This window comes from Nyctibius grandis, chromosome 8 (assembly GCF_013368605.1).
Source record: "Nyctibius grandis isolate bNycGra1 chromosome 8, bNycGra1.pri, whole genome shotgun sequence".
Lineage (NCBI taxonomy): Eukaryota > Metazoa > Chordata > Aves > Nyctibiiformes > Nyctibiidae > Nyctibius > Nyctibius grandis.
The window spans coordinates 44,218,910-44,355,132 of NC_090665.1; the positions used below are offsets into that span (position 1 = coordinate 44,218,910).

Consider the following 136,223-nt stretch of genomic DNA (forward strand, 5'->3'; position numbering starts at 1 on the left):
GCTGCCACATCCCTGCCACCGAGCTGGGAGCACAGTCGGGGCCTCAAGCGTTCTCTCTGTCCCCGCAATGTGCCCTTTGCCCCTCGCTGCTGGCATGGCACTCCTGGGGGTCCTTGGTGGGATGGAGTATCTGAAAGCACAGAGGACTCCTGGCCAGCGCTGGTGGTGACGGCTCCGGGTTTTTTGCAGAAGCAGCTTCCCAGGGTCTCAAATTTGGAACGGAAGGGGAAGGCCCTGTATATGGGGGAAGAGGCGGTTTAACAGGGGATGCCAGTGAGCAAAATCCTGTGGGGCAGGGAGAGACTGGGTGCCAAAACCTGATGGAGAAAAGGAGAGGCTGAGACATGCTGGAGCATGACCAGAGGCCGAGGAGGGCTGGTGCTCGGCGAGTGCAGGAGGCTGTCCTCGCTCCGTGGGGGACGACCAGCTCGAGTGGCTCATGGCTGGCGGCAGCCGCAGATGCAGCCATGAACGCATTCAGGAACGAGCCAGGAAAGAGCTTTTGTAAGCCTTGAAGTCGCGTTAATCACCCCGGCCATGAGCCCCTGGGTACCGCCCTGTGGGGCCGGGGGTGCTGGGGAGCCCCTTGGGTCAGGGGAGCGGGGCTGCTCCCACAGGAGTGCTGCGCCCAGGGCTGCTCAGGGGCTTCGGGCTGGAGACAGAGCTGGAAACCACAGAATCAATCAGGTTGGAAGAGCCCTCTGGGATCATCGAGTCCAACCATTGCCCTGACACCACCATGTCAACTAGACCATGGCACTAAGTGCCATGTCCAGTCTTTTCTTAAACCCCTCCAGAGATGGTGACTCCACCACCTCCCTGGGCAGCCCGTTCCAATGTCTAACGACCCTTTCTGTGAAGAAATGCTTCTTAATGTCCAACCTGAACCTCCCCTAACCCTCCCTGGAGTGAGCGCAGCAGTGGCTCATTTTGCTGCTGGGCTCTGGGACCAGGTCCAACTCCTTATTGGAGCGCAACACCAGCAGCTACCCAGAAAAGCCACTTCTCCCTGCGAAGCGCAGGGTGCCCGAGGCTCTGGCTGGGCGAGGAGGTGCCCGTCCCGCGGGCGAGGGGCTGGACACTGCTGGGTGCTGCGGGCTCCCTGCCGGGCATGAGCGGCGGCAGCGTTCACCTGTTTCAGCAAAATCTGGGCTGCCAGGAAGGTTAGTCATATCTTTAAATTTCTCCAGTTGTAAAATCTTGTAACCCTCGTCTCAAGCTGACGAGGGTTATATACCCAGCAATTAACTGGCAGCGAGGCTCTGCAGGCAGCAGGGGAGTCTGGCCCTGTTTCCCATCTGTGTACACACCACCCTCTCCAAACGTTGCCTTAATGGAGCTTAACAGCGCTGACAAATATCTCACTCAAATCTCCTGCTTGCCGGTGTGTTGCACCAACAAACACCGAATCAATCAGGGCTCCGATAACGAGGGCTCCTCATCAGGAGGCACGCATGGATGTGGGCCTTGTTCCCTCCCCAAACACCCTCTTAGGCATCCGCGGGCTGGTGCGAACCAGGAGGAAAAGCCAGTTGATCACCATCGTTTTCCTTCACTGCTCGTTCCCCCGACGCCCCGGTGCACAGACGTGTCCCAGCGGGCGCGGGAAGCAGGACATTGTCAGGAAAGCCAGGACAAACACAGGCTGCTCTGCGATAGCCACTCCCCGTGCGATGCTGAAAGGAAATTTCCTTTTCATTGGCCGGGCACAAGAGGCAGGCGCGGGTGGTTTGGCCATGCAAAAGTCGGTAGCCTCAGAGCTCTTTGGGAGGAACCCACGTCTCCTCCGGAGGTGCAGGTGACCACAGGACTCCTGTTTTCATGCTCTCGGCTGCTGAGCTCACCTTCTGTGGGGACTAAGGGTGCAGGTCTGGCACCACTGAGGTCCCAGGGGAGCCAGCCCCCCCCTGCCCAGGCCGTTTTACAAGGTTACCAAAACCCTCACGCTCCAACGTCTCCCCAGGCTCCACGGCACTGCAGCCTGCCAAGCCCCAGCAGGATTTGCCCACAGTTTCAGACTCTGGGAGTGATGCTGGTACAGAGCTCCCAGTGGTGAACACCTGGGCATGCTGGAAAGGAGGAAAACACAGAGGAGAAGAGAGATCGTTCTCCTTCCCACCAGCCGCTGGTGGCTGAAGCGCTCAGGTGAGTCCTGCAAGAAAGGACGACGTGTGAAGATCAAACGAGGAGCTCCATCCAGGGCACCCAGCAAACGCATCTCACCACATCATCTGCGGACATCCAGAAACACCACCTGGAAGCATCTATGTGAGCTACATCCGAGCGGAGACACCTGTAACGCAGCTCTACGGTACTCCCCTGAGCATGGGCGGGAGCGTGGAAAATATGTGTTGGGAATATTGCTATATTTGGGGATGGTTTGTACCTTCAAGAATTCAGCTAGAAAGAATTGACAGGAGGATTTGTAGCCATCGGCAAACGTTACTTGCCTGAAAGCAGGAGCACTGGAGGGAAAAGAAATGGAGGCAGGTGCAGGAAGAGTTAGGAAGCACAGGAACTGCGTGCCCGAGCCAAAGGGACAGATTGAGGCAGAGGAAAACAAATTGGGAGGGAAATGGCTGCCTATTGCCCAGATTTTTCAGGTGCTGGGAGGAGGTGGATGATGGGTTCAGGCTCTCTTTCGGGGCCTGGGAGCTGTGTCTCTGTTTGAGCAGCCATGTTAGTGCTCAGCCTGGGGTGACGGTGGCTTTTGGGGTGTGTTTCCACCCTGGGCAGGGCTGGGATTGCAAGCCCTGGAGATCTGGGGAGCAGCATCCTACAGGAACACCAGCCCCACCACTGCGATGACCATGAGGAGCCCGGCCAGGATGCAGATGCTGATGAAGACGATGTCGCTGGTGTCCTGGCTCTTGATTTCATGGGCATCCATCGCTCCCCCCTCCCGCTGCTGGGCATCCACCAGGTTTTCTGCCTGGCTGAGCCTGGATGGGTCAAGGCCAGCAATGAAGATGACCGAGGCTTCCTTCCTCTTCGGCTCACACTGCACCTCGTACTGGTGGATGTCCTCCTGGTCGCCCACCGAAAAATCAATGTAGAGGGTGCTGACGATGATGGACGTGTTGTTGCGTTTCTGCAAGACAAGGGTTGCGGCTCACCAGGGCTTTGTGCAGCTCCTTCACAGGGCTTTGGAGGGCGGTTGGCCATGAATCAGACCAGCAGCTACTGGGAAGATGGGAGAGGGATGGGGAACTCCTCTCTGCAGCCCAGTAGGACCGGCATGGGGCTAACCATCTACTCAGCTTCTTTAAAGGAAGGTTTGCCGACCACTTACCTGGGATTCGGTGCCGCAGGTGTCGAACCTGGTGTGTATTTTAAAGTTACCACCAACAACCCGGGCCATGCAGGACGGGGTCCCCAAGTAAATCCTGTTCCTCTCCAGCTGGGCCAGGGACTGCACGGGGATCTGGATGTGGAAATCCGTCCGGGTGCAGCTGACATTCATGGGCACAACTGTTGGGACAGAAAACAAGGCACAAGTGAAGCAGGATTTCCCCAGGCTGCAGCGACTGCAGGAGCTCAGCGCAGAGCCACGGCCCTTTTCAGAGCTCGCTGTCCCCATCGCACACGGAGCCAGCGCCCGACAGGGCCAGGAGTGGCAGGGACACCAGCCTCATGACTTGGCCGTGCATCTCGCAGTACCTGGCATTGCTGCCACAGGACTCACGTGATGAGATGAGTTTTCAGGCAGAAAGGAGCTACACCCGAAATGCAGAAAGCATTATTTTATATATCAATATTGTAGCCCTGCCCCGTGCCGAAGCCAGAGAGGGTTGGCTCCCAGGTGCTGCCCTGCTTTCTGTCCCAGGAAGAGACACCACCACCACCACTCTTGAGCCTCGTCCTCCTTCCCAGCTCTCTGAGTGACACTCCAGTGCTATCACATCATTATCCTGTCCCTGACATAGGCAAGGAAGGATTTACCCCGTGAGAGCAGCCGCTCTCCGTCATTGCAAAGCCAGCGAAACAGAATCACAGAATCAATCAGAGACAGTGTCGAATGCCTTACTGAAGTCTAGATAGACGACATCCACAGCCCTGCCCTCATCTACTAAGCGGGTCACTTTGTCATAGAAGGAGATCAGGTTGGTCAAGCAGGACCTGCCTTTCATGAATCCATGTTGGCTGGCCCCGATTGTCCTGCATGTGCCATGTAATGGCACTCAGGATGATCCAATCTCAAACCACCTCACCCTCTGTGGGGCAGGGATGCAGGCTGCAAATCACCTCACCCTCCCTGGGGCAGGGACGTAGGGATGCAGGGATGGAGGGAAACAAGGATGGAGGGAAACAGGGATGCAGGGGTGCAAGGATGCAGGGATGCAGAAATGCAGGCTGCAAACCACCTTGCCCTCCATGGAGCAGGGATGCAAGGATGTAAGGATGCAGGGAAACAAGGATGCAGGCTGCAAACCACCTCCCCCTCGGTGGGGCAGGGACGCAGGGGTGCGGGGCTGCAGGGCTGGAAGGATGCAGAGCTGCAGGCTGCAAACCACCTTGCCCTCCGCGGAGCAGGGGCTGAGGCGCGGCCAGGGTCCCTGTTTCGGGAGGCGATGGGGTTTGCTCGGGGCTTTGGGAAGGGGCCAGCCCCCCCGGCCCGCCCCGCCGCCGCTCGCAAGGGTCGCACAGGCGCCCTCTGCTGCGTCTCAGCGCGGAACCTGCGACCCGGTACCCCCCCCACCGCCCCAAAACCACTCGCCACCTTCCCAGCAGCCCCTTTACAACAGGATGGTGGGCAAAGAAGTAGAGCCCCCCCCCACCTCCACTGCAGCACCCGCTTGCAGAGGCTGGATCCCACCGAGCCCCCTCTTGCTCACCCCCAGCCCCCCATTCCCAACCAAGGATGCTGTGACAAGCCCCCACGAGTGTCCTCCTCCACGTGGGGTGCAGCACCCTGCCATGGAGCGGGACCTTTCCCCCCAGGGGAAGGAGGAGAAATGCCTTTGTGCTCCCCGGCTTTTCCTCACAGGCTCTTTTCCAGCCGCGGCACCCAGTGAGGTGTTTTGCAGCATGGCTGGGCTGGGGACTTTGGCTGCTGAGGACTCTTCCGAGTGCTTTTTGTTTCGTGTGGCTCCTTCCCTCCAGCCCCACCACCTCCCGACCCTCCGCACACACCCCGTCTCGCTCGGGTCCCTCCTCAGAGGGAGCCGCGCATCCTCCCGAGCCTCCCCCAACCGCTTTGTGCCCCTGCTTGGGCAAACCAGCCCCAGCAAAGCTGGCAGCGCGGAGCTGAGACATCCCAGCGTCCAGCTGGCTCCTCTCCTGCGCTGCTGGAGGGCCCTGCGTGTCCCTCAGGTGTCCCCGAGCCCTTTTTTGAACCTGACCTTGCCCGTGGATTTGTACTCGGGCCCTGAGCTGCAAACTGGGGCTTGAAGAAACATCCCCTGCAGCTGCCTCCGCTTCCCCAGGGGAACGTCTGGCAGAGCCCAACACCAGCCACGGGCTGATTTATGCCGCCGCCTGAAATCGAGCGTTGCCCGTCCTGCTCTTCATGCTGGGCGAGCCAAGCCCATTCAAAAACCAGTTTCAGGACCAGTTCAGGTCCTCTAGCATCTGGCCACTGGCAGCACAGGGACATCGGAGCTTTTGTAGCTAACAGACTCCCATGGATTTTTCTTCCATGATTTGTCCACTTGTTTATTGGCCATGTGCAAACCTCCGAGCACCTGGGGCCTCCTGCAGTGGGGAGTCCTGTGGGGAGCCCTGGTGTGACCTGTGCCGCCTGTTTCGCATCTCTACCTTCAGTCTATTTGCTGCCCCAATCGCTCTTCTGTTGGAGGTGGCAGGAACAGTCACCCCTTCTCACCCTTTCCTTGCCCCTTGGGATATTTTAACCTTCTGTCATCTCCCACAGCATCACAGAATCAACCAGGTTGGAAGAAACCTCTGGGGTCATCGAGTCCAACCATTGCCCTGACACCAGCATGTCAACTAGACCATGGCACTAAGTGCCATGTCCAGTCTTTTCTTAAACACATCCAGAGATGGTGACTCTACTACCTCCCTGGGCAGCCCCTTCCAATGTCTAATGACCCTTTCTGAGAAGAAATGCTTCCTAATGTCCAACCTGAACCTCCCCCTGGTGAAGCTTGAGGCTGTGTCCTCTTGTCCTATCACTAGTTGCCTGGGAGAAGAGGCCAACTCCCACTCCACTACAACCTCCCTTCAGGTAGTTGTAGACTGCAATAAGGTCACCTCTGAGCCTCCTTTTCTCCAGGCTAAACAACCCCAGCTCCCTCAGCTGTTCCTCATAGGTCAGACCCTCCAGACCCTTCACCAGCTTGGTCACAGAATCACAGAATCACAGAAAAATGCAGAAAGCATCCATGCAGGGAAAGGAGCAAGGAGAAAAATGCCCTCCTCTTTAAAGTTAATCCTCGCTCAGCTTGAACCAACCACTTGGGCAGTATGAATTATTGAATTATTCCAGCTCCCTCTCAATCTTGGCCTTACGAAACTGGTAAGACTCAATAAAATCGATACGAAAAAATAGTGTCACTTTGCTCCACTTAGTGCATTATAAAACCATTAGAAGATTTACCAAACAACTAAAGTGCATTAGATCAAGAGGAGGAGGAGGAGAAAATGGATCCTCTCTCCTGGCATGAAGGCTTTCCTTCAAATGGCCATAAATCACCCACGCCTGGCCCAAGTCACACCCTTCTGTGGGCCCAAAAGGAAAATACCCGCACGGATGAAGAGCTGCGGATGTGGATGCGGAGGCCGAGGTGCCCCTTGGCCACCGAGGGCTCCCCAGGAAGCCGGCGGTGGGAAGTGCCACGCAGGCTGCTCGGTGTGAGCAGATGCCCCAATCGCCGGGCAAACACAGCAGGCAGCCGTAGCCTCACGGAGGGAGGCTCAGTTTTTTGTCCAAGCTTTTGTTCTCCCCCAACACGCATCTGGCAGTGTGTACCAGGGGGTGCGGGAGCCTCGGGCAGCTGGAAGAAGTCATGTCCCTCTCCGTGACGGGGCTTCCCCCCGCTCCTCAGCTACCACCCCATCTATGTCTGCAACCTCCTCCGTCGGGAATGGGGTTTCTCCACCACCAGACACAGTGAAGCCAAGATTTCTCTCCCTGCACACTGCCATAAAACAGTAAGAAATAAGCAGGACAAGGACAGGGACAGACCTGCCGTGGACACTAAAGCCCTGCTAGATGTCTGGTACAACCTCCGTCCCTCCGGAGGCTGCAGAGGGTCAAGCCAAAACTCCATCCCATCTCTTACTCCTAGAGCCACACACCCCCAAATCCCTTCTGCTACACTGGAAATGAAGGAGGATTGTGCTGCTGAGGGATGAAAGCTCGTAACCCCAGGGCCAGCCAGCCACCCCCAGCCCCTGTGCCGCTGGTCCAGCAGCCCTGCTCCAGCTACAGCCCGCCGACGAGGCTGCCCTGGTCTGAATCATCCCTGACACAGGTCAGCTCAGATGTAATTCTCTTGAAATACACTGAACGCCATCAATTCGCTGGCTTCTGAGGTGCAAAGGCTGGCAAATACACGAGAGAGGTTACACGCTGCTCCTCCCACCGGCTGGGACATGGGGCATGCCCGTGTTGGGGAAGTGCTGGGCAGGGCTGGCTGGGTGGATTTGGGAGCACCATACCCCGGGGGTCCGGCCCCTCCAGTGCTGCTGCTGGTGGAGAGGACGAGGTTTGTATCTGCCTGCTCAGCCATGTGCTGGTGGGGCTGGAGCTTCCTGGGGAGCAGGGAACAGGGTTGTGATGCTTGGGCTGGTCACCTTCCCTGGGGTTTTGGTCCCCCCAAAAAACCCCTGGGTTTCCTCTCCTTCACGCCCTGAGAGAGGAGCAGGAGCACGGCAGCAGCAGAGACATGTGCAGGAGAAGCTGGAAAGCATCTCCTGAATACTAAACACGACATGGAGCGTGTGTGTGTTGCACTCTGCGAGAGCTGAGGCTCATCAGCTGCAGCTTTTCCAACCCACCCCTAAAGACCCGCGTGCTTTGCTCCTGCAGATGGGTATCTTCACCGTATGGTGAATTTTGGAAATTACATGGTCTCGGGCATGTCCCAGTGGAATTAAAGCATTATGGAGCACCCAAGTGAGACTTTACCTCCCACATAGGCAATGGAGAAGCCCCTCTTGGCCGTGTTGCGGTCAGTGTGGAGGACCAGCAGCAGCTTGTTGTGGCGGGAGGTCACGGGTGCTGGGCTCTCCTGCCCGCACCACCGCCCCAGCAGGGACCCGTTCTCGGTGCCACCATCGAAGGCGGCCAGGTGGTCGTAGTCGCAGCCACCCGTCAGGCTGCTCCGGCCCTCCAGCTCCATGTCCAAGAAGAAGACCTTGACCCGGTAGCCTGGGGGCAGCTGGATGCTCCAGTGGCACTTGAGGTTGTTGGGGTAGAAGTTGGGGTAACGAGGGCTGGAGAAATTCCCTTTGATGGCGGTGAACACCTCCTGGCACTCTCCTGCTCGGGGAAAAAGGGGAAACGGAAAAATGAAAGCAAACCTGAAGCCACCTGGGTGTGGACGGGCTGGTGGCTGAGCAATCACTTGTTTAATTGCTAAAGCATGCTCTGCCCTCCACCACACTGCTCCCTAGCCTTGCGTTTGGCCGATGGACGCCCATCAGTTTTGGGGGATGGCGACAGCTGAGGTGGCCAAAGTCCCACATGAGCAGATGGGGAAAACCCGTATCCCCAGGGAATGGCACAAGCAAGGAAGAAGGGCAGCTCTTGCTCAAGAGAAAGACAGCCCGGGGCCTGGGATAGCCACAACGATGCCATTTGCATTGCGTAGTGGTTTACACTTCACACCATCATCTCATGAGCTCTCCCCAAAGGGCTCCCCTCTGCTATCATCTCCTCTTGCTCCTGTGGGAGGGAGAGCACCACCACCACCACCTTGGGAACCTGTCCCCACGTCCTTCCTACCGCCCCACCATGCCAAGACCCCTGCACCTGAGTAGAAATGGGCCTTAAAGCCCCTGCCGCCGATGTTGAAGTCCGACTTGAAGAGGACGAGGAGGTGTGGGGCGGAGGAGACGGTGCGGGGTGGGCGGGCACTGCCGCAGTAGCGTCCCAGGCGGGGGGCAGTGGCGGTGGGGCCATCGAAAAGGGCCACGTAGTCAAAGCCACAGCCCTGGCCCCCCTCCACCTGGAAGTCGGCGAACACGAGGGTGAGGGGGCTGCTGCCGCCAGCCGCCCCGATGCTCCAGCGGCACTCGGCGTCGTTGGGATAGCTCTCGGGGTAGCGAGGGCTGGTGATCGTCCCGGACAGCCCCGTCAGCTGCCCGCCGCAGGCATCTGTGGGGAGGAACAGATGATGAGGATGGTGGGGGAGGACAGCTGGACGGATGCTCTGCCACCGCCATCCCTCCCCACTACCTTTCCGGTAGGCAGCGGCAAAGCCGCGCTTGGCCACGTGGCGGTCGGAGCGGAAGATGATGGCCATGACGTGCCAGGCGGAGGAGAAGGGTGGCGGGGGGCTGTGGCCACAGAAGGTGCCCAGGAGGTTGCCCTGGTCCCGGGCAGCCCCGTTGTAGACCTGGAGGTAGTCGTAGGCGCAGGTGGCGTGGTACTCCAGCTCGAAGTGGCTGAAGGAGAGCAGGACGGAGGAGCCCTCGGCCACCACGATCAGCCACGTGCACTCCGTCTCGTAGGGGTACGGCCCCGGGAAGTTGGGGCTGGAGAAGTTGCCGGAGGGTGCCGAGAGCACCCCGCCACATTTGATGCCTGGGGGACACAGAGGTGGATGTGATGTCCCCTTTCCAGGGGAAGCCTAAAAGGATGGAGACAGGGTGCACAGCACCGGCTCCATCCCACCACCCGCACTACTGAAACACCAGTGCCCTGCAGACCTCCGCTGGGCTCAGCCACCCCTTCTCCCCAGAGGACACGTGTCCCCCCCATCACCTTTCATCCATCTACCATCCCCTTCTCCCCTTGGTGTCCCGCAGCGTGGCTGCAGGAGGGCTCAAGCCATGCTCATGAGCTTGTCCTGCCAGTGACAGCATGGCATCCCCGGCTATTTATTGCTGGGAAAAATAAATTAGGGGGTGACTTTTAATCGGTCAGTGGTTCCAGCCTCGCCGGGGCTGCCCAGCCCTTCAGCTTTGTGCCTCCCACTGACGATGCTCCCTCCATGTAATGGTGGTATCGGTGAATTCAAGCTGGAAGAAAGAGGGGCGAAGGGCTTGATGCGCTTAACAATGAGTTATGCACGTAGGGATCGATTTTGTAATGAAATCTTTATACTGAGACACGGTTATTATAAAATAAGGGGGAAGGGGCGGGGGCTGCCACCTGCCCCTCAATCTGATCGGGGCTGGGGTGAAGGGGCTGATGTAGCGGGGCACATACATCGTGTCTGGGAGGGAGGCAGGGCCTGTGTAGCCTCCCGGGGACATGTGCGGGTTCCCAAGCAAGGCTGGGCGCTCGCTGCCATCAATCTGGGCCAAGTATATTGCAAATCAATAGTCAGCCAGCACGTTGCTTTCCATCACGCTCGCTGGTGCGGTGACCTCCCGGCGAGGGAAGGGGGGGTCCTGCGGATGCCTGTGATGCAGCACCACAGCAAACGGGTGGGGGGGGGTGTGTGTAGGTGTGTGTGTGCTGGCACAAGCAGCAAAGATGGCAGATTGAAAATCACCTTGCTAATTACTGGGGATAGGCAATAAAGTGATGTGGGGCTGGTACTAAAGGAATCAAGTTATTGAAATAAATATCCAAGAGCCCGCGGGAGGGGTGAGTAGCCACGGGGCTGGCAGATTGATGGGTCAGGGGCTGGGAGCCCCAGGGTGCTCCAGGAAGCCCAGGTGGGTGCAGGCAGGGGGGCAGCGGGGCGGCCACTTCCCCCTCAGGAGCACCCGCAGCGGGGCCAGGAGGGGGTTTGATTTCTGACGCAGCCCTTTTGGAGAAAGGCCCTGCCGTTTTCGGGGAGGGGTATTGCTGGTCAGCTGAGTCACGGGGCTGACCTGGCCCAGCCTGCCCCCAAATTGCTGTGTTGTCTGCTAACCCTGCCCTGCCTCCTGGGGGGTTTATCCAGGTAAGGTGAGGGGTTTATTACATACACACGCATACATACATTCACATATATATGTGTGTGTATATACATCTATATTTATATAGGCATGTCCAACTCCAGAAGTTAACAAAGGCTTCAGCAAAGCCCCTGTACACCACAACAGGACAGCTCCCACCTGCAATCTGCAGTAAAATAAGTACAAAGCAGAAAACCAAGCGCATGGCAGTGCCCGGCACTTGGTGCCACGCACGGTGACTGCAGACCCCAGCTCCTCTCCCCAGGCCAAGCCGGGCGGCCCCTGGCCTGAGAGAGGCCCTCTCCATGCATGGGCTGAGAGCTGGGACCCCCTCGCACCCCAGAGCCACCACAGCACCCATGAACAGCCCTCTCCTCCATGGGGTCCCCACTGGGAGCTGGGACTGGGTTCTTACCTCTGCTGGGAGCATCCCCGAGAGCCCCGCACAGCACGGCCAGCGCTGCCAGGCAGCACACCCCCACGCACCCCATCCTCTGGCTCGCAAATTGCCCCTCACCGGCGCCTGAGCATCCTTTTGGAGCTGTCTATCTGGGAGGAAAAAAAATAAATAGAGAAATAAATAAAAAGCGAGAGGACTGTAGAATTAATAGCGGAATGAATAATTCATCCTTTGTTTGAATTAAGAGCGGCAAGGTAACTTGATCTATTCCTCCCTTCCTTCACTCGGTTTTAATGATCTGGATCAAATGTCCCAAGGATTTACACTATACCAGATACCTTGTCAATACACTATATTTAGAAGAGATATTAATGTTTCAGATATGGTGTATAATGGCAGTAAGTCTGGGCTGACAATATGCCCTTAAGGGGCTATGAAAATAATTTAGTTTGCCAGGCGACCCAGCGAACCAAAATGGGAATTTCAGCCTTACTGTGGAAAAGCACCTCAGGAATTAACGTGATTTATACTGCGGCACCCACTGCACAAAGCCAGCCGGTGGCAAAGGCTCGAGAAACAGGGCACGGGATTTAAACGCAGCCGCGTCTCCACGTCAGCTGCCAGGTCAGCATCCCTGCAGCGAGCGCCCAGGCTCAGCGGGATGCTCAGCCTGGGAAAGCAGCAGTGGCGAGCACTAAAGATAGCAAATCCCACCTCCCCCGAGGAAGATTAGAGATGAATTGTGACTCACGGGCAAAAAACGGCCATTATTACAGAACCTGCCAAGGCCTTGGAGAATTACCACGTTCTTCCATGCCGGCTCACGCTCCTTCTTGCCCAGGCTCTTGGATGCAATCGGCTGAAGGTAACCAAGCCTTTGCGTTTGGTGGGAAAGACGTGCTCCTCGTGCTGGGCCACGTTAGCTGGAGAACCCCAAACCCTGCAGCATTTCAGTTCCTTCCCTCCCACCCAGGAGGGAAAAGACTTTCCTGCTGCCAGAACCCACACCCTGATGAATGCCAGGAAACAAAAACCCACCAGGGCCTCCCGGCGTGAGGGACCTGTGCTAAAAAAGTCACCTTCAAAGCAGTGGGGAAAGAAGTAGCGAGTATCTGTAAATCTCAGGCGAGGAGACAAGTTGCATTTATTAATTAAGCAGTGAGGATCGATGCCTGAGACATTTCCTGTGGATTAATGATGGGCTGGGAGGAGCTGATGGCCCGAGGTGCAGCTAAGGACCATTAACGCCAACTGGTCATTAATCCCCAGGAACCGCTCCATGCCAAGGTCATTAAGTGCCTGCATATATTTATGGGTAATAATAATAACAATAATGTTTGTACAGGCCCTCTCCCCACTGCCCGGCCTCACTGGAGCCATGCTGAGGGCTGGTGGGAGCATTGGGGCATCCCAGCCAGGAGCCCTCTGTCATGAGGCCAGCTGAGGTGGGGGACATCGGGGTGCCTGTCCTGGGGTGTTGGGCACCACATCACCCCATGAGCACCGGGAGTAAGTGCATGTTCAAGCGAGGAGACGCGAGGCAGCCCTCCCTGTTCCTAGGTGCCGTGCAAAGCTCCTGCTCTGGTGCAAGCTCTGCGCGCGGGCTGTGATGGGACACATTGCCTACTGACCTCCCAGGGACACCACGGAGCTTAATTAGCTGCTTCCCTAACGGGCTTGGAGAGGTCTGTCCCTGTGCCTTGTACGACACATGCGGGGCAAGCACCCACAGCGAGGAGGCAGGAGAGCTCTGGGAGCACGGCCCGTGGTGCAGGGGCCTCCCCTGGGTGTTTCCACAACCCCAGCCCCAGCTCAGCCAGGAGGAGTGCTCAGCCCTCCCTGCCATGATCCCCTGGACTCAGGGACAACGTGCTCCCCGACTTCTCCATTGCTGAATGACGCAGCAACATGTTCATCCTTGCTGCATCCATATCCGGCAACACCCGCCATCCTCCAGCCCTTCCACCGCCAGCCTCAGCGCCGAGGCACATCCCAGCACGGAGCCAGCGTCCAGGACACTCGTACCTACGCGGACGCCCTTCCCCATCCCTTCAGCTGTGCCCTGCAGTCCCGCTTCGTGCTGTGCATCAGCGATACCCCCGGGAGACGGGGGGCCTGGGCTGTGCAGCGCAGCAGCTGTGCCCCGCTCCCGGGAGACGGCATCCATCAACCGCCGGCACGTTCACCCTCTCCTGACCTGGGATGGCCATTCCCCGACTGGGCCTGAGCCCAGACAACGCCGCTTGTCAGCCGGCAGAGCCGGGCGGGAGGGCGGAGGGAGGCAGGGGGAGGACGAGAGGCAGGCACGGAGGTCTGGCCGGAGGTGCTCGGGATCAGCCCAGGGTGCTTTGGCTCCGGCCAGAGACGCGGTGGGTGATTTCGAGGTGTGTTGTATCGGGGCTTCTTCTATTCCTCTGTGGGCAAATTTATAAATCATGAGTCAAAAAGGCATTTGATTCATTTAAATAGAAAGGATGTGATCAGGACTGTAAGACTTCAGAGAAGATCAAAGGTTTAAATACAGCCCCCAAGAGAAACGGGAATTATTTAGGCAGGAAATAATGAGATGAAATTAAGAAGGTATTTAGGCTGCACACAAGGAAGAAGAAAGGAGGTGAAGTGAAGTCGCTCTCCCTGGCACAGCGCTGCACAGGCGGTGGGTGCTTCCCGGGGGGCTGACGGAGCACCCTGCCAGCACCCCCTACCCTGGCAGGAGAGGCTGGGTGTGAGCTCCTGCCCTGGCCTGGCAGCGGCACCCACCACTGCAGGGACCTCATGCACCTCCAGCTCCACAGGTACCCCGATAACCGACAGCATCGCCACCATTTCCCTGCTAAACTGCCACCGTGGGGGAGCTCCCGGCCTCCAAAGGGAAGGAAACCTCTCACCTTCCCTCGGGAGGGAAAACCCTGCCCAAGAGCCTTCCCATCCCACGTCCCTGCCCTCGCGCCACGCAAGCCTCTGGAAGGGGCTGTGCCCACGGGGGACGGGTCGGGAAGAGGGGACTCATGTGAGAGCCAGCCTGAGAAGTGACAAAAGGTGGGAGGGGGACGGGAGAGAAGGGTAGAAAATAGAGAACAAAGTGCCCGGGGGCGGTGTAAAGGCCCCTGTGAGTTCCTACTTCCAAGGACATTGTCTCCCCCACGAAGAGTGTCTCGCCAAGACCCCCCTGTCCCCTCCGGCACAGCGAGCGGGGCTGCCGGCTCAGCGTGCACCACCTCCTCCCGCTCTGCCCGCAGCTGCCTCTGCAGGATTGCAACCCGCAGCACTCACAGCTTGCTCCGTCTCTCACCACCCTCCCTCTCAGCCACGAACAAAGACGGGAGGCTTCGCGGCAGAACGGCCGGACCAGCTGGGTAGGGTTTAAGCGTCGTGGCCCATATGTGCTGAAATACCCAGCCATATTGGGGTTGCGTTTGAAGGAACACTCACAGCTTTGGCGCAGAAAGTCGTCGCTTTTCCAAAGCGAGCGTGAAGTTTTACCTCAGGCCGTCGCAAAAAGGCTGGGTGGATTTTTAGGAAAATCTCAAACAGGCAGAATATTTAAAGCAAGAGGTATAGAAGTCAGGTTCTCAGAGTACTTCATATTTGACGAAAATCTTTTCTCCATGGTCCTGGCTAAGGACAAAGTAGGGGGAGCAACCGGTGAAAGCAATTCCTTATTTTATCAGCCCCACACTGCACAGAAGCACCTCCACTACACGGTGGCTGAAGCACAGTTTGGACAGGACTCGAGAGCTTGCCTTGGACCTACCATAGACAACTCCCCTGTACATCTCTGCGTTAAAAGCCAGCACCCTATTTCAGGTCACAAGGATGGCTTTCTTGTCAGCCCTTGCTCTGATGAAGGTAACATAAAAGCTGCAGCTACACAGGATTAATTCCAGGCATTTGGCAGCTGGAAGCAAACCTCACTGATGCGAGGGGAACCTACGCTTCCTCCCAACACATGAACCAGAGCCATCATTTCAGTGCACACCGCTTATTTTGAGTAATTCTAAAACTACAGCTCCTTTGTGTAATGTGTGCTATTTGATACAGGTAAAAAAATGAGGCATGAATGATAATGCAACATCATCTGTCACAACCTGTGAAACGCCAGCATGGGATGGACTGGGAGAGAACGGAAAAACACAACGGTACAGAAAGACTGTAATTCCAGGTGTAGTTAGTAAAGACAGCGGTCTAAGAAGGTAAAAGAGTGGACAGCAGATATCTCAGAGGAAAGGCAGCAGCATCTTGGACTGAAAGAGGAGGAAGGGGCTGGGGTGCCCAGGCTGGATGCTCTGCCAGGGCAGCCACAGGGCTGCCATTCCCCGGAGCAGCTCCTTAGCTCTGCCTCCTGCCCCATGGGGGAGTGCTGCAGCAAAGTCCCGTGAAGCTCTCAATCCTTTGGTGGTGTTCTCATACACTTAGGGCACCCCTTGGGCACCTGAGAGAGTTCTGTGACAAAAAGAAACAGCCATTTATTTGAAAAGAGGTTCAATTTAATGAACCATGGCTACTACACAACACGTAGGGGACAGAGAGAGCACACAACCATCCTCCCTGACAGGTAGCAGCTACAACCTGGATGCTTCCTCACACACAGTTTTAGGACATGCTCTTCCTCTCCCCAGGCAGCATTACAAGGGTTAAGGATCAGGGTAGGCAAAGCAGGGTGGGCTAGGGCAGGTGGACAGCCTGCCTAAGTCCTCACATCTAACTCCATCCCCATTTAAAGCCTTTTCCGTACATGGTTGGAAAGGCTCTTTCCAGAGAAGACTGGTACCTTCTCCTCTGTATTAGTGTGTAATGGGGCAAGTGAGGCCCAGAGAGGTTGAAGTGACTTGCCTGGCATCACCCAGCAAGATAATGACACAACTGAAATGAACCCCACGGACTCCAGAGTGCCAGGCCAGTGCCCTGCTGTTCCCCTGACCACGCTGTCTTCTCCTCGAGGATTAAATCCCTCCTCTGGACATCTAACAGGGCACAATACCACTGCAGACTAACACGGATTGCAGAGCAAGTCACTGGTCTTCATATTACAGCAGCTCTGTGTACTTGGATGCTTTTTAGTACCCTTAGGAGATCTTTCTCTTCTCATTGCATGTGAAGACTTCCACCAACATTAACATGCTGTTCCTTGAGGTGTGGGTGATTGTTGCAGCCACTCTGGAGTGGCACCTGATCCTTAAAACACTCTCAGGAGTGAGAATCATACTGGAGACAAGTATTTGATCCAAAGGCCTGTGAAAGTATATGCACAAGGAACTCAGTCCATGGAGATGACTGAACTCGAGCAATGTCTGCAGAGAAACAAGGATGTCCAAGGCTCAGCCTAAGATTCCTTTGGTCACGAATATCCTGCTAAAAGAAAAAACAGGAATTTTCTTCAATTCCTGCAGCTTTCAAATATCTACTCATATCTTCATTGAATGCAGAAGAGCCACAGATTAATACAAATGGCTTTCTTCGACAGGAATTTATTATCGTCTTCATCAAGTCTTCATTGAGACGACCAGTGTATGTGTTTTCCTGATAGCTCCAAGGAAGTTTTTCCAGTGATGTTTCCTGAAAAGACAAAAGGTTTGCAGTGTGCCAGGCTAAAAAGGACAACTGATTGCTTAAAGCCGAATCTCCCTCTTCCCCTCCGAGTACTGCACAGGACATTTGTCACCCCTGTGACTCCATCCAGGTAGAACTAACCCATCTTGAGAGCGACATTCCTCTTCCAAAGCCCAGATCAAATCTTTCCCTGTCACAAGACCTAGCCACTCACTCAGAGCGGGCTGAACAAAACCGGGGTGTAACTATTGCCAAGAAACACCGCAGCACCTTCTCCTTGGAGAACCACTTCCCACTGTGTCTATTCTATTTCCAAGTCTTAAATCCCAAGTCTATTCCTCTCTACTGCCTCCTCCATTCCCAAGTCTCTCTCAGTCCCATCCCCCTTGACCAAAACCAAAAGAAGCCAGCCCTGCTTCAAACACAGCTCTGATCCCATGAGAAGTGTTAGACCCCATGGTGTTAGATCCAGCAGGAACTCCCCTACTGCTATTAATTAGAAGCAGAAGGTGCTCAGATGTGGTGGTGACAGGCAGTAGAGAGAAATACTGAGACAGACAGATATATAATCCTAAAAGGGGGGATGCACGAGTCAGTGCTGGGCTACAACAAACCTGCTGAGAGAAGAGAAGAAAGGGAGAGATGTACATGCAAGGCAGACAGTGTTGACAGGGGTCAGGTGGGTTTCTTGCCCTTCACTGATTGAATTTCAAGATCTCCTCATGCTCTTGAGACAGCACTGTCCTGAAAAGGGTATTTAAGCTATGTCACCAGAGACAATTACCAGCTACGCTCCTATAGAGCGGCTGAGGGGGTGCCTAAGCCACAAGTACGTTTTTCTATACCTAGTCTCAACTTGACAAGGCCATATGTGGAACATAATGTATGAGGCAGATCCACCATGAGAGATACAAAAAATGATTCATCTGAGAAACTAAAAATGCAATGGGATTCATTCCCTTAGCATAAATAATTCTTTCTAAATCCTCCCTGCAATGAATCCTCATTTCTGAGGGAACTAATTTTCAACTACAAAATCTGTGCAGAACACAGGCAACTTTGGGACCAAATGGAAATTAAAAAGACACTCAAAATGTAAGACCACTGAGAGGTATGCCCTCATCCCATGGATTTGGCAGAAAAAAAAAATAGTTTTACAGAGGGGGAAACAACTTTAAGAAGTTTAAAAATGGGTCAGCTGGGAAAAATAATTGCTGGGAAGTTGGTGCTAACATAGTAGAAGAAGAGAGCTCTAGCCATGAGCAATGAATGGAAGATAAGGACAGATTAAGGCACTGGTATTAGGAAAGAAGAAATGGTTTATTTGCCGTGAGACTCCCAGAGTCATGTTGTCTTTGCACAAACGTTCAGGTGAAGCATCAACTGTCTGAAGTGTGGGGAGGGAATAATCAATCAGTAGGTCCATCGAACAGAACAGCTACCAAGGAGGTAAAGAGGAGCAAGCAGCAATGATTGCTACCCTGAAATCCTCCAGACTGGTAGCAGCGTAAGAACACGTAGCAGATTTACGAACAGCAGCTACTGGATCACAAACTAGCCTTGATGACTGGGAAAGAACTAAGATCACGCTCACGAAAAAGCAGAGGAGGCAGCGGCTCATCCAGCACACAGAACCCTCACACAAACACGCTTCATATCCATTTGTTTACCTGGCTTAGGATGTAAAATATCCTGATGTTCCAGTATCGAGCCAGATCCTGGAGAAGAGGTTTCAAATAAATTTTGTCAAACGTACGGAAGCAGCCAACAAGAGTTACAAAGGTTTCATCCTCTTCATCATCCGTTATGGACTGCAGGATGGGAAGCATTGGTGCGAGGCCGGTACCGGACGCCAGCATGAGGAGTTCTCCATGCTGACAATAAACCAGAGAATTTTGAGTGAGCTGTGGTGACTGGAAATGGACATGCTCGTGGTTGGTTCCTCCTTGCTGCCACACTGGTAAAGGTCCCCTCGAGAGAGAATGTATTGGAAGGTCATGAACTGGTAAAGTCAAATCTCAGAATGTATTTTTCTGCAAAGGTTACAGATAGCACTTTTAGGGTTTATATCTCAAATCTAATGAAACTGGATTTTACCCAAATATAATAATTTATCCTAACTTCAGCCTTGATTTCAGTTAATTTATATTTCAGTTTCAACTCTGCAGTACACTTTGCTGACCCACTGAGTCTTGTTTTCCCACTGGAAATGCTCCCTGTGTTTATCTTGGATGCTGCAAAGTACAATCCTGAATGTTCTCTGGAGGAACTGGTTTCTCCTCCATCGTGATCCACATATCTTCCTGGTGCATTATCTCACTTTTCTCAAAGAGCTACCAGCAGCACACAGTGCTTCCCACCTGCAAGGGGGGACATTCACTCTACTTGGGACAGGGATGTTCAGGCAGTAAGGTGCTGTGCATGGCAGGTTCTTCTACAGCAAGTTGTTTTAGATATTGCTTAGGTGCTTTGCAAACTGCATATACACAGATCACCCAGGCAGCCCCTGAACACAGCCACTTCTAGTCATGACTGCTGTGTTCTGTCCCAAATAATTATCTGGAAGCTTTTAAGAAGAGAAGGCAACAGCAGCCTAAAACAGCAGGGAGAGTATTTCAGGAAGCAGAACACAATTGCTCTGCATGGAGCTTGGTCACTGGGATCTTACAGCCTTATTTTGGAGCGGGGTGGGGGTGGGGGTAAGAAAAAACAAGGCTTTGGGATCTTAATGACCAGTGTTTCAATTTTGCTCCTGACTTGAAAGGTCAGAATTAAGTAACCAAATTAGTATGTGTGAGAAGCCTTCCCCTGAAACTGGATCTGCATTTCTTTTCAGGGAGCCTGGTATCAGCAGGTGGGATCAACATTTGCAGAGTGGCTGGGTGACGTGACACCTCACTGGAGGTGCTACAGTTCCAGGGAACACCCAAGAGAGAAAAAGACCAACACCTCCCCTTCGCTTGTGCTCAGTCACAAAACAGCAACGTGGTTCAAACGAGGCAAAAACTGATCCACGCTCATTGCTGGTGCAAAGTTAAGCTCCCTTTGTTAAACATGTTGTGAACTTCTAATGCAAGTGATGAACAGACAGCCTTGCTAATACTTCCCAGTCTCCCATCCACCTCCCTCTCCTCTTCCTTCTTAAATATTCTGCAGTTCAATAAGGTGTACTTTCTCCAGCTGACTGCTAATGCTGTAGCACTGTACAGTAATCCAGGAAGTCCCTAAAATAATCACAAAAGCAGTAATCCAATTGATGTCCTCCCTTTAGAGTATTAAACAAAGCTAGCTGCCACACGCTGAAACATCCTATGTCTCTCAGGGAACTAACCTTATTAGGTCGATATGGGAACCCTCCAAACGGCCCACGCCAAAAGACCACGTCTCCTTTCTTCCACGTTTTTATGTATTGTGACATTAGCCCAGCTTCATAGCACTCATAAAAAACATTGCACAAAAGAAAAGAATAATTATACTCTGTTGGAAAGTTTCCCAGCTTAAAGCCAATTATAAAGTTATCTACATTTAAACAAGAAGGGGGCAAAAAAAAAACATTTCATGCATTTAAAAAGAAAGACCATTCTATTTGAAAAATAACTTAAAGTTATACTCAAAACAAAGACATTTAAATCAAATCATATTGGATCCATTCCAGCTTGACTATATGTAAACACAACCCACTCTCACGCAGTCTGAATTTCCAAAACTGGAAAAAGCTTATCAGAGTTCTTGCTTACAAAGCATACAGAGAAGAGTGTCTTGAATGCAAAGCACAGTCCAAGCCTTCAAGTGTTCTCCAAATCTTGGGGTATGGGGTCTGGAAATGCCCTCTGGGTACTGATAGTTATATAAACACTGCATAGCTCTTGCTTTACTTCAGTCTCTCAGATGCTGTGTTGATACAATTAGTGACCCAAAGTCAGGTTTCTCATTTATAAAACTCTTGTTTCCAAAACAGATCATCTGGATGCTAAGGGGTGCCTTCATATTTTCATAAAACTATGTTAATGTGGGCCTCACAGAAGAAAAACATTAACAAAAAATGGCCTTACTTTCTATGAGGCACAAACAATATTATCTAGGCTTTTGCCTGCAGGAATGCTAACCTCACTCGTGACTGATGAGGAAGGGTCGGTGCTTGCTAGCAGAGAAGCAAGGAGAGGCTGGCAAATGAAGGGCTCATCCAAGCACTCTTGTTGCTATGTGCTGGATGTATAGGTATGTCCTATATGTATGACCACTTTATGGTTAATGAGAACAAACGAGAGTAAAAGAACAGCCACAGTCTCTGGGTCTGGCCCGAGAACAAGGGCTGGTCCAAACAGCAAGAGCAGATAAGCCCAACAGCTGCGGCAGACAACTGGTCTCGCACAGAGGCGATGCCGCTGATAAGCCTGAGGAAGAGCAACACAACCAGAAGTCAAAAGATGAGATATGACACAAGCCTTTGAAGACTCCAGCCCCTATGAAAGAAGCATATTTTGGGGTATTTTCTGCACGCGCATTGGACAGAAGCCCAGCTCCACACCCCAGTGCCTTGGCTGGCCACCAAGCTGCACTGCAGGCAAACAGAACTGGTAAACCACAAAGCAGCTAAGAAAAGTGAGTGAGTGAGCATGTGCTTGTGCTTGCAAGCAGTGTTAGCTAATAAAGAACGTAGATGCTCCTCCCCTCCTAACAACCTCACTAAACAAGATACCTGCAGTATTAACAATTATTAGCACCAGTTGTTACATTCAAAAGGTAAATGTGTAACACACACATCCAGGCTCTGAGTTCCTGTCAGAACCATTTTACGTTCAGAGGGCTCTGGGCAGGTACTAAGTCCCATGCAAAGAGTGTGCAGTTGCATCAAAGAAGCAGTATTTTGTACCTACCTTCTTCTAATACACATGGATACTGAAGGCAAGAGCAGAAAAGTCAGCCCCACTTATTGCCTGCTCCCAATGGACCAGGGTAATAGAAACTAAAACAATCCTTCTTTCACCAAAATTATTTCCAAAAATTGAAGTGAGAAGTGACAGAGTGGGTTTAAAATGAATTTTTCTAAATAAAAAGAAAAAAAATAACTATCTCCTGGGGGAAAACTTCTGCACCCAGTTTTCCATGGAGAGAAACCCTAACATTACAAAATCACTCAAAAAGAGGGTTATGTTCTGTAAATGGCAACTCCCTCACTCTTAACTGTAGTATCACAAATGCAATGCTATAATAACAGGAGCCAGAAGGGTTTGAACAGTGCTTGGATTGCGTAGTAATAATAATAATAATATAGTACTTTCCAAAATTGCCTGAATAGTCTGAAATATATCACAACCTACAGAGTGAGTTATAAAAATGGGGTGCTTTACACTGGGTGTTACCAGCCTCTTTTGTCACTGCCAGAGAATAACTATAGCTCCCATTGGGATGAAAGGTTCTATATAAAGGAAAGGTATTATTACAATCATTACTATTATTATCGAAATGCAAAACCTGTGCGTAATAAGCAAGTATACATGAAATCTCACAGTCATCCTGTGAACGTATCCTATTAATGCAACTTCAAGTGCAACATTTCTCTCCCCTACCACACACCGATTGCCACAAGAATGGTGAAATGACCCTCCCACAGGTGTCTTACAGAAGCTGTATGCTTTTCTGAAGAACAGGGTTTGTGTTTGAACGTATAATGCGTTATAAACCCCAAAAATGTGAAATCCTGGAAGACAGGCAGAGGAAAAGTGGTCACTCCCTGCAAGCCACCTGGGATACCCAGCACTCTGAATTTCACTCCTATACTGAAGTCTCTGCCTGCCCTGAGGAATCACTAGTGACACACAAATGCAGTATTGGAAAAAATTTTCTTCAATTCGATATTCTCCACACAAAGTAATCATTTATGAGGGCCCTGCAGACTTTATTCAGACAAATTTCCAGCCAAGCTCTCCTATAAAATCCTTTTGAACTCAACCAGCATTTTGTTGTGGCCTCCAGAAGGGCCAGGACACTTGTCCAAAACGGGGCTCTGCCACCCCATCCACCCTGATAGGTGCAACCTGTGCCCGTGGGCCATGTCTCTGCCCCGTGGGCCATAGGGACCCTCTCAGACCGCAGGCAGCTCCAGAGCCCTACTCACAAACCAGAAACAGCTGTTTACTGTCTGGCTACATTTTTACACAAAATGATTTTTTTTTCAGAGGAGTCTTCTTAAAGCAAAATACAGGGTGGGGGGTAACAGCTGGGCAAAGACTTCCCAAAATCAGTGGTTCAACTGGACTGGCAACTGGGTGCAATTTCAAAGACAAAAGGCAAAATGAAATCATGGAAGTGGAATGGGCACCTCTTTCCACACGGGTGACCACAGGGCTCCCAAAAGGCTCTCCCAAGTGCTTAACAGGGCTATGCTGCAAAGCTCTTACTTGTGTGTCACCTTCCTCTGCTTTCAGTTTTGTGGGAAAAACTGAAATTTTTATCAGCAAAGCACAACTGCTTCAAAACAACACTGAACCAGCCCATAAGGGATTTAAGAGAGTCTCACTTGAAGTGCTGACAGCGTGCTTAGTTCCTAAAGAAAACAGAGGCCCCGGCACCTTAGACTCTAATCCATATTGTCCAGGCTTACTTACTTTCATTAAGACTTCAAAGTACCCTTCTGCATTCCCTGGGCTAATTGGAGTGTAGGCTCGCTGGACCTCCACACCGTTCACCATTCCTCTGAGAAGAGAAATACAGGAACCCACTGTGACTTGGGTCAGTGACTGGTATGACCAAACTTCTGCAGTTCTCTGGGGAAACGAGGGAGGCAGCAGGTCTTTTTCCCAACAGCCCAGCCTGTGCACAGATGCAAAACATTCCCCTTCCAGAGGTAAAAAATCCAGGGGGAACATAATGGCTAAATGCACCTTTTGTTTTCCTGGTGGTGGCCCCAGCTGTACCACACATTCAGCTCTTGGACACACCCCTGAAAGGATGTTTGAGCCGTTTTGTGAGGAACGGCCAAAGGTGCAAGAGTGGCAAAGGGGAGAGAAAATGCTTTCATGGTAAGTTTGCTGTCCCTTTTGGGCTGGGGTCCGCTTTCCTTTCTGTGTTTGTGCAGCACCTGGTAATTAAATAATGAAAGCCAGGGCACAGCCTTGACCTGAGGTCTTGTCAATATACACTGTATTTTCCTGCAAGTCTTCTCTTTCCACAGAATATATCCACCCTGCTCTTTACTACTGACTCCGGTAATTGACTGAAGTGACCGACCTTTTCCTCTGCTGTATGATGAGAGATGGCTGAAGGGAGAAGCGTGTACTTTCAGCAGCCAGCCAGCTGTATACATCAGCTGTTAACGTACAAATAACGTCAACAGATACAGATCAATGGCATCATAACATGACTTTTTCTATCTGGCAATGATCACCACAGATGGCTGAGAGAGACATAAACTTTTCCCAGGTGGCTCCTTTCTGGCAAGCAATAAACTATGCAGGAGGGTTGTTTTGTTAGAAATCAGTCAGGAAACGCCTGGACACCGGCGGGTAACACCCCGGGTGCTGAGTTACCCCAAGACAGAGAGTTTAAAACACTGAGCTCTGAGGTAAGCGCAGCTCATTGTCTTCATCCCAACATGCTGGAGTAAATCATCTGTTGTAACCTCTATTCTTTGACTCTTTCTTTCTGCAAATGGATTTTCTTAATCACACCTAGTTCTTTCTGACCCACCGATGCAAGGATAATGCTGAAGAAAAATACAGCTTTGGAATGGCTTTTACCATAAAATTAGTTGAGCTAACGAGCTCACGAGTTCTTTCATCTGTGTCACTGTGGAGGTACAGAAATTATGATTTGCCTGGTATGAAGCCTTTGTCTATTGACAAAACCCTGTGTATTGGGTTACATAATGCAGACTGTTTAACTAGCACAGAGAACAATACCTTAACACGATATGTTGTCCTAAACTCAATCGCAGACTGCTATTTCCCGGCAATTCAAATCTGTACTGGTAGGTGTCCTCTGTTAGCTGCTCCACCGAGCTTATGTTGAATGCAGTAAATGTATCTGGATTCAGTTCTGAATTATTGCTCTGCAAGAACAACAATGAATAATTACTTGGTTAGATGGTGTCTTTTATTATTTCATTTTTCTTTGGAAGCAAACACGTGTGCTAATTTAGTGCCAGAGATACTCAGGACTCCAGAAGAACATGTATTAAATGCTGGGGCCCAGCACAAATTTCAGCTCTCTGCTGATTCATTATAATGTTCCGTGGCACACACTTTGGGATCTCGCATTTTTCCTCCCCCTTTTTAAATTACATTTTTTACACCTTACAGCAAGGTCATCCTATCATGACTCACCGCAATCATTTTCTCATGTCTGGAAACAAACAGAAATAATACTGCTAAAAGAGCTGAGCGCTGCTTTGGGGGCAACTTTGAAACCTACTGATGACCACTGTGAATAGGAAATACCGTTAGCTGTTTCAACGCTGATCATTTTTGCTTGACCCAGCATAGTTAATCTTATGTAAAAGGGCCCTGACAAGCTTTAAGTTATACTCTGAAGACAACTACTCCACCACACACAACGCAGATTTTTTCATCCTCAAAGTATGAGTCTAAAAAAACAAGAAAAGATTAAAAAGGTCAGGAAAACGGAGCTTCCCCGAGGAAACTGTCAGCAGAGAAAATGGTGATTCTTTGTACCTTCCACCCATTCCCACTTTCCAGAGCAGCTGGCTCTGGCTGCCGGGGGTACCCCAGCAAGGAGAAGCTGCAGACCCAGGGCTGTAATGCGACACCAGGGCGAACTCGACACTTGGAAAATCCCGTTACAGCAGGGAGAGAGCGGGCGAGGGGGAGGGTGGGTGCGAAGGCAGAGTTTGGGGAATTGCCTTTAGAGCCTTCTCTTAAGACATCGCTTTAATCTATTGCTGCATCCCTCACCCATCACCACAACCCCACACGCTAACAAGTATGATCAAAGCACTGGCTTTAGGATGTGATGAAGATAAATTGACCTGCTCCTTCTTTTCCATGAGGAGGCTTTTGTCTTGCTTTGCTTTGGCCCTCTCCCATTGTGCCAGCTCCCTCTCATACACATCATAGATGCAGGGTTTGCAGCCACTGCCGCAGCACTGGGATGGAGAAGGTTCCTGGGGTTTGAGAGCCAGCCAGTCATCCTCATTTCCACTCATCTGCAAAACACAAGCCCTGCATCAAAAACAGCACGATGAAGGGCAGCACGTGCTCATCAGCCAAGCATTATTTGGAGAAGGACTGAGAAATCCCTCTTGAGCATCTTGCATGTGTATCCCAGGGGACTCAGAAAACTGAAAGCCTGTGAGCCGACCTGCAACGCTCCATTTTCGTCCAAGTGCTTGCTGCCTCTGCCTTGTCTGGTGCAGGAATGCCAGACATCACAGCCGCACACCCAGAGCTGCACTGCAGACTGCAGCCCAGCCTCAGGCTCTGCTTCTCAGCCTGGCTGCCCAGCAAAGCTACCTCCGGCAGCAGCAGGCACACACTTATTCCTGCTTGTTCTGACACGATGATTCCCAACAAAAGAGTGGCCTGGTCACCCGGAGCAGAAACATCTTAAAAATCTGCAGCTCGGTCACCAAGAACAGACAGCGAACCCCAACCACCACGACATGGCCTGCCAGAGCACTGCTTTAAAACGGGGGAGGGCAGTGAGCTGAAAGTGGGGTTTAGAGCCAAGAGACTAGAGGCAAACGTGGTAAAATCACAGCAAACAAATGCTTCGGTTATGAGCAGATTCTCGTCTGGTTTTAAACACAGACAGGTAGAAAACAGCAAGCAGCACAGGCAGCGAGTCCTTTATCCCTTAGCGCTACCCTTGCTTCATACAGAGCTGTACTCAAACCAAATGCTCCTCAAACCCAAATCACACTGCAGACCTCTCAGAGACTCCACGATTTTTACACAATGGCTGGCTTAACGCTGTTCCCAACATTTGTATCTGTATCACTTAAACACAAGGAGGTCCAGAGGAAATTATAAAGCCCCGGGTGAGGAGGCTGAGGAAGAGAACACTTAGCACTTAGAGCAGCTTCATTTTCAAGGTGAATTAATTAACTAACCTTCACCCCTGCAACACAAATACACTTATTCTAATGTTACAGGGGGAGAAGAGGGAACCAAAGGGCGAGTGGTCCTGCTCACCACCGCGGCCAACAGTTCCGTGCCCCCTGAGCGGGGCCGGGGGCCCTGAGCACCCCCGGCTCCTCTGAGGGCTGTGAGAGGGGGGCCCCGACCAGGCCGCGGGTGGAGCCCGGAGCCCCCAGCCTCGGGCTTGGCCAGGGTTACAGAGTCCCGAGCACTTACTGAGCGTGCCCGGAGGCTCGGGCCCGGCGCCCCGCAGGCAGAGCCGCCCCGTCCCCGCAGGGCCCCCGCCCGCCCCGGGGCACAGGCCCCGGCCCGGCCCCACACGGCGCATCGGCAGGCCCCAGGGGCCCCCGCCAAGAGCCCGTCTCCCAACTGCCCACCCTCCCATACGAGAAGGGAGGCGCCTTCCCCCGCCCTCCTCCTGGCTCACCAACACGGCACCTGCCCTGCAGCCGCCGTCGCCAGGCACTTTGCCGACCCTCCCTTATCCCGCGGCGCCTGTCCGCCATTGGCGGCCTCCGCCGTCAGTCACCTGGAGGGGAAGGGGGGGCGTAAGCCCGCCCGCGCTCCCGCCGTGCCGCGCGCGCCAAGATGGCGGCGGGCGAGCGTTGAGGCGGCGGAGGGAGGATGGCGGCGGCGGCGGGGCCGATGGCGCTGGGGCGGGCGGGGGCGGTGGCGCCGATGGCGCTGGGGCGGGCGGGAGCGGCGGCGGCGGCGCGGGGCTGCGGCCTCCTTACCCGCGGCATCCTCATCTGCGCGGCGCCGCCTCGTCACCGCGGGCCGCTGCCGCGCACGCCCTGGACCACCCGCGGGCCGCCGCCGGAGGAGCTGGCCCGGGCGGTGGAGCGGCTGCCGGTGCGGGAGCAGGTGGAGCTGGACACCATCACGTACGCCGGGCGGCAGCACTTCGTGCCCGGCCTGGCCCGGCCGCGCTTCCCGCCCTGGGACCGCGGCTGGCACGACCCGTGGCACTCGCCGGGGCCGCGCTACGAGGACATGCCGCTCTACAAGGAGCGCGGCTGCTACATCTGCCACCAGCGCGTCCGCATGCTGGAAGGTACCGGCCCGGCGGCCCTTCCTGCGGGCCTGCTGGCCCTCCTCGCCCCGGGCCACCCCCCAGCGCTGCCCCGGGTCGCGCAGCCTGTTCAAGCACTTGCCCTTCACCCTGCTCAGCTCCTTTCTCCTCCCATAGTGTATAAACACACGAAGAGCCGCCCTGCCTCATGGGCTAACCGCGCTGTCAGCCCCTTGCCAGCCCGCCCGCCGGCCTCGGTAAAACCTATTTTCTTGGTTTTTGTTTCAAGGAGTTCGGCAAGCGCAGTGGCTCACCAAGACGAAGCTGGTGGAGGGCTTACCTCCGCCCGTGCTCAGCATCATTGACAGCCCGGATCACCAGTTTGAGGACCTCGAGGAGGGCGTAAAGCGTGCGATCTCACATGCACGTTTCTGGGACACGACAGAGGTTGCTCCCAGGAGAGAATATTATTGGTAAGTCCTTGGTCATAGGGAAAATCCTTCTGCTGCGTGGTTGTGGCTTTAGCGTAAGCTGGTCAAGCAGGTAACTTAGGAACCAGAGTTTTTAACACTGCAAAGAAAAATTCATACATAGATGTACTGTTGAGAGATTTGCTCACTGTGCAAAACCGTTTAGACCCTTTGTATCAGGTTGTCAGCTTGTAAAACAAACAAACAAAACAACAACAACTAAAAACCCCAGTTCTGGGTATTGACAGCAGTACCAACATGAACACATACCCTACATTAAAGCTTCTTTTAGGCCAAGGTCTGTGTTTCAACTTGAGATCTAGTTGTAGCTGATGCAGAATGTCAGTTTTTTAAATAACTAATGATAAGCATTACCTCTGCCAACTTGGAACAGGACTGGTGTGTGGGATATTAATCTGAAATCTGTGTTAACTGTTTGGAAATGTTATGCTATTTTATGTTTTGCATACAGTAATGTTACAGCATTCATGTCCCAGAAGCATCTGCCTGCCATTATGATAACATTTTTTATGTAACTATTTTTTTTTCTCATTCTGAAGCCCAGTACTGTTTGAAGACTTGCTACATTTGTGTCGGTTAATGTCTATGAAGTATCCTTCTCTGGCTAAAAGAATGTTGGCTAGAAACTACAGGGTAGCGGCTACGTGGGAAAGAGGTTAGTTGCTGCAGTGGTGGAAGCATTTAGCTCTTTCATTAATATAAGAGGGGTAACAAAGCCATAGCCTTTAAGGCTGAGGACTTGGAGAAAATGAAACAATTTCTGGAACCAAGTAATTCTTTCAGTTTTAAATAGTGCTGTAAGGACAGGCTGCCTTGGATGATGTCAGGATACTTGCCCTGAGAAGGCTGTTGGGGTGTTAGACAATATCGACAAGATGGCAGGAGAAGAGAAACAGCGTCTTAGAACTGATTGTTTATTTTTTTGTTCCAAAATCTGTACTGTTGTTTTTCTAAGTATGTTTAGTTAAGAAACTACATGAGCAATTAACATTGGTATTTTAGAGGGAGAATCTACAGCTGAGCTGCTGTTTAAGATGGGTTTGGAGGTGAGGGGGAGAGAGTGAGCCTTGCAGAGCGACTTGCTAGAATGCTACTGCCCAAAAGGGAACATACGTCTTTCCCTAATCTTATTTCAGCGATGTTTGAATGTAGCCTGATTTTCCTCCCCAGAATCCATTCTCCTTCAGGTCCGAGGCCTGAACGGAATACTCATGAACTCTGTAGCCCCAATACCACCAGTAGCCTCTAAGGAGGAGATAGTAGCCACTGAAGAACATACTCTGGAGACCTTCCATCCCATCTCTCCTACAATTGATCTTCAGGAGGTGAACGTGTACAAAGAGCTCAACGATACAGGTAAATCTAGCTGTTGATAGTAATTTTCTGTCAGACTAAGTGTTCGGGTTAGCCTACAGTCCTTGCCCTTCTGCGAGAGAGCTGTGGGTAGGGGGTGGAAGGGAATGAGGGGACAGAGGGGCCGGGCACAGGGTGTGCAGTGCAAGCACTCCAGACCTGTGGAGATTATGTTGTGGCCTAAGCAGGACTGCAGAGAAGAACTTAAATGCTGGCAAATTAACAGTTCCTGAAGATATGGGAGAAAGCATTGGCTGTGTAGTCTGTTACTGAGCGATTCCTGACACGATTATCTGCCATTCAGGTTTTCGAGATGGTTATCCGTACGCTCATCCTCACACTCTGTTCTTCCTGGAATCTGCCAACGTTCGTCCTAGAAGGTTCAGACCAGAACAGCTTCGTGCTAAGATGCTGATGTTTGCTTTTGGCAACGCGCTGGCGAAGGCTAAGGTGCTGTACGGGGTACGTACTGGAGGCTGCTGCTGACTTGCTGGGCCTTGGTTCTTTCTCTAAAGCTGCAGCTAGGAGAAACTATCTTTGAAATCTGAGCTTCCCAGTCCAGAGGACTCACTCTAACCTCCAGGTGTGGTTACTAACGTCTGCTGATCCAGAAAACCAGCGCTCAGCAATGAGCGTGTTCGTGATGTAACATGCATTAGAGTGGTAATGGGTAGGAACCAGGGAGTAGGTTCGACTGTAAAACTCATCACACAGCTCAGTATGTAAATTGATACTTCATTGCTGGCTGAAGGAGGAATTTTAATTAAAATACAAAATCTACATTCAAAACTTGTTTGACTAGAGTAATTTTCTGGGCAAGGTAACAATACATTTATTAAAATCTTGGCTTTAAACCAAGTGGAAGATGCAGAATCAGCAAGTACTCATACAATTCCTGTGGTAACTGGCTTTTTAAACATTCTCCTCCCACCTCCCTTCTTTCCTAGAATGATCCCAAGGTTTTGGAGCAGCCAATAGTGGTGCAAAGCGTTGGCACAGATGGCCAGCTCTTCCAGTTCATGGTGTTCCAGTTAAATACAACAGACCTTGTCTCTAATGATGGCATTAAAAATCTAGTCTGGATTGACCCTGATCAGAATCTGTATGAAAAAGCCCAGTGTGTTCCAGAAGTGAAGAAGAGAGTTGTTACGGTAAGCAAAGCGGAGCGAAACTTGGGGAGTGGTCCTGGAAATCCTACCCTTCCACCTCTGCCGGTGGTTCAGGAGCAGCTGTAGAGCTGCAGTGTGGGTTTTAACCCAGCTGAAGGGACCTGACACAGGCACTGGCCTCGTTCTTAAGCAGATGTTGCTGACAGGGAGTATTTGCGGTGCTGATGTACCACGTAGCGTGCAAACCACACGCTAAGCTAGGTATGAACTCCTCCATAAAGATATCCCCTTCTGTAACCTACCAGCTCATAACATGCTGGTTTAAAATCAGCTCGTGCTTGATGAAGGAAGTGCTTACATGCAACTGACAGCTTTGATGTAGAGTGAACAGAGCACAGTGCTGTCAGCCCCGGTTACGCTGGGAGGGCGTCTCACTTTGATGGGCGCAGGGTTTACGCTGTCTGAGGTGTATACCAGTGGAATTACGCCCCCCCAAACCCATCTGGGGAGGGAGAGCACAGTTTGGAAGCTACCATGTCTGGAGTCTTCTTCAAGCATATTTAAAGCCGTTGTTTGTCTCCATTAATCACTTCACTGCAAACTGAGCATCCATGTCTTTTTCTCTGCAGAAACCCACTGGAATATATGGCTTTCAGCCAGACACATTCAAGAAGTTTCTGGCACTGTATCTGCATGGAACTGTGTGAAATTCAGCTCAAATGAAAATACTTCACCAACTGTACCTGCTGCTGTGCTTTGCCAGAACCATCACATAATTAAAGAAAGGTGGATTAATTTACTTTCAAAAATAAATTATATTGTTACTAAAAGTAAAAAATTTTTTAAACTAAATTGTGCGTGAAGAAACTCTTTCATTTTAGGGGCTCACCTCTGGATTGGGGTGAGAGAGAGTCATCAAATGCATCCTCCTGCACTCTTCCACCATTGCCTAGAAAGAACAGAAGCCAGTCATTATTCCTCTGCGCAGGTTCTGCTCTCGGTGTGCTTTTGCACAGAGCTAGACTCAAACCTATTTTCCGAGTTTGCTTTGAGTACCTCTGATGGCAGTGTGTGTGGAAGAGACTGACAAAGCTTCAGGAGGGGAGCCTGAGACACGAGCCTTTTTCATTCTGCCTGGCTTTTACTTTGTTTTACTCCTAGCTGCTTTGGGATGTGTCGTGCTGCCCTGCGCTTAGTTCCCAAAGCACTTAATCGTTGAGATTGCTTTGTTGGATCTATAGAACCACAGTTCTTTTATCCCTCAATCCCGGATGAAGAGACCTATCCATTTTGGGAAAGTGGTGTGGAATGTAGCGTGAAACTTTGGTGCCTGGTAGCTGGTGTTTGCTGCTAAAAACACAAAGGAAGAGTTTCTTCCTGCCACGCAGAGTTAACTGAGCAGGGAGCATATTCTTTTTAAGATGTAGGGATTAGTGTGGTTTTTGCAAAATGAAGGCTAAATTAGCTCCAGCCATATGTAGCATGTTTTGCAGTTCTGCCCCGATACCCTCCAGCACATGGGAAGGAGTAGGACAGCCTGTGCTATTTTAAGGTGTGGAAGAGCATGTTTCCAAGAAATTCATCTCGCTTCGGGGTCTTGTGTCAGAGACCGGTCTATGCTTTGTGATCTTCTCTGGCCGCCTGGATGAACACCCCAGTTGTGTGTTCCAGCCTCAATCCATCAGACAGCTCTGCTCTGCAGGTTTCAGAAAACAGACTGGCACTAGTCAAATTTGAGATCGACAGTTGCGCCCAGCAAACTGGGATGCATCAGCTGTAAGTTAAATTAACAATCCCTCAATAGTTAGGAGAAGATGCTTGAAAGAGAAATAATCTAATAAGCATTGCATGGATCTAAATCATGTTAATTCTGCCTGCTCCAGGGATGCCCAATTCAGCTCATCGATTTAAATCTGCTCAGATCTATAATTTGCACCCAGTTATTTAGGAATATATTTTAATATACTCATGCTCTGTAGAAGCTGTTCCGGTGGGTGTTTGTTTCTCAGGCTGTTGGCTCTGCTGTGTCACACAGACCCTGCTGAATGGCTCTAGACAACAGCCCTCGGAGTATTGACATCCCCTCACCCTTCCAGCTTTGGGTCATTACCCGTCTTAGCGATGAAACCCTGTAGGGCAGCCAGCCACCACGTTAACATTCCTAAGGAGGGTGATTTCGCTAAGGAAGGGTGGTAGAAGAGTGGCTGCAGTGGAGAGGGGGCATGGAGAAATGAAACAGCTCACGTGCTTCTAGTAGATGTAGGAATCTGTGAAGATGGTCTACATGGGAAAGAGCTGAAGTCCCTTTAACTGCTTTTGTCTCCCAGCAGAGACATGTCTATTAGGACAGGCAGCAGGAGAAACATGAGCACAGGGAGAGATGGACGAAGGCAGAACAAAAGACATTTTGAAAAATGGCAGAAGCAGTAAGACGTGGGATAGTCAGCAGGGGAATGAGGCTTCAGCAGGTTACAAGAGGTGTAAGGAAGCCATTTGAGATGAGGGGACCATGCACAAGCATGCAAGACCACGTCCCTGGTTTGCTCAGGGCACAGCTGATCTCACCGGGGTGAGGAGGGAAGCAGTATTCATGTGTTGCTGGAAGGAGCAGCTGGTCGCTGTGCTGGGTAAGCTCCTCTGAGGTCCAGGAGGGGAGCTCAAGGTGGGCAGAGCAGGGCTCCCACCTTGGCACCTGGAATGGATGCTTGGGTTGGTCTGTGGTGGTGCAGGTATGAGGTCCGTGAACCAGGCAGCCCCTGCAGAGCAGCCCCCCTGACACAGACAGCCGTGCACATGTGTGTGGTGTCTTCCCAAGCACGCGACATGTGCTTCACCCCCTCGTTCCTCCAGTGTGACCTGCTGGAATTGGCCCAGCTGAGGGAGGTGGGACCGAGAGCAGGACAATGGGTCACAGAGGCACATCTGTGTTGGCATCAATAAATTATAAAGGCTTGTCAGCAGATGAATGGCATTACCTCAGCACGGACCAGGAACCAGGCATTAACTTTTAATGAAGGGCAGCCAGGGGAAGCAGAACATGCAAGAACAGGAGTCCAAGATGGAGACCTAGCGGTGCCTGGCTGCCTGGAGCAGAGCTCTGCAGCCACTGGCGCAGGGTCTGGCCCCCAGCCTGCCCTGGGGATGATGCACGGTGTGCCGTCCTGGCTCCACCACTCCGCGCTACCTTCCCCTGAACCGCTCCTGGTGCAAAAATCCGACTCCACGGGCTGCACTCATCGTGCCAGCGAGTACACACCGTGCTCAGACCGGAGCCCCTGGTTGTTCAGATCCTCCTCCCACATTTAATTTAATGAAAACTAATGTGGGAGACAATTATCCCTAAGGTTGGGCTCAGGAGACGTTTAGGGGAGGGAACTTGGCCGTTTCTCATGGTGGTGTTTAATAAAATTAGCCTGTAACCCAGTAAGAACCAACAGGAAGAGCTTTTCTATGTCTGTCCTGCAATAAACACACCGGGCAGCGATGCTGCCCATTGCTCCGGGCAGCCTAGCGGGGCCTGGTTGGGCAGCGTGGGCAGGGGTGGCCCTGGGGAGACGGGAGGGCAGGAGGGCCTCGTCAGCTTCAACTAATTGCCCTCAGGAGGGGCACGTTTCCAAATGATGGAGAACACTTGCACGCTACTTTCTGCAAAGCACAGAACATGGTTGCATGGACCAAAAACTGCATCAGGGCACGGCTGTGGACCCCGCACAAGGACACCTGGGGCGTGAACCCAGAGGCAAACCTGCACAGGTAGCGAGGGTGGGAACACACCCGGCTCCCCGGCCCCGCTGTTAATTACACGCTAATGGGCTCTGCAGGCAACGAGGATTTTTCTGAGTGGTTCCCAAACCCAGATGACACCCAACGCATTGCCCTGTCGCCCCTCTGCTCCGTGAGCTCCTGGAATCGCGGCAGTGACATGGCTGCGGGTGCTGGTGCCGGGTGGGAGCATCCCCCAGGACTGGCAGAGCTCTAGGATGGCTTGTGGCCCCCTGAGCCCACAGGGCCCCAAACCCGCAGCCCCCCCAACCCCACAGCCCCCTGAGCCCACAGCCCTCCGAGCCCACAGCCCTCCGAGCCCACAGCCCCCCAAACACGCAGCCCCCCAACCCCACAGTCCCCCAGGCCCGCAGCCCCCCAGGCCCGCAGCCCACGCGTGAACGTTCCCGCAAGGAGGGGGAGCAGCCGCAGGACCGTAGCCAGCCGTGTCCTGCCTGAACTAGTCCAAGGCAGTGAACAAGTCCCAGACAGCAGCTCCTGGGAGCATTTCAGGCACCTAGAACTTGCAACCACCCATCTAGAGACCTAAAAAGCTCCCATCTCTCCTCAGATGCTGCCGCGGCCTCTGGTGCTGCCTGTTGGGAGCCCTGTCAGCCTGCCCCCGGATTTCTCCAGCTCCAGCAGCTGGTTCAGAGCCTGGAGCTGAGTTGGATCCTGCAACGGTGCATGGACCCACCCTGCACTGCAGCCAGCCCTTGCCCAAGGGGAAGGTCAGCAGAACCCATTGCAAGCCTATACATTATACATATATATATATATATTTGAGTGTGACACTGTGTCTCTTCCCCTCCCTGCTCACCTCCCAGCAGTGCAGGACTCCAGCAACCAGCGGCAGTGAGACCTGGCTCCTCTCCCAAGGCATCTCCGCTCCGTAACCTGCTGCACAGGACGCCAGCCTCCATCGCCACGCCGGTGTCCCAGCTACTCCGGCCTCTAACAGGGAAACCCCGTGGGACGGAGTGCAAAAAAAAATCCCTTTTTAGCCCCAGAAAGCCCCTCTCCACCTGCAGCCAGGCAGGCTGGGTGTGGGGAGCGCAAGGGTCCGGCGAGCACATCCTCAACCCTGTGCAGGCAAGAATGATCATTTTCCTACGCTAAAAGCTGAATTTATGGTTGGACTCGATGATCCCAGAGGTCTCTTCCAACCTGATTGATTGATTCTGTGATTTTCAAAAAATGCTTAAAAAAAATAACTCCAAAACCAAGCGAGCATCGTTAAACCTCTCCCAGCCCCTCTGGGTCCTGCACCGCAGCCAAATCCCTGTCTGCCTTCCCAGACTCAGCCAGACCCCCCCTCCCAACACCAGCCCCTCTCAGCTCTGCATCACCTCCACTCCCACATCCCAGACCTGGGGTTTGGCCCTCGATAAATAAAGCTCAAAAAAAAAAAAAAAAACACCAACCTCCCCCCCGGGTCTGGCAGCAAACACCAGGAACAAACTGCAGAGCACTGAAATCAAATGTGTATGTTGATATTTATTACAGCATGGAGGGGAGGGGGGGAGAAGGGGGGAGAACCGTTTCATTCAAAAAACCATCCCAGACCAATGAAGACAATAATTTAGCTATTCATTTTAAAATACATTAAAACCGGTCCTTTCATTTCCTCACGTCGGAATGGTATAAAAAAGAAAAAAACAAACCAAAACAAAAAAACAAACCAAAACCCCAAACCCTGAACAAGATGTAAAGTGGAAAAGGAAAAAAAGTTGACCCCTTAGGGAATCCCCGGGTATATTTGAGATGCAACAAATCTACAGTCAGTTATTTCTCGCCGTTACTTGGAAAATATTAACCTGACTGTAACTATGAGACTTGACACCCTCAGACCCCCCCATCCCACCCGCCCCTCCCTCCCCAGCGCCTTTCTACAGGTAAAGCACAATTAAAATGCCTAGGAAAAGGAAGGCAAACATTTAAAAACAAACAAAAAAATATTCGTATTACACACTAAAAAAAAAAGTTCTGTCATCTCATGTCTTGCAGTCAGAATAATAAAAACAAGCCAAATGTTCCCCAAAAACATTTCAGTGAAGGGGTGCGGAAAAAAAGACATCCCTTTAATAAAACATTATCAACAAATATCGTACACAAACTACAATGTATAATAATTATTATTTTTTTTTTTTTGCCCTCTCGGTAATTTTTCGAACCAGACTACAAGGTAAGAAAAAACACTGAAACAAGATACAATGCTTTCAATAATCCGCACAAAGGTCAAATCCAAGGGAGAGAATATTTTACAGAATATGATATACATGGAGCAGAAATGGGAGCTGGAGAAAAAACAAAGACCAAAACTACAGGGTAGTGTCATGTACAGAGATCCCAACCCACCGCCTTGGCTCGTCCCTTCCTCTCCCACCAGAAGGAAGGGCCTTCCATGCTTGCCATTAATTTTTATTTTCTTATTACAGAGCGAGCCTACAGAATAGCAAGGTTACATTTTAACAACAAGAATTCCTTAAAAAATATCTCCATCCAGTTCCAAATCATAGATAAGTGAAACCCTGACAAGAGCACATCTCTAAAGAAAAGAACCCCCCCTCCCCAAAATACCCCCAAAGCAAATAAACCCCCCCAAAAGAATCCCAAAGTTAGCTGGAAATCACAAAGTCCCAGGTCAGATTAACCCTTTATTTCAGTGGATTTTAAAAAAAAAAAAAAGAAAAATATATTTTAAATCAATTTTTGCAGTGAACCAGCTGAAGGACTCTGGGGAAGGGAGGGACAGAGATTTCTTCGTGTACTTGGAGAAGGGGGGGTGGGAAAGACTAACACAGTGCATGCCACAGTCACAGAGAGCAAGATCACGATTCATTCGAGGATGTGATCCTAGAAGGGGTCACCTGCGTTAACAAGTTTATAACGAGGTGGTGGAGTCTCTTCCCCAAAGCAGATCTTGTTAACTGGAGGAGGAAGCGTTGTGCTGCAAACGAACCAAAAAAAAAAAAAACAAACCCCAAAAATAGAAGGGAAAAAAAACCCCAAAACAAAACAAAAAGGCCTTCTGAACGAAAACCACCATTGTAAACTGTCCAGTTTATTTAAAAAAATGACTACAACAGAGACAACATGAGATTTCATATCTAGACTAGCTTCCTGGTGTCGCACGGCACAAACATACAACAGGTTCGGTTTCTGTCTTTATTTAAAAGAACAAAGCAAAGAGATCGGAGTTGGGTGCTAGAGGCTTCCGTTTGTTTCCAAAAAGAAGTGTCATGTACATATATAAACCCTTCTGCACAAAGAAGGGTCTTGTCATGTCTTGAAATATTTTAAGTTTTGTCCTTCATGTTTTATGGAATAAAAAGTTCGGCCTTTTTATTGCATGAAACTAAACCTGGGGTTTTGGCCCCCGCCACGCGTCTCCCTGCCCATACACCTAGCTTCTTCTTCTTCTTCTTCTTCTTCTTGCATAATTCGTTGAGATCCTCCGAACGGCAGCTGACTCTCTTGATCCTGGAGAGGAGGAGGGGGAGGGAAATCACACACTCATCGTCATGCTGGGGGAATACTGGAAGAGAGACAGAGCCAGGGTGAGAAACCAGGCGGGCCAGACCCCCACACACCGAGGGGGGATGCCAAAGGAGGCCGATGACAACTCTACAGACACCTAATTGGATCTAATGAATTGGGAGGAGAGGATATGCTGGAGACTCGAATTTATGAGGGCGTAATCTGCTCTGTAACTTGCTTTTCCAGGGAGAAAATCAGCAGAACAGTATGGGGTGAGATGCAATTTAAAGCAAGTAATTAACATGCACGCACGTATGTGCTGCTAATAGAGGAGGAGGATGTCTGCAGTCACGCACAGCACCTGAAATCAGCCAGGCCAGCAGCTGGTGGCATCTGCACCAGCTCCTCTCCATCCTGTGGGACCCTCTCCCCTCCATCCCGTGGGACCCTCTTCCTTCCATCCCGTGGGACCCTCTCCCCTCCATCTTGTGGGACCCTCTCCCCTCCATCCCGTGGGACCCTCCCCCAGTACACCCCATCCCGTTGAGGACCCAAGCCTGCACCCACCAGCGTATTTCTCCTGCCCCACTTTCTGTGCCGGAGCAGCTCACACGCAGCACGCCCCAGTCCAAAAGGCACCCACTGCCAAGCCCACCCGCCTCCGTGCTGGGACGCCTCGGGGACCGTCCCCCCGGTCCCCAGGGAGGCACTCACTCACATTGTCATTTTGGAAGGAATGGAGAAAGTTGCCTCCCAGCTCCCCGTCGTCTCTTGGAGTGCCCGGGGGATTGCTAATGCCACTTATGTTGTTTGGAGAATTCTGTGGGAGATGGGGGGGAAGTGGTGAGCAGGTCCCTGTGCCCCCCAAAGCACCACAGGGGCAGGACGCAGCCCCGTCACGTCCCCCCGACATGTCCCCATCCATCGGGGTCACACTGGCATCCCAGTGCCGAGAAAAGGGGGGCCCACACACCCGCTCTGCAGCTCACTTACTTTTGGAAGTCCATCTATGTCTCCTGACCCTGCGCGGGGGGACACAAAGGGAGAGCAGCCTTAGTGAGCACGCAGCCATGGCCCCCGCTCCCTGCTATCCCCCCGACCCCCCTTCTGATTGCCAGCCTGCTCCGAGCACTGGTCCGAACTGGGGGCTGACCCCGGGACGGGAGCAGGCACCGGGATGCTCGGCCAGGCTCGGTGGGGCTCCCCGCCACGGGCGCTCACCTAACGATCCGTTCATGTGGTGGGGCTCCATGCCCCCCATGCCGCCCATGGGGCCGTCGGAGCCGGGGCCCATCGGGAACTGCACAAGAAAAAAAAGGCGACAAAACCAAGATCAGCCACAAAATCACCCTGCACGTCTGCAACCGCCCCGGCAGCTCCTGGGGACCGTCCCCTGCCCAGCCACCCCTCCGGAGCAGGGTGACGGGAGGGACGCATCCACCCCCCAAGGCTGTGGGGCACATCTTGGGGCTCGTGGGTCACCTAAATTTGTCCGGATGGGTGCGGGCAGACCCAGCCCCTGGGCAGCGCAGAGGGCTCCCTCCAACTAGTATTGAAAGAGATTTAAATCTGCCAGCGCTCGAAAAGCACAGCACCTCGCGGGGCACGCAGCTGCCGCCGCCTCGGCCAGAGCAGCAGGACCGCTGCTCTCTTAATGAGCATAAAAAATTAACAAAGTCACCCAAGAGTTAATCGCTTTTTGATGGTTTGTTTTATTTCTGTTTTGTAACAAATGGTTGAAATCAATTAAAACTGCTTTACTCGCAACTGAAGTTAATTATGATTTGTTATGGTATCTGATATGTAAATTATTAGAAAGCAGACTTACATTCGATCGACTGCCTGCGGGCGGTACTGGATTAATCATTGTGTAGATGTTGTCACTTGAATTTGTTGAATCTGTGGAACAGTGAAGCCCAGTAAGTCGGGTGATTAATTCATTTCTTAATTAAAACAAACTCATGCCACTTGAACTCATTCTTTTGTATTTTATCACCTAAAATTCCCTCTAAGTACCACCATTTTCTGGCTAATTTGTATTTAATGAAGATCCACAAAGTTTTTAATCACAGAAATTCAACTGTGAAAAATAATTCAGCTCCTGGCTGGGAAGCGCGGGGAGGTAATTCCCCACCGTGTAGCATCCAAATCCGTCAGGGGATATAGGAACATCCCCCAAAAGCCACCCCAGAGCCATGCAGCCCACGCCGCTCGCTCCCCGGAAAGCCAAAAGCTACATAAATTCGTTATCGAAGGTCGGGCAGGGGCTGCCCGTGCTCGGCGGCGCAGCCCCAGGTATGGGAGTCTCCCGGCAGGGGAAGGGGCAGGAGCCCCGGAGGTCTGGCCCTGGTGAGGGGGGTCTCGGGGGCTCGTACCTGCGGGACTGGGCATGATGGGTGTCCCCGGAGGACCGCCGCCGCCGGGCGGGCCCTGCGGAGAGACGAAGCGGGGGTCAGCCATGCAAACACGAGCATCACCCGCCTCCCCACGTCCACAAACGCCTCCCCCAGCTGGACCACGCACCCCCAAACCCAGCCTGGCCCCCCAGACCGCAGGAGCTCCCTGAGCCCTAACAGCCCTGCGCCCCGACGACAGGACGGGCAGACGGAGCAGGACTCACCACGTATGTACCAGGCGATGAAGAAGAGTATGGGATCTACAGAGAGAAGAGAGCCGGGTTCAGCCGCGGGGTGCATGGGGGCTCCCGAGGGCTGGACCCCAGCAGGGCACAGCCAAGAGGCCCCGCTACCCCCCAGCCCAGCCAGGATGGGGGTCCCAGGGCCCACCAGCCCCTGCCACTGCACCCCACCACGGGGAGAGCAGCACGGGAGCAGCATTTAAGGCTTGAGATGCAGGCGCAGGGAACCCCCCTCTCGTTAGCAGGATTCAGTCCCCGACCAGCCCCGCTCTCACTTCAGGGACCGCGGGGTACTCACTGAGTTAGCACTGCTGGGGTTCGGCCACGGTCTGCCGGCTCCCGGCCCCCTGGGGTCAAAATGAAAGAGGAAAAATATAAAAGTTGTGCTTTTATCCGTGCCCCCCGTCAGCCGGCTCCCCACGGACAGCCCTGCCGCCCCGCCAAGCCCGAGCCTGCGACTGAACATCCCCGGTACGGGGTTTGCCTTACATGTTAATTCCAGGCATGCCGGGACCGAGGGAGTTGGGTGGAGGTCTCATGCCACTGCCGTAGTTCTGCAACGAGAACCAAGGGTCAGCCTGCCGTAACGGGAAGGGAAACCAGAGAAGGCAAGAGAAGGGGAAAAGAAAACAACCAACAAACCAACCAAAAAACAAAGAGTTCGCAAAAATGAGCTTTAAAAAAAAAATATTAGATGATGATGAATGTAGGGGCAATTAGCAGTTGTGTTTATTAAAAAAAAAGGCAGTTGAATATGGCCGGGAGCCAGGCTGAGCCCCAAAGGCCCCCCCCGGTCTCTGACGCCGTGCTGGCGGAGGGAAACAGCCCCCTCCCAGCTCTGGGAGACAAACCTGCCCACAGCCCCCAGGCGCCAACAGCCCTTGGGGTTTGTCTTCTTCTGCAGGAGAAAACAGGGGCAGGAGGAGAAAAGAAGGTGCAGCTTGGAAGGGTACTGCTGCAGTGGGAGGATGGGCAAAGGCTGCAGGAGCTCCCCCGAGACGGAGCATCCCCTGCTCCCAGGACGACGGCTGGAGCAGGGAAAACTGAGCCAAGCTTCATCCCCGCTGCTTCCCAGCTCTCTGCTACATCCCCCGGAGCGCCTAAGGGCAGGCAGCCCCGAGGAGCTCCTCTCCAGGCTTATTCCACCCCATCTCAGCATTCCAGCTGGGACCAGGAGCCTCAGATCTGCGTCCCTCATCTCCTAAAACCAGCTCTAGTACAAAGCCAAGCCCAAGGCAGTGAAGGACGAGGAATCCCCCGAATGCCGCGCTCCGTTCGGTCCGTGCTTCGCTCCCTGTGCCCTCCGGGCGACGCGCAGCCGGATTTAGGTCATGCTGCCGCTCCTCCCCTCCCACATCTTCCCCGCGATGCATCTTTTTGGGCTGTATTTCTGCCATTTAGAGAGAAAATCGCTAGGGCAGGAAGGGGGGGACGGATGACTGCTTCCTATTTCACAGCCCCTCGGAGGGCTCCAAGCTGGATTTTAAGTGTAATACTTCAGCGCCGTCGATTTTTCGCTGGATTTACAGGGAAAAAAGGCCTGCTGAGGGCATCGCCAAAGTTTGTTTTCAGAGGCAGAAAAGGGTTTTCCCTAAACAAATTACTGGCAAGTCCTTAATTGATTGAAATTCCAGCCATTTGCACTGAATAGCAGCATCAAACCCCTTGTTTCCAGAAAAAAAAGCAAAAAAAAAAAAGCTTGGCATTTTTAATTGGTGCTGAAAGGCTGGAAAACGAAGCCATCTGAAAGATGCTCAGGGAAGGAACGCAGCTGTGCTGAGCGACCTGGATGCCGGGCTCCAGCGAGACACTGCTGTAACGCAGCAAGCTACAAACCCTGTTCATAGAGGCACCAGCAAACCTCATTCTGGCTTCTGCAGAGCTAAAACTGCGACTATTGCAGGGAAAAAGGCAGCGGCGATGGGCTGTAGGGGATGATTCATCATCGGTGCGTAGTAAGGAGCTGTGGTCAGGATGCTGGGATGTCCTGGCTGGATGCTCTGCAGCACTCTGGGGTAATTTAAGGAGTATTTCAGAAGATTCTGATGCAAACAGTAAAGAAAAAAAAGCCCTGGGCTCGCGAGGTGCGAGGGGCTGCTGGGTTTGGCTCGGTATTTTGGGTGGTTGCCGGCACAGGCGCTGGTCCCCGGCTGGCTGCGGGGAGGCAGCGCCCCGTGGGTGCCAGATTGGGAAGCCCAGCGCTTCCCCAGGCGCAGGCTGCCTTTCCAAAAGCCTCTCCTCCCTGATGTACGTACACAGGGAACAGCGGAGTCAAAAATAAAGCCCCGAACATTTCACAACTCCTGCCGGCTCCATCCCACGCGGCGCTGAACACACGCTGGCGGCTTCCAAGTTTCGCGGCGAGCTTTGCAAGTGGGAAGCGAGCAGCCTCCCCCGGGCAAACCGCCGCTCGCCTTGGCGCGGGCCACGCTAGCAAATGCCATTTTTTTTTTGGGTGCGATCCTCCAGGAAAGGAGGATTTTAAGCAGAGCAGCAGCACTCAGAGCATCCCTGGCTTTGCTTATCCGTGAAACGATGCTCGTGCAGGTTTATCCCCTGCCCTAGGACGAATCCAGGTGACTGCGGAGACGCCTGGACGTCCCTGAGCAGCATCCTTGGGCTGGTGTTAAAGAGAAATGACACAACTCCTTCTTTACACAATATTCGCTTATCTCAACAGTCTCCGAGGGAAAAACAAAACAACTCCAGCGTGCCCGCTCGTCTCTTGACAGACTCTGATCCTCGCGCTACAAACTCGACGTAGGCGACGATGCAGAGAGGATAAACCTCCAACCAAAACACGATAAGCTGGTTTTGAAGTCTCGTGGAAGGAACAAACAGGAGTGAGTCAACAACAAGCCACTCCGTAAAGGGAATCAACGGAAAGACAGCATATATTAACCCAGATCTGCTTAATTTCAAGAGTTTACTCCCCTTTCCTCAAATAGAGAGCTCAAGCAGGTGGCAGCAGGGGCAAGCAGAGGGGAACCTCGCAGAGGAAAGCCTTATTCCCCTGATAAAGGGGATCTTTGCCATTTCTTCTTATTTATTTATTTTTAATGTAAGACTCCTTCCCCTTTCCTGCTGTTAGGGTCGTAACTATTTCCCAGGCAGGCAGTGTAATGCACTCAGAGGCTGCTCCGGCGCGGCACTAAGTGCCGTCCCCTTCCACGGAAGGGCAGGAGGGAGGCTGCAATACCCTTAATGAGCTCTGCAGACCTCACTCACGTTAAAAGGAGGGATTTCCAGATGCAGGACTAATGTAAAACGCATTAACACTAATGGGGGGACGGGGTGTGGGGGGGAAACTCCCAGCCCTTCGAGCCCCAGGAGGTTGTTCCAATGGCGCACGGCATTTGCCGTAAGATGCTCTTTGGCGCTGGGCTTACCTGTGGACCGGGACCCATGGGGCCCATCCCTCGTGGAGGATTCATCCTTTGCATGGGGCCGCCCATGTTAGGGTGCCCTGTTGGGAGGAAAGCAGGGGTGTTATGTGGCACAGCAGCCACTTCGGGTCCCAAATTAACAGCTAACAGGAAACGTTAACGTTCAACCCTCCCGCGCTGGGTTTACCTTGCTGTCGCGTGGGATCCATCGAATTGGGCAGCAACGGCTGTGTACCGGGAACGGCACCCGGGGGCTGGGAAAACAAGGGGAAAAAGATTTAAAAAAAAAAAAAATTGCTAAAATGCAGCCTACGGAGATAGATTTGGGTCAAGGCTTTAGGCTTTCAGGGGGCTCCTCGGTGCGCTCCCTGGGACGCACTACCCTTCCTGCTGCAGCACGACCTGCGGCTGCCCGAGCATCCCGCATCCTGCTGCATCCCACATCCCGCATCCCGTTGCATCCCACATCCCGCTGCATCCCATATCCCGCATCCCGCTGCGTCCCACTGCATCCCACATCCCGCTGCAACCCGCATCCCACTGCATCCCACATCCTGCAACCCGCATCCCACTGCATCCCACTGCATCCCACCACCGGGCATCTGCCTACAGCCTCTGGGCATTTGCCTCCCCTTTCCTTTCGCAAACACCCTCTATAAACCAAACAAGGCGCCAGCGTTTCCTCCTCTCCCGGCAGCCCGCGCTCCGTTAGAGGAGTCGGGGGAAGCTCAGGCTGCAGGGAGCAAAGGTGTCAAAGCTGGCCGGGAAAGGAGCCGGGCCCTAACCATACAGGTCCCAGCAATTCATCAGCTGCTGCTGAGGAGATGCTCCGTTTGCAGCAGAGCAGCGTTCAGACCCGTCCCCACACAGGCACGGGGGGAAGGCGGATGCTCCCCCTCCCCAAACCCAGCTCTGCTCTGGCAACGCAGCTATTTAAAGTTCAAAGGCTGCTCGGAACAGATAAAGGGGGAGAAAAACGCAGATACCATCTGCCTGGGGGAAGCAAAGTGTAAACAGTTTTGCTACAGCGCTGGCTGTTATTTGAATGCCGACGGGCGACAGATCCCAGCGCTGGAGCCCAGCGCAGACACTGGGTGCGCATGGCCACACCGAGGCAGGATCGGCCCTGTCCCAGTTGTTTTGCAGCTCGGAAGCTGGCAGCAGGAGGAAGATAAACCAGGGGGGCTGTAGCGATGGCTATTTACACTTCTGCTGCCTGACCTTCCTGCCTGCCTATTTATTCCTCTTGTCCCTCTGGATGTGACCGTAACCTCGCCGAGCTCTGGGTAGGGACAAACCTGTGGTTTGTATGTGGTGTTTGGGGGAAAAAAAATTAAATCCTTCTAATTAACTTTACCCACTCCTGGATGCTTGGCCCCGCTTGCAAGAGCAGCCACCCCAAGCTGTTCCCCTGCCTGCCCCATCTTGCTGTGCTCACCTCCAGCAGCGCTCGGGACCAGCCTGGGACCATAGCAGGATGGGGTCCCCTTAACACTGCCCCGTGAGAAGGTGCCGTTAATTAACAGCTCGCTAAAACAGCCGCCAGCACCCAGTTTGAGTGGTGTGGTGCCGGGGTGGGAGGCTCTTCCACCCAGCCGGGCTTGGGGGGTCCTACATCAACACTGCTTTGAGTTCTTCTCAGCTACATCTCAGCTGTTCCACCATCATTTTGCAAGTTCCAGCAGCTCAAGCCTCAAACCCAGCAACCACAAACACGAAGCAAGCTGCTACATCCCCTTTCCTGACTATTCTGCTCTTTCTGCTAACAAGAGCTACATAAAAATACTGTCGCTGGCCAAAAACAAGCTCCCAAGACAATTTTTGCACAGTCACCTTTACCACTCAAAGGAATTAAGAGGTTTCCTTTCATCTCCCTTTAATGACGAGTAACCTCTGGTTCAGTCGTTACCCTACGGATCTGCGGTGGGAACGAGACGAATCCCTCGACCAGAGGCCACGCGTTCGGGCAGCGCGTGGGGCGGGAGCCTCTGTCCGTAAGGCCAGAAACAAACCGCCCTTGTTTAAGCTGGGATAAGAGGATAAACCCAACCCCAAAAAAATTCAGCAGTGACCTGCCCCGCTTGACCCCGCTGCCGATCTAAGCGCTCGGTCAACCCGGCAGAGGGATTATCTCCATCACTTTAATTTTCTGCGATTGCAGGGGAAATCCAGCGGGGCAGCGAGCACGCGGCACGGCACGGCCACACCGAAAACACCACCAATAAATAAGCGGCGCGCGCCCCGCTGCTGTTTACCCCTAAAAAATTAAAATAAAATGGTTACGTGACACTTGATGCTCCAGCACCAAGAAAACGGAGGATGCCCGAGCGAGGCGATGCCATCCAAGCCCAAGGAGCACCTGCAGGACACCTGGCCCTCATCCCCCTCCCCAAATAAAAGCCCTCCCCAGGAAACCCGCCGGCGCGGAGCCCGTACCTGGTTGCCCATCCTGATGGGGGGCCGGGGACCTCCGGCGTAGCGCGGCGACATGAACGGCTGCGGGGACACAAAAGGGAGGTGAGGGCTGAGCTGCGGGGAGGCAGCACGCTCCCCACGCACGCCGGTTACGCTGCACATACTGGCTTGGTTTGGTTTGTGGTTTTTTTTTTCTGGAGACATCCTTTTCAAAAAAGTTAAGTTTCAAAAGAAAAAAAAAAAAAAGAAAAAAAAAAGGTGTCCGGAGTCCATTTTTTAAACATTTTCTCTGTAAATTTATTGTTTGGAGAGCGTTTGACATCGGCAATGCTAGGTGAGGCTGTTAAAATTAGTGCATGGGAAACCCTGAGTGTTAGACACTGTTCACGTTTAAATATACAGAGATATATTTTAAAAAGTGGCAAATAAGCACATACAGACACGCACACACAAAAAAAACCCCAACGCTAAATACTGAAAAAAACAAGAAGAAAGACTTAAAGTTACTTTTTTTTTTTTTTTTACAACTGCTGCTACTAACAGAAGCTTAAAAACCCACATCAAGTTAAATTTCTCAGGCTACCTTGGGAAGGTAAAACAGTCCGATACCCACAATTGACTTCTCAGTCCATTGACAACTGCACATCCAAAAAAAAAATGAAAAAAAAAAAATGGGGAAAAACCCCCAATATTTTGCTTTGGAGCTGGGGTTCCCCGGGGGGATGCTCCCCAGCGGGGAGCGGGTACCCGCTGCCCAGCATGCTGATAGAGGGGGAAAAAAAAATAGCAAATCGAGCGCACGTCCCGGTTCACAGCCCTACCCATCGCTAGTGTCTTTACCTGACTGTGGGGTCCCATCATGCTGTTAGGATTGTGGGGTGGAGGCTGTGCGTGTGGCGAGGGCTGTGACCCAGGCGGTCCCTGTGAGGTCAGACAGTAGAAGGAGGTTATAGATTAGCACATGAAAGCGCAGAAAGAGCTAAAAAAAGGATTGACGGGTGGACCTGTTTAGTCGGGGAGTCAGTTCTCCCGTTTTTTAATGTTTTTTTTTTTTTAATTTTTCCTCTTTTTAATTGAGTTTCTCTTCATTTGTAGCTGAACAATGAATAATGATATATGCCAAAAAAAAAAAATTAAAAATCAGAACATCTGTCAAAATACAGCAGCCACATTGACGGTAAACGGTCCGGTAGTTCAACCAAGTCTGCAATGATACACACACAGGGAAACACTTTGCAAGGGCGTGCAACGAGGAAGAAAAAATACGCAGGAGAGGACCAGAGAGGTGGGCGTAAATACAAAAAAACACCCCCGAACCAAAAAAAAAAAATCATTTTGTTTCCTCTCTCATCCCAAAGGTTGGAAACACCTCCAGGGTTTGGGTTTGGGTTTTTTTTGACCGTGGTTCACTGGAGGTGCTGGAGCGAGCGCAGAGGACGAGGAGCACGTCCCAGCTCGCACCCGGGCGGCGTTTGGCCGGGGCTGCATCGCCAGAGCGTACGGATGCAGCAACATCCTTCCTCGAGGTGCATTCCCTAAGGACGCGAGTAAAATGGCTTGCGAGCAAAGAAAGGATGTCTAGGGGAAAAAAGGAGAGATTAGTCGGTGCAGGGTGAAGGCTGCAGCGCAGCAGCCGCTGACATTTGGGGCTTGAACACCCACTTTTTTATATTTCCCTTAAAAGCACAAAATAAAAATTTGCTTGGAAAAACCGCGAGCTCGGTGAAAGAATACAGCGGTGTGTGTTAACATAAAGGGGAAAAAAAGGTGGTTTTTTGAGTCAAAGGCGGTGTAATTGGTAGAGAAAGCAAAGGAGCTTTGTCAGGAGGTGACGGGGAGCGGCGGCAGGCTCCGGGACCGGCGCCGGAGCAGATGTTCTCTACCTGCCTCGTTACTGATTTCAACAAGTGTTCGCCTTCTAGCTGCTGCCAGCAATGGCATGGTTTGTTACCATGAGCAATTTTCTTAATTAACAGACATTAATTAGCCATTTAGCAATTTTGCAAGCATTTGTTTAGCAGCTTTCCTAAACATGAATACCACTGTGATAATGGTACTGATTAGAGGGTCCCCTAATTAACAGTACAGGGAAGGAAAATTGAAATCACATAAATTAAAAAGGGAGGGGAAGTTAATGAAGGCAGGACATATTTGCACCTGCAAATCTTTTGAACAGCGGAAACTTGAGTGCAATGTAAATAAAGTAAGAGGGTGGTTTTTTTTTTCCCCTCTTTTTTTTTCATTTGAACGGTTCGGCGGCGAGATGGAGCCAAGCGGATTCAAACCAACAGCCTCCTGCCAGCCTCCCCGCTCCAGCCGCTGCGCCCGGGGAAATGAAATCCCACCATTTACACCACCGTTTATTCTCCAGGAGCCGAAGGCAAACAACCCCTGCCCCTCCTGCCTGGCGAACCTCGGCTGGAAGAGGTCACAGCACCTCAGGACAACCCTCCCGGTGCCAACACAACTGCCTTCTGCATCCATGTCCCACCACGGTGGAGAAGACAAACCTCTGTGGTCCAGCTGTAGCATCAACCACCTTTAGCAAAGTCATCTCCACGCATGAAACTTGACTGACTTTTGCTTCTGGGGTGGCTAACGCTGTGGGTGCGAATGCAAACCTCCCCGGCGGGCAGCAGACAGATCCCACCACCGGTTCATGGAGGACAGCACCCCTCAAGGAGGTCTGGCCACCACCAAAGCCCTTCCTACGTGTCACGGCTGCAGGACTGGGGTAGGGAAGATCAGCAGAGGTGAACAAGCAATGAAACCAAGTGGAATGGACAAACCAGGACTTGCAGAGGCCAACCTTCAAGTCCCATCACTGCAAGAGCCAACAACAGGTCCTCCACAACACCTGCCTCACTGCGCCGCAAGGAAGAGGTCGTTGTTATCCCGGTCCTGAGTGGACAGGCACACAGACCCCATCCTGAAGTTACTCAACCCCTGATTAAAGCCCTGACATCCTCCCTCTTGTAGCCCCCAGTGTGCAAGGGCATGGGGTGAACAGGTATCGAATGCACAGGGGATGTTGCCACCTACGTGCACCCCGGCTGTGCCCGGAGGTGATGCTCTGGGGCTGCATTTGGAGCTTCAGAGCAAGCGGCGTTTGGTTACTGCAGAAAAAGCATCTGTAAGACACGGCAGCGTTTTCACCAGAGAAAAATCCCCCGCAGCAATCGGGTCCGGGGAGCATCCCTTGGTGCTGCTGAACGCATCCTCCGGAGCGGGGTCCCAGGCTGCTCCAGGCTTGGCGCCGCTGCCTCCTCGCCACCGTGTCATCCAGCTGCCGTGGACTGCAGACACCCAGCTCGTGCACACACCTCAGCAGGCAGGGAGGAGCCAAAAGAGGCTTTTTTTCTTCTTTTTTTCCCCTTCTTTTCTTGTTTTTTTTTTTTTTTTCAAAACAGCAACGAGAAGCAGCATCCGAACCGCTCGCTTGGGGCTGCAGCCGCCGCAGCCCCCTCCCGTGCCCCACGGCACGGCTGCTCCGCTCCATCACAGACACAGACCCTCTGGATGCTGTTATCCCCGTAACTATTCGCAGATGTTTTGGGGCCAGGACCTGCACCCGGCCAGGGACGCCTGCCCGACGGGGTCCCCCCTCGCACAGGTCTCCCTCGCCGCGGAGGGAGCGGCAGATGGACCCGACGGATCACGGCAGTCGAGACAAGTGTTTTGCAGAGATGACATGTGGGCTCCAACCAACAGAACCACCCTTATTTTTTTCTTAAAAAATACGTGCATTTAGCAGTCATTCACTAGTGCTGTTACAAGAGCAGGCTGAACGCACACATGGCCTTGCTTCCCCCAGGTCCCGAACGCCCGAGCGCTGCAGCCCCGCAGCAGAGCTCCAGCCACCGCGCCGCGGGCGAGCAGCAGCTGCGCTGCGGTTCATTCACCCTCAAGCCCAGCGCTCTCTCCAGCCAGAGGAACCCCATCATCTCTCAAGTCTTCATAGAATCACACAATGGTTTCGGTTGTAAGGGACGTTAAAGACCATCTAGTTCCAACCCCCCTGCCATGGGCAGGGACACCTTCCACCAGACCAGGTTGCTCCAAGCCCCATCCAACCTGGCCTTGAACACTGACAGGGAGGGGGCAGCCACAGCTTCTCTGGGCAACCTGGGCCAGTGTCTCACCACCCTCACAGCAAAGAATTTCTTCCTGATATCTAATCTAAATCCACCCTTTCTCAGTTTAAGTTCCAGTTTTCATCTTTTTCTCCCCTCAAACTGGATGTCTTGCGACGTGTGTGGGGGTTATTCTTCACCTTCCTGTAGCTGCCTCAAAAAAAACCCCAATAAACAACCCCAAACAGCTAAAATGGCGTTAGAGGAAACTGTTTCTGACAAGTCTCGGTGCCCCAACCTCCTCTCCGCTTCATTTTTTCCCCCCTCTACACTATGGGGACTTTAAAAGCCCAACTTGGCCCACCAGACGACCCAAGTTTGCTGCTGCTGCTGCTTTCTAAGGGGAGTTTCCAGGCGATCAGGTTTATTTCCACTCCGTCTTTTGCGAGCTCGACTCCTCAAACTTCTTGTAAAATATTAAAGATGGAAAATGGCAGGAGCGATCATAGCTCTGCGTGTGTCAATTTATGTTTCCAGCGTCATTCACCACAAATGGATCATGTTTTATGGGCTACATACTTGCAGCTAATGGGGGAGTTTTTCTATTTAAAAAACATTTCCAAGCACGTCTGGGGGTGGCAGAGCAATGCAGGATGGGACGAGAAGGCAAAGTATCGCTACCACGAGATACCGATAATTTACAGCTAGCAAGAGGAAGGCGTCTTGTGTTTTAAAATACCTGCCCCTGCCTACCGGTTTTGACATTAGAAAATACTAAAGTAAATGAGATGGACATTAGTTAATTAAAGATGTGCCTGGGTTTATTGGATAGGAGCTTTATTTCTATCAAAGGAGAAGGAAGTTTTGCAAGTTGTCAATAAAAAAATAAAGATATCCCTGAAGCAGCCTTTAGGAAAGATGCTCCAGAGAGGAGGACCATGTCCACCTTCCAGCACGTGGTGCTGGGTGAGGACCCAACTGCACCTTCCTGAGAGAGGGCAAGGCAAGGGAAGGCAAGGGGAGGCAAGGCAGGGCAAGGGGAGGCAAGGCAATGTGGGCAAAATTCCCCCGCAGACGGTGGAAGGCAGCCGTGGGCAGGAGCTCTGCCTCGCGTGCAGCTGGGGCTCCCAACTGCAGAAGCCTGGTTTTAAGGAATATGTTTAACACGAGCTCTTCAGGAAACAAACCCGTGTCAGCTGGAGCCAAGAACAGTCACCTCCATCTGGCTGGAGCACCCGAGAGAAAGTTGACTGCAAATCCCACCATATGCTCCAGACGCTCGGTACAAAAGCCTTGGGCATCCTACTAAACTTCCAGAAAAAAAACTTTCTCCGACGCTTGCTTTTCCTCTCCTCCAGCTCGCAAGCCACCTTCCTTCAAACCCTGCCTGCTGCAAGGCTGACACCGAGCTCTGCCCCGGGATTTTGGGAAGGGCAGCCGGGTTTTGTGGCTCTCGTGCCACCCTGGGAGCTGGTTAACCACAGTGTGCTAGGGGAGGTTCAGGTTGGACATTAGGAAGCATTTCTTCTCAGAAAGGGTCATTAGACATTGGAATGGGCTGCCCAGGGAGGTGGTGGAGTCACCATCTCTGGAGGGGTTTAAGAAAAGACTGGACATGGCACTTAGTGCCACGGTCTAGTTGACATGGTGGTGTCAGGGCAATGGTTGGACTCGATGATCCCAGAGGGCTCTGCCAACCTGATTGAGTCTGTGATTCTGTGTCAGTGGCAGCTTCTGCTACAATCAGGTGCCCGTGGAGCCAAGCCGGGGGAAAATGGTGGCACCTGGGGAGGCAGGAGGACAACATGGACCCCACCCTATTACCCCTGGTTTCACCATCCTCACCTGCCATGGGCGACCTTACCCGAAAAGCTGCACCCTGGGATGCAGGGAGGCGAGGCAGGGAGGGCAGGGGATGTCGGGGGACCCCCCCCCAGTCTCCGGAGCCCCCCGTCCTGCCCGGCTCCCGAGGTCTCTCTGCATTAGGGGGCAGTGTGGGAACACGGAGCAGCCGGCGCTTTGTTTTGGTGCATCTCGGCGCGGAGCCGCTGATGCATAGCTGATGCATAGCTGATGCACAGCGAACGGAGCCGCCGACATTGATTTATGGTCAACTTTCCATTTCATCAGCGCGGGGTACGGGGAGCTCGCGCCGGGGAGAGGAGGCACGGCCGCGGGGGGGGGGCTGCTGACTGGGTGTGCCCCCCCCCCATTTATTTAGTGTTAGGAAAGTGTGCTATTAATTGCTTTCAGTTTTTAATTTTCCTTTCTACATCTCCCCAGCACCACCCCCCGTCCCTCCTCTGAGGGATCTGCACCCCGGCATCCATCCAGCTTTCAAAACAAAAGCAGGAACGCCTCCGGTGACCTTTAGGAGGATGAGCAGAAGGTTTGTTTGCTCATCTCATCGGGACAAAGAGAGAGGTTTAAATAAAAGCATCTACCCACGCCGGCCGTCAGCCCAGGCACCTTTTGTCCGGAGCGCAGCCCCAACGCTGTGCCGCCGGCTGGCACCACGCAATGCCCTGGCAACCCAAGGGCGCCCACGGCCTCTCCTTCCCCATCGTTTTGGGAAGGTTTTGGGAGACTCTGCAGGCTGCATTTCCCTCGCCCCCAGCCCAAAGGTCGGTGCTGAGCACCAGCGCGGGGAAGGGACTCTCCCTGCAAGACGGCGGCTGCAGCAGCCTGGACTCCTCCTCTCGTCTCCCCTTCCTGGCGCGTCACTTCTCCTCCAAGCTCGCTCCCAGGGGTTTTTGGGCCACCAGCTCCCAGGAACGGTCCGTATAATTTTTTCCCTCTGCCAAACAGCAGTGCACATCTGAATGCATGGGGCTGGGGGGGGTTCATGCCCCCCCAGGGTGGCAGCGTGCAGTTTCTGCTACCTGAGCTGCGCTGGTGACTCCCTCCTCAGCTCCTGGTGTGATGCCCCACCATGCCAGAACAGGATCAAGCCCTCTAAACTCTCTCAAAAACGGTCTGCCCATGCCTGCTACCCTCAGGGATATCCCCTGCAGGTCCCTGGTGCCTGCAGTATGGTGCAGAAGAGCGAGATGCTGAAACCCCCCCAGCCCCCTCCATGCTCCAGTCTTGTGGCACAAGGAGGGCACCGGCCGAGGTGGCACCACCAGGAACCTCACCTACCCCCAGGGCTGGCACACCAAGGGTCAAGGGAGAAGTCCTTTGCATCTCCTGTGACCTTTTTGGTTTTGCCCTCTTAAGTCTAGTGCTTTAATTTCCTACAGAGATAGGAAATGACCCCCGAGCTGTGACTGGCTCGTCGCCGAGCCTCCAGCCCAGCTCTGCAAGAGCTGGTCTCCAGCACCTCCTGAAGCTGGAACGAGCTCCAGCACCTGCAATAAATCAGACAGGCTTTCACAGGGGGGGATGTTCAGACTGTGTTAAAAGGTGGGATTTTTCTTTTCCCCTCCTCCCTTCCATCCCCAGGGCTGGGAGGAGAAACCAGATGTTGAAGGGCTTTCAGGAAAGGCAGGCTCTGGAGATGTCACATGCGAGCCATATGCATCGGCACCCGTCCCCTCTTCCCTCCGGCAGCTCCGGGGATGAGCAGCATCCCCGCACACGACACCTGTACTGGTACTGTTACTTCTGCTGGGTTTCCAGGACCTCCCCCTCAAAGGTCCTAAGAAAGCAGGGCTGCTTTTGAGCCCCCTCTTCCCCAGCGGCTCCTGGTCCAGCCGCACGAGGCAGGGAGCTAGGATGGGTTGTCTGCTCCTGAATCGGACCCTCGGTGCAAAAATGCAATGGGAGGGCAGAAAGGAAAGCAGGGGGGACAGCTTGGAGGCTGCCAACGGGAAGAGTCAAGGCGGGAGCATGCACAGCACGTCTGGGGAGACGTGACTCCTCTTCCTCACCTTCCTCTCTCGGGCAAAGCCAACCCGTACTCCTGAAGCCTTGCCCTAACTTGGTGCCAGTTTCGCAGCCCTCGCGGCTCTGCGTGAAGCAGGAGCCCCAAAGGACAGTCAGCTTCGCTGCGAGGCGAGATCAGGGCTTTTGGGAGACACATTTGTTGGAAGCAGCAGCTTGGCACTCGAATTGCTGGCAGCAGCTCTGACCTGCGAGATAGCATCTCTGCTGTCGGCTTCCCCCCGTGCCGCCGAGCGCTGCTACGAGATTCGCCTGTTTTAGGGTTCCCGATCAATATCAGATATTCTTACTTTGTCAGAAGCATGTTCAGGAAATGGGATCTCTCTTAAAAAAAAAAAAAAAAAAAAGACAGGACCCTCCTTCCCCCTTCCCATACACACACAAATGTGATATCGGGCTCAGATATCGCCACAATAAATCACAAGCGCCTTATCGAGTCCGCCTGTCTACTGCCCGAGAACTTCTCCCATATACAAATCACAAGCCCAGATAAAAAAAAAAAATACCAGCTTGCCAAAACAAATATTCCTTTCAACTCTTATCCCATTTGTTACACGAACAAGTGTTTCTTCCTCAAGAACAAAGATTTTAATGCACCAAGAGCTCGCGCCGCTGCAAACCAGCTCACGCCACGCAAGAGATTTCAGAGAAACCCCCCAAAAACCCCCACGGTTCAAGTTTTGAAACCTCCTTTTCCGTGTGCTTGTCGAGATCCTTTCCACCAGCGTCACTCCAAACGTACGTTACCCCCTCCTTGGTCAGAGCTCGGCGCGGGAGAAGGAAGGAGCGAGGGGACTTTGGGGACTTTGCTGGGTATTTGCTTACAAGGTGCCTCCACGGCATGCGGGGCCTTGGCTGGAGCCGGCCCCTGCCTGCAGCCGCAGCCAGCATTTGTTAATGCTTTCAGTGATTGCATTTGGAAAAAATCAAGCGGTTAACCAGAGAGGGGGCGGGGGGGAAGTTTCAGGAATCAAAATCCAGAATGTTTTCAATTACGCACGTCTGTTAGGACCGGAGAACAAACACAATCTCAACCCAAACACAAACCAAGCAGCTTTGGAAAAAAAACATCGGTTGTAAATACACAGTAACCTCTTCGAGGAAGAAAGAAAATCGCTTTAAGGCCACAAAAAATAGAAAGCAAACGTGGAAGGACAGCAGGACAGGAGTTATTCCTAGACAGGCCAGCTACGTGGGCACGCTGCTTCCCTAGCATCCCCTTGGGAAAAAAAAACACAGGCACGACAGCGCTGACACCCAGAGCATAGCGAACACGTGCGGAGGCAGCACCGGGAAGAGCGGCAGCCTACCTGGAAGAAACCGGGCGGGATGGGGCCCCCGGGCATCCCGTCGTTCGGGGGAATGTTTCCAAGCACGGGACTCGGGGCGGCAGCTGCACTCTGTGGGGAACAAAACCAGGACAAACACGGTGGGTTTGAGTCAGACTTAGGAAAAAAAACACATTAAAAAAGCTGTCCTCCTGCCACACCATGCTGAGTCAGTCAGGCTGGTACCTCCAGAGCCCTGAGCATCGCTCCCCATGCCCCGAGCATCTTCCCCCCGCAGGGGAACGAGCAGAGGATGCTCAGAGCCAGAGGGGCACTGGCCTCTGCGACTCACCCATGGAGAAGATGGCTGCACAAAAACCGGGGATCGTTCTGGGGCTTATTTACTCATTTACCCAGGCATTTAGTCTCGTTAACCCACCAAGGAGCCTCATCCAACACATCACTTCAGGCAGAAGCTGTTTTAAGGCTTTCTAAATGCTTCTCTTACCCCATCTCCCCCCGCACGCTCGCCAGTTCAGTTCTGTCCTCTGAAAAAGATGCCTCCCCGACCTCACCAGCACACCAAGGCTTTATTATGAATTTCCAAATTCATCGCACCCAATCTGTGGGGTCATGCTCCCCGCCGTGCCTCCTCAGGACGAGCCACCTGAGCAGCTCCAGCCCCGAAAAGGAGGGACCTCCCCAGCAGGAAAATGGTAAGGAAAAAGTCTTTCCCCAAAGACCCCGGTTGACACCGTCCCTGCCGCGCTAGGAGCGATACCTGTGCCACTGAAGTGCACTCCTGTTTACCCATCGCGAAACAAACCCCCATTCCCAGGGCAGTCACAAGGCAGCCTCAGCAATATTAATTGGGTTTGGATCACACAACTACTCCCTCCATGAATTTTTACAATGGACTTACGCACCTAAAACTATATGGCTGGGCTGAGGAAAATCGTCCACCACAAAAAAAAACTGGTGGAAAAATTTTTCACCAAAGAAATCCCATGAGCAGATGAGGCACACATGAGCCTGCTCAGGCTTGGTGTTACCCCAAAGCTGGGAGCACCCTGACCCCACCAAACCCCGCATCCCGACAGCAGCCGAGCCAGCCCCGGCCCCCGACCGCATCTGATGCGGTGACAACCGCAGGATGCGAGCAGAGGTGGGGAGCCGGGGTGTCAGGACTTGGGCAGCCAAGAAAACTAAGGATTATTATGAAGGACTAAGGCTTGCCAAGGTGGGACCCCCACGTTTGGTTGGGAATCTCGCTATTCTGGCCCAGAAAGCCCAGCAGAGGCAGGAGAGTATCAGGCTAACCGCTGCCTTGTGCCTTCCCGGGGGCCGTCCCTCGTGCCCCCCTCCATCACGCTCTCTGGCAGGAGCCGGCATGCAGGGTACACGATGAAGGCAGGACACGGGATGAAGGCGGGACACGGGATGAAGGTGGGACACGGGATGAAGGCAGGATTTGGGATGAAGGCAGGATTTGGGATGAAGGTAGGACACAGGATGAAGGCAGGATCTGGGATGAAGGCAGGATTTGGGATGAAGGTAGGACACGGGATGAAGGCAGGATTTGGGATGAAGGCAGGATTTGGGATGAAGGTAGGACATGGGATGAAGGCAGGACATGGGATGAAGGCAGGATTTGGGATGAAGGCAGGACACGGGACGAAGGCAGGATAAAGGACGAAAGCCAGGACCATTCTGGATGAGCGGTTGCATTTCCCACTCCAGCATCTCAGAGCTGCAAGCACCGGAGACGACGCCACAGGCTGATTCCCCAAAAAGAGACCCCCTTTGCGAAACACCCAGGGTCCCCCTGTGGCTGTGGGGTCCTGCGCCCCCAGGTGCAGCCCACGCCACGCTCCTGCCGTTCCTCCGAACAAGGCATCCCGAGCAGCCTTCCCACACCAACAGCAAAGGCCAGATCTGAGTGTTTTTACAGTTAATAAAAAAAGTCCTGGCAGGAAAAATAAGCCTGCCCATTCCAGGCTCTTTTTATACATCAGACAGCAGCAAAAATAGACGGGAGAGGGAGTGAACCCAGTTCTCCCCCTCCCTCCATCCCCCCAAGTGGGTCAGCTATAAAAGTAAAACCAAATCTTAATCCAAGGCCAGGAACATATTGCAGTTTCTCTGCAAAGCAGATGACGGTTCTTAATGCAAAAATATATGAGACCGAGCCCCAAACTGCAGCGAGCCCATTTGGAATTTCCTTTATTAAACCCTCTATCACGCAAAACGCTTCTCTCCCAAGGCGGCGAGCGCTGCAATAAAGCTGCCAAGGTGATATTTTATGGTTTCAAGAGATTTCCAGCGCACCATAATCCTTTGCTGGGGGAATCTCTCGAAGCGAAACGGCTCCCGAAGCGGCGTGGGGTGAGGATGGCCACGTTATTTGGGGATCCAGGGGCAAAGCACGCTGCCCTCCTCCTTCCCTCTGCGACAGGGAGCGGAGCGAGGAGGGCAAAGCAGCCAAAGAAAATCTTAAAGCAAATGCCCATTTTTCCACAAAACCGCAGAGTATTTTTCCACCTTAAGCACCCCAAAACCTCACCTATGCCTTCGCGGCATAAACGGGGATTTAAAGTTCCTCGCACATGTGGCGCTTGGCAGAACTCGGTAATTAAAAACCCACAAGTGCCCTGAGCATATTGTAGGACGGGAGCCAAATTGGTCAGCCCTTGATGAATGATTTACAAGGCTGCGAAGTGACATTTTATTTCTTTTTTATTCCCTTCCCCATCACCGCCGCTAAGGTAAACACGGAGGCACCTTTAGCCCCGCAGAAGCGATGGGAGCTCAGCTACAGCTGGAGCAGCTCTGCAAAACCCTGGGGATGAGCCAGAGAAGGAAGAAGAAGGATGAAAAAAAGACAGTGGGAACAAATTTCCCAAACCCCAAGGGTCAGCACGCAAACCCCAAGGGTGAGCACCCAGACCCCAAGGGGGAGCACCCAAACCCCAAGGGCTTTCCAGCACCAATTTCCAAAAAAATAGGACTTTTTTGCCCTCCCAACTTCCCCCACCTGGCTTATTTTCACCATTTTGGTTAAGAAATTTCCTTCCACCAAAGCATGCTGCCAGAGACGAGCAAGGACAGCTCCGGCAGGGCCAGCACACCGGCTCATTTGCCTTTTACTAGATGCTAAATTTGCTCCATGTTGGGAACAGAATCCAGTTCCTGGGGCATGCATATATAGCTATATACACACACATACTTATATATATACATAATTTAATTTTTTTTCCCACTTACGTTGGATTTTTTCCCCTTTTTTGGTGGAAGCCAGCGGAGCGATGACAATCTGGATCGCTGCGTTTCGCTTCCAAACCGAAGCTCTCAGTTAACACACTGGCTCCGTACGCCAGCAGATGCCGTCTAAGCCTTTAAATCGCACACTAATTGCACTAATTGAGCTAACAGTCTCTGTTTCGTCTCCCTACCCTGAGTCAACCAGCGTCTTCTGGTACTGCTGGAGAGATCCAAGCTGTTGACTGTAGCGTTATTTTGTCAGCCATTAAACGATTCATCAGAGTCATTAATTGATTTATTACCGCTGCCTGCGAGTATAGCTTTGCAAATAAAGAAGGATGGAGGTCAGGAGGCGATGGAAATCGGACAAAACAGCACAGCCAGGAGGCTGGGCACTTGAATTATCGGTAGGAGCCCGCTGGCATCAGGTTATGGGGGAAAAAATGGGAAAAAAAAGAAAAATAAAAGATGTGCTGTTTGGCTGCGCTGCCAAACCAGTCGGGCTCTTCAGCCAAAATCTACGTGGGATGTAAAAGGGCCATTAAAACCGTCTTGTTTTCTTAACCTAATCCTTAGGAAGAAACCAGGTTATTCCGCTGTGTCAACTGCATTTCAGGGCGGCGGGGCAGAGGCACCAGCGCGGCCGCACCGAGCAGCTCCCCGGCCCCGGCGCAGCCCCAGCGCCCCGAGCTGCCCCGCCAGTGCCGCGGGGTCACCCCGATCCGCCTCCCCGGGCCGCCGAGCCCTGGGAGGAGCTGCGGACCGGTGCTTTTATTTATTTACTGCCTTTAACGCAGAGTGCAGGTCTGTGCTGCGAGCAGGGTGCGGCGAGCCATTTCCTGCCCCCCGCCCTGCTGCCCGCTCGACGTGAGAGGAGCCGTGAGGCACCACCGGGGCCGAGGGGGTTCCCGGGGCTGAATTTCAAAACCAGAGCAGCCAGCGCGGAGCTGGTGGGCTGAAATCGCCGCCCGCGACAGCACGCTGCTGCCTCCAGCCCCGGGGTGCCCGCAGTGATGAACGGCAGCACCCACCAAGGGGAGGTTTGGGACGCTGAGGAGCTTTCTGGATGCGCTGTCCGCACGGCAGCCCTCGGGATGCTGCAACGGGATTCTCCCTCCTCATCCTCATCGCTGGACAAGCCTGAGCCGCCTCCAAGAGCATTTGGAAGGTGGGCTGAGGTGCTGCACCCTGACGCATCCCACCCTCCAAGGCTCCCAGCGCCCCAGCGAGGCGATACCCCGCGGGGCGGCAGGGCACCAGCCGAGCCCCAGCGTGCCACCCACCCAGACCCGCCACGCTTCACCAACACAAGCCATGGTCTCTATGTACGATGAGAAAGACGTTCCCATCGTTACTCTGCTGTTAAACACGAACCAGTGTCCCCACCGCACGCTCGGGGCCAGCAGCTTTAGGCTGCACAGGCAGCTGTGCAGCTCGCTCCAGCATCCTGTGGTTGGCATTCACCAAACATCCCGTGGCTGGCTTTCACCAAACATTCTGTGGCTGGCTTTCACCAAACACTTTATTTTTTAAATAAAAATAACCTCAAAACAGCGGTGCAAGGTGCTGGCAGGCAGCAGAGAGGCTGCTCCCTTCGTGGGAAGCACCACCAGCACCGGCCCCTCGGCCAGCCCCAGCCTCCGTCAACCCGGCAGCGAGATGGGGAGGGCAAAAATGTCTTCACGTTACAAACCTAAAACCAAATTAAGGATGGCTGGACATTTGCTTTTATGGCTCAAGATGTTTTTGCCTTCACTCTCGTCTCCAGAAGAGCGGAGCAGAGGATTTTGGCTGCATCTCACACCTCGCAGCCGCAGCGCGAGCGGCACAAGGCACTCGAGGGCAGCTGCCTCCGGCGCAGGGATGCTCGGGACGTGTTGGTGATCTGGTATCTATCCGTCTCCTTTGATTTCATTGTTTTGCCTAGAGCACAGGCTTTGGAGCCTAAGGAAGAAATCAGCGTGCAGGTCAGGACTTAAGCAGGCTGCGTAAACAGGTAATATGGAATTTAATTGGACTCTAGTTAAGCCTTTTCATCTCGTTAAAGCTGCCTTCATCTTATACAGCCAGGTTTTAAATTTAATAACAGAACCCTCCCGCACCTCGCAGTAACCCGATTAACGCCGGGGAGGACAGCACGCCGACCGCTTCCCCGGACCGAGCCCTCAGATGCTCTCCTGCATCGCTCCCCTCCCTGGTGCCAGCATCTGCGTTGCATCAACGGGCATGAAAATACACAAAACACCAGCCCGCTGCAGCCGAAGCCAGTGCAATCGCTGGCCACGTGCCGGTGGTGGGCACCCAGCTCAAAACCACAGCGCTCGCAGAGGCTCTCGGGTGGGCTCGGGGTGGTTTTGGGACACGCCGGAGACCGTGCTGCTTCCACTTGGCTGGATGCTCCAGGAGCCAAAACAAACCGGTTTTGGTTTATTTTAGGGTAAGAGGAGGTAAAAGACGAGTAGAATGAAGCTTTGCGTGTTGGCAAGAGGAAGATATAAAAAAAAAATAGATTAAATGGGCTCGTAGCAGTGCCACCACACCACCCAAACGCCATCGCCGCGCGCCCGTGGCACACCAAGCTGTGCACACAACTTCAGCTTAATTACACTTCGAGGACAGCTCGAGCTTTTTGTGCTTATTTTAAACCCATCACCTGCGAGCCGCCGCACACGGGAAGCCCCGGCACACAAAGCACTAGCGTACGCCCGGCCAGGAACAGCCACGCTCGGCCACTTTTTTCCCCTCCTTCAAAAAGAAACAAATCCCAGCCCTGTATTTCCCCTGAACTTTAAAAAAAAAAAATAAAAGGCACAACAGTTGAATGGTGTTTCAAGCTAATACGGGGCTTTTTTTTCCCCCCTCTTTGTAAAGGATAATCTGAGACAGCAGCTCCGGCCACGAAACAATAGGATTTTAATCTTTTAAGTCGGCGTCCCCCTTATCCCCGGGAAGGAAACCCCTTCAGTCATTTACAAGTTTGTAAATAAGGCTCTTGGTAGCATCTCGGGGACATCTGCTCCGCCAGCCCGACAGCATTCCTGCTAACATTTACAAACAGCCTTACGCAAACACCCCGCGCGCTGCTGAGCTGGCTTTCGCTAAATATATCCCAAGGAAATAACTTGGCAGGGCTGCAAAAATTTCACAGCGACCGAATTAAAGGCAGGGGGGGTGGGGGTGGGATAAGCACAGGAGGTGTAATACAGACTCAACGCAATTAGGCTCGGTTTTGCACGCGCGTGTGTGCGGAAAGGTTTACAAAGGGAAACTTCTGGGAAGTTAAGCCGGGCTTGCCAGTCGTGCTTCCCCCAGCTTAGGAAGGGCTTTGCAGAGGACAGCGCTCTGGTGCTTCACACCGCGCGGTCGGGCGCACGGATGCACCCCATCCCTGGTATTTTGGGCATCCCTGAGTGCCCCCATCCCAGCCTGCAGTGAAGGGGAAGCTGAGGGTCCCAGCTCTCCCACTGCCAGTATCTTCCAAGGCACAAGACCCACGTCCAGCCTACACCTTAAAACTAGAGTATGAAGACCCACGTCCAGCCTACACCTTAAAACCAGTGCACGAACCCTCCCCATTGCCAAACAGCTCAAGTGGATCTCATGCAATTAGCAGCCTGGAAAATGCTGTAAATACACCGGTCTTAATTACTATCAATTCTCCTCTAATAATTCTAGCAACAGACAGGCCAGGCTTTTTTCCAGCAATCAATACCATCCATTTCAGGGTCCACCTGCCAAAAAAGTTATATAAAATAATTATATAAAATTTTCATTAGATAATGCAATTGCTTAGGACTATTAATCTACCGCTCGTCTATCAGTGTGGGACGCTGGGCTCGACCGAGGGCCATCCGGCCACCGCCGCCGTGCAGCTCCTTGCACCAACGACTTTTATCTTCTCCTGCACCAAACACTTCATGGTTTCCCCTGGATTTGCTCCTGATGTACCTACACAAACTTTACGCAAAGCTTACAGATGAATTTCAGATTTTTAAGAATTATTATTATTATTTTTAAAACCAAAAGGGAAATAGTCTCAGCAAGCAAAGCTGCCAGGAGACGTAATTTGCCAGAGTTTTCTGCAAAGTTGTGGTGGTTAAAGCAAACAGGAGTTTACTCGCCGTGATGCCCCTCGCTTCGCACTGCTGCTGTCGGGGTGTAATCATGTAGGGCTGCACGGCTGGATGCTCGTTGGCACGTGCATCACCTCGGCTTCCATCCTTGTCTCCAGCTGAAATCAAGTTCTCTCCTTTACCGGCCTTTGAAAAGCTCAGATTAAGGAAAAATACTGCCTCTCTCTCAAAAAAATAGTAATAATTTGGTGAGGGAGGCTGCTGGCTGCTGGTGTTGGCAGCCCAAATCCTGCTTCCCAGTGCCTGTACAAATCACCGCTCCTCTGCCTTCTGCCTGCTTCCAGATTGAAACTGCCAAGCGAATTTTGGAAGGGGTTATAAGAAAAGCTGGACTGAAATCGGTACTCTAATTTAAAAGAGAAAAAAATAAAATAATCTGCGGCTTTAGAAAAACCCCGCGCCGTTGCACCCCGTGCATTTGAAAAAACACAGCTTTAACTTGTCCAAAGGATTTACTAACAACTAACGAGGATATTGCCAATCCCACCGGCTACCCGGCACACCGCAAAACACCCCAAAGGCATCCAGCGCCCAGCAGTGATTTCCCCATTAAAAGTGGGTGCAGATTAGGAATACATTTTTTTAAATTATTTTTGTTTTTGCCACCTCGTGTTTCACCTAGCCGATCTCATCGGTTGCTGTTTGCAATCAAAAATAATATAAAATAAGCCACGAGTTTGAATGAGGAGGGAGTGATGCCCAGTGCCTAACCCCCATCCAGTGAGACCCTCCCGGTGCCGGCAGCCTCCCTACCCCATGCCAGCAGGAAACACCGTGACCTCCCTGGAAAAACACCCATTTCCATTGTCTGGGCAGCGGGATGCTCTGGGATGGAGCACTGACACCCCGGCACAGCATCCAGCGCTTCCCCCCACTCCAGTCCAGCCAGAGAAGACCAGGACTTGGCAATGCCCCGCGGGAAAACATCCCCGATTTCTCCATCATCTCCTGCCGCAGGGAAAAGAGAGGAGTGAATTAATGCAAATACTCCCATTCTTGTCATGCACTTGAATGCCAAAATATCCCATTTGCTTAAGCCTATTTTACTGCTAGCAGCTGCCCTGGTATTATTCCCTGACACCAAAGGCAAAGGGCGAAAGAAGTTGGGTCCGGAGCAGGTGAACACCATCTGCCTGTCCCCGACAAGAAGCTGACGGCCACCATCTTCGGGTAACGACACAAAGCCCGTTTGAACGCCTGCAAAAGGTTACGGCGGCGCTTGAAAAGCGCTTGAAAAGCACCGCCGTAACCTTTCGCAGGCGTTCAAACGGGTTTTGTGTGCCCACGGAGGCAGCCGAGCACCCGTCCCCGCTCGCCGTGGCTCCTGATGGATGTGCCTGCTGAGCTGTGAAGAGTTAAAAGTTTTTCCACAACGAGCCTTTAAAAAAAAATATATTAAAAAATATAATAATAATTAAAAAACCCAAAAGAATCAAATTCCCTCCTTTAACAAAAAAAAAATCATCATTTTTAACAAAAAGGGTTTTGTTGATGTTCGAAGGTGCTTCGTAGCATCTTCTCTGCATCGCATCTTCTGTTAAACATGCTGGTGGAGGGGTAGAAATGCCTTAAATCGAGGCGGAGGTGGCAGCTGACTTAAAAAAGGGCTGTGACTTGCTGCGCAGGTACAAAGTCCAGCACCTGATATAAACCCCGCAAGGCTGATGGGGAGGAAGGCGGTGGACTTTGCACAGGAGCAGCCGGCACCGCGGCGGCCGTAGAATCATAGAATCACAGAATCATTTAGGTTGGAAAGGACCTTTAAGATCATCGAGTCCAACCGTTAACCAGCACTGCCAAGTCCACCTCTAAACCATGTCCCTAAGCACCACATCTACTCCTAAGCACCACTCGTAAGCACCACAACTACTCTGATCCTGGCAAGACCCAGGGCAGCCCGTCAGAGCCCTAAATTAACCGGGAAGGATGGACTTATTGAAAACTTTGAGGACTGCTGTATTCGGTAGCAATGATGGCTATGGACTTTTGTCCTCCCCATCACCCAAACAGCACCCATCCTATAGCACCCACCCCCCTGGGAGCATTGCCATGACAAGCCCACCAGGTTTCTGCACCCTCAATGCATCCCAACAAGCAAGTATGGGCTTGGAAGTCCTTCAACTTGCTTGGAAGTCCTTCATGAGGCTGCAGTCAAGCTGTGAGCGTTGACTTGGTCCTCCATGCAGAGACAGCAACAGCACGACGGCACAAAGAAAGCTGCTGGCAAACCCCAAGCCCAAGCAAGATGGGTTTTGCAATCGAGTGATGCACTTGCCGGTGTGCACGGAGAAAATCCATCGCGCCTCAGCACAATTCCTACCAGTTTCATAGTTTAGGTTGGAAGGGACGTTAAAGATAATCTAGTTCCAACCCCCTGCCACAGGCAGGGACACCTTCCACTAGACCAGGTTGCTCCAAGCCCCATCCAACCTGGCCTTGAACACTGCCAGGGAGGGGGCAGACACAGCTTCTCTGGGCATCCTGGGCCAGGGTCTCACCACCCTCACAGGAAAGAATTTCTTCCTGATATCTAATCTAAATCTCCCCTCTTTCAGTTTAAAACTATTTCCCCTCATCCTATTACTCCATGCCCTTGTAAAAAGCCCCTCTCCTGCTTTCCTGTAGCCCCTTCAGGTACTGGAAGGTGCTAGAAGGTCTCCCCGGAGCCTTCTCTTCTCCAGGCTGAACAGCCCCAACTCTCTCAGCCTGTCTCCATAGCAGAGGTGCTCCAGCCCTCTGAGCATCTTCGTGGCCTCCTCTGGACTCGCTCCAACAGCTCCGTGTCCTTCTTCTGTTGGGGGCCCCAGAGCTGGACGCAGCACTGCAGGTGGGGTCTCACGAGAGTGGAGCAGAGGGGCAGAATCCCCTCGCTCGCCCTGCTGGCCACACTGCTGGGGGTGCAGCCCAGGACACGGTTGGCCTTCTGGGCTGCAAGCACACACTGCTGGCTCGTGTTGAGCTTCTCGTCAACCATCACCCCAAGTCCTTCTCCTCAGGGCTGCTCCCAACCCATCAACCCCACTTCAGGGTGATGTTTTAAAAACGGTAAAAACATTCTGCCCTCGGTGCAGCGCTTTACACTGCAGCGCTGCCCAGGCACAGAGCTGCAGAGCATCCTGCACCCCGCAGCAGCTCTGCCGACCCTCCCCGAGCCCCGGGTCGCTGCCCGTTAGGTCACACCACGTGCAAGCTCCCGAGTGCCGCATCCCCGTCTCGCCTGTCCCCGGTCCCTGGGGAGTGGGTTTGTGCGAGCACCACCGACGCTCCCTCCGGGCGAGCTTAAAGCTTGAGCAAACAGCTCGGGTTCGAAACGCGTCGAGCTCAAGGGAAGATGCGACACGTGGCTGCGAGGCGGCGGCAGGAGGAACATCCCAGCTCTCCTCATCGCCTGCCAGTGCGGGATCCCACCCCAGGCTGTGGCCATCGCTCTCCCCTGGCAGCACGGAGACCGGGCTGTGGCTCCAGGGGGCACAGCCAAAACCAAAGCGGTGCCAAATGTCCCCAGAAATGATCCCTGCACATCTGCTGCGGGTCAGAGATGAGGGGTTTCGGGGAGGGGGAGGGGACTGCAGCAACTTTCCCCTGCTCTCCGCTCATCTAATCCTCCGGGCTAATCCCTTCCAGCCATATGGAGCCCTCGCAGCCCAAACCTGCCCCCGGGAAGCACCCGCTGCCACCCTGCGCACCCCGGATCCCCCCGGGAGCAGCGCTGTGGACCCCAAAAGCGGTGTATGGGTGGGGAAAGGGTGCGAGATCCCTCACAGCCCCCCTGCAGCAGCCCCCACCAGACAGTACGTGCACAGTTTCTGATGAAAATCGACACTAAAAAGACACTTTAAACCCAGGTGAGCACAGCCCCCGTGCCCGTTTTCCCCCTTTTTTGACAGTAGGGTTTATTTATTGCAGTTATTTGTGGACGCTGCCCCCAAAAATACTGTTTCCCAGGTCTGATAATTGCTGGAGGCACTTGAAAACTAACAGAGCAGTGAGAGCAAAGGACAGGAGGAGTAAATCTGACGTAAGCCAGCGTGTAGCTCAGCGCTCTTCCCCACAACTCATGGTTTTCTCCGCACCTGGCAAAAGCCAGGGGCTAAGCTAAGTTGGAGTGGGTGCAGATCTTCCCTGGTAGGCTGGGATTTTTCAGGAGGTGGAGGGTGAGGTGGGAAAGTTTAATTTCCAAAGCATTTTAAATACTACGGCATGTTCTGGAGGAGGAGAAAAGGTCCGTATCCACAGGACAGGACAGAATTCACCGCACCACCTCGCCTCCAGCCCTGCTTTCTCTCGCCTACCCCTACACCTGGGATAGGAAACACCGCTCCGAGGTGGCCCCAAGTTTTATTTACCTTAACGCCAGCTCCCGGCATTGCTTCGTCAGCCTGGGCACAGCTGAGGCGCGGGGCTTCCCTGCGGGGCTGTATAACTCCAGAAGCCACCTCACAAGGTGCACATGGGGCGAGGGGAGGATTTCTGATAAAAATGTGTTTTGTTTTTTTTTTTTTAAATCGGTCACTTTTTTTTGCATGCTTACAGAGCGGTTTGGTTGGATGAAACTCCAAGCTACGCTACCCTTAAAGCTTACAAAACATTAATTATTTCACTTCTAAGAGCACCTCTCCCTGTCAAAATAAGGCTGTTAGCACAACCCCCCCCATTTATGAACTGGGAGCTTTTTGAAGCTGGCTCTGGAGGGACCCTATAAAACCAGCGTGCAAACCCCTGCCTCCCCGACCCAGCAATAAACTAGTACGTGAGGCAGGAAAACTTGAGAGCAAGGGGGGAAAAAATGAAAGAAAAAAAAAAAGAGCCCCCGGCCTTTCAGACAGCAGAGAGGGAGGGAGCGACGTGAGAGCACGGAGCATCACTGCAAGGTCTTGTTTAGACTGGCAGCGCCGGGGAAAACCTGGTTACAGGGACGACGAGTGGAGGGAGGGGACGGGCACGGTGGTCATGGCTGTGAACTGCTGATGGGAACTTCCCGATGGGCTTTTTCTCTTTTCTTTTTTCTACACCCCCCATTTGGTACCCATAGGTAAGAGCAGCCCCTCCGCTGCCCGCAGCCAGAGCCACTCTCACAGCACCCCGACGCACGGCTCCTGCGAGCCCACGCACACCGGCGGCACGGCCCGGCACCCTCCTCTCCGCCGGTGACATGCCCACGGGTGCCAGCTTGTGGCCCCATCCTCATGGCAAACCCTCCTTGGTCCCCAAAGCTGAGCATCCCACAACCTCCCGGCTCTGACGGCCGCTGCCTCTTGCTTCCCTGGGAGCAAACCCCCCTCCAAACCCTCCGGGGAGCCGCGGGCAGACCCCAAGCTCCCCGAAAAGCAGAGGATGCCCCACGGCACTCGAATTTTTCTAAGCCTCAGTACGAGCTGGAGAGGAGCCCCACATCCTCGGGGTGATAACGCCCTTCCCCTGCCCACCCCTCCCAGGGCACCCTGCAGCCCCCCGCGCTGCCGGCCAAGCTCCGGGGGTCTGCGGGGTTTCGCCACCCACCGCAGCAGCCCCCCGCATCCACCAGCGTTTCGGTGGGTGACGGCCCCTCCTGAGAAAACTCTTCCCGGCCACGGCATGGAAGCGACATCATGGACGAGGGGCTTTTGTGCGGGCAGCACCCCGCCAAGCTGCACAAAGCCGGGGTGGGGGGTCCCAAAGGCTCCTGGTGCAGGGAAGGGCCCCCTCCATCGTCCCCCGCTCCAAGCACTGGCTTTTGTATCGCCTTGGCCGGATTGGTTAGTCCCCTCCCGGAGCTGGGGCCTCCTTCGCCTGCAATCCCTGCGGATTTTACCTCCAGGCAAGAGCAGGGGGGAAAGAAAAGGGGGGGCAGACATAAAAGAGCCTGGTGAAAACAACAGACTGTGGCTGGGGGATAGATACGCGATGGCTTTAAAAAAGCGCTCCGCCGAGGAGAGCTGGGTGGCTCTGCCAAGAGGAAAGAAGTGTCTTCCCACTTGCAAACAAGAGTTAATTATAGAAAAAAAAAAAAGCCCAGGAAAGCGTTAAAACCATCTGTGCCACGAGGAAGAGGCTGGGGCCGGGCGGGCGCAGGCAGCAGCGCTGACAGCTGCTGGGTACAGGCAGCCTGGACCGCTCCTCCCCGCACCGCACCGTGCTGTGCCGTGCCATCCCTGCCATGCCATCCTCCTGCCCTGCCATCCTTGCCGTGCCATCCTTGCCGTGCCATCCGCGCCGTGCCACCCCTGCTGTGCCACCCCTGCTGTGCCACCCCTGCCACGCCATCCCCCTGAGCCAGCGGTGTTAGCCAGTCACATTGCTGGAAGGTCGGCGCAGGGCAGGAGTTCCAGGTTCAGCAGACGAGGACACTGCCAAGCCCAAAAAGAGCCCCGGGTGGCACAGAAGGGACATCCCTGGGCTGCACAGCGCAGTCTCACCGAGAAACTTGTCCTAAATACGTCCCACCAAAGCATCACACCAGTACATCCCAAGGGACAGACCTCTAGGCACCCATTTTTAACCCACACCCTAGGGAAACGAGGCCCATGCGACGATGTCAAGCGCCCTGCATTGCCTCTGCCGTCTCCTCGACGGGGCTGAGGACGGACGTGGAAGCACGGGGTCCGTGGGGGGCCAGAGACCAGCCTGCCTGCCTGCTGCAGCGCCGCCGACCCCGCAGCCGGATCCCAACCGCTTCACAAATATTTACCTAGCTGCTTTTTAAACAAACCTGAAACACCAGAGAGTTTAAAGTCCATGTCCCAAACAGCTCCTGTCTTGCTCTTGCCTGCCCTCAGGTCCCCAGCCGCCTGCCCGGGAGCCTCCGGGATCCTGCACCCTGCCCCGACCCCCCGATTTTAAAGGAACTGCAGGCAGCCAGGCTAGCGGCAACACTCCTATTTTATTTTATTAAGGACATTCAGGCTGGATGATGCCTGAACACGCAACTGGTGCATTTCAGAGGAGACCTCATGCTGATGAGCTTGCATATAGATTCACCGCAGAAAATAATTAGCCATAATTAAAGGCTTCTGGTTTATGGCTCCAACAATTGTTTAAACAGTAGAGCCCTGTTCAAATTAAGTTCAGGACTCACCGATAAATGTTTCTTTACCGTGATATGGCTTAGTTTCAAACTCCTGCTCCGAGCAGCCAACGTGGGCTGCTCAGATCGGGGCCTGAGCTGCTTCTCCTGCAAGGAGGCACAGGGGCTGCACGGCTGGACCCAGCCCCAAAATCATCCTCTTTTGGAGCAAAAATGTGTTGGGGGTAAGAGAAGGGAAGGAGGAACGGTAGGAAAAAACTGCCGGGGGCTGGAGAAGACAAGAGTGAATGAAGAGCAAGAAGGTGCTGCCGGGGGGCAGAGGGCTCCGTGGGTGACGTGGCACCGACGCCCGCGGCACAGCCGGGCTGGCCGGTGTTTGGGCTCACTGAGTCGGAGGAGCAGTCTGAGGCTCTTCCACGTAGCATCTACCCACCGGGCCGGCCCCTACCCCACCTGCGGCGTTCCCTCCCTGCGGACAACATATGGCACGTCTCACCTCATTAGAGCCATAACTAGCAGAAATAATCAGCAAGTTTGGTTCCTCCGCCACCACGTGCTGTTTTAAGAGAGCGATCGACACACAAAATTTAAACTAAGGTGCTAGAACAAGCTCTTCAGCAGCGAGGCTTTTTGGTGTCCCCCCCAAAACCCTGCTCCCAAAGCCAGCCGTGGTCCTGCAGCGTGCTCGTGCTCCACAGCATCAGCCTGGGTGATACCAACTGGGCAAAGCGGAGCTAAATCTGAAGATCAATATTCACATCGAGAGATTTTGGCGGTGAAAGGCAGCGCTGCCCAGGTGCACGCGGGGGGCACCCATGCAACCGTGCTCTCTGGAGCAAGGAGACAGCAAGGAGCTGTTGGGACAGGATGCAGGAACCATGTGTGGGTGGAAACCTGCAAGCACCTCCGCAACACATACGCTGAAAGTTTACTTTGTTCCATTTTTTAATTAACACCAGCCCTCCGTTAGCGCTGGTGAAGAGGGAACCCATCAGCGTGCCACCATCCACCACGAGGCACCACGCCGTGATGCAGTCCCACCACACCGTGATGCAGTCCCACCGTGCTGGACCAGGTAAAGGACAAGAGAAACAGAGCCCGTACGATGGCCTGTGCAGGAGCTCTGTCCCCAGCATGGTGGGGACATCATGTGGGGACGCTGGCCCTCAGCCTCGGTAGCTTCTCCTCTCCAAGGCAGGTCCTGAAGCCACCTCAGGGTCACCGAATATGGAAAGCCCAAATGTTGCTGCAAAAGTCTCTCCGCTGTTTTCTTCAAGAAAAAGGGATGTTTCCCCCCATCGCTGCTTCTTCCAGCAGACGAAAACTCGGAAAGTCCTGGGAGCAAAACCCCAATGCTGCTCTGCCACTCAAAAGGGCATCTTCACACACGTTTGGTGCCTCCCCAGAGGAACAAGCCAGGAGCACCGCCAGCTCCCACCAACTGCAGGGTTTTTCTGAGTATGATCTAGGAGCACCGTGGGAAGCGCACAGGGAAAATTGCCATATCATAAACCAACTCAACTTTATGACCCGAACGTTTTAAGACGTAGCAGGAGCCTTTGTACTGTGGCCGCAACTGCAATATATCAGTTCGCCATCGCTCCCACCAAGATCCAGCGCTCTAGATTTCGCAGCAAACACTGACTTAAAGACCCATATCAAATACATTATGATACCACTGTTTCCCGTTACCCACGTTGATGATTCAATTAATTTAAAAACAGCAGAGAAATTTAATTTCGCCATTAACCCTGTAATCCCCGGCAACCGCCAGCTGGGAAGACGGCAGCCACCTGCCCAAGTTTGGATGGACCGGAGGGGTGGGAGGAGAGCGAAGGGATGAGAGATGAGGAAATATGGATGTGAACGGAGAAACAGGTCAAGGCAGGATGTTTTCTAAGCCTTTTGCAGGAGTAGAAAGTGTAGGAAAGTTTGCAGGAGAGACGGGACAGGGAGCAGACGAGGGATTGCAGAATAGCGCCTGCAAAGGGCTTTATACAACACAGGCTCTGGCAGAAAAGGCTCACTCTCCTCCTTCCACCAGCGCGGCTCGAACCCACGTGGTACCTGCACAACCCCAAAGACAACCACGATGCAGAGCACAAAACATGCCGGTGGCTGCCCTCCATAAAGGTAACCACCAGAGCCTGCCTGGGTCTCATCTTGGATCCATCAGTAGGGCCAAGGGTTAACAGGAACTGTCAAATGGAGTGCAAACTCCATAAAGGCAAGCTGTTCTTCTGTGGGGGGAAGGCTGCCCTTTAGAGATCTGCAGCGATGGTTCACACGTAGGCTCAGGCCTGGGGTCAAGTGGGGCTCGCCTGTAGCTTCATCGGGCAGCCCAGCTCAGCGTGGAGGAACAGCACAGAAGGGACACGGCCGCCCGACGAGCCCTCCTCCCCGACACGCGGCTGGAGAAGAATAGTTAGCCCAAGCAGAGCCCTCCCATCTGCTTTTGTTTTCCAGTCTTCAGTCCTGGGCTCCGCTAAAGCCCCTGAAGTCACCGGGCATCTGTTCTCCTCCACCCATCGCAATCTGCCAGCCACCGCCGCTCTGACAGCCATCCATCACGCCGTAATACGCTGACCACGAGACCCAGTGGGACATCATTTTCAAGTCAAATGCAGCAGTTAGCATAAAATAAAGCATCGCCCTGCTTTGGGTTTGGGTTGTTTGGGTTTTTTTTTGTCGATTCCGCAGCTGCAGCGAGGGACTCGGTATGTAACAGAAGTGAGGGGGGTAAGAAAAGGCACAGGAAAATGGCAATTCTACTCTTCTGAGTCATAACAATTATGACGTTGTGATAAGAAACGTTTTCTATGAATTTTTAAGTACCAGTAATCCTGTTTTGCAATTGTCCCCCGGGAACGAGGCGACAGATTGAATGGGGCTGACAGTTATTTCCATCCTGACGAAGGCGGCTCCGACGCACCGTCTCCTCCCTCCAAACTTCCCGGCCCCGCGTTCACCCACCGCCCCGGCTCCCGTTCGCTTGGTGCAAGCGAAGCAGAGCTGGCTCAGCCACTGGTGTGACTGGGGACATCGCCAATAACCCCACGAAACCCACCCCACTGGCCCCAAACCCCAAGTGTGTATTTATTCATGTGCCCGTAAAGCAGAGCTGCTCTCCGACAGTGTACACAGGGAGAAAACGCACCCCATAAAGCCCTTTTTCATTGCACGTGCAGAAACCCCTTGAGAAACCTTCAGGCGTGAGCTATGAGGCAAGGCGAGCATCTTGGTCGCCCCTGGTCCAGCCCCAGCAAACACCCTCACGGGTCCTGGGAAGATGGGGATCAACAGGGAAGAGCATCGCTTGATGTCTCAGTGTCTGAGACTCCAAAATTTCCATCACCACCCTAAAACCCCGCGGATTTATCTCACTGACACCGAAACGGGCTGTGGGAGAAGGCGTCAGGGAAACGCACCTTTTTGTTAAAGTCTTTTAGACTGGGAACAAAACCTGCTCCTTTTACCTCTTTTGTCAAATGAGCACCGTCATCAGCATCAGCGCCGAGGAGCGAATTTGTTTTGCAGAGGATCAAATAAATAATGGATGACGAAGGAAAGCTGCCACGGCGAGACTGCTCAGGAGATGCTCTGCTCTACGCAGCCTTCCCCGAGATGCTCGTTTTTATGGCCCCTCGTGCAGGCGCCAGCCCCAGCCCCAGCGATGCTCCCCAGACCTGGGTACCAAGGGGTGCACCGGCCAAAGCGACACGCTCCAGGACACCTTGTCTTTAGCAGCACGTACGTATGATGGGGATGTGTTTTAATTGCTGGTGGGCAAGGAGAGAGATGTGGGACGTGCTCCTGCAACCCCAGGGCACTGCATGGCACCCAGGGTACGAGCAGCCCAGCACAGAGCAGCATCCCCGGAGGGAAGCCCAGCTTGCCATCCTCCAGCACCAGCCACCCTCAGCCACCAGCCTGTCAATAAGTCTCAATCCTTTCAATAGTACGTTAAAAAAAAAAGGAAAAACTAAGTTTCCGCTTCCCTGCGAGCAGTCACCCCGTGTCTCTCCCACCTCCACCCTGGGACCACTCCGTGCCACCATGTCAGCCCCCTGCACGAGTGGGGACGATGCCCCGTGCCCACCTACGAGGGAAGCCTGGGCCTTTAAATGCTACATAGTCAGAAGACATTAAAACCAGGCTGTCAATTTAGATGCAAATTTATTTTAGACGTGGCAGAGGGCTTACAAAAGAAGGTGCGCTGGATGCTTTTTGCTTCTGCTAAGGCTGTTGTGATTTGGCTCCCAAGCACTGGATGGGTGTTGGGATGGGTGACGGGGGAGCTTGCGGGATGGGCGCCGGGACGCAGAGCCTTTCACCTCCAGATCAGTCCCCTGCTGAAACCCAGCCTGGCTCCACAATGACCAAAAGCCCTTAGTCTGAAGGCTATGCAAGCTGCTGCCATCAGAGAGGTGCAAGCACAGGAGCGTGCCCACCACCACTGCCTCCTCCACCTCTTCCCAAGAAGTCCTCCCTTCGACGCTGCCGAGACCAGCATCCTTTGTTTTCTGCTTTGTTTTCCTTCCCAAGCCTGGGCAGCCCTCCTCCTCCTCCTCCTCATCCCCACCACCCCAGGGCCAGGCTGCAGCTCGGCAGGTCCCCGGGGCGGTTTCTGAGAAAGCGTAACCGTTTCTGCAGAAAAGTTGGGCAGCTCGGGCCAATGGCAGGAGTTTCTTTTATCAACTCAAATTGCATTTTCTGCAGATAAAGTCTCCCACTCTTGGCCGCTAAGAAAAAGCCAGCCGGATGGCAGCAAAAAAAAAAAGGAAAGAAAACCCAACACAACCCCCCCACGGAGGCTGCAAAGTCACCGCACAAGCTCACAGGGTGATTATTTATAGCGTTTCCCTCTGCAAAAGCCAAAAATAATTGTTCCAGCCCAATTACCGAATTTCTGAGCGCTGGGCTCAGGGGTGGCCACCGAAGCGCCGTGCCTCGAGCCGCTCGCAATTAGCACCCGGCGAGGTGGGATGGTCGACGGCGGTGGGCACCTCCGGAGAGCCGGCACGGCGGCGCTTCCCCGACGCCGGGTTTTGTTGAGGAGGACGTGTCTCATGACCGTAACCTCCATGGGGTTGAGCTGGGGCTCCAAAGAGGTTCCCCACCAGTACGTTCCCCATTAAAGTGCTGGGCTCTAACGAGGTTTTGCTGCAGCCCCTGTAAAGGTCTGACCACACATGTCGGCTGGGAACACGCGTGGAGAAACGCTGAGTTGGGTTCCTTCCACCCCGTCCTGAAGCCCAGCAAGACCGAAAGCCTTCTGCAGCCCCCTGCACCACCAGCAAGGCTCACCCCTGGCTTGGACACCTTCACCAGCTGTTTCAGTCCTCCCTCGGCTTCCCACCTCTCCTCACGAGCCCTCCGGTTGTGTCGGGAGAGTGTTTTCCTTCTCCCTCGGCTCAACCCGCCCACACCGCGGCTGCCTTTTCTACTGGCAGCGAAGAGGAGCGACCGTTTCACATGGGAAGAGGGGGAAAGCACCAGGTGCCTGCTCCAAGTCTCCTACCTCCGAGAACCTTCCCAAATATAAAAAAAAAAATTACATATATACACCAAAAACTCTGGTAGTGGAGCCAAGCCAAGGGGCAATTCAGGGCTGTACAGCTGCCGTGCTTGCAGTCAAAACTGATCTCCCAGCTTGGGTATCACACGTTTTGGGGATGTTCATCTCTTGACAACCCCATAAAGAATAACCCAACCCCCCACAGCCTCAGGGCAGGTGGAGAGCCCCTGGCACGGCTGCCAAGGAGAGGCAGCAACCACTGCTGCCTTCAGAGGGAGAAAGCCCAGGCTCCCTCTGCACCTCACTTCTGCGTCTGCTGGCTTGACTCATTGGGAGGTCTCAAAAAAATACCAGGTTTGTAAAGACCAGGTAAAGCAGAGGGAAACCCAGCTGCTCCAGTGGCCACAGCTGAAGAGTCAGCAGGAGCCCGGCTATGGAGGAACCTGCGTGAGAACCCAGAGACGCCCCCGTAGCAAACACACACATAAACACATGTCTGTCTTTTTAGAGATAGCCTAAGATTGTTCCTTATCAGGGAGGGAGTTTTCCTTTGGTATCTCCTTCAGGAGGACCAGATGTGTCGTGCCGAGCTGCTCTCATGACAGCGATCACCTGGAGTCCCCATGAGACGCACCCCACGCTACGCTGAAGAGCACCCAGTTGCCAGCACGTGCCTCCAACTCAGGCAGCCAGTAAAGCTGCAAATGCTTAAAAAACCCCATGTTTTGAGCACCCAAAACCTGCCCATTTCCTTCTGCATGGACTCATCCCACCCCACGACCATCTTCAACCCAGGGATGACCTGGGGAGCTCTTCCTCCCAGGCGCAGAGGAAGGGACTGCAAATCCTCTTGGGGATCCAACTCCATGGGCTACCTCCGACCAGAACCAGCTGGGGCTCCAGCGTGCCAGCCTGGGCTTCAAACCTACCTAGAGGCTCACCAAGCCCCTGGCTGGGGGGATACGGGGTGGGGGGACCCCATTTTTACCCCAGCAAGCGCTGCCCCCCCGTCCCCGCGAGGCTGCGCCAGCTCCAGCCGCTCCCGCGATCCAAGCAGAGCAGATGGCACACGCAACACTTACGGCTTCGCTTTCCAGCCGCCATCGCAGAGCCGCTTCTCGGCAGGGTGGAGGCGAGACAGCTTTTTTTTTTTTTAATTTTTCCCTGGGAATTTTGATTTTCTTTAAAAAAACCATGTCTAATCCTGCGCTTGATACCCAGGAGCCCCTTGCAGGCAGAGCACGGTGCTCTGGGGACGGATGGTGCGTGCCGGATGATGGGCAGTCCATCCATCTGTCCACCCCCGGGGATGCGGCTGACCGCCCAAAATCCCCGTCGAGAGGGACAAATCCTGGAAAGCCTCACAAAGCAGAAATGGGGGGAAAACAGGGGATGAAGTGATCAAAAAAAGGGCTTTCTAGGGATTCTGCTGCCTCGCCTGGATTTCCTCCCTTTTCACGGCTTATCCCCTGCTCACCAAGGGGAGCTTCTGCCTCTGCCACCCCAGTGGGGCGAGCAGGGGGTTTGGAGTAGCATGGCCTGAGCAGAGGAGACCCAGAGGGAAAGCTGAGCTGTGTTCCAGCTCCCTGGGACATCAGTCCTCCTGTCTCCACCAGCTGAGATCAAGCAAGGGAGATGCTGTCCCACCCAGGGCCATGATGGGCTCTGGGGGCATTTGCCATCTTGGAGACCAGACCTGTCCAGGTCCAATGCCACAGCACACCATGGTCCTCTCATCCTACACCGATGGCTCAAACCAGGTTTTTTTGCTTCCCGGTGGAAGCCAACACCTAGACTGAGGCTGGGAAACCATAAATCTGGGCATCGCAGACACCAGATTGCTTTCAGCAGCCACGCTCCGCGCAGAGCTCGGCGATAAGTAACAAAAAGTCTGCGCTTTGCGCCACTGATTTCTTGTCTGGGGATGCATAAAACCTGGGAGATGACAGCTCAGCACCTCGATCCAAGAGCATCCCCGCGCTGGCTCTGCCGGGGAGGCGGATAAACAAAGGCGGCTCGGCTCTCCCCGGCGTCCGCAGGCAGCTGCCACCGCCGCCGTGCGATGGCAGGAGGGGGAAAAACAAAAGGGATCCACGGGAACGGGATGCTCCCAGCACCACCCGGCCCCTTTATTCCTTTGGTACCCGCAGGGAGCTCGGCCCTGGCCCATCGGACACCTCTTATCCCTGGGGGGCTCCATGCCCAGCCGCTGCGCCTGGATGCCAAGGGCAGCGCCACACGCCGTAACCACTCGGCATCGCACGGCGAGGAGGAAAACGTCCTGGTTCTGGGCACAGAGAGCGGCTCAGCCACCCTGGCAGAGAGCTCAATGATGATTCGGACCCGGCTGCGGCGGTTTCGTGCCGTCGGGGGTGATGGACGCCCGTCCGAATCCCCCGTGGGACCGCGCAGGCAGAAGGGCTCGAGGGCCCGTCCGGCAGCACCCAGAGATCTGGTGAGGTCAGATACTTGGCACGGAGGTTTTCTGATGTGGTTTCTTAATTTAGACGGCCTCACCCCTGGGCAGGAGCGGCGGGTGCTCGCCGATGCTTCGCGTGGGGCGGTCACGACAGCAAGGGAGAAGGGAGCGCGCTGGGAAACGCCAACTCGAGGATGTTTCCAAGAAAAATAAAGAAGAAAACGGCCGTGGCTGCGGCACCAAAACGCCCAGGTCTTGGCCCATCCATATGAGGCCACGTGCCGGTCGTGCTCGCCTGGCCCTGTGAGCTCAGAGCAAACTAAAGCAGCTGGAATAACACTGCTGTGCTCTCTCCAACCCCACCCTCCCTCCCCAAAACGCTCGCTGGATCCCTGCTTCTCATCTCCATCCCCTCTTCCCACTGCTGCAGACCCTCTTCGTGCCACATCGGTTTGTTGCTCGAGCCCCAGCTCCTCACGGGAGCCCCGTTGCTGGGCTTCACCCCAACACAGCCACACGGACCCCAAAACTGGGGTTTTGGAAGTGCCAATGAGAGCATCTCCAGCTCCTGGGGGCCGCATGGGTTATTTCACCAGGCCACCGTGGCGGATCCTTCAGAAGGAGGGAAGGCAAAGCAGGAAACCATCCTTGCAACCCCAAAGTTGAATAATTAGCCCCTGGGCTGCGGGAAGCCCTCTCCCCCTCCCTGGGCACCAGCTCCCGGGACCCACCAGCACTTGGGGAGGGGACGGTGGTGTCGGCCCCCCCCAGGGCTTCGCCGAGGAATGCCGGGGGCGGCGGCGGGGGGAGCAGCCATGGCGGCGGCGCTGGGAAGGGAACCAGCTGGAGAGCTGCAGCCTCATGAAATAATGAAATGCCAAACCAACCCCTGCATCTTCCACAGTCTCTCAGGTCACCTACCAGATTAGGAGGCCTGTTGCTAAGGCAACCGTATCTTGCAAGTGCTAGCTGAACTTCCCCATCGTTTTTAACCCTTTAAGGAACAAAACAAAAGAAAAAAAAAAAGAAATATATAAAAAAAATAAAATAAAAGGGTAATGCGGATGATGTCAGCCGCAGGAGCCCGGCAGAGGCAAAGGCGGGGGGCGGCTGGGAAAGGGAAATAAAAGAAAAGGCGCCCCAGCAGCCACCTCCCGCGCGATGCACGCTGCGCTGGCTCCCTTCCAGGCGGCTAATAAAATTATTCGGCATCCGCGCACGCACGCGAGACCCGGCAAACTTTCGATGCGCCTGGCACGGCGGCGGCTGGGGGGGGGGGTTGTCAAAAAAAACCCGAACAAAAAGTCAGGTTACGCATACAAAAAGGGGGCAAACAAAGCAAAAATGGAACTTTTAAAATTTTTTTTTTAAATACAAGCCCTTGTGGCCTCGCAGACGCTGGGCAAGCAGCCGGCAGGCCGGCGCCGCGCGGGAGGGGACAGATGGCCGGCGCTGCGCTCGGCAGCGGCGTCGGGGTGGAGGCGATGGGTGCCTGCGGCCACCCCGCCGGTTCTGCTGCAACCGAGGGCCAGGAGCATCCACAGCGGGGATACACGGTGTGTGCTTTGCGGCGATAAAATAAAATTAAACAAAAAAACCAAACATCCCCCTCACCACCCAGGGATTATGTCCCAGTGGGGTGATGGGGACCACGGTCCCCTGCTCTGGGAGGATAAAACCCCATTTTGAATGCACACAAGCAGGGAGCCCCAAATATTGCAGCAAAAAAGAAAAAAGTAAAAAAAAGGAGGGAGGGGAGAAAGAGGCATGGAAACGAGGAGAAAATGTGGAGCGGCGTGAATGGGGTGCGCGGGGGGAGGCACGGCAGCACGTGTCGCCTCCCAAGCACGGTAGCGCGTGCGGCAGCTCCTGCCTGGCGTGGTTAGTGCCGGGGAGCGACCCGGCCCCGTGCCCCGGGGAAAGGGGCTCCCACCCCACCAGGGGGCTAATTCGGTGTGGGGTATTGGCCCTGCCACCCAGCACACCATCGTTCCCCTGTTAAAATCTCTTTGGGAAAGAAAAAGCCTCTGCTGGCACCAGTGCAAAAGATGCTCAATGGCAAGAACTGGGGGATCCTCCTTTTTCCATCCCGCTTCCCACCCTCGGGTCAGGGTGGGGACAGCAAGTGCGACGATTCCTGCTGAATTCCCTTCAAATGAGGGCAGCAAGATGGAAACTTGCTCCCAAAGCTGCCTTCTTCCCACCAGCCTGCTCCAAAATCAGAATAAAGAGAGGTGCAAAGCCCCGTGCAAACCCAGACTGGCTTTGCTCTGGGGCTGTGGTGAGATGGGCTCATGGCCGGGCCACCATGCCGAGGGGCTGCTGGCATTGCCACCCGGCTCCGGTCCTGCCCTCCGACCTCGCTCCCACGCCAGCACCCCTGCACCTTGCCAACTGGCTGGCGGGAGAAACTTAATTAACCTTGTCCGTCAACCCCAAACATCTGTAACCAGCAAAATTTACAACCAGAAATAAAGAGGAGTGACCTTCGCGGTGCTGAAAGACAGTTGGGTTCTTGTATTACAACGGCGGGGACAGGCAAAATTCATTATCTCTAATAGCCATCCTCATAACCAGATTAAACACCGAGGCAGCAATTCCATCTCCCCTGACCCACCACCGTCCCCATCCCGGGCGGAGGGGAGCTCCCCAATGCCACAGCGCCCCTCACACCAAACCCACCACTGCCAGTTCAGCTGATGTTTATGCACGTGGCAATCTCCATCCCACCTATCCGGGAATGACAATACCCCGGCTCATTCCACCCCACCGGGCTGGGGACACCCAGCTGGTGTCACGTCCCTCCTGGTCCTTCTCTGGGGAGATGCTCAGCTGCCCTGCAAGCATCCTGCTCCAGGGATGCTGTGGTGGTACCCGGAGCCGGTGCTGCAGATGTTTGCTCACAGGATGCAAGGGAGAAACACCTGGTTTCCAGCACACAACCAAACGGAGCCCGACCCTCCAGAAATCATCATTGTCACGTACGTTCCTGAGCACGAGGGCTTTTGTCCTGAAGACGCAGCCAAGGCTTTCACCTCTGGCTGTGAGATGCACGCGGTGCCAATCACCAGCCGGGGAGCGAGAGCCTGTTATTTTCATCAGAGGATGTTCTCTGTGGGGACCTTCAGCTGCCAGCCAGGAGAAACAAGTCACTGGAGAAAACCTGAGCTTCCTAATGGCTTTTTCTCCAGCCCTGGCAGCGGGGCGAGGACAGCTCCTCCAAAAGATGAGCACCAGCAGGGCCAGCTGGTTTCTCCCATGTTCAGCAGCAACAAGTCAAACTGCTTGGAAAACACTTAAGGCTGGGGGGGGGGGAAGCTTCAAATGGAGCAGGTGGAGGGTGCACCGTGCTGGAGCAACGGTAAAAGTTAAAATTAATTAGCTGGCAGGATGACAAAGAAGCCATTGTACATCATGGTGGAGCAATCCAAGTACAAAGGCTTTATATAAGTCATGTTGAAAACTCCTTGATGACTGCAGGTAAGGACAGACGAGCTGTCAGGACGTGCCACGACACCCTGAAGGGCTCTGGGACAAGCAAGTAAATGTGGTTTTAACAACGAAATGAGCCCTGGAAGCCCCAGCCTGGACCTCTTCTCCAGAGGAGACTGGCAAAGGCATGAAGCACCTGGGTGTTATCAGCGCTGCGATGCCCAGGATAAAAAAAAAAAACCAAACAAACAAACCAAAACAGCTAGTTTGAGGTTTTTTTTCATAGAAAACAGCCCTGGAGCTGGGCTGAGGATGCCCACGTGCAACACGGACCAGTGTTTGCTTCCTTGCGAGCTCCCACCTCTGTCCCCAGCCATACCCCACCAAGCACGCCCCTGCCGAAAGCCCCCCCGATGTGACCAAGCGCTCTGGAGCGGGGCCACCCCTGCCTCAACCTACGCCCCAAGAGGGTCTTACAAAACCAGACCTACCTCCTGGTTCGTGCCTCGCAGCCTGCTACAGCCCCAGTTGGGAGAAAGACCCCAACAGCCAACGGGTCCCCCAGCTCCCCGGGGAGAAGCGTGCCCCCTCCCAGAGCCGCTGGGGACGCAGGAGGGGGGCTGAAGAGGGTGGAGAGTCACCCCAACGCTGCTACCAGCTGCCACCCCCCTGCCTTCACCTCCCCGCCCCGCAGGCAGATGGTGGGGCAGGGGGAGGCCGGCTGTGATTTACACCCCACCAGCTGCACGGCTCTCCTGCAGAAAGGAGCCGAGGGGGAGGGAAGCACCTCTCCCTCCTCCTCCTCACCTCGAGCATCGCTCCTGGGTGGGGGGATGCGGGGCCTCGAGCAGCCCCTGCACCCCACAGGCTGCCCTTATCCCAATGGGCTCCCCCCAAAAACAAGGCTGAGCACCCAGCGAGGGCTGGGCAGAGCGGGGGGGGCAGGGACGATGCTCTGCCCAGCGCGGTGCTGCAGCCTTATCTGCCCACCCCAAACCAGGGCGCACTTGGAGGAAGCACCCTGCCCCCCTTCCTTAGCCTGCACCGCCTTTTTTTTTTTTCCATTTAAAAAAAAAAACCCAAAACAACAAACCAAGCTCCCAGCTCCTCCCCAGCCCAGCTGAGCTGCAAGGCGCAGCTCAGGGCAGGCAGCAGCTCCCTGTCTGCCCCCGGGGGACAATGGGGGGCTCTTCCCTCTTATGGTTACTAGAAATGAATAAATAAGCAAAGCCAAGGCTTGGGACACCCTCGCAGCAAGGCTGTTTTGGGAGAAAGGGGATGCCAGCCAGCCGTCGGTGCTGGACCAGGCACCCTGGGTGCGCTGGCAGCCGCAGGGGTGGGTGCTGGGGCAGGATGAGGGCTCAGGAGAAATCCCACATGGGGCAGGAGGGATGGGCTCTGGGGAACGCCACGGGATGCCGGCACCCCAGCCACGCCGGGCAAGTCAGGCTCACCGGCGAGTTGGAGCTGCTGCGGTGCATCCTCTGCTTCGGTCTGTAGCCAAAAAAATCCCAGTTATAGGTGCGAGCTCAGCCCTGTGAGGCTGTAAGAAACCAGCCCAAATCCAGGGAAAAGGGGAAGGAAAAGAAACGCCACCCCAGACGCTGTTTGAGGCAGGCAGGAGGGGCAGCGAGAGCTCATTTTCACTACAGAAAGCCGCTGCACCCCGGGAGGAGAGGCGCCAGATCCAGCGTTCAAGGGTTGATGCAGAAACATTAAGGAAAAAAAAAAGAGAGAATTAAAAAGAAAATGTTAGCTTAGGACACAGCCAGAGGCCTTCCTTTGGACTTTATCTCGAGGCGGCAGGCTGCGGTGGTGCTGCCTCGCACACGGACGGACAGACAGACCCCGCAGCCTCCTGCCTGGCCCGGGAATGAACGGGGAGGTGGAAATCACCTTGCTGAAAGGCCACGGGGGAGGAGGAGTGAGGCAAGGGGGAGAGCACTCCATGGCGGGTGGGAAGCGCTGCTCTGCTCTGCCAGCCCAGCCACACGCCGAATATACAGGCACATACACCTACACCTACGTATATCCAAATATACGTACCTTAACTCTGTGTATTGCATAGCTATAATTGCATATACACACACACGTATGTATTTTGCTCAATTCTGATGTTAACAGCCTCCACACACGGCAGCGCTAAACTCTGGCAGGAGAGCGGGCATCTCTCCTCTTCTCCAGCAAAAATATATGATTTAAATGCACAAATCTGAGACCAAAGCAAAGCTGGCCTTACCGCAGGAGGAGCTGCGCCCCACCATACCCAAACCCTACCCAAAGCCCCCCTCCCCGGGCACAGGGGACGGCGGTCACCGCCGCGGGGACGGGAGCAGGCAGCTGGGTCCCACCGCGCGTGGGAAGCGGCACCCGCAAGCAGCCGCCCCGTGTTTTGGAAATCCCCCCCAACTGCGCAGCTGTAGCTTTGAACTCGGCTCCTGGCACTTGTGGCCACGAGCAGGAGTTTTGAGAGAAAAAAAACAAACCCAAAACCCCAAAGCGAGACAGAGGCGAGGTATTTGTTTACTTGCAAAGAGCTGGTTTTGCTCCCTGCCGAGCCCCCCTGCCCTGGGCAGGGGGATCCTCCCCAGCAGTCTGCAGGGTCAGGACTGGGAAATAAGGGGGGACGTGCCGAGCACAAGCCTCTGCCGGAGTTTCCTAAGCTGACCCCCGCGCGGGATGCTGGGGAGGCGGATGCTCCCAGGGAGGCAGCCCGCGTCCTGGTCCCCACGGGCAAAGCGGGGCAGACCCCCAGGACTGGCCGCGCTGGGGGGGTGGGTACGAGCTGCTCCGGGCACCGCACCTCTCCCTCTGTTCACAAGGGAAACCATGAGCTGCTGCAGGAGCCCCCCCAGCTCCTCTCTAGAGCTCCCCCCCTGTCAGCGAGGGCTTTGCACAGCCGGGTGCCATTTCGCTGCTGCGGGGAGAGAGGAGAAAGAGCCAGAGCCCCTCGCCCGCTCCCCGGGACCGGCCCCGGCAGCTGTTTCCAATAGACCCAGGGACGGCTTTACAGGAGAAAAATAGGGAACAAAAGGTAGGAGAAAATCCAAGTTTCCAAGGTAAGGAAGGAAATGATCAGGAGAACAGGAAAGCCTCACTCGTACCCAACACACGGCATCCTGACCTAACGAACCTCCCGCTGCAGAGCCCCCCACGCCAGACCGCCGGCCGGCCTCCCCGGCACGGCACGGCTCAGCACGGCTCACGGCCCCTTGCCCTCTTTGTTCCTCCAAAGGGACCCCGGAAAGCAGGGGAGGGCAGGGCCGAGAGCTTTGTGCTCGCCCCGAGCCCAGCGTGTGCCGGGGGCGGCCGCTCCCCCCGTAGCCCCCCGCGCCGGGTCCCCTCGCCGGCCTCACCGCGCTGGCCCACGTGGCCGCCAGGGCAAACAATGGGATGGCACGGGCTGCTGCGCTCGCCACGCAAGGCCTTCCTCCTCCTCCTCCTCGCTGCAGGCTTCACCTGCCACCAGGAGCTGGCCCCTCTCGAGCAGTGGGGAGGGGGGGATTTAAAAAAATAATACAAAAACCCCACAGAAAATAAAAAAGATTCAAATCCGCCTCGTCGCGGCACATCGGTTCGTGCAAGGCAAGGGTGCGCTGACCCACGTGCACCGAGATGGGCGACGGGGACCTCCCTGGGCAGCATCCAGCCCAGCATCCAGGGGTGCAGAGGGTCTCCAACCTCCACCCGCCCTCCCATCGCCAGCCAGGATTGAAGAAATCCTCCCCCCCCATCCCATCCCATCCCCGGCTTTCCAGGAGAAATCCCTCCCGGGCTGGAGCTGGAGAAACTTTGCATCTTCACGTGTTTGTTGACATCAGATCCATCCCCTGCCTTACTTTTGCAGAGGCGCTCAGGGTGGGGTGGAGGGGGGGTGGGGGGGAACGTCTGTTTCCATTTGAAACTGTCAAAATTAGCATTCAGTAATTAAAAATCACACCCTTTCTCTTAATAACCTAACCAGCATGATACAATCAGGTTGTGCCAACTCTTTAATCTAATTGACTAATTACAGATTTTAATTTAGTCAGTTACTGAACAACTGTTGACAATTTGTTTTCATTAGGGACAGAACAGGATAAATATTTAGGCTCCCCAGTCAAAGACTAAGACATAAGCTCTGGGCTCTGACCTCCGGGTTCGCGCCAGTGGCTCCTCCATCGGCGTCACCCATCGGTACAAGGTGCCACTCCGAAACGCCCCGGCCAGGCAGTGGGAAGTGTGGAGGTGGAGGTCGCGTGATATTGTTTAAAATATAAAATTAAACTAATCCAGCTTTGCACAGCACTCCAGTAAAAGTGGGGTTTAAGGGGCTCACAGGCGGGATGGGCACACCAGTACCCTGAACTGGGAGGGATGGCTGAGCCCAGCGCGCTGCCGGGACGGAGAATTTCTGTATTTTTTTCCTTTTTTTTTTAGAAGTGATGTGGAGTTTTGCAGCTGCTCCTGGCAGCCTGCCACTCCCGAAGGAAACTCCTCTCTCCGGTTACCTCCTGGGGAACCCTGTCCCTGCAGAGTGGAGCTGGATGGAGCCCAGAGGGAGCACGGTCCCACATGGAGACGGGACGGGGCTGCGCGTGCTGCCAGCCGAGCCCCATGCCCGTGGGGGTCCCAGGGACCACGCAAAGCTGTTCCCAACCCTTGTCCCTGCACTGCCCTAAAAACTCCTGCTCCCCTATGCAATACGTTTCTAATACACTGGCTGCAAAGGGCACACTGCAGAGGCACTCGTGGACCTCCACCACCACGCTCATTGCAGAGGCACTCGTGGACCTCCACCACCACGCTCATTGCAGAGGCACTCATGGACCTCCACCACCATCACACATGCTGGTCCCACACCCACCCCATGCAGCCGTTAGCACCTGGAGCAAGAGTCTCGCAGCCTTTCCTGGTGCTGGAGCAAGAAGACGGCTCGGCACAGGAGATGTGACAGTCACATTAAACCCGTCATACACACAGAGCATCTCCTCCTGGGGAGGGATCCCATGTGGCTATCTCGCCTGCCGAGGTGCCATGCCATGCAGTGGCCACACAGACCTCGGGGAGCAGAAGATGCTGTGACAACATGGAGATACCCCCCTGCAGCCCAGGAACGCCCAGGCAGAGACGCCAGGATGGTGCCCATCCCATAGCCAGCTGGGGTGTGATGGGCAGATCCAGCAGAAAAGGACCATTTCCCACACCTCACCTCCAAAGCGTGGCTGGGAGGGCACTTACAGGGGGAAACAGCTGGGTTTGGGGTTCACACTCCAGCATCTGGGTGAGACCCCCAGCTCGTACTGCCAACCAGCCAAAGCCTTCCAGCCCCTTGGGTTTCACCGCGTTCCCCACTGAGCAAAGTCTTGCACGCTAATGCCAGCAAACCTGGATGCTACGTCCATCCATCTCCAGGGGCTTCAGAAACCCCCTCACCAAGGGGGAACCATTTCAGATGGTGGGGAAAAAGGAGGAGACCTGGTTGTCCCCAACCAGGATGGGAGGACACGAGTCCCAAGCTCACCATCTTTTCCCAGACCAACCGCCACCTTCCCAGCAGCAACGACCCCCGCCGCAGCACAGCATCCTTCCAGACCAAGGTAGAAAGAACTGCAGCAGCTTTCCAAAGTTAAAAACAAACCAATAAATCAATGCTTTGCGTTAATGGCAAGTTGAAGCCACCGCTCTGTAGATCTTGCACTGCAAAGAAACCAGCATTTCAAATGGAAATGACCAAATGACCCAAGTGTGGGTCCTTCTCAAGGGGGGAGAACAGGAGGGGAAGGATGAAGTCAAAGTCTCCGGCAGCCAAAGGTTACCCTGATTTCTCTCCCCTGCACGTTGACACTCGGAGCTGGCCGTGCAGGCAGAGCAACACCACAAAAAAAGTATGTAGCAACAGTCAACTAGATTTAAGTTCATTTTCTGTAGCTCGAGGCCAAAATCGACTCAAGTCGTTCTGGTGATCAAGTTTTCTGCAATTCCCCTTTCTATGTATTAGCCCTTTGACAGAAATTCACTGCGGTATTTAAACTGGCAGTCATCACCGCTAACTCAAATTGTATTGGCTTTCACGGCGTTGAAATGCTCAACTGCGACCAGCCACCGGCCAATTCCCAGATAACGCGGCGGCTGAAATCCCCTGTCATGCCCAGCGATCCCCTTGCAAGCTCGCCGGCTCCGGCACGCTCGCCACGGGGCTTTGCCTGGTGGAGGATCCCAAATCAACGGCTACGGGTTGAGTTTTAGGAGGCGGTGGATGCTCGTGGCGCTTCTAACTTGGAAAAGCTCCTTCCACCCGGGTGGAAGAGGCTGACTAACGACCCTCTGACCAGTGTTAATGGTCAGACTGGCAGCCACGCCACTCCTTCCACCTGGAGAATCCCCACTCCCACCACCCTGATCCCAACAAGCACCTTTCTATCGAGTCCCAGCAGCCTTTTGTCCTGGCTAAGGAGGAAAAACCTCGGGGGAAAGGTACAAAGCGATATTCCTCAGCTGTGGCAAGAGCCCACGGCTTTCAAGGGTCACCACCAAAACAGAACAGTGGGATTTCTCCTTTTTTTTCCTCACTAAAGAGTTCAATATTAAAAACCGGAGGGGGAAACGGGCGATTTGTCCTGCTGCTCCTAACAGTTTTCATACGGTTACACTGGGAAATGAAGTGGAAGTGATGCAGCATGCAAATCCCATCGTTAGCACCCCGCTAATGAGGCACACCGCTCCCCCTCTTGAAGATGTGTCTCCTGGGCAAGTACCCCTCCAGCGTGGGCTACTGTAGAGTGGCGTGCCAAACCCTGGCTGGCCCCGCACCGCCGTGCTGCTCCCGGAGCATCCCCGTTTTGTCCTCAGAGCTGCACAGTAAATACATCACCTTTGGCTAAATAAACACTGTATTTGGGGCAAACACTGAGCTGGCCACACAGAGGTTGCCCATTGTTGGCCAAGTGCAAACACGATGCTCTACCAACCTGGGCCAAGGCTTGTATCAGACTATTTTTAACCACAACCACCATATGAAGCCATTCATGAAGCACCACTCCGGCCCCACTCGGGGCTCGCACCCCGTTTTAGCTGCCATGCACAGACTGATGGGTTGTGGGGTTTGGTGCTTGATAAGAACGTGCATTTCAGCTCTGGTGCCCATCGGCTCGGCTGGCTGCCGCGCTCGCCAGCACGGAGGCTGGCGAGAAACAAGGTGCTATTCACACTCCCCCAGTTATCGTTCAGTTCTTCGGTCAATATTTAAGTTCTGGCCGCGCAGGTCCCTCGCCCTGCAAAGTACACGCCGTGCCGGGAAAACACCGCTCCTCGCAGAGGGACCATGCCGCGAGCATTCGCCACCGGCCACGCCGGGCAGGAGAAGCACAACCCCCGTTCTGAGGCCAAAACTTGCCTGGGGAAACCAAACAGTGCCACGAAAACAAGGCACAGGGGAGCGAACATCTTCTTACGAGTCTTTGTGGTAAAACCCAAAAGGTAAAGCACTTGGGGCTGTTACAAAACCGCATGTCACCGAGAACTGAAAACAATCAGGATTGTGTCTATTTACTGTAAGCTTAAAGCAACATGTATTAAAGAAGTTTATGCGAATCATCTAATGCACTCAGGCCTATTGTTAGAATTATTACCAAGCTAAAAACAGATTAATTTCTCTAAATACAGTAAATCCTCAGACATGATGAGGAAACCGCTGTGTACCAAGCATTACCATGTCTTGGTTGCTAATGTCATCTTCACCTGTGGCTTTGCTGCGCAAAGATCTACCTTGGCCTTGCTCCTGATGACCCGACTGTCCCACCCAGGTTCCAAAAAAACCACAATCTGGCACAAAACGCCCAGGAAGCAAGCAGCTGCCCAGGCTGAGCTGCCCAGGCTGAGCACTGGGGGATGTGCCACCGGTTGTCAGCTCTGACCCTAGGTTCAGAGGTTCACCATCTTAAACCAACCCAGTAAAAGCAAGAGATGCAGAGAGCAGCTGTGGGGAGGGACGGACAAACGGACAAACCCCCACCTAGCAAATACCCAGACCCGCTTCCCCCACGCCCCGTCGGGACAGGCATCTTTCCACCCCAGGCAGAGAGGCAGCCCTGCAGCCAGCCGGGGCTCTCCGGCACTGCCTGTGCCCCAGGGTGATTGCCATGTCCAGCACTGGCACGCAGGAGCACCACGGAGGTCCCCGAGACACTTGCCTGGCACTGCTCGCCAACAAACCCTTGCGTGTCCCAACCCAGGCGTGTCAAGGCAACGAGGGGTTGGGAGGAAGAATGGTTTCCATACCATAGGCTCCTCGGAGCAGACAAAACCAGCTCCTGCTACAGGGTTTAAACTCACTTGACTGGGGTCCAAGCCCGCAGCCAGGTGACTAATCCTTCGATGCAAATTCCTCCCAACGCCGCGGACACACGCGGGACAGAAGCGGGCAGCCCACCCATCGCCCACCGGAGCCACCGCGCCGCACACCCTCGCCAAGAAGAGTCTTTTCGGGAGGCACCTCAGCCCCAGCATCATGCCCCAGAAGCATCATCCTGGGTCACACCAACACCCCTGCAGAGAACAACCCAAAATACCGACAGACGAGACGCACGCCGTCAACCGAGGGGAGTCTGCAACACCACCTTCAACGAGCAAACACCTTCGCCTTGCTGCTTTCCAGGGAGGACTCGGACAACCAAGGAAGCCCCCAGCCTTGCCAAAGGCAGGGAGATAATTCATTGGGGCATCCAATGTCATTTTGGGGAATCCCCCCACCGCAACCCAACCCCTGCCCACCCTGCGAGGTGTCCTCAGCACGACACCTCTCACCATCGACCCTCTAGGAAAAGCTTTGCTGTCCATTGCTACGCAAAACTGCTTAATTCTACCAGCAGCCTGAATGCCTTGAAGTGCTTAAGATAAGTATCTGAGCTAATTTACATAATTGCAACATTATGAAATACTGTTCAGTCAAATCAGAACATTGTTGGTTAAAAAAAAAACAACACGCTTTTGCCAGTGGGTTACGTTGGCTCTCGGCACGCCGGCGGAGCCGGAGCTCCCCAACGCTGTAATTACCGCGAGGATCAGAAACTTGTTACTCACGTAGTCATGAAAGGCTTTCGCTTCACTCGAATGTTCACAAGTGTCTCGCCTTTCGGGAGCTGCGCAGTAAAGGTCCCAAAACACGCTGCGTGGCGGAGAAAGCCGAGAGAGGAGGCGGTTACTCATCGGGGCTGGTGCACCGAGGCGGGGGGTCAGCGGAGGTGAGCGGCTTCTCGCCCCGTTGGGCCCATGGGAGGGGATCTCGGCCAGATCTGGCCGTGCCCCGGAGCTTGACACCCCTCGGAGCGCCTGACCTGGCGCTGCCCCCCCAAGGGTGGCTGACGTTGGGTGTTTTAAGAGTCAAAACCAGCCTTTAAGGGCTCACAACGGTGGCACTTCAGGGGCGTCTCCAGCCCCCCCCGCAGCGCTGCCACCTCCCCCGCGTTCCCCCGGGCGCCCCCCGCCACAACCCGGCTCTCCCCAGCCATCCCCGGCGCCTTCCCGGCCCCGCCGCCGCCGGGGGCTGCCCGGCAGGAGCCCTGCCCGCCGCCGCCGCTGCCCGCCCGCTCCCGCGGGGCCGGGGCCGGCTCCGCCGCGCCTCGACGCCCTGCGGGAGCGGGGAGCCGGGGCGGTCCGGGGCTCGGCGCGCCGCTGCTGACTCACGCCCTCACCGGGGCTTCACCCCGCGGGGCCGCGCTCCGCCGGTGCAACCCGCCCCGGGGCTGCCGGGCCGCTCCCCACCCGCGCCGGGGCCCCGCGGGGAGCTCCCACCCGCCCGGCCGGTTCCCCCCGGGACTTACCACCACCAGGAGTGCAGGAAGCCGGGGGGCTCGCCCAGCGTGATGTTCTTCTCCCACCGGATCTGCGGGCGAGAGGAAGGCGGGGGTGGAGGGGAGAGGGGGGGGGGTCACGAGTGGGCGTGGGCCCCCACGCGCGGCGACCCCCCGGCGCCGCCACCGCCGCCGCCCCGCGCAAGATGGAGGGCGAGCGGGCGGGCGGGCGTGCGGCGGCGCACAAAGGGCGCGGGGGGCGGCGGGGCTCACCTCGGACAGGAAGGTCTGCGCCGACTTCTGGGCGCCGACGTGCAGCAGGTACTCGTAGACGTACAGCGCCAGCCTGCAACAGCCGAGCGGCGGGTCGGCGGCGGGGAGAGCGGGGAGACCCCCCCGCAGACCTCCCTCCACCATCCCGCCCCGCACAAAGCCGCCCCCGCCGCCGCCCCGCTTCCGCACCCCCCCCCCCCCGCGCTTACTTCTCCCGCGCCTGCCCGTCCGAGGGCACCGCCGAGCCCTTCCCTTTGGCGAACATGGTCCGCGCTGAGGAGGAGGCGGGGGCGGCCGTCAGCACCGCCGCCACCGGGAGCCGCTCTGCCCGCCGCCGAGGGTAGCGCCGGGGGCTGTCACAGCGCCGGCCGCCGCCGCGCCCCCATCGCCCCGCGCCCGCCGCTCGCTGCGCCCGCCGCGCCGCTGGCCGCGCACCCGAACGTGGCCGCGCTGGGGCGCCGCCCCCTCCCCCGCCGACGGGCGCTCGCTCCCGCCAATCACCGGCGAGTCAGGGCGGGGCCGACCCGCGCCACGCCCCCCTCCGGCGGCCTCCCGCGGTGGGGAAGGAGGGAGGGCGAACGGTGACGCGCGGTCCTAGCGTCCTCCCGTCCCAGCCCGCCGGCGGCGCGGCTCCCCCACAGCACGGCGCCGCGCCATGGCCCTTTAAGGCGCCGGGCCGCGGCGCGCAGCGCCCGCTGATTGGTCGGTGCCGCGGAGACCTCGGAAAGGCGGGGGGGGGGGAGGGGGGCCTTGAAACCGCCCGCCGGGCGGTGAAGGGGAAGGGGGGGAGCGCGTCGGTGCGCCCGGGCGGGCGCTGCCTCTGGCCGCGGCGCCGGGCGGGACCTGCCGGGGCTGGGCCCGTTCGGCCCCCGCCTCCCACCGCCTCCGGGCCCGGCCCCGGCGGGTCCCGCCCGGCGCCGCTCACCCGAACCCCGCGCTGCAGGCGGTTACCTCAGGGCCGGGCTGTGAGGAGCCCTGAGGGGAGCCTGGGGCCGGCCTCCCCCGCCTGCCAACTTCAGCGCTTGTAGTCACAGGGCGAGGCTTGCGGTGGGGCCTCGCGGCCTGTTTTGCTTCTCTGGCCTTAAAAAACAAGGAGGGAAAAGCCTCCTTGGAGGGCTGGGTGCAGCCCTGGGCTGGCGGAGGGGATCCCGATCCCGGCCCCGCCACCGCGCTGGGGTCCCTCGGGGTGGGCTGCGGGGAGCCCTTTTGCCTCCCACAGGGAGCGTTTTTGGAGGCTCGGGCAGGGCCCTGCTGCGCCCTGGTGCCCCTCGCCTCACCGACAGCTGTCATTTGACTTGGGAGTCAAAACGAACCAGCGCTCCCGTCTTCTGGTGGCAGTTTCCACAAGAGCAGCACAAAAATAAAGGCTTCAAAGAGCTTTTTCCCCCCTGTCCCGGCGTCACCTCTCCCTCCAAAACAAGTCGCTGAACAAAAACCAGCAGAGATGGAGGCTGTGGGCTGAGAAGGGGTGACGTGATTAGTTACCGATCGTTAGGATGGGGAGGTTGCACGCATGGAGCCTCATTCTACAAGCGCTTGAGGAGTTTGAGCAGGGCCACATGCACCCGGCGACCCTTCTGCGAGGGCAGGGAGGATTGGGGCGGCGATGTGGGGAGCTGTGGGGCGTAGGAGTAACTCCTCCGGCGACGGGTAGTGCCGCTGCACTGCGTGGGAATGTTCACGGCCGTGGGGACCTGCCTGAGCAGGGCCAAACTCGCTTTAAAGCAAGGTTTAAAACAAACAGGGTGGGGGGAAAGAATATCTCCTCGCAATGCGGTAGGTAGAAAAGGATCAAAACTTGACGTCGTCTGAGATCCTCTCTCTGGAAAGAGAAAACCTGGCGCTTTGCACAAGTTTTGCTTTGCAGGGTGAGGCCCGGGGTGACAGCAGAGACGAGGAGACAGGCGTTAGGGGCTTGGGTCCGTGCACGCTGCTGCGGCAGAGACCGGAGGGCCAGGCCAGGCAAATCCCAGACTTTCTGTCTCCCGAGTCTTTGTGTCCCTCTGCTCCTCCAACGGGCTCAAAAATAACTGGGAGCCTCCCCCGGGACTGAGGCTATGGGATAAATTTGACCCTCCAGCAGCACGTGAGATGGTCACGAAATATCCCTGGTTAAAAATGATACCCTCATGTTCTGTACCTCCTGCGTGGAGGTGGAAAGCATTAATGCCACCGGTGTAACAGGCGCTGTGCCCGCGGCAGCAAAACGGCCTCTCTGTGCCCAGAATATCACCCTGCCCCGCTCCTGGTCAGCGGGAGGTTGTTTTCTTTTAACTCATTGATTTTCTGGGACGGGTGAGCAGACAAACCCCAGCCGCCTCTTTTCCGCAGCCCCTGGGGTTGGTTGGGCCATGAAGCTAGCCTGGGGAAACGCGATGGGAGCCGGGATCTCTGCCTTCAGCAGTCGGATTGCAGGTCTCCAGCTGGGACAGGAGGACATGTCCGAGACGCTGAGAGGAGAGAGCAGCTCCGGGGAGCCGGGAGCTCTCCCTCCTCTCCTCCGGATCAGCTCCAGTTCTCGGCTGTTGCTAGGGGAGATGGAGCAGAGCAGTTGATGGAAAGCTTCCCGTCAGCAGCCCCAAAATAAAGTATCGCTGTTGCCATCCCAGGGTGGCAGGGCCCGACCTGCCAGCCGCCGAACGCCGGCACGGCGAGGGCGGAAGCTCCCGGCCCTTGTGAATTCGCTGGGTACTTCCGCGACGTGATGATTAGAGCAAATTAGAAGCCAGTGCTTTGGACCAACTGAGCTAAAGATCAGAAGGGAGACTAATTTCATATCATCACCACCGCAGAACGCAATTAAATGGCTCTGCAAAAGTTCTAACACAAGTTATGACAAGAAATGTAGGGGAAAAAAAAGAAATCCCCACAGACGAAGCCAGCAGCTCTGTCTAGCCCAGTCGCAGGAGGATGTACCAAGGCTACCGAGCGCTCCCAAGGCTCAGAGGTTGACCTGTGGCCTACCTTGCTCGGCCCAGCCTTCTCTTTGTCAGGAGTTTTTCTTGAGTTGCAGCAACTAAGGCACCAGAATTTATTAAAAACCCCAAACCAAGAGCCCTGGTGGTTGTTTTAACCACCCGCCTGTGGATTTCTCCCAGCGTGCTGGGGCCAGGTTGCACGGCACCCACTCGGCAGGTACTGAACAGACCCCGCTCCGCCGAGGCCGAGGGCAGGAGAAGGCGCTGCCCCGTGCCGGGTGCCGGCGGGTAACAGGCAGCATCCCCCGGGCACGGCGAGGGGAAGGCACGAACGCAGCGGGCGCTGCCGGGGCTGCTGTGGGATCCCCGTGGGCAGGCTCCCCGTGGGCAGGGATGCGCAGCAGGAAGGACAGGTTTGGGAGGGAGTAGCTGTGGGAAGAGTGGCCTCTCCACGTTGCATATTAACACCCCGCGTGCTTTAATTGCGGTGGGACCCATCGCGCGGAGCCATTAGCATGCAATGCGGAGGAACACGTATTTTTGGGATGCCTGCCTGGCTCGCAGGCTCTCAGCCATGGGGAGGGGGTGGGCTGTGGGATGCAGGGAGAGGTGTCTCGTCCCCCCCCCCAGGGATGCCGCTGGAGTTGCAGCTCCTTCCTCGAGCCCCTGAATCATCCCCGCTGCCATCTGCTGCACCCTCGCTCTTCCCCGCAGATGTCCTTCTTCCTTCCCCAGAAGGAGATGAGAACCGAGGATGAGGTGCCAAACGCGGCTTCAAGCAGCATCTAATAAAACACGGGATTAATTTCTTCTGACTGGTGTTCAATGACTCTGATTAAGCAGAGCAGGATTTAATTAGCTTGTTTGGACTGCCTCGAAACCCATGCCAAAGGTGGGGGAGGCTCAGCGGCTGGGTCCCCCCAGGCCCCGGCCATGAGCTGATGGGGGCTGGCAGGACCTTCGCCCCATGGAGCAGAGCCCGCTGCCTGCCCCGCCAGGCCGTCAGCTCCTTTGGGATCCCTCGACCGCCCATTACCACCCAGGAGGGGTGCCCTTGGCTGTGCTTAATCCCAGTGACACCCATGGGGCAGGCACGGGGGACGGGGAGGAGCAGGACGGGGTGCGATGGGGACACAGACAGGTCGGTGGCCCCGCCAAGGGGACAATTCTGTCTTCCTAAACTGCGTCTCATCCCCTAAACCCCCTGCCTCTCGGCATAAACCAAACTCGTCCTGCCACCGAGTCCTTGAATTTAAAGTAACCATGTTCTCTCCCTGATTTACTACCAGTTGCTGGCTCCTCTCCCTCCGCCCGTCTCCTTTAACCCATTTCATTATCTATGCTAGCTTAGGCTTGTCTACGTGGGAACATCACGGTGAGGTTATTGCAAAATAGATGGGCTGTGAATGTAAAGCGCAGCAGCTCTTCCCCAGCAGCTCCCTGCGCGGGGCTCGGGCTCCTTCCCCGCCGTCCCTGCGCTACTCTGGGCTGCAGGCAGGCACTGCACAGGGCCGAGCAGGAGCACCCAGGTGGGATGTGGCTCCCGGGGGCTTCACTGCGGGAAGGCTGGGACATGATGCTGCATCCCAGAGCTGGCACTCCTGGGGTTTTAACTCCACGGGATCCCATCGTTGCAGAGGAGACGGACAGAGGTAGAAGGCTCCAAGGGAGAAAGCGCCAAAGACAACAGACGGGGAGCAGGACTTGCCCGTTGGAGGAGCCCAGACAACTTGCGAGCCCCAAACTTGCGCTCCAGGATGTGGTTGGACTCGCGAGGAATGGGGTGGGCTGCGCAAAGGCAAACCCCAAAATGTCAGACCCCGGTCACCCCGCAGCCCTGACGGTGTCACCTCTGCCCACCTCCTGCCAGTGCCAGCCGCTCCAGGCAGGTCAGGTCCTGCTCTCCACCTGCCTTGCTGCCAGCCTGCATCTCCCCACAAGGGACACTTTGCAATTAAATATCCCCTCCCTGAGCAAACCCGCACATGGGATCTGTGGTCCTGCCCCGCGCAGTGGCACAGTGACAACCCCCAGCCTGGCTCATACGGGTGACAGTGGCATTGCCATGCTGGGCTGTCTGTGTCTGCCCCTGCTCGTTCCCAGTGGCTGGGCTCTGGTGGCAGCTACATGGGGCCAAGCAGGGCACCAGCATGGGGCAAGGATCACAGAATCACAGAATCACAGAATGTTAGGGATTGGAAGGGACCTCGAAAGATCATCTAGTCCAATCCCCCTGCCGGGGCAGGATTGCCTAGACCATATCACACAGGAACGCGTCCAGGCGGGTTTTGAATGTCTCCAGAGAAGGAGACTCCACAACCTCTCTGGGCAGCCTGTTCCAGTGTTCAGTCACCCTCACCGTAAAGAAGTTTTTCCTCAAATTTAAGTGGAACCTCCTGTGCTCCAGCTTGCACCCATTGCCCCTTGTCCTGTCAAGGGATGTCACTGAGAAGAGCCTGGCTCCATCCTCTTGACACTTGCCCTTTACATATTTATAAACATTAATGAGGTCACCCCTCAGTCTCCTCTTCTCTAAGCTAAAGAGACCCAGCTCCCTCAGCCTCTCCTCATAAGGGAGATGTTCCACTCCCTTAATCATCTTCGTGGCTCTGCGCTGGACTCTCTCTAGCAGTTCCCTGTCCTTCTTGAACTGGGGGGCCCAGATGGGGGATCCATCCAGAAGGATGCTGCGGGGGGTTACATGTAAGTGCTGCCCACAGGTCTCCTATGGCAATGGTATAGCAGACACCGTCCCGGGGGGTCCCAGCGGAGCTGTGTGTGCCTGCAGCCCCTACAGACAACAGGATGGTGCCCATCTTGGGGTTTCCTCCTCTACAGGCTATCCACCACCCTGCAGGGATGGCCCCCGAGCTGTGCTCCCCGCCACCAGCCTCAGCAGTCCTCAAGCAACGGGTTGCTCCCTCGCTGGGGTAGCAGTGGCTGCCAGCTGCCTCGGGAAGCAGGAACCCCATTGCACCAAGTATTTGCAGTTCGATGTCGGTGGTTTCCTTGTCCCCTGCCCTCGCTGAGGAGGGGTTTGGGTGGGGAGTGGGCGCCTGGCTGGCGTTACGGGATCTAAATCCAGCTCTGCTGGGTCCGCTTTCGAGCCTCCTTGCTCCGCCGGGGCAGCGCCTTTGGGTCCTATCGCTCCCGTTTCTTCTCCGGGCTGAGTCCCTTATCTGTCACCTTGTCCGTCTGTCCCCGCCTGATAGGCGCCGCTGGCAGTGCCCTGAGCCGGCCGCCCCACCGGCACCCCGCACCAGGGCAGACGTCTCCCCTGCTGCCACCGGCCCCGCGGGTGCTCCCCACCAGGGTGGACGGGTGCCACGTGCCTGCGCGGAGCTGTAAGTGTGCCGTGAGCGCGGTGGCAGTACGTGTGGTTATTTTAGCAGCCTTATTTTAGGCAAAAAGCTGCTGTGGGGTGAGCTGTGGTCTGACTGGCTGCGAGAGTTTCCTCTGCCGCTCCTGGGAGCTTTTAGGGAGAAAGGGGGACCTCGGGAGCTGGGGGAGAGGCTCCCCAGGCAGCAACCGGCCATCGGAGCCAGCATCCTCCGGGACACTCGCCTCTGCGGCATCCTCTGAGGTTTCAAAACCAGCTCTGGCTGCTCGGAGGCCTGGCCCTGCCTCTGCTCGACACCCGGCCACGCGTGCAGGCAGTGAGGGGACCTGGCCGGCGCTCCTCCATCCCGTGGGCTGCAGGATGCTGCACACATCAGGCTCGTCCCCAGGCCACGGACCGTGGGACCTTCCCTGCTCCCTCCCTGCACTGAGCAATCCCTTTTCCTAACTGCAAAAAAGCGCCTTTTCATCGAGTTGGTGTTTCCCTGGCTTGCACCTTCACTTTGTCACATGGACACGCTGTGACCGGCTCTCCCCCTCCAACCTTCAGGCGGGCAGCCGCTCCCCCCACCTGCTTTCACCTTTCCTGCTTTAAGCGCGGTCTGTTCTCCCTCTGAGCGCTCATCACTCGTGTCTAGCCTGCGCGACTTGCTGACCCAGCACTCCTGCCCGCTCCTCCAGCCGTTTTGCCTCCACACACAATGCTCCTCCATGATCTTCCCGAGGAAGGACATGCCGAGCGGGGCCATGGTGCTGCATCGGGGGCCGTGACCGCGCAGGGGTCCCCGTTCACCGGCCCGTGCTTTGCTCAGGGGCCCATGCTCACCTCCCACACCTGCGTTTTCCTCGCTGTCCACCCCGGTACTTGGCCCAGACACCTCCAGGGATGTGGGAAACCCCAAAATATCCGATCGGGGCGATGCTCCTCTGCGATGCCCCCCGCCTCACTGGCTCTGGGGGCCTTCACACTAAGCCAGGCTCAGCGCTCGGGCTGTTGACTGCCTCCTTGCATCCTTGCCCTGGCTGCTGCCAGATGAGTGCGGAGGAGGCAGGGGCTCGTGACTGCCCGCAACCACGGCCCGGGGAGGGGGGAACAACAGCCCAGATGTGAACAACAGCCAAGATGTGAACAGCCCAGGTGTGAACAACAGCCCAGATGTGAAGAACAGCCCAGCTCTGCCACAAGCCAAGGGATGCTTCGTGCAGGGGCTGATGCCCCAATGCCCCCTCTGCCCCAAAACCTCCCGTCCTGCTGCAAGCGCTGCTCATGCCGGGGCGCAGGTTCCGGGGCTTTGCCATGCCCACAGCGTGCCCCTGGCCACCGCCGTCCTCCCACCTGGCGAGGGACATGAGAGCCATCGCCTGAGAGCCAGCCGAAGCCTCTCCTGATGGGTGGAGGCGTGGGCTGCTGACCGCAGGGCCTCGTTACCTTAACGAGTGACTTGCAAAGCTGGGCTTTCGGGTGAGTTTTGGGCACACGGCAAACTCTTTGGGAGTGCCAGGCTAGGACACGGTCTCGGTGTCTCCGAAAAGCCTCATCTTCTGGTTTCTGAGCGAAATAATAACCAAAGCAGGAGATTCTCATAAAGGAAATCAGCAAAGACAACTACTTTTATATGTGCGCTTAAGTATTTAGGTCAGTATTTTTAGAATAAATAGCCGTGGGTTGGTTCCTATCTTTTCGCTTTCATTTTTCACACTTCAGCTTCATTTTCCTGAATCTGGTTAAACTGAAGCAGCAATTGGGTTTTTTTCAAAGCACTCACACCTACTAGTGCCCTGACCTTGCTGGCTCCCGTTTCTCCACCGGCTCCTCCGGCCTTTCCTTCTCCCCTGAGCGATGAGCACAATCACGACCCCCTTTGCCTTAAAGGTTTCCCCGACAGCGGGCGAGGGAAGGGAGGGACGGGCTGTGGGGGTTGAGCTCTGCAAGGGAGTGGGGAGCTTTGCTGGTCTGAACTGGGAAGGGGGTGCACATGGTGCACTGCTGTGGCCCACGATGGACGTGCGTGTGGCTCCATGCACGGCCCCGATCCTGCGCCCAACGCCACCCGGTCCCTTCCCACGGAGGCCGCGAGCCGGGCGTTGCACCCTGCAGCCTGCTATTAAAAGCAAATCATCTAGAAGAGTCCTTCGGAGTGAAAGCAGCTTTGAAAGGAAACATTGGCAGTCTCGTTTGGCTGCAACATCACCCGCTTCGCTAACGGCCTCCAAAATTAGAAGTGGCTTCAGAAACTTAGGATGGATGTTACTGCGGCAGAGCGGGGAGGGAGGGCGAGGGGGAGGCTCCAGCCTGCTCAGCCTCAGCTGTGCTTCCCCAGAATCGGGGATGCTGCTCCATAGCCGGTCGATACAACCTTTTCTTTTGGGAGAGGAGGATAAGATCGCCGTGCGAATGGAGCACGGGGAGCAACATCCGGCCGGCATGGAAATCCCGGGTGTGCACGTGGGGCTGGAAAAAGCAGCATCACTCCTGGGGGAGTTTATCCTGAAATAAAGCCCTCCTCCTCCCCGGCTCAACAGCCACTTCACCTCCAAGAGTTATTCACAGATAAACTCCATAAATTTGGGGGACAGCCATTTTATCACTCCTGGCAGCTCTGTGCACTGCCTGCCACGAGGTGAAGCCAAGGGAGCTGGGAAGGGATGGAAAAAACACCTCCTGGGAGAGCTGGAGCGCCGGAGCGCCCAGCCAGGGCCAGCTCTGCTCCGGGGCAGCCGGGGCCACAGGACGGCTGTACCCTGCCCCGGGATGGCTGTACCCTGCCCCGGCTCTCGCTGCCCGCCCGGGGTGCCTGAGGCTTTGTTCGATGCAGGGAGGCACGAGAGCAGAAAACCTCCTCCTCCTCTCTGCCTTGCCTCCATGATGATTTATTTCGACACGCGACTCCAGCCTGTTTTGCTGCATCACTCCAGGCGCTTTATTGCCTCTGGCGTGGGCTGGCGACATCCCCGCACCCAGCCCCGGCTGCCCCGGAGCAGGAAGGAGCCCTCAGCCCCTGTCGCCGGGGCTGGTGACGATACCAAAATGCCCTCAAGCTTGGGTGGGTAGTCGGCCTTTCCTGACCTCCTAGAGCAGCTCCCCTTCTCCTGGTCCTTTCCCCAATCTCCTGGTCCATCGCTGCCCACCGGCTCCCACCCAGTGCCCATCGCTGGGGAGGATGTCTGGTCGTCAATGCCTTGGGACTGTTCTGCTGGAACACCACCTGTAAAAATAAATAAGTTAAAAAAAATCCCCATCCTTAATTTTGCCCTGCACTTACAAAGGTGTGTGGGTCTATCCAACAGCTAACGTTGGGCTGTAACAGCCCCGCGAGCTCTGAAAGCAGCGTGGCCCTTACCCACAACGGCCGTGCAGTGGGGTCTTGCCACAGACGGACACACTGCTGCATTCCTGCACGGCACGCCGAGCCTGAGCCGGTCTGCAGGACTCTCCTCCCACCAGGCACTGCTACCGCTGTGGGAAGTTTGGATTTTGAATTTTAATTTTGACCAAACTATAGATTTTTTTATGTCCAGGTTGCTGCCAGCCTGGTATTCCCTTTTCCCACGGCAAAGCCAAACCCTGGGGCGTGATGACCGCTGGTGATGCTGATGGGGAGGGCGGGAGAGGGGCTCCCAGCACACTGGGGCACCATGAACACCCCCAAAAATAACTCCTCCATTTCACAGCCTTCCTGGAGCCATCGAGAGGGGCTCGATTTGGCGTCTAAAATTTCTCTGTATCTTCTAACAAGGCTTTTTTTTTCCCCAGACCGGCTCACAGGAAGAAACCCCTCCTCGTCTGGGCGACATTTCCACACCTCAGCGCGGTGGCAAGCTCTGCATGGCTCGCATCCAAATGACCTCGGCGCAGGCGGCGGCCGTGGGTGCTGCCACCCACCTCCTCGCCCACCCCGGCCCCCTGCGCAGCCGCTGGCGTTTCTCGGCAGCAGCCACGGGCCCGCCGCGGGCTGGGGGTTCTGGGTGCCGCCGGGTTGGGGTTTCCTGTTTACGGGCGCAGCTGTGCCGGCGGTTGGAGGGGGGTTGGCGCGCGTTCGCCGTGCCGGACGGTGCCATAACCGGCTCCTCGGGGTTCAGGGCCTTCCCCAACGCCGGCTCGTCGGCCGCGGGCTCGCCAGAACCCGGCCGGCCAAAGGCTTGTGACGAGGGATGCGAGTCGCAGCGATCTGCTGGTGGATGCTGTACGCGCATGATTAATTAAATCGCATAATTAATATCATGCATTATTTATAAAGGGCTGGGGGAGGTCCCTGTCATTCAGCAAGGGGTGAGGGCCGCGGAGGGGGGCAGCAGAGGCGAAGCCCTGCTCTGCCCGCGCCCCACGCCCCCCCCACGGCCCCGGGCACGGTCACGCGTGGGTGCGCGCTCCCCCCCGCCTCGGGCTGGCGCGGGGCGGAGAGCGGGGTACGGGGGCAGCGGGGCTGGCGGTGCGGAGCTGGCGGTGGCGGGGCTGGCGGTGCGGGGCTGGCGGTGCGGGGCCGCCCCCCAGGGCCGCCCCCCCCGGCAGCGCGCGGGGCGGGGCGCGGAAGGGGCCTCTTGAAACCGCCGCGCGCTGATTGGCGCAGCGCTCGCCCCGCCCCCTCCTCCTCTCCCCCCTCCGTTCCCTCCCGCAGGGGCCCGGCGGTGCCGGAGGGCTCCGTGTCCCCCCCCCCCCCGGCCCCGAGCCTGGCCCCGTGGGCGGGCGGGTCGCAGCCGCCGGAAGGCCGCGCCTGTGCGGCCCGGGCGGGGCGGGGCGCTGGGCCGGGGCGGCCGCGGGGAGCGGGGAGGGGGGAGCGGGGCGGGGGGGGGGGGAGCGCAGCGCGGCCTCTCGGAGCAACGGCGCCCCCTGGCGGCGCGCGGCGGCGCGGACGGCGCCGGTACCGCACGGACCCCCCGGTGTCCTGTGCCCGTGTGCCCACGGGGGCCTGTGCCGCTGGAGCCCGCGGGGGTCTCCTGTCCCCGTGTGCCCCCCCCGGGGTGTCCCTGTCCCGGTGCACCCCGGTGTCCCGTGCCCACGGGTGTCCTGTCCCCGTGTGCCCGCCCCGGGGTGTCCCTGTCCCGGTGCACCCCGGTGTCCTGTGCCCACGGGTGTCCCTTCCCCGTGTGCCCCCCCCGGGGTGTCCTGTGCCCACGGGTGTCCGTGCCTGTGTGTGTACCCCCCGGGGTGTCGCAGTGTTCATGGCACCCCGGGGTGCCCCTGTCCTCAGGGACCCCCAAGCCCGTCCCTGTCCTCATGTCCCCCTGGGTACCCCTGTCTCCACAGACCCCCTGGGACTGTCCCTGTCCTCCCACACCCCGCAGGCTGTCCCTGTCCCCAGGTGCCCCGGGGTGTCCCTGTCCTTGCCACCCCCCTGGGACTCTCCCTGCCCTCGTGGTCCCCCGGGGCTATCCCTGTCCTCCTGGACCCCTCCAGGCAGTCCCTGCCCACATGGGCCACCACCACCAGCAGCAGGCCCGTTCCTTTGGGCATGTCCCAAACCTTCTCCAGGAGGTCCTGCTTCTGCTGGCCCCACAAGCACCAGGGAGCCTGTGCTGCTCCCCATCCCCATCATGGCTGGACACCGCACAACTACCCCATGTCCCACTCCGTCCTGTTTGCTGACCAGCGTTCAAACCAACCACGCTCGCTCTGGGCTTTAATGTTTGATTTAACACCAAAATAAACCTCACGCGTGCCAGAGCCCGGCTTAGCCTGGCAGCACGCGGCCTCCCTCCTCCTCGCCGTCGCGGGGCGGGCGAGCCGGCCTTAGGAAATTCAGTAAATACCAATGGAGGAGTTGAAAAATAGGTTACCTTGTAATTGAATTTTTTTTTGCCTGCAGCTAAAGAAAAATTAACCTTCCTGCTGTCTTGTGCAGCCTCTGTGTTTGAGAACTTCCTGGGGTGTGGAAGAGCTGCGAGGGTGGCGTGATGGCTCCTTGGACCAGCCCTTGCATCTGCCTTTCTTTCCCTTCCCTTTCCCCTGCCTTTAAACTCCAAGTGCTGCCAGGGAAATCTAGAGCTTTGACAGCTCTGAGGAGCCAAGAACAGGACTCCTGGCAGAGTGATGAGGTCCTGATCCTGCACCAGAACCAGGGGAGAGCCCCTCTCTGGGGGAGACCTCAGCTCCTGCGGTGCCGTCACCCCCTCCCATCACCCCATCCCGTCACCCTGTCCCATCGCTCCATCCCATCACCCCATTGTATCACCCCATCCTGTCCTGTCACCCCATCTCATCACCCCATCCCATCACCCCGTCCCGTCCCCCCATCGCTCCGTCCTGCAGTGGGTGCTGCTGCAGCCACCCTGGGGTAGCAGAGGCCGCAGGGTGGGAGGGTGGTTCAGGGCAGAGGACCCTGAGTGCCAGACCCCGAGCAGCTGGGGGGGTCCTTCTGCCCTGCTGGGGGGCACGTGGGACCCCCAGCCTGGGTGGGCGGCGTGGCTCTCCTCCCCAGTGCTGCAGCAGCTCCCGAGGCAGCACGACGACATGAGGGTTTGATTTATTGAGCTGGTGCATTAGTATCATTTTTTTCCCCCTTTTTCCTAACAAGCTGTTTGCATAGCAGTGCCTGCCCCGCTGCCCTCCCTTCTTCCCACTGGCACCCCAGTTTTGGGGGGCATTTTTCCAGGGAGAAGAGACCTGCAGCCCAACCTTGGGTCCCGCCCCATCCTCCTGCAGAGAGGGAGATATGCTTGGCCCCCTGGGAGCCAGGGATGCGGGTGATGGGTGCATCCCATGGCGGGGAGCGGGGTCCCTGCTAGGGGTACACGGAGCAGCCTGGGGCACCCCGAAGGCATCACCAAGCCTCTGGCATCATGGTCTCCCCTGGCAGCAAGTCAAGGGCTGGGGGTCTCGCTCCCAGCTGCTTGGCTCGATCTGCACCAGCCCCGTCCCCAGTGCGGGTCTGGCTTCTGGCTTCTGGCCCCGCGGGGCTGCTGGGGTCAGCCATGGCTGCGTCCCCCTAATAGCCCAGATAACCTCTGTTTCAGCAAAGACCCAACTCACACCGCAGCCCCTTCTCCCGCTGCCAGCCAGCGAGCGATTCATCCTCCCGACCGCTCCAAGGAGCGGTGAAACCAATAGGTCACTTTTTTTTTTTTTTTTTTTTGCTCAGCAGTAATTAATGGTTTAATTAACACTCACGCCATCCAATTCCCATCGTGTTGCAGGAGCAGTCTCCGCTACCAGGAACTCGCTGGTACCTGGGGGTGGAAAGGGTTAGCCGGGGAGCTGCGGGAGCTGTGGGCTGGAGGCCGCCCATCTGCCCACAGCGATTTCAGACAGAGCTGGAAACTTCTCCTCCTCCTCCTCCCGAGCAGCAGCCGCGGCCGCGGCGTTTCCAGCACGTTTCACAGCCTGCTTCGCTTCTGCATGGGCTTGTTCACGGCGCGGCGGCTTTTGGGGCCAAGGGAAGGAGCCGGGCGCCATGAGCCCGGCCCTCGTTATTTACCCTGAACGATTTGACCGTGTTTTTAACGCCAGTCCCCAAGAAATTTTAGTTGTCCCAAGGAGAATAGCTGCTTGTAACCGGTTGCTAATTACAAGTATGAATGTCAATTAATTCGTTTGGCTAATTATCCACTCTCTGAGCATCACGCAGCGAAGAACCGTTAAAGACGGGCATGCAGTGATGGATAGGAAGGACGACGCGGGCGTCTGCGTGGGCGCGCTCCCTGGGTGTGCTGGGGCGAAGGGCTGGGGGAAGACGGCCGCCGCAAGCCGTAATTACCAGCACGATGCTAATTGGGCCTGGAAAACATCAGCCCTCTCTTTGCAGCTTTTGTGTGGAGGCCTGAGTGTGGGTCGAGCACCTAAAGTGTTTCTAGTTGTGCTGCTCCCTCTGACGTGGAGCGAGGGAAGAATTATTTTCCCTGCATTGATCATCATCACTGGTGGCAGAAACAAACAGTCCGGAGGAGGGAGGGAGGGAGAGGCCTCTGACGAGCCTCCGTGCTAAAGGTGGGGAGAGCTGCTGGGGGATGCTTGTCGCGATCTGGCCACCCACGAGCCTCACAGGGCACCTGGGCTGCTGCGAGCGGGTGGAAAACCATCTTGGTGAAGAAGAATCTTATTTGCTGTCCCAAAAAAAAAGAAAATGTGTTAAAGGAAATGTTCTTTTCTGGAAATGAGTGGAGTTAATCGCATCTGGATTTGCAAAGTTACCCGTAAGGCATATGGAAGAGGTTGTGGGGGCACAGCAGAGTGAACACCCCCTCCCCACTCTCCAAAAGCCGATGGAGAATTGCAGGTTTTATACCAGCAGCGGAGCAGCTAGTGCTCAGTGGGCTCAAATGCCTGGGTCAGAGCAGGACAGCAATCTTCTTCCAGAGGGACTCTCCATCACGGTGCTCCTCCATCCCCCAAAGGCTCCCAGCCCTCGGTGGGCAAGCATTGCCCCGGGCTGGGCCACCAGCTCCATCCCAGCCTTCGTGGAGGTACCGACCCGTCCCGCCTCACCCATACCTGGGTGTAGGGTTTGGATGAGCATTTCCCATGTCCAGCCTAAAATATGGATCGCTGGGGCCCCAGCGCTGCAGGGGCAGCAGCTGATACCGATGCTCGGTGCCTGCTGCGAGCATTTGCTCTGTTCTGGTGCTTCGTTATTCTTATTTACCAAAAAAAAGTGAGGCCTTATTGCCTGTTGAATTTGTTTAATTATTTCACCCCTGGCTTTCCAACGGCAACACTTTTGCTGCCTGTGCCTGCGAGGAGCTTTGATCACACTCTTGTCCGTCAATTACTTATAAAAGCACGTAAATCAAATACAAATAGAACAACATCTCCCCAAAAAACCCGACAGGCTGTATCGGTGATGTGGTGACACGGTGATTTGCATTGTATTTCCTTGTTATTAAAAAAAAAAAAGGTTTTTATTGTAAGCCCTGTTAGAGGTCCTTCAAATGCAGCAGGCATTGGAGCGGCTCCGGAGGAGTTTGCGGAGGCTTTACCCGGCTGCCGAGCCTGGCATCGGTGCCTGCGGCTCGGGGGGGAAACCAAATATTTTCAGGCAGGTTTAACCAGGACAGGAGGAGCCCTGTGCCGATACGGTGCTGTCGGTACCGAGCGGGCTGGGGGAGCAGCCGGGCATCCCCATGTCCCTGTGCCGTTACGGTGCTGTTGGTACCGAGTGGGCTGGGGGAGCAGCTGAACACCCCGTGCCCCTTGCTGGGGTGATGGGGGGAGAAGAGGGGGCGATGCATGGGGCTGGGGAGGGGACCCAGGACCCCATCCCAGGGGCTGCTCTCTGGGGAGAGGGAAGAAAGGCGGCAGCACCCTGCTCCGCAGGGCTGTTGGCAGCGTGCCGGTGCCTCTGGCCGCGCTCCCTGGCTCTGCCGCTGTCCCGGCACACTCGGCCAGCGCGCAGATGCTCCGGAGTGCCGGCTGTTTCCCAGAGAGCAGATTTGCCGAGCGCTACCTTAAGCAAAGTTATGCGTGACTATATTTAAGGAAGCAGGGGGTGTGCGCTGGCCCCGTCCCAGGGCCCTGCGCCAGCCCTGGCCTCGACGCCCGCGCCCGGTGCCGGCCGCGCGTGCAGGTGTCCGGACGCTTCTCCTCCGAGCCGGCCATCGCCTCGCTGCCGCCCGCAAATGCTCAGCTTCTTCTGGCTGAGGTGAGGGCCAGGGGGACTCTGGGGACGATGGGGACAAGGCGGGGGGGCCCCGGGGCTGGGTGAGCAGCAGCCAGCGTCTGGCGCTGCTGTGGAGCCTCCCACGCCTGGCAGAGGAGCGGTGGCTTGTCCTGGCTTGCTTTGGCGCTGGGCAGCTCTGCCGGGGGGAGGATGTGGGGTGAAAGCCTCTTGTGCCCCCCCCCCCTCACCCGGGTGATGCCCTTTTGCCCTTGGGGTTTGCAGCGAGCCGTGCTGTGGCTCCATTGTGGTCAGCACCGGCGGCTCGCTGAGGGGGACGTGGCACCCTCCAGCTGCAACGGGGACAGCAGGTGAGAGCCGGCAACATCAACCCCCCCCCCCCGGTCTTTCTGGGTGTGTCGGGATGGATGCCAGGGGGGTTTGGCTTGAATCGGCCTTTTTTCACTTAAAAACGGGGGCAGATATTTGGGAAGTGTGGACACGGGAATGCCGGCATCGTGGGAAGGGCAGAGGGATGTGCCAGGGCTGGCCAGGGCAGTGTGGGTGGCAAGGTGGGGTGGGTGGCATGACACTGTGGTGGTCTCCACCCTGGGGGTCTCGACTGTGGTGGTCTTGACCGTCACCGTGGTCAAGAGACCTGTGGTGGAGACCCCCAGGGTGGAGACCACTGCACCATCATGGTCTCCACTGTGGTGGTCTCCACCCTGGTGGTCTCAAACATGGTGATCTTCACTATGGTGGTCTCCAACTTGGTGGTCTCGACTGCGGCGGTCTTGATGCTACGGCAGTCTCCTCCCCGGGAGCGCCGTGGGCGGCAGGGCAAAGGTGCCTGGGCTGGGCGATGCTCTTGGGTGTCCCCACGCTTGTGAATTTTGGCCTTGATGGTGTTTGCAGCTGTAACAGGGTGATGTGTGGCTTTGCTCTGCCCCTGGGCTGGAGGCAGCCGAACCAGGGGACCTTTGTCCCCCAGGACACTCCCTGAGGGGACTTTGCCCCCGTGCCGGCAAACCAGCACCAGCCTTCCCGGGAGCCTCCTGGGAGCTGCAGGGGGCGGCTGGGCAGGGGCATGGATGGGGCTGGGGGCTGCGGGCACGGCCAGGGCTGGGCATGCTTCACCCCGCGTTGAGCCGAGCAGTGGAGAGGGATGCAAGGGGGCTGGAGGGGTCCCCGGTGCACTCACCTTGAGCGAAGGTTTCTCATGGATGGTGGGTGCAAAACCATTGACCCCTCACAAGAGGAGTCATCCCTGTGGCCCCTCGTTGGCCCTTGGTTTGCACTTTCCTGGCCCCACGCCTTGCTTTGCTCCACGAAACCCTAGGGAAAAGCATGACGTGCGGTCCCAAAAATACCACTCACAGGGCACCCTGGCCTTTCTTCTGGGCCGGCTGCCCTCGGGGGTCCTGCTGAGACCTGCCGCAGGGAGCTGCCAAGTTTCCTCACCGTGCCGTGACCCAATGATTCGGTCTGTCTCATCCCACCATCCTGCAGCCCCGCAAAGGACCCGGCACCCCGTACCCTGCACCCAAGCAAGCGCTGCGGGTCTTGTCCCAGGGACCTTGCTATATTCCTGTGGGGTGATGGAGCTGAGCCGGGCTGGGCATTGCTGCCGCTGCTCGCCGTGGGGGTCCCGCTGGAGGGGACATCTCCCCTTGCACAAAACCTGCCCGCCCCGTCCCTGGGAGCACTGGGGCTTGGCAGCAGCCAGCAGTGGGGCTGGCAGGCCGGGTCTCCAGATAAGGAGAGCCCACACTGCCCTCTCGAGATGGCAGAATTTCCCAAAGTAGGTCAGGTTAATTTTTTTAACGCAGATTTGCTTGTTACCATGGATATTGCTCAATTATACACCAATAATCCCCCATGAGAACTTCATTGTCGCCGCTTTCGTCTCCACATCTCCCTCCCTTTTTCTTTATATATTCCCAGGGAGGGGTAAGGATGCGCCAAGAGGCTGGGGTGGGCGCAGGAGACCAGAGCCAAGAGAGGGAAAATGGGGGCTATGTGTTCGGGAGGCAGCGGTGGGGTGGTGGGAGAGCTCTGGAGAGCAGGGAGGGGCTCGAGGTGTGGGGCTGCCCTGCTCTGCCCAGAGCCCCCCACAGCCCAGCACCCAGGACCCTGGCCCTGGCTTCACCCTCGTCCCTCCCTCCCGTCCGCTGCCTGGGGGTGGCTAAAGCAAACACCCCACTTCCAGAGGGCTCGAGGATTTGGGGGAATGACCGCTCTCCTGCATCCCTGCCCGGCATCGTCCTGGGGGCTGCAGGACCCGAGGGGGGTTGCGACGGAGGCTCCCCCGGGCTGGTGGTCCCTCGGTGCTTTTCCAAGAGGCCAGCACCCAATTCGGCAGCAGAGACCATCCCCAGAGCTTGTGGGTGCTTCAGTGCAGCGAGACACCCCTCCAGGCTATAGGAGAGCAGTGGGGTGCAGTGGGGTCCCTCTCCCCCAGCACTTGCGGAGCCTTTGGGGTGTCCCCCCACTCCGCGCCACCCCCCTAGTTTGCTCTGTGGGCTCCTCGCGCCTTGGGCAGCGCGGGAAGCGAGTGTGGCAGGAGGCAAGGAAAATATTCTGCTGGAAGGGTTTTTTTTTCAATGCAAACTTTTTTCTTTTTTTTGGGTAGAAGTGGGTCACTTGAGGGGTGACAGAGCAAGAGCAGCATTGCCTGGGTACCGCATCCTGTTACCATGGTGACCCGAGGGCTGCATCAGTCAACAGCTTTAAAAATGTGACAGCTGAGCAAGGCTGAAGATTTTAATGAGGACAGACACTTGCTCGCTTCGTTTCGATAACCAAACACTATAAATACCCACCGGCTGAAGGGTTCTGGGGCTCTGGAGTGCGTTTGTGACGCGGGGCCGGGTGCCCCTCTTCCCTGGGCAGAGCCCTGCGCTCCGGGGTGGGAGCATGGGCTGGGGTCGCCTCAGAAATAGCTTTGGGGGGGGGATGTAAATCAGACGGCTCTATTTTTTTTCCCCCTCCTGCTAACCCAGCCCAGGGGACAAAGTGACATGGTTGCATTAGGAGCACGTTTGGGTTTCCATGGTATGGCCCAAGCTGCGTGCCATCTGGCGTTGGCTGCCGTGGGGGTGTGACAAGGTCACCCTCGGCCACCGCTGCTGCCTTGTGCCTGCAATAAACCAACCCAGGGAGCAAACCCAGCTTGCTAAACGGGAGAGTAACTCTTGCACCGGGCTCTTGCAGGGGTGGGTGAGCTGTAACGAATCTCCCAAGCCTGGAGAAGTTGTGGGGCTGGGGAAAGCAAAGCCCGGTGCTGCCTGCACCCATCGGTGCTCTGAGCACCCTCATTTCATCCCGACCACACCGGGTGTGCGCCGTGCAATGCCCCAACGCTGGCTCTCGCGAAGGGCTGACGGTGCAAGAAATAAATCTGCGGCTTCCACTGTTTTGACCCCGTGCCAAAGTCGATCAGTCCCGCGCCGCGGGGAAGGAGCTGCCGCCTCTGGCAGCCTGGCTGGACCCGTGCGGGAGCGGGATGTTTGCTGGGACAGCTGAGGGTATGTCAGGGGCCCGCTGGTGTTGTGCTTAAAAGCAAATGGTCAATATAAAGCCTCTTCCACTTGTTCTTGCTGCAGCTCCTGCGCTGCCTTTCCTCGCAATACCACCACTGTGTCTGGTCGCAGTGCCCGTGGCCAGGGAGCGCCCAAGGACACACGATGCCCTTGGGGGGATGCCAGGATTCCACGGGCAGAGGGGCTGGTGCAGGGCGCAGAGGTGTTGCCGGCGATGGATGCTTCCCATTTGCTGTCCCCGGCACCACCCATGCGCAGCGTGAGTCCTGCCCGATGCCAAAAATACATCCCCGGCTGTCTTGTGACCGTGCCAGTGTCACTACACTGGCCAGCGGAGCTTCAAGATGCAGCCCTCTGTCACATGTAGCAACATGGAAAGTACTGACACAGCGTCACTGACCGAGGGATGGGCCTCCATGGGCTCGGGCCAGCACCCTGAAATAGCTGGCAGCCTTTCCATCACGGCCGGTGACTGCTGGACCTGACCCCTGAGGAATGGCAGGCGCGAGCCCTGGCTCTGCCCTTCTCCGTTTCAGCTCCGGCATCTCCCCGGATAGGTGCTGGCGAGGGGCCGGTAGCGTGGGGAGGGACATTGGTGTGGGGAGAGAGGTCAGTGTGGGGTATGGGGACAGGGTGTGACAACCCGCCGCGCAGGAGGTTGTGGCAGACGGCGGCAGCTCTTCGGCACTCGCCACACGCGCTGCCTTGGGCATCCTCCACCTCCAGCTCTGCCGGTCCCGCTGTAACCGCAGCCACTCTTCTCCTTTCCAGGTGTCTCTTAAAAATGGTCAAGGGGAATATAGTCCCTGAAGAGATCTTGAGCTTCTGTTGCAATGGTCTCCAGGTACCCCCTGTGCCGTGCAGCTAACCCCGCGGCTCCCCGCCGTGCTGGCGGCTACTAACCAAGGCTGTGCCGGGCAGATGCCACCCCATGCCGGGAGCCGCTCCCAGCCCCGCTCCGGCTGCATCCGCTCCCCATCAGCATCCCCAGCCTCTTGCTTGCTACCGCAGGGTCAGGGCTGTTCCTACCCTGTGCTGGCTTTTTCCCTAAAATTTAGAAACGCCAAGTGCTGGGAGGACGAACGGTGGCCCGGCGGGCTGCTCGCTTTGCAGCAAGCGGCTTTGGAGCTCCTGGCGTTGCTGGCTCGTGCCCCGGAGCCTGCTGGCTTCCCGAAATAGCTCATGTAGGCACCTTGGTACGCTGGGAAGCAGCCCGGGAGGTTGGCAAAGGGGTTCGGAGCCCGCTGGAGGGGCTCTGGTGGCTGAGGGTCCGTGTGGCTGTGGGACGGGGGCCCTTTCCTGTAGGCTTGGCTGGCCACCTTCGCCGCCGTCTCTGCTCAGCCGAGGTTTGTGCCGTTCCTGGGATGCCGTGTACCAGTAGCTATGGAAACAGAGGTTAGACCCGCTGGAGAAAAACGCTATTCTGAGAGGCAGCGAGCCCAGGGTAGGCGAGAAAGCCTCATTTTCAGCATAAACCCATCTCTCAAAGATGCTGGGCAAACCAAAGGGCAAAGCGGCAGCTGCGCCGGGGCTCTCGCAACAAGTGCTGTGAGCTGGAGGCACAGCGGGAGCAGAAAGCGGAAGGAAGGGCTGTAACGAAGCCCAGACGGCTCCTCGTGTCTCCTCAATTACTCACCGGGCTAACCGAGTCCACCCCTTGTGTAAAACGGCTCACTTGCCAACTCACTAGCTGTTTTTCTCACCGGCACGTCGCGATACCAGCCCCCCTCTCCCCGGGGCGGCAGGCAGGAACGGCTCTGTGCCCAGCAAACCGCCGAGCCAGTAAGGACTGTATTTAACTGCCCAAACAACCCCAAACCGAGGGGGCTTCCCCCCTTTTGGTTGTGCCAGCCAGCAAAAAAATGGCTTTTATGGTGTTTCCTTTGGCAAAGTGGGGGTGCTGGTGGAAGGTGGGGAGCATCGCTGCCTGCCTGGCCCTGGGCGCAAGCCCCGGGAGCACAAAACCACCCTTTGCTGCTGTGGGGGGAGGAAACTTCTTTCCCAGAGAAGTGATTGCCTTTGGGAGGGGGTTTGGCACAGTTTTCTGGAGGAAGCAGCTGGGTCAGGGCTTCTCCACTGCCCCGGTGGCAATAAATGGCCTGGAAACCCCCAGTGATCACCCACGGAGATTCTTTTAGAGGGGATTTTTTTCCTTTCGGCTGCAGGCATCACGTCTTTGGCAAGGGCTGGGTGGGTTTTGGTGGTGCCTGGGGCCGTGCAGGGCTGGGGGTCCTGCTGGCTCTGCATGGGGAGGGGGGCTGCGTGGGTCACCATTTTCTCAGGGGATTTTCCTCCCGTTTCGGTAACCGGAGCTCTCATCCCCTGCAGGGTTCGACCTCTCCGCCTCGTGCCCGGGAGCCAGGGGAGCGGGAGGAGGCGCCGGGGGCCATGGCGAGCCCCTCGCCCCCCCACAACCCCACCGAGGTGCAGATGAGCCAGCTGGTGCTGCCCTGCCACACCAACCACCGCGGCGAGCTCAGCACCGGCCAGCTGCTCAAGTGGATCGACACGGCCGCCTGCCTCTCCGGTAAGCCAGCCTCTCCCACCGGGGCCGTCGGCACGAGGGAAGGGACCTGGCCGTGTCCCCAGGAGCTGGCTCAATCGCTCCAGCACTGTCCCTCGGAGCTGACGCCAGCTGGGGACCCACGTCATGCCATTTTGCTGAGTAATTAGAGAGCGAACGGGGGCAGGACTGGATGGGGAGGAGACGTGCGCTGCAGCATGCGCGCTTGCTCGGGGACAGATAAAAATCAACGTCTGCGTCTTCCAAACCGCTGCCCTTTGCCTTGATGGGTGCACAGGGCACGGCAAGGGCCAGCTGGGGATGGCACGGTGAGATGGCGGCCGGAGGGCTCCGCCGGACAGGGCTCAGCCAGGAGCTCACCCCGCTGAGCATGCCGTGGGTCGCCGAGCAGGGGGAAAGGCAAACGGGTGCGATACTGCACTCTGATGAGCTTCCCGGTGCAGTTTTGCAGTTTGAGGTTCCCAGAGTCCCGAGGGAAAGCCAGAACGGCAAGACGGCTTTAAAATATTTGGGGAGATGGTATGGGCTGGCTGTGTGTCCCCCCAGCAGCTGGAGGCATTGAGGGAAGGCAAACAGCAGGGCAGCGTGCCTCCTAGCTACAACACACCCTCCAAACCCCTAAAACACCCACAAACCCACGCTGCTACGGGGTGGAGAAGCCCCAGACCCTGCTCTCGTCCCCTGCAAATGTGGCAGGAGGGCACGAGCAGGGAAAGGGACGCCAGCTGGGTTTCAGCGGTGTTACCAGCCCCGCAGCAGAGGAGCCCACGTGCCCCTGACACGCTCGGCACGTTGCTGCGGGTTGCTGATGCCATTTGTTTTTCCTTTCCAGCCGAGAGACACGCTGGCTGCCCGTGTGTCACGGCGTCCATGGATGATATCTATTTTGAGCACACCATTAGGTAAATACTCCGCTCTCCAGTGGGCCGTGCACAGGGGAAGCGGATGGGCTTTTTCCCCGTCTGCCGGGTGCCACATGGACGGTGGGGCTGGAGCGGGGACAGGGAGCAGCGTGCTGGGGAGGGGAGGAGGTGCGGTGGCAGTGCCAGGCTCGCTGGGCAGGCAGGGACGGAGGCTCCGGCCCCGCCGCAGGGCTGCGGACCGACTGGCTGCTCTGATTTGTCCTCTGGGAGCTCCTGCTGGGCTGGCTTCCCGGTATTTCCCCTGACCCCAGCTCCTCCCTGGCTTTGTTCAAGGAACAGCTCTGACTTAGTGCTCTGGCAAACATAAACCTTGCAGATAGTGCCTCTGTAGCCGCTGCGTGGGCACTTGACGTGTGGCAGGGCTCACCCACCCACCCACCCACTGGGCACCGGCAGGGAGCGGGGCCTCCCCGGGCATTGCTTTGTGAGATGCACCAGGCTGAGCTTTGCCCGGCCAAAATCCCCTCCCAAGCTTGTGCTGGCAGCCCCAGGAAGCCCAGCTGCTGCCACCCCACTCACCTCTCAGAGCCCCTGTCTCCCCCGTGCAGGGGGTGCCCATCTGCTCACCCCCTGGTACCATCTCCAGGGGCTCCGCGGGTGTTTTGGCGCGGGGTTTTGGCACACCTCCAAAGGGCCGGGTGGCAGAGGAGCCTGTGTGGGGTTTTGGCACCCCCGGCACCTGGGTGCTGCTGCCCCAAGGCTGTCCCCGCCGAGGCAGCCGTGCCATGTGGGATCCACGCTGCCTGGCAGCTCCCCGCAGTGTGGGTCTGCCCGCTGCGGCAGAGACCGGCTGCAGGTTGGCGCTGGGGTCCCAGGCTGTCGGCTGATTCGGTGGGTGCCGGCAAGTCCGACTCGCTCTTGGGTGTCACCGTCCTCTGAGGAAATGCCAGACTCCCCCTTTCGCCATCTCACGTCGCGGTGCCGGTGGGTCGGCGGGGATGAGCTGCCCGTTGCCCTGTGGCTCAGCTGCATGCTGGAGCCATGGCGTGGGGACGCGGGGCAGCCCCGTGTGACACCGGCGGAGGTGGCACCATCGGGGTCGGTGCCCTGTGCTGACAGGGCTCACTGGGTGCCATGCCCGGCGCCGCGCGGCTCCAGCTCCTGGGGCAGCTTTTCCCAGTGGGTTTCGGAAGCGGAGGAGGGACCTGAGCCCCGCTCCAGAGCACTAAACCAAGCCCTGCGAGGCGTTCGCCCCTCCTCGGGGTGAGCTGGGCACCGCTCCGAGGGGTCAGGGGATTTGTGCTGCTCCTGGCTCAGCTCCTGCTCGCTGTGGTCCAGCGTAACGCTCTGCTTCGGGTGGTGTTTGCTGTCCTCTCTCCTCCTTGCCCAGCTCTTTGTGCTTTCTGCCACCCTCCCACTGCAAGGGAGGGACCCTCTGGGGCAGGGAAGGGTTGTAGGTGCTTGGGGACACAGAGGAGACCCCAAAACATCCCTGACTTAGAAACTCACCGGCTTGGGCATCAGATACTCCCCATCCCTCAGCCCTGCCGCGTGAAGCGCAGCCTCCCGGGAGGATTGCTCGTGGGTTCGTGTGGCTTTTACGGCACCGGCTTGTGCCGTTCGGTATGAGGGAGAGGATAAAGTATTTGGGGGCTGTAATATAGACAGACGGGGCTGCCAACGCGCCTGCCCAGAGCCCTGCCCTCGCTGCAAACCCCATCACTGCATCTGCGCTCCAGCCACGCCACCGCTTCCCTCATCTCTCACTCTCTCCTCTCATCTTGCCTTTTCTTTTCGCACCAGCCAGCTGTACATAAACCCCCCTGGGCAGCGGGACGGGAAGAACGGTGTCTGGTATGGACGTTTCCTGCCCTAATGTGGCGCTGCCGTGAGTCGGGAGGATAACCCCACTGACACGGCACGGCACGGCACGGCCCAGGAGGTGCACGGGGGCTGCTCGCGTAACCCCGCTAACGTCTCGGCATGCTGCGGTGGGCGCAGGGCGGCCTGTGGGCCTGGGGTCTGTGCCGGGGCACGCCGGAGGCATTGGTCTCTTTTAGGCCATGAGGAATATTCCTGATTTAATAATGCATTTGGTAAAGACTCGGTTTGCTGTTGGTGTCGCCAATAAGCTGCATTTGCTCGTTTGGTCGGTACCCGTCTGGAGCAGGTTAGGCTGCAGAGCTGAAGCTCTTTGTGTGTTTACTCTGGAGCCTACTGAAGGCACAGAGGAGAGCTCCTGGACTCTGCGAGCAGCAGTTTGCTGCCAGCAGATGTTTCATGTGAGAGATAGTGCAAAATGCCCCTGGCTGGATCCTGCCTCCTGCCATCTCCCAGTATCCCACGGTGTCCGTCGCTGGGAGGCCCTGGGAGGCAGCAGTCAAGGTGCCTGCAGCTTTGGGCCCGTGGGGTGGCCCCATGGGTGCCCCCATTGTGCAGGACAGCGCATGTGAGGCTGGAGGAGCTGTTTGCTCTGGCAGGAGCGTGCATGCCCGTATGGCAAGGGGTGCCAAGCGAGCCTCGGGCACCTCTGCACCCCTCAGGTGTCCCGGCAGCACCCCAGACCTGGGGACCCGTTTGCACGCAGATGCTCAGGGGTGATGTCTCACCGCCGGGCTGGGCACCCACGGGCTCCCACACCTTGGGGGTGGCTGTCCCCATGTCCCGCTGGCCATCCCACCATGTCCCCATGTCATCTTTCTGTTTTTCAGCGTTGGGCAAGTTGTCAACATCAAAGCCAAAGTGAACCGAGCCTTTAACTCCAGCATGGAGGTTGGTGTGCTGCCCCCCCCACCCCTGCCCCTGTCCCCCTCGCTGTGTGCCCGTCCCCACCGCGACCAAATGCAAAACACCCAAATCCTCCCTCGGTTTCCAGCTTTGATCCCGTATGTTGGTCCCCTCCTGCTGTGCTTGGGGGAATGTGGGTCCCCGGGGAGCAGAGCCGGCTCTCAGGGGTGCTGTGCCCTCTCCCAGGTGGGCATCCAGGTGAGCTACGAGGACCTGTGCAGCGGGAAGCACTGCAGCATCTGCAAGGCGTATGCCACCTTCGTGGCACAGGGACCCTCCGGCAGCAAGGTGAGCGGCGGGGGCTCGGTCTGTCCCTGCATGGGGCAGCGAGGAAATGGCCTCTCTGGGGAGAGACAAGCTGGGCTGGGCCCGGCTCTCCATCACGGGATGTGCTATCATGGCTATCTGCACACGATGGGGTTGGTGACCCCTTATCCCATGTGTATGGCATGCACAGCGGGGTGTTGAGGGTCTCAGCCCCGCTCTGAGCACGGAGGGCACCTGCCTGCTGCTGCTGTCCCCAGGGAGGGCAGGGACATACCTCCTCACGGGCACTACGGGACGGCTCCTCAGCATCGGTGCCCGTCCCTGCTCTATGACACCTCACGGGGATCCCTATCCAGTTGTAGGAGCCATTTGCCCTCTGGTCCCTCTGTGAGCAGCTATAATATAACCCAGGAGGAGCATGGCTGGCTCCAACACACGTGGTGGGTCGTACGATGCTATAGGAGCACATAGCAGTGCCCGAAGGAGCCCTGCCTTCTCCCATGGTGGGATCTATGGTGCTATAGGAGCACACAGCAGTGCCTGAAGGAGCCCTGCCTTCTGCCACAGCGGGACTGCACCGTGCCCGTGTCCCCTTTGCAGGTGAAGCTGAAGCCGCTGACCCCGCAGACGGAGGAGGAGAAGATCGAGCACAGCATTGCCGCCGAGCGCCGCCGCATGCGGCTGGTCCATAAGGACACCCTCAAGGACCTCCTCACCCGCAGCCCCCGTGAAACCGGTACCGTGTCCCACAGCCTGGGCTTCCAGCCCCAGACCAGCCCTGACACACATCGGTGACATCCTCCTGCCTCGGTGGGATGCTGAGGGCGAAGGGTGGCGATCACCGTGGAGGTTTGGGACTGCCCTGGCCATGGAGGGGTAGGGATCAGCCCCACCATCCCTGACCCCCAAGCCAGGAGGTGTGGGGAGGAGGATGCAGTGGGAGGGCGGCCATGGGGAGAGGAGGCAAGGGCTGGTGGGGTGCTGGGAGCGGGGGTCCCACTGGCCAGTGACATGCTGAACCCCGCTCTCCCCCCGTGGCAGAGCTGGAGACGCGGGATGGCAGTGTGGCGGTGCCAGCGGAGAAGACGCGGGTGGAGAGTGTGGAGCTGGTGCTGCCCCCGCACGCCAACCATCAGGGCAACACCTTTGGTGGGCAGATCATGGCCTGGATGGAGAACGTGGCCACCATCGCGGCCAGGTGACCCGACAGGGATTTGGCAGGGGATGGCACACCTGGAGGGGACACAGCCAGGGCAGCGTCCGGCCGGGTCAGGCCACAGCCGGGTTGTAGGCACCCTCCAAAGGGATGGTCCCCGGCACGTCACCCTTGGGCAATGCCATACAGGGAGTCCCACGGGTGTATGGTGCTGGGGGACCCTAGGGAAGCGCTCACACTCACCACAGTCTGCTTGTTGTCCCTTCTCATGGCTGGTTTTGGCAGTTGAAATCCAGGGGCGACATTTTGTGGGGTCTCCTCAGCTCTGGCTGGGTCAGAGAGCGTGCGCGGGGCTGCCAGGGTGCCACGGCCAGGGGGTAACGCCTGCCCCTGCCCCGCAGCCGGCTGTGCCATGCCCACCCCACGCTGCAGGCCATCGAGATGTTCCACTTTCGGGGACCATCGCAAGTCGGGGACCGCCTGGTGCTCAAAGCCATCGTCAACAACGCCTTCAAAAACAGGTGGGTGCCGGCAGCGGCGGCCCCCATCCCACCCTCCCAGCCGCCCCCCGCACCCTCACCCCTTTCTTTGTCCTCATCCCCCCCAGCATGGAGGTGGGGGTCTGTGCCGAGGCGTACGGCCAGGAGATGTCCGTCGGCCGACGGCACATCAACAGCGCCTTCATGACCTTCGTGGTGCTGGACCAGGAGGGCCATCCCCGCACCCTGCCCATGGTGGCACCCGAGTCAGGGGTAAGGACGGGCCGGGCTGGCTTCATGGGACCCCCCGGGAACCCCGCTTAGCCCTGTGAGGCTCTTGTATTCATGGCAAAACAAATGCAGTTTTTATGAGGATGGAGATGAAATTGCTGGGTAGCAAGTGAATTAAATTGGTCACAGAGTCAATCAGGTTGGAAGAGACCTCTGGGATCATCAAGTCCAACCATTGCCCTGACACCACCGCTGCCACCCTAATCCCTAACCACCACCCTAATCCCTAACCTCCACCCTAATCCCTAACCTCCACCCTAATCCCTAACCTCCACTACCAGCTAAGGGGCTTTTCACTGCTGAACGTTTTGCCCACTCCCAAAAAGACATCTGGGTTTTTTTCCCCTCCTTTTCCTATTAACCTAATGGGCTTTTCCTGTTTATCAGGATGGAGAGAGGAGGTACAGAGAAGCCAGCGCTAGGAAAAAAATTCGGCTGGACCGGTGAGCAGAAAAAGCAAGTGGGATGCGGGGATGGAGGAGGGAGGAGAGAGGGGCTCGGCACTGGGGTACAGGGACAGGCTGGGGGTGGTTTGTGTCCCACCGTAAGGGAAACTGCTCCTTTCCTGCAGAAAATACGTCGTCTCCTGCAAACAGACCGAGGTGCCACTCTCTGTGCCCTGGGACCAAAGCAACAAGGTAGGGTGCTGCCCCGCGGGCATCACTGCCTCCCGGCCCCCCTCCCCGCCCCTGACGTGCTGCCCCTGCCCCAGGTTTATCTGAGCTACAACAACGTCTCTGCGCTGAAGACACTCGTAGCCAAAGCGAACTGGGTGCTCGCCAGAGAGAAGGAGAAGGTACCAAACCCTGCCCCTTCCCCCCCGCGCCGCTCCTCGCCCCCAAAGCGTGGGCAACCCGGGGGCTCGGCGGTGGTGGCCGCGTCCCAGCCCGTGCCCTGTGCTCCCCAAGGTGCGGATGTACACGCTGGAGGAGGATAAGTTCCTCTCCTTCCGCATCGAGATGTCGGTCCGCATCGCCGCCGGCCGAGCCTTCTCCCTGCTCTCCGACCTGCGGCGTCGGCACGAGTGGGACAGCCACTACGCGTGAGTGCCGCGGGGCTTCCCGGGGACACCCGGCCCTCCCCAGAAATCACACCCCTACGTTTAAGGCTCATCACTGAACACCCCTGTGGGCTTTCTTGGGAGCGAGCGTGTTGCCCTGGAGCCATGATTGCTCCTAGACACCTTTCCCTGGGTCCCTGTCCTGGGCTGATGGCTGCACTTTGCTGCAGAAAACATCTATTTTGGGTCCCTCCCCCCAGATATTTTGGGTATGGTGGTGGGCTGTAAATGTGTAAGCCCCCGGCCTCGGGGACCACAGCGGGGTTTCTCTGAGCGGTCCCCTCCCGCCTCGCAGGAGCGCCGAGCTCGTCCAGCAAGTAGACGACGACGACGTGATCTACCACGTGGTGAGCCAGACGCTCAGCCGCGAGAACAAGCCCCAGGACTTCGTCATCCTGGCGTCCCGACGGAAACCCTGCAGCAAGGGGTAACCACCCCTGTCCCCGACCCCCCTGCTCCCTGCCGGCCGGGCTGCGCCAGCTCACCGGGCTCTCTCCTCCCCAGGGACCCCTACGTGGTGGCCTTTCGGTCGGTGACGCTGCCCACCCACCCCGCCAGTGCCGGCTTCACGCGGGGGGAGACGCTCTGCTCCGGCTTCTGCATTTGGCCCGAGTCGGAGGAGACGAGCAAGGTGGGATGCTGCGGCCGTGTGCGCCGCCCGCACCCCATCGCGGAGGCTCCCCGCTCCCCACGTGCCCCTACTAACCATCTCCTGTGCCTCGCAGGTGGCTTACTACAACCAGGCTACGCCGGGGTACCTCAACTACGTCACCACCAACGTGGCGGGACTGTCCTCCAACTTCTGCGCCACCTTCGAAGCCTGCGAGAAGTTCTTGCTGAAGAACAAGGAGGACCTGATCGTGCGGCTGCAGGACCTCTAGAGCCGTGGCACCCCTGCTGACAGACAGACGAGGGGACACCTTGGTGGTGGAAGGGGACATGGGATGGTGGCACCCAGACGCTGCCTCTCTGGGGGCTTTGGCCCGAGCGAGGTGCCAGGGGCTGGGGTGGAGGGGTATGACAGTACCTCGGCCCTTGCACTGATGTGTCATGCCTTTTCTTCTTCTTCCTTTTTTTTATTTAGAAATTTTATAAGCTGATGTACAGGACTTGGTTTTCTAGTTCACTTAACGCTACTTGAATCTTTATACGATCCAAAGTCTTCCTAAAATAGATTTTTTTTTTTTTTAATTATTTCTTTGTGGAGGAAACTTGTTCCCTTTGAGGCAGCAAAGGGGGAGAGGAGGCAGTGATGTGGGGAGGGTGCCTTATCCCTCCCCGGTGCAGGGGCGGCTGGCGGAGCATCCCGCTCCCCCTGTGGCTGCCCGATGCTGCTCCTCTTCCCGGGCAGGGCTGGAAAACAGCCCCTGCTCCTGCCAGGCTGAATCCCACCCCATGGGGCTGTGGAAGGAGTGGCAATAAAGTGCATTAAAAGGAAAAATATCTCTGTCCTCTGGGTGAGTGTCTGCTCTGGGGGTTTGCTGTGTGGCTGCCCGGCCGGCGAGGGTGGGGTGGGGGTCCTGCACCTGCAGCACACCCCCGGCAGGTGCCATCTCCCTGGGTGAGGAGGGGGACGGGGCTGCTCAGGCCCACCCGCCCCAGAGCTGCTGCCCGGGACTCAGGTGGATGTGGGGGGTCCCCTGAGGCAGGACTGTGTGTTGCAGGAGGGGGGTGTCAGCCAGCGGTCCATGTGAATGGCTTTTGGGGACCACCCGGAGGCATTGCCACCACGGTGGGGTGCTGCAGACTGGGGGGGCTGCCCATCGTCCCCGTCCTTTGGGTGCACCAACACCTTGAGCCCTAAACCCCAACCTGCCTCAGGGGCGCTGGAAAAGCAAAAGACAGACAAACCCAAACCTTGTTTCCCCTAAGTCTGCACAAGGCTGCCAAGGAGAGCGGCTGCGGGCAGACTCCGAAGCCCAGAGCCTCAAAGGCTTCCACACCTTCCCTAATTGCCCCAAGCACTAATGACCCGGGTGCCTCCCTGCAGCACGGAGCCGTTTCCCAGATGTCCGCAGCAGCCAGCGATGGGGTCAGGGCCATAGTAAAGGCCTTGCTGCCAACCTGCTTCTCCCCGAGCTGCTCCGGGAAAGCCACCGAAACACAGCATGGGTGACAGAGGAAGAGTTACCCCTCCATCACGCCCCGGGGATGTCACACCCTTGGACACAGGCTGCCTGAGAGCCACCTCCCGGGCTTTCCTGGGTCACGTAGCCGTAGGTTTGCTCATGGTGCTGAGGTTTATGAAAGATTTGCTGCCTGCTGGGAAGGGAACGAGCCCCTTGGGCACGGCGGGTCTAACGTGGCCCCGGGGCGGCAGCCGTGCCCTCGCCTTTGCTAGAAAAGCCCCCTGCGCCTAACCCCGAGGAAGGGTTTTGCACAGCTTAATCCCAAGGAGGAGTTTTGCAGAGCTTAACCCTGAGCAAGCGACAGTGATGCTGCGCTCGGGGTAGGATGAGGCTGTGGGGTACCAGAAACGAGCCCAGGGTATTTTCCAGGCACCCCAGGGTGTTTCCCCTCCCTGCAACACCCAGTCCCTAGAAAGACGCTTTGCCACCCAAACTCACCACCCAGTTTACAAGCAGAAGGAGCCTCCCAGCCCTCTCCGTGGACACCAGCCAGCGGCTCCCACCCCTGGGGCCGGCTGCAGCCCATAAACTCCATAAATATCTCCGTTCAAGGCCTGGCACGGTGCTGCCCCGACCTCCCCCGCTGCACTATCACCACCAGATAAAGCCGTCTCAAGCTGAACATGGTACAAAACATCCAATTTTTACAGAGCTCTCTTATCTCCCGAAACTTGGCGCAATCCTGCCTTTTTATCACCGGGGCGCGAGCCATCCTTCCCACTTACCGTTAGAAATCGCTGCCGCTTCATTAAATGCAGGGAATGATGTATTCGCCTGACCATTAAACTTTAACTGACCTCTCCTTCTCCTTAAGGATTGTGCTTTTTCCCTGCTGTGGGGTCACGGTCAGCCCTTGCTCCGGCCTCCTGGGTCCCTGGGGGTGCAGGGTGATGGAGCGTGAGCGATCTGGGGGCAATGGGGAACGGATGGGAGCACAACAGAGAGCTGCAGCGGTGTGAAGCATCTTTGTGGTTTATGCGCAGGGGGGAACAAATCATGGTCCTGCAGCTTCTTCTGCTGGAGGGAAGGATGGGGGAGCGGAGGACAGCAGGACTGGGCAGCTTGGAGCGTCCCTGGAGCGCCCATCTCCAGCTGCCTGGGCCCACAGCCAGCTCCCAGGGGAGGAGGGACCTGCCGGCGGGTGCGTGGGAGCCTGCTGGCAGCAGCCTGCCCTCCCCAGCCTTTCCCAGAGCCTCCTGTTTGCCCTCCCCACCAAAGGCACCACTCTAGGGCCAACTGAGCAATCACTATTTTTCTTCATAGTCTCATAGACTCATTTAGGTTGGAAAGGACCTTTAAGATCATCGAGTCCAACTGTTAACCAGCATGGCCAAGTCCACCACTAAACCATGTCCCTCAGCACCACATCTACTCGTCTTTTAAATCCCTCCAGGAATGGTGACTCCACCACTTCCCTGGGCAGCCTCCTCCAATGCTTGACAATCCTTTCAGTGAAGAAATTTTCCCTGATATCCAACCTAAACCTCCCCAAGAAGGTTTCAAGGATCTGATTTTATAGATGCCTAAATAAATACATTGGAATTGATACATAAAAACACAGTGTATATTTATCTACTTTGCAGGGGGAGCGGGATGTAATTAGACAGCAGCGTCTCTCTCAAGGCTGTCCCCGCTGTAATTCACGCCCCGAGGCAGCTGGCCGAGGGGAGGAGGAGAAATAAAGCAGGCGGCAGAATTGATGGGCTGCTCCCACAAGCTTTGTTTTAATTAATTTCCAAAGCGCTCCTTGTAGCAGAGCAGGCAGCTCCTTCAAAGCCTCCTTCCCCCGCCGCTGCTGCCTGTGCTCTCACGCTTGTGCCAGAGAGGGGTCCGGGGCAGCGGGGTGAGCCCAGGAGCCAGCCCTGCTTCTTCGAGCCCCCAGGCTTTTTGGTTAAAGCATGCAGAAGCTGTTGCTGCTTTTAAACATGGGGGACTTCTCCCTGGCCAAGAGGCCTCTTTGATGGCCACAGTGTGGGCAGGCCTATTTGTCAGGGCTTTTCCTTTTCCCCTTTTATTGACTTTTTGCTTGTTCCTGCTGCCAGGGGTCAGACGGGGCTTTGGCTGGACTTTGCCAAAAGTCCACCCAAAACGGCCAGTTACCAGCTGCTGACGCAGTGCCCTGCCCCGAAGATATAAGGGGTTTGAGAGCTGGGGCTGAGAAGGGGCTGTGCCAGCTCCAAAGCCCTTCCCGAATACGCAGGCTTGTGAAGCTCAACTGCGTTTGCTGGATCCAGCAAGGTGACGGCAGTAACAGCAGCTCAGTGCTGAATTAGGGGTGGCTCGGCCGACATGGAGGGACCCGTGCCCAGCCAGGACACCACGCCGACCGACACAGAGCCGTCCAACACTGTCAAACTGCTGCACCTGCTTTTCCTCTCCACCTCCTGGGGAATGCAGATCTGGGTGACCTTCGTGGCGGGTAGGTTGTGGTCCCTGCAGTCCGTGACTCTCTGCCTGGGGGGTGGCCCAGGGGAGGGGGCTTTGCCCCAGCACCTACCTGCTCTCCCCCCTTGCAGGGTTCGTGATGGGCAGCCACCTCCCTCGCCACACCTACGGCGTCATCCAGCGCGAGCTCTTCCCCTACTACCTCCACATTGGCTCCACTTGTGCCTTCCTTAACCTGACTCTATTTGCCATGTACCACCCCAGCGAGCTGCTCAGCGATGAACAAACGACCCAGGTAGCCTCCTGCTTTAAAACACGAGCTGGCCATAGCCCAGATCCCTTCCTCTGCGGGGTCCTGCTCCGCTCTGCTCTGCTGAGGCTGGCCTGCAAACCATGACAAGGTCCACGCGTGGCTCTGGTTACAAGAAACCAGTTCGCGTGCAGATCGCGGTGAGCCTTGTGTGTAAGAGGGGCTGGGGGAGAAATTTAATCCACCACACGTGAGAGATGTTCACGGTGGGCATTGCTTCCCTGCAGATCATCGTCCTCTTCGTTTGCGTCGCTGCTTCTGTGCTGAACACGCAGTGGTTCGGGCAGGTCACCTCCGACATCGAGGCAGACATGCACCTCGTCGAGCGCAGCCACGGCCTCGGCCAGGAGGTCGGGCTGTTTACCAGCAAGTCCCGCAGGCAGCTCTCTGCCTCCAACCCCGGCTACAGGCAGCTGTCCCGGCAGCTCACCCTCTACCACGCTCTGTCCTCCCTCTGCAACCTCTGCTGCATCGCCTGCAATGGCTGGAGCTTGTACTACCTGGCTGCCCATCTCTCTGCCCTGTGAGAACAGGACATGGCGAGGCGAAGGCTGGCCAGAACTAACACTGGGAGAAGGTGTATTTCTGCAATCACAGAGAGATTGCAGGAGAGAGAGAAATGAGAGGTTTAGAATTACTTTTCATTAAATGCTGGAAGCTAATACAGAAGCGCAGAAGACCCTGTATGTTGGATTTACCAGTTAGTGTAACCGATAAGGTTGTTATGTTTGGGTTTAGAATTACTGTTTGTCATTCTCTATGTAGTATTTCATGAGGTGAGAAAAATTATTGTCTCCTTTCTTAGGCAGAAGTCAGTCTCCTTAAAATAGACATATTTATTTCCAGGTTATATAGGACAATCAGTAAGGCAGCAAAAGGGTCAGTAGAACACACCGCTCCCAACAAAGAGCTCTGCTTTACCCTGGCCAGCAGCAGAGCCAAGCGGTGAAAAAAACAGCAGCTGCTTAATCCCAGGCTACTAATCTGACTGCATCCCTCCCGCTGCAACGGGCAGGTAACTCCCCAGACCAACGCTGTCAAACCCCAGCAACCTCAGCCCACGGCCAAGGAAATCAGGGATTTTTCACAGGTACGTAAGTACATTCCCTGCTGCTGCTGCTGCTTCAATCTGCGCCCAGTGTTTGGCACTGCTTCAGGTTTATTTCAAAACCACACGCAGCCTATCATAGAGGAGACCTTCTGCAAGCCAGCTGGATTTCTTTTTAAACTATTAATCCCCTCTTGTAAGCCCTTCATTCTCCTATGCTGCTTTCCTGGAAGTTTCCCCATGTGCCAAGACTATTCTTCCCCTGAAGTGTGCAAGGTATTTTTGTTCAAGCAGAAGTTTGCAGGCTGTAGCTGGGATAACAAACGGCAGCCTCTCGCACAGGGTTCCTCTTGTTTAATTCTTCCTCATTATAGTCGATGCACCTTCTTGCCAGAGAAGTACTTCTTAGAGAAAGGAGAACGCTTTACAAACACCAAAACTGTTGGAGTCCCAGCCTTTACAAAATACCTGCAAAGATTAAAAGGAGTCCTTTGGCTTCCTTGTAGCTGGCCAAGTGTCATGCAAAGTGAGCGACTTCCACCCAGCTCAATACAGACCGACCTCCCCGAGGCCAACGACAAGCTTTTTGCTGATTAGCAGAGCCTTTCGTAGCCAGGGCTACACACATCCAAGGAGGGGTGTTTTATGAATCAACTCTTCTCTCAACAGCTCCTTCTAATTAAACAGCTGTTATTCTCCCTCTGGAAGGAGGTTTCTTTTGCAACTGCCCTCACAGCCTGCAGTCTGAGGGCTCATACACGCTGCTGTTTTATGGAGTGACAGTTCAGACGCAGCCCACAGCAGTGGACCCAGAGATCTGCTCCCTCTGCGACAGACCAAGCCACGAGCCCTGTGCAGCAGGCTCTCTCCGGCTAGCTACAAGATGGTGCAAGTTAATAGCACAGGCTTTACAATCATGTTTTAGCTTCACAAACAGCAAATTATTCTCTCTAAATAACTGCAGAGAACTTTACAGTCAGTTTCAGAGTGAAACTGTGCTGCATGCTGTGCTGGGGGCTGCTCACGCAGCATTATTAACAGTGAGAGCATTGTTAACCTTCAGCATGCTCTCTTTATATGCCACTGCTTTTTTTTTTTTAAAGTAGCACTGTGTAGATGGGATCTGAAACAGCTCTTTTGTGCTGCTGTTTGTGTGTAGCCCAACTCCCCTTCCCATCTCCACCCAGTCGTGGAAAGAGTCGTTCATTTTTTGCAGGACAAAATGTGTAAGTCGCTAAAAGCCAGGCACAAAATCCATGCAGTCCCACTGCTTTACACCTTCAAGAGTTAGGACTATTAAAGTCCAAGAGTTAGGACTATTAAATCAGAGAACAAACTGCACTTGCAGCCCAAAGCTCATACTTTTTCCCTTGGTGCTCTCTCTGGACACGAACAGGTACAGCCTCACCTTTGGTGCTGCAGCACTTGTAGCAACGTGTGTTCTGGGTTCAGCTCATACATTTCTGCTCTTTCTTCATCTTCAAAATAGAGCTGAAAACAAAATGGGAGGGTTATTAAATACTTAAGATAGGCAAACTACTGAGCTGTTGCAAGTCCAATAACAGCACACCATACGTCTACTAGAGGTTTATCAAACTTCTATACCTTGAACCGACTGTGTTGGATGCTGACTTCAGTAACATAGACACTGTTTCATGTAAATCCCAAACCTTCCCTGTATAAACCAGCTCAGCTTCTTACGGCAGTGGCAGCAGAAGGCAAAACACAGTGGCTGTTCCTGCGCTTTACAGAGAACCGTTCCAAATCCGCTGGATGTTTTTTAACAGGTGAAATGCAGCAATGGTATGAACTAAACTGAGTAGGTTTAAAGATATTCGAACAAAATAAGAGGAGATTTAAGAGATTCTAATCCAGCAACTGTGCCTTAGACTGTACATACACACAGAGCTATAATCCAAGTTTTTAATCTGGTAAAGTACACAGCCACTGTCCTTTTGGACCCATCTGCTCACTGCAGTATGGGCTGCGCTGTTGCCTGGTGCATGTGACCCTGAAGTGGAAAATGAAAAATCAACATCTGTATCCTTCCACGTACAATTTCTGAAACATGCTCCAAACCTGCTGCAGCCACAACCCACTCGCATCCCACCTTTGCTAAAGTCTTAACAGACATATATTGTCTTGATGGGATTAAGTGTTTAAGTACCTCCAGTTAGTTCTGAAAATAACCTGCTTTTTTAATAATATTTTCTCATTTGTATTGAGCAACTTCACAACAATGCAGTTAAAAAAACAGGCTGCCTACCAGCTTGATGATCTAAATCTCAATTACCGTTACAAAGATGGGAATCTGCAGTATCTACAAATACCTTCTATCAAATACAATGTAAGTAGAAGACAACAGAACTTTAATTTTCATTAATGAATTCTGTGTCCATGTCAGCACACCTGGAAAATGTTTGAGTTTATATGTCAATGTAGCTCTCCAAATCCTTATTTCACATCCGTGTATGGTAAGCAGGTAATGATGCCATTGCTTTCGTACACTCAAAGTTGTGTATTTCCTCACTCCAGAAAAAAAACCCACAACACAACAAGCCTGAAATAGAAGGGAAGTCAAACTTCGCACCTCAAGATTGCTGGGACGGTATTTTCTTTCTAAATCCCAAGGAGGTAACTCAGCAAACATCACCATTACATGATCAATAAACCTAAAAGCCAAAATACACTTGATTAGCTTAGATGAAGCATTCAGCTTCAATAATTTGTACAGTTGCATTTGAATGATGGTAAAAATACATTAGCAAATCAGACAATAGACTTGAAAGTAAGTTTAGATCACCAATAGTTTCTTCCCTTCAAACTCGTCGCCTTCCCCACGAGACCAAGGCCCCGTTGTAACTCATGCTACTGGTTTCAAACTTGAGCAGGGCAAAGACAAAGTATTTTTAACTTTTTATTTCCACAGAGAAAAAGATGTCAAAATAAACACCCTGTATTTCATCTAAAATTGATTTTCCTTCTCGTGGCCCCACCAGCACCATGCGTCACCAGATCAGAGCGCTCACAATACGCTCGTGTGTCAGAGGCTTGTTTATTCTGGCACTTCAAGAGTGCTAGTGGCCAAATCGTTCTAAGAATCCATTTTCACTTCTTCTGGTCGTGAAAATGTGTAGCGAACACTACCGTATAAGAACCACAACCTTAAAATTACAGTGCAAGCAGACTAGTAACTCCTAAACTTATGAGTAGATCTGAGGAACACATATGTGCCCACCACCCAAAAAAGTTACAAATTCCAAATTTGTTTAACCTTGCAAGATCAGAAACTGAAGTTAACATCAAAAAAAGTGGAATTCCCACCTTGCCAGTCACTTGCTTACAGTCTAAGGTCTGCAGCACTTCAGTCAGGCCTGTTGTAAGGCCTAAGGAAAACTATGGGGTCACTGGTGGTTACGAGAGGTCCCTTTTGGAAGCTTTTTATAATTTTTAAGTTTAATCCTCTTTCTGAGAGGAGGGCTTCGAAACAGTATCTTAATGAACCTCTAAAATCCATGCATCATGTAGATGGGTCACTGGTATTCCTGGCCACTGGTCTAAGCTTGCACTGCAAACCCCTTTAATCACACTGGCTAAATATGACGTGTTTCTCTGCACTATAAATTTAAGTAACATTGAGATTTTAGCCCTCATATTTTAAAGTTGCATTAGTAAATCATAGAATAATTCAGGTTGGAAAGGACCTCAGGAGGTCATCTAGTGCAACCTCCTGCTCAAAGGCAGAGTCAGCAATGAGATTAGAAATCTGGAGCTACTTCATTAGCATGGCAGTGTTCCACTTGCTGTCTGTTCTCATCTACTCAAACATCTCCTTCATGCAAGAACGCTGCTGACGGTGCGTTTACCTGGAGTTCTCGTGAAAAGCCGCAATGAAGTCTGTCTGCTCGTGCTCAGGGTACAGAAAGAGGACAGGCCAGTTCAGGTTGCCATCAGCATCCAAGTGCACCTTTGCTCCTGTGGCATTGTCAGAGTGGAACCCATCTAAGGATATCTCAGCCAGGCCATCTGATATTTCCTCTTCTTCATTTGATGGCTCAAGAACCAGCTTGATATTTCTTTCCTGGAGGGGAGGAAGGGAAAAAAAAAAAACAACCAAAACCCAAACAGGTATGGTGAGGAGAGTAAGAGCAAAAAATTAGCAGTCACTAAAAGGACAAATTGTGTCATTCTTATTAATGAGTCAGCTCTTAAAGATGCCATCAAAAGCCCAAAAGTATCAGACTCAGGTGACTGGTCTGCCCAGTAGAATCCAGAACCTCAGCCAGACATCCAGACTCCTCACAAAACAGATGAGGAGAGGTGGGAATCCAGAGGAGCCTGCATGCTGAGAGAAGAGCCTGAGAGAACGTGGGGAAAGGGAAGCATCTGAAGTCCTGCTCTTTGGGACCCAGCAGGCATAACTTCAGGGTGCAACTACACACACCAGCTCCCGAGAACATCCACTTTCAGAAAACTGAAGAAGGCTCACTCTTTTCTTTGGAAAGACAACTGCAGAAGAGGAGTTTTACATAATAGCCCCAAATACTTTAACACAGCCCAAACATTTGCCGAGGAAGGTGAGGATCCAGGACTGATTCTCTCCTCCACCCTACCAGGTGGTTATCTTTTATCCTTCCATTTGAAGCAGCAGAGAAAGCAAGGGTCATCGGGCCACTGCGATGCTACAGCCCAGCAGCCAGAGCACTCTCCTGGATGCTCAGTCCATCTCCTAACACTGCGTGTGTATTTTGCATTAGTTGTTACCTGAAATATGGAAACCTGGGAGGTGGGGCTAGAGCCACGCGGATAAGGAGAATTACGGTTTTAACTCAATTTTTTGTCTCTATCCCTCAAAAGCCTGTATATGAGAACGACCTCTTAGAGACAAATAAGAGAGCTCTTAAAAAAAACCAACCAAACAAACAACAAACCAAACCACACAAAACCGACCTCCCTCACTGACCCACCTTTATTGCTGCAAGCAAAATTTCCTTTTGACACTGCTCTTTCTTCTCCATCACCTTTGCTTTCCTCGCATCCCGCTCCTCAGCTCGCTACATGTAAGAAAAGGTCGCACCATGATCACACACAGCAAGTCAATGCCCGTCACTGCTCTACCCTGCCAATGAGTGGAGAAATCAGTTCAGATCTCCAGAAGGGTCCTCTCTAGCTCTTCCCATCTCAACACACGCTCTGAAGAACCACCCCTTAGTTCTGTCTGGGGATATTATACTACACAGAAACTTGTACGCAGCACTCCTCAACCAAGGATCCCAAAGCGCTTCTTGACACAAAGTGGGCGACAAGCATTGTAGACACTAGACTGCCTTCATATTTACCTTTAATTTGTCAGCTTTAGCTCTCATTTCCACAAGCTTTTTCTCTTTCGAATCTATTCGCAAGCCCTCCTCACACCATGCTATTGCTTCAGAGAAATTCTTTAGCTCCATGTGACAGAGAGCTCCTGGAAGGATTAAGATTTTAAGTTTCTAGTATTGGAGTCAGTATACAACCTCTACACAAAGTGGTGGTTATAAAGACACCATTAGCCCCAGTGCTTTCAAAAGACATACACAGCAGCGCATGCCGTTGTCTTGCCGGGCCGTGTTCCATCGTAGACTTCCAGCAGGTCAGCTAAGAAGAAAATCTAAAATATTTCAGCAGTTCTTGTATCATTTGCTCATCTAGTCACAGAAAGCAGCAGAATGATGCTAGAAGTGTCTGTTACAAGCACAATTTTATCATTATAATTAAAATATCGGGATTTGTCTCATAAGGAAAAATAAAGTGGCCAATTCCCTGGAGTGAGAAAGGCTGAGGAAAACAAAACAAACTCCAAAAACTAGTATTGTGGAAAACAGTAAAAGTTATGCTGTGCTCTACAGAAACAGGTCCAGTGCCTCTTTGACAGATACAGAAGCTGAAGAGCAAGAAGATAGTGTTTTGAGTGAAAATCCAAAGCAAAATGCAGAGCTCTGTTTTGGGGAGAAATAGCAATAACAAAACCAGAGAAGAGATCTGGTATAGTAACTGCTTTAATTTTCTGAAATGAATACCGTCCCGAAACAAAGCATGAATGCACACTCACAGTAATTTAAGGTTTATCAACACTGCTATTTCACACACAGGAATACGCAGCGAAACAAAGCAACATCCAACAACAGCCTGTTCTGGGCTTGTAACAATAACAGCACAGCAAGTAACACTAACATGTGCAAAGCTGTTTTGAAACAATGTTCCTTGTGCTCCATACGGTAACACATGCTTTAACTCTTACCTCTTATGATTGCTTTGAGATGGGTGGGCTTTAGCTTTTTCGCTTGGATGGCATCATTGAGAGCAGAACGGTAGTTACCTATAAAGCAAAGAACACTGCTCAGAACCTTTTGTTTATATTTAAAATCCAACCAGACCCAAAGGTGACAAAACAGCTCATGCAGAGACTCTGTAATTCACCCTTTCTACAATCACTGTGAGGTGAGCGGAGGACGAAAGAGCAAACTAAGAGCACGAACTGGAAGGATGGGAACCCTTCAGAGGGATGAGAGGCCCCTGCCCAGCCCGGGGCAGGTCCCCTTACCCAGGTGAAAGTGTGCGGCCCCCCGGTTTGTGTGCAGCACGGCGTTCAGCTCCGGGTCCTCGCATCGCCGGCGCAGCCCCTCGCTGTAGGCGACGACAGCTCTCCGGTAGTCCCGCTCCCTGAAGTACTCGTTCCCTTCGTTTTTGTACATCCTGGCCAGCTCTGCGGGGGAAGGACAGGGGGGGACAGGGCCTGAGCGGGGGGCGCAGCTCCCCAGGCCCTCTCCCGGCCGGGGCCGGAGGGGCAGCCCAGCACCCTCCCCCCAGCCCCGGCTGCCCACCTGCGGGGCCCTGCTCCTCGTCGAAGAGCAGCGACTGCAGACAGGCCAGCTCGGGCTGCCGCGCCGCGTCGATCTCGGCCGGGCACCGCTTCATGAACATGGGGATGGCCTCCAGCTCCTGCGGGCGGGCACACGCCGGCCCTCAGCTCAGCCCAGCCCAGCCCAGCCCAGCCCGGCCCAGCCCGGCCCAGCCCAGCCCGGCCCGGCCCGGCCCCCCGGCCCCGCCGCCTCACCTGCTCCCAGGTGTCGGGGTTGAGAGCGGCCCGGTACCGCGGCCCGCCGCCGCCCGACCCGGCCTCCGCCATGCTGCCTGCTCCGCTCCGCCCTGCGCCTCGGGCCCGGCCCTCCCGGCTCAGACCCGGCCTCCCCCGCCCCAGGCCCGGCCCTAGCGCCCTCAGGCCCGGCCCCCCCGGCTCGGACCCGGCCTCCCCCGCGTCAGGCCCGGCCCAGCGCCCTCAAGCCCCATGGGGATGGCAGGTGGAGCTGATCCTGCCTGGGACAGGGAGAAGGAGGACGAGGTTACCTCCTGATGTCTGGGTGCACACGGTGGGTGTGGGCCCACCACAAAGCCCTACGTGACGGTGGCACCGTTGCTGCTCGTGATCTCTAGATCTCAGACCCAGGAGCTGTGGCATGGGGCAAGGGGACTCCCTCCAAAGAGCTCCCAGTCCGGGGCAGGATGGTGAAAGCACGCGAAGGCTCGTGGGGTGATGGCACCAGTCAGTGCTGCTGGGGTGGTGGCAAGCTGTTCCTCACGGGAGCCCCAGGGCCCGGCACAACAAGCCCCACACTGCAGTGGGCACATACAAGCAGGATGTCACCACTGGGATGTCACCACCCTGTGGGACAGGGTCACTTACAGCCTATAAGCAACATGGCCTGGACTTTTTTACCCCCAGGCTCTGCAGGTCCCCAGATTTCATGTTTCCTCGTTAATTTCTAAGCAGAGATTTTCTACCACCCTGAGGCCACATCCCCAAAACCACACCATCACCACCCAAGGCATCTCACCAGCTGGACTGACCTGCAGGACCGGGACGTGGATGCCCGACACCATTCTTCACCTTAATTCCTGCTGATTTGCAGCGCTATGGCATTTTCAAGGTGAACAAGGCTCTAGAGCTCACCATTTTGCTTTAAGATTAGCCTCCACCTTTACGGAACCTGTGTGTCTCCAAAGAGAAGATGCAAACAGAGGAAAGGTGCCTTCCTTTCTCTTCCTCTTAAAATCCCTCATGCTGAGAACTCAGCACCTGAAAAGGGTGAGGGAAAGCCTTCCTGTTTCCCCTCCCACAGCCTCAGCTATTGCGTGTGCTTGACAGAGGCCGTGTCTGCCATGGCCAGGCAGCAAGGGGTCGACCTCGGCGCTCCCATGGCTGCACGAGGTAAAAGCAGCTTGTGGGGGCCTGTAGCCTGAGGGGGAAAGGCCCCTGGCCCCACGTGGGAACACAGGCTGACCCCAGCTCAACCCCAGCACCCGACGCGGCTGCGAGACACCCTGCCCAGCTCCAAGGTGAGCTGGATTTGGCTCCACTCACCTAGAGCCATCGCTGACAACCTGCACGTCCTTGAAAAGGAACCAGGGCTGTTTGGATAAACTCAGTGCAGCAAAGATGAGATTCAGAGATGGGGAGCTTAAGGGACTTGCACTTTACTCAGCAACTCAATGACACCTTCCTTAGTGAGGAACAAAACCTCACCAGCGTTCTGATTCCAGACCTCGAAGACCGGGGGGTCCTCGCAAACCCTCTTCCCAGCGATGACCACGTAGGGATAACCCAGCTTCTTGGCGTCCTTTAGCCTTTTGCCGATGGTCAGCTGCGTCCTGTCATCCAGCACCGAGTCGCCGGCGAGGTGGGGCAGCGCTTCGGCGAGGTCGTCGTACACCTGCTCCAGCAGCGCGGCTCCCTCCTCCTCCTCCTCCTTGCTGCCGCTCTTGGGGGGGATGAAGCAGAGCTGGTAGGGTGCGATGAGGCTCGGCCAACGGATGCTGTCCTCCGTAGAGAGCACCTCGATGGAGGCTGCCAGGATGCGAGTGACGCCCAGGCCATAGCAACCCATTTCTGCCAGCTGGAGTTTGTTCTCAGGGGAGTAGAAGACAGCGTTGGAGACAGAGGAATACTTGGTGCCCAGATAAAACGTGTGCCCCACTTCGATCCCTCTGGTCTGGGTGAGTTTTTCCCCGCATGTGGGGCAAGGCGTTTGCTCCCCGTTTAACGTTTCCACATTGGCCGCAAAATGTCCATGAGGGCACAGCACCAGCCTGTCCTCGCCGACGTCTGCCGGGAGCTGGAACTCGTGGGACATGGTGCCGCCGATGCTGCCTGTGGCCGCCCGTACTTTGACGAAGGGAAGGCCCAGGCGATGGAAGAGGCTGCGGTAGGCGTTGCACACCAAGTCGTAGGTCTGCCGAGCCGCCTCTTCGGAGGCGTCGAAGGTGTACATGTCCTTCATGTAGAACTCCCGGCTGCGCAGCAAGCCGAAGCGCGGCTTGGGCTCGTCCCGAAACTTCCTGGTGACTTGGTAGAGGCGCAGCGGGAGCTGCTTGTACGACAGGTTGCTCTGAGCAGCCACCAGCTCCGTCACCGCCTCCTCGTGCGTGGGGCCCAGGCAGTAGCCCTTGCCGTGCCGGTCCGCCAGCCGGAAGAGCTCCGGGCCCATCCGGTCCCAGCGGCCGCTGGCACGCCACAGCTCCGCCGAGCTCAGGCTGGGCATGTTCACCTTCTGTCCCCCCACCGCCTGCATCTCCTCGTCCATCACCTTGACGAGCTTCTCCATCGCTCGGACGGTGGGCGGCAGGTAGCAGTAGCAGCCGGGGCCGGCGGGGTGGATGAGCCCCCCCTGCAGCATCAGCTTCTGGCTGCGGCACAGGGGCTCCGCGGCCCTGCCGTCCCACCCCGCCTCGCCGCCCGCCTGCAGGTTGAGGGGCTGGAAAAGCTGCGAGACCCGCAGCCGCTTCGCCCTGCCCGGGGCGCCGTGCCCGGGCCTGCA

The 136,223-nt window shown here is 55.7% G+C and overlaps 8 protein-coding genes across 21 annotated transcripts in view; 3 read left to right on the forward strand and 5 right to left on the reverse strand.

Annotated features, from left to right (window-relative positions):
* Positions 1–2,776: 2,776 nt before the first annotated feature.
* CDCP2 (CUB domain containing protein 2) lies at positions 2,777–11,510 on the reverse strand. Its single transcript, XM_068407025.1, has 6 exons — positions 11,435–11,510; positions 9,365–9,712; positions 8,939–9,283; positions 8,093–8,446; positions 3,293–3,471; positions 2,777–3,091 (listed from the first exon to the last, which is right to left on the reverse strand). The coding sequence occupies exons 1-6, from the start codon at positions 11,508–11,510 to the stop codon at positions 2,777–2,779; spliced, it is 1,617 nt and encodes a 538-aa protein (XP_068263126.1).
* Positions 11,511–15,884: 4,374 nt separating this feature from the next.
* On the reverse strand, positions 15,885–27,537 carry CYB5RL (cytochrome b5 reductase like). 2 transcript variants are annotated; one of them, XM_068406375.1, is made up of 7 exons: positions 27,494–27,537; positions 25,956–26,132; positions 24,871–25,019; positions 23,578–23,665; positions 20,301–20,405; positions 18,640–18,843; positions 15,885–16,975 (listed from the first exon to the last, which is right to left on the reverse strand). In XM_068406375.1, the coding sequence occupies exons 2-7, from the start codon at positions 26,130–26,132 to the stop codon at positions 16,772–16,774; spliced, it is 927 nt and encodes a 308-aa protein (XP_068262476.1). In that variant the 5' UTR covers positions 27,494–27,537; the 3' UTR covers positions 15,885–16,771. The 2 variants fall into 2 exon arrangements, with proteins under 2 accessions (XP_068262476.1, XP_068262475.1); XM_068406374.1 differs by lacking the exon at positions 27,494–27,537 and adding an exon at positions 27,283–27,381.
* Positions 27,538–27,690: 153 nt separating this feature from the next.
* On the forward strand, positions 27,691–31,883 carry MRPL37 (mitochondrial ribosomal protein L37). The gene is made up of 7 exons (XM_068407126.1): positions 27,691–28,120; positions 28,368–28,551; positions 29,109–29,224; positions 29,740–29,925; positions 30,227–30,384; positions 30,870–31,073; positions 31,661–31,883. The coding sequence occupies exons 1-7, from the start codon at positions 27,691–27,693 to the stop codon at positions 31,736–31,738; spliced, it is 1,356 nt and encodes a 451-aa protein (XP_068263227.1). The 3' UTR covers positions 31,739–31,883.
* A 5,518-nt stretch (positions 31,884–37,401) lies between these two features.
* SSBP3 (single stranded DNA binding protein 3) lies at positions 37,402–92,134 on the reverse strand. Of its 4 annotated transcripts, none has more exons than XM_068405884.1 (18): positions 91,957–92,134; positions 91,748–91,820; positions 91,505–91,566; positions 90,765–90,849; positions 55,981–56,070; positions 47,553–47,633; positions 46,734–46,793; positions 44,485–44,551; positions 44,301–44,377; positions 41,401–41,465; positions 41,210–41,258; positions 40,894–40,929; positions 40,649–40,703; positions 40,102–40,172; positions 39,495–39,573; positions 39,267–39,295; positions 38,992–39,093; positions 37,402–38,276 (listed from the first exon to the last, which is right to left on the reverse strand). In XM_068405884.1, the coding sequence occupies exons 1-18, from the start codon at positions 92,010–92,012 to the stop codon at positions 38,139–38,141; spliced, it is 1,275 nt and encodes a 424-aa protein (XP_068261985.1). In that variant the 5' UTR covers positions 92,013–92,134; the 3' UTR covers positions 37,402–38,138. The 4 variants fall into 4 exon arrangements, with proteins under 4 accessions (XP_068261985.1, XP_068261986.1, XP_068261987.1 ...); XM_068405886.1 differs by having other exon boundaries at positions 38,189–38,331; XM_068405885.1 differs by lacking the exon at positions 47,553–47,633.
* A 15,338-nt stretch (positions 92,135–107,472) lies between these two features.
* ACOT11 (acyl-CoA thioesterase 11) lies at positions 107,473–121,943 on the forward strand. Of its 8 annotated transcripts, XM_068407150.1 has the most exons (18): positions 107,475–107,576; positions 111,845–111,917; positions 113,402–113,600; positions 114,430–114,499; positions 116,264–116,314; positions 117,172–117,232; positions 117,434–117,535; positions 118,115–118,250; positions 118,556–118,712; positions 119,072–119,191; positions 119,278–119,422; positions 119,828–119,883; positions 120,012–120,078; positions 120,153–120,236; positions 120,349–120,482; positions 120,796–120,927; positions 121,005–121,131; positions 121,226–121,943. In XM_068407150.1, exons 1-18 carry the CDS (start codon positions 107,554–107,556, stop codon positions 121,379–121,381), a joined length of 1,893 nt encoding a protein of 630 aa, XP_068263251.1. In that variant the 5' UTR covers positions 107,475–107,553; the 3' UTR covers positions 121,382–121,943. The 8 variants fall into 8 exon arrangements, with proteins under 8 accessions (XP_068263246.1, XP_068263251.1, XP_068263244.1 ...); XM_068407145.1 differs by lacking the exon at positions 116,264–116,314 and having other exon boundaries at positions 107,473–107,576; XM_068407144.1 differs by lacking the exon at positions 107,475–107,576.
* A 2,975-nt stretch (positions 121,944–124,918) lies between these two features.
* TMEM205 (transmembrane protein 205) lies at positions 124,919–125,851 on the forward strand. The gene is made up of 3 exons (XM_068407116.1): positions 124,919–125,048; positions 125,146–125,309; positions 125,552–125,851. The coding sequence occupies exons 1-3, from the start codon at positions 124,919–124,921 to the stop codon at positions 125,849–125,851; spliced, it is 594 nt and encodes a 197-aa protein (XP_068263217.1).
* A 284-nt stretch (positions 125,852–126,135) lies between these two features.
* On the reverse strand, positions 126,136–134,345 carry TTC4 (tetratricopeptide repeat domain 4). 3 transcript variants are annotated; one of them, XM_068406329.1, is made up of 10 exons: positions 133,466–133,559; positions 133,233–133,320; positions 132,953–133,114; positions 132,650–132,727; positions 131,712–131,836; positions 131,340–131,426; positions 130,239–130,453; positions 128,963–129,044; positions 127,781–127,863; positions 126,136–126,840 (listed from the first exon to the last, which is right to left on the reverse strand). In XM_068406329.1, exons 1-10 carry the CDS (start codon positions 133,535–133,537, stop codon positions 126,741–126,743), a joined length of 1,092 nt encoding a protein of 363 aa, XP_068262430.1. In that variant the 5' UTR covers positions 133,538–133,559; the 3' UTR covers positions 126,136–126,740. The 3 variants fall into 3 exon arrangements, with proteins under 3 accessions (XP_068262430.1, XP_068262429.1, XP_068262431.1); XM_068406328.1 differs by having other exon boundaries at positions 133,233–133,350; XM_068406330.1 differs by lacking the exons at positions 133,233–133,320; positions 133,466–133,559 and adding an exon at positions 134,257–134,345.
* Positions 134,346–134,867: 522 nt separating this feature from the next.
* PARS2 (prolyl-tRNA synthetase 2, mitochondrial) overlaps positions 134,868–136,223 on the reverse strand; it is a 1,502-nt gene continuing 146 nt past the window's right edge. The window contains exon 1 of the mRNA XM_068406831.1: positions 134,868–136,223. This exon is cut by the window's right edge and continues 146 nt beyond it. Coding sequence (XP_068262932.1) covers positions 134,868–136,223 — 1,356 coding nt within the window.

Coding starts and splice junctions, on each gene's coding strand:
- ACOT11 (XM_068407142.1), top strand. CDS start 111,696: ATGGGGACAGGGTGTGACAACCCGCCGCGCAGGAGGTTGTGGCAGACG. Junction 114,500..117,171: donor TATTTTGAGCACACCATTAG/GTAAATACTCCG, acceptor TCTGTTTTTCAG/CGTTGGGCAAGTTGTCAACA. Junction 117,536..118,114: donor AGGGACCCTCCGGCAGCAAG/GTGAGCGGCGGG, acceptor TCCCCTTTGCAG/GTGAAGCTGAAGCCGCTGAC.
- TTC4 (XM_068406328.1), bottom strand. CDS start 133,537: ATGGCGGAGGCCGGGTCGGGCGGCGGCGGGCCGCGGTACCGGGCCGCT. Junction 133,115..133,232: donor CGAGGAGCAGGGCCCCGCAG/GTGGGCAGCCGG, acceptor CTTCCCCCGCAG/AGCTGGCCAGGATGTACAAA. Junction 126,841..127,780: donor CAAGTGCTGCAGCACCAAAG/GTGAGGCTGTAC, acceptor TAATCTTTGCAG/GTATTTTGTAAAGGCTGGGA.
- TMEM205 (XM_068407116.1), top strand. CDS start 124,919: ATGGAGGGACCCGTGCCCAGCCAGGACACCACGCCGACCGACACAGAG. Junction 125,049..125,145: donor CTGGGTGACCTTCGTGGCGG/GTAGGTTGTGGT, acceptor CCCCCCTTGCAG/GGTTCGTGATGGGCAGCCAC. Junction 125,310..125,551: donor GCGATGAACAAACGACCCAG/GTAGCCTCCTGC, acceptor GCTTCCCTGCAG/ATCATCGTCCTCTTCGTTTG.
- CDCP2 (XM_068407025.1), bottom strand. CDS start 11,510: ATGGGGTGCGTGGGGGTGTGCTGCCTGGCAGCGCTGGCCGTGCTGTGC. Junction 8,447..8,938: donor TAAGGCCCATTTCTACTCAG/GTGCAGGGGTCT, acceptor TTCCCCGAGCAG/GAGAGTGCCAGGAGGTGTTC. Junction 3,472..8,092: donor CTCCATTGCCTATGTGGGAG/GTAAAGTCTCAC, acceptor CTGTCCCAACAG/TTGTGCCCATGAATGTCAGC.
- SSBP3 (XM_068405884.1), bottom strand. CDS start 92,012: ATGTTCGCCAAAGGGAAGGGCTCGGCGGTGCCCTCGGACGGGCAGGCG. Junction 46,794..47,552: donor TGATGGGACCCCACAGTCAG/GTAAAGACACTA, acceptor GTGTCCCCGCAG/CCGTTCATGTCGCCGCGCTA. Junction 41,466..44,300: donor CCATGGGTCCCGGTCCACAG/GTAAGCCCAGCG, acceptor TTCTCGTTGCAG/AACTACGGCAGTGGCATGAG.
- CYB5RL (XM_068406375.1), bottom strand. CDS start 26,132: ATGAGTGGAAATGAGGATGACTGGCTGGCTCTCAAACCCCAGGAACCT. Junction 25,020..25,955: donor TCATGGAAAAGAAGGAGCAG/GTCAATTTATCT, acceptor TTGTTCTTGCAG/AGCAATAATTCAGAACTGAA. Junction 16,976..18,639: donor TATTTTACATCCTAAGCCAG/GTAAACAAATGG, acceptor TTGTCTTTTCAG/GAAACATCACTGGAAAAACT.
- MRPL37 (XM_068407126.1), top strand. CDS start 27,691: ATGGCGGCGGCGGCGGGGCCGATGGCGCTGGGGCGGGCGGGGGCGGTG. Junction 30,385..30,869: donor AGGCTAAGGTGCTGTACGGG/GTACGTACTGGA, acceptor CTTCTTTCCTAG/AATGATCCCAAGGTTTTGGA. Junction 31,074..31,660: donor TGAAGAAGAGAGTTGTTACG/GTAAGCAAAGCG, acceptor TTTTCTCTGCAG/AAACCCACTGGAATATATGG.